Source organism: Balaenoptera musculus, chromosome 14 (genome assembly GCF_009873245.2).
Source record: "Balaenoptera musculus isolate JJ_BM4_2016_0621 chromosome 14, mBalMus1.pri.v3, whole genome shotgun sequence".
NCBI lineage: Eukaryota > Metazoa > Chordata > Mammalia > Artiodactyla > Balaenopteridae > Balaenoptera > Balaenoptera musculus.
Window position 1 is genome coordinate 40033920 of NC_045798.1, and position 144179 is coordinate 40178098.

At 37.4% G+C, this 144179-nt stretch overlaps 1 protein-coding gene across 6 annotated transcripts; it reads left to right on the forward strand.

Moving 5' to 3' along the window:
- Positions 1-23796: 23796 nt before the first annotated feature.
- RBBP8 (RB binding protein 8, endonuclease) lies at positions 23797-107538 on the forward strand. 6 transcript variants are annotated; one of them, XM_036874424.1, is made up of 19 exons: positions 23797-24006; positions 26545-26749; positions 39090-39132; positions 43885-43980; positions 54959-55071; positions 61328-61394; positions 72050-72225; positions 74156-74260; positions 78236-78321; positions 79835-79944; positions 81031-81913; positions 81996-82122; positions 83059-83147; positions 84056-84173; positions 93780-93920; positions 97813-97882; positions 101675-101771; positions 104554-104695; positions 106002-107251. In XM_036874424.1, the coding sequence occupies exons 2-19, from the start codon at positions 26641-26643 to the stop codon at positions 106097-106099; spliced, it is 2670 nt and encodes an 889-aa protein (XP_036730319.1). In that variant the 5' UTR covers positions 23797-24006; positions 26545-26640; the 3' UTR covers positions 106100-107251. The 6 variants fall into 6 exon arrangements, with proteins under 6 accessions (XP_036730319.1, XP_036730320.1, XP_036730318.1 ...); XM_036874423.1 differs by having other exon boundaries at positions 23802-24006; positions 104542-104695; positions 106002-107533; XM_036874425.1 differs by lacking the exon at positions 93780-93920 and having other exon boundaries at positions 104542-104695; positions 106002-107538.
- The last annotated feature ends 36641 nt before the right edge of the window (positions 107539-144179 follow it).

A 144179-nucleotide genomic window follows, 5' to 3' on the forward strand; every position in this document is an offset into this window, starting at 1 on the left:
TACTTTGTACTTCTTTTTCTAGTTCCTTAATATGTAAAGTTAGGTTGTTTATTTGAGATTTTTCTTTTTCCATAACATAGTTGTTTATCACTATAAACTTCCCCCTTAGAACTGCTTTTGCTACAACCTGTAAGTTTTGGTATGCTGTGTTTCCATTTTCATTTGTTTCATGATTTTTTAAATTTCCCTTTTATTCTTTGAGCCATTGGTTTTTCAGGAGTGTGTTATTAAATTTCCATGCATTTGTGAATTGTCTAGTTTTCCTCCTGTTACTGATATCTAGTTTCATACCATTGTGGTCAGAAAAGATACTTGGTATGGTTTCAATCTTCTTACATTTGCTAAAGTTTGTTTTGTGACCTGTATGTGATCTATCCTGGAGAATATCCCATGTGCACTTGACAAGAATGTATATTCTGCTGCTGGATGGAATGTCCTGTATGTCTGTTAGGTCCATCTGGTCTAATGTGAGTGGAATGTGCTATATATGTCCATTAGGCTCATCTGATCAAATGTGTAGTGTAAGACCAATGTTTCATTGTTGATTTTCTGTCTGGATGTTCTATCCATTGTTGAATGTGGGGTACTGAAGTCCTCTACATTTTTTTTTTCAAATGAGTGAGGATGTTACTGGGAGTGGGATTAAAGTTTAAGGAAAGTAAACCATGAAATGTCAGAACCGAAAAGGACCTTGGAGAGTATCTAGCCCAAAGCCCTTATTTTATAGAAATGGAAGCTAATGCTTAGAGAAAAGAACAAATTTGCTCAGGTCACCAAGTCAAATAGAATTTGGTTGAATTCATGCAATATACATTTATTGAATGCCGACTTTATGCCAGGAAGACCTTATGCTAGGTGTTGGAAGTACATTGGAGAACAGGCAGACATAGGCCCTGACCTCACTGAGTTTGTTTTTTAATTGAGCTATACTTGACATATAACATTTTATTCGTTTCACATGCACAACATAATGATTTGATATATGTATATACCGCAAAATGATCACAATAAGTCTATTAACATCCATAACCACACATAGTTACTCATTTTTCTTTTGATGAGAACTTTTAAGATCTACTCCCTTAGCAACTTTCATATATACAGTACAGTTTACAGCTTTTGAGTTTGCTGTGGTCCCACTTGTTTATTTTTGCTTTTGTTGCCTTTGATTTTGACGTCAAATGCAAAAAACACCACCAAGACCGATGTTAAGCTGCTTACCACCTATGGTTTCCTCTGGTAGTTTTATAGTTTCAGGTCTTACATTCAAGCCTTTAATCCATTTTGAGTTGATTTTTTTGTATAGTGTTATACAGTTGGTATAGTTTCACTCTTTTGCATGTGGCTGTCTAGTTTTCCAAGCACCATTTATTGAAGAGACTGCCCTTTCCCCATTGTACATTCTCAGTTCCTTTGTCATAAATTAATTGACAACATGCATAAACTCCCCTAATATTACTGTACTGCTGTGTATTTCTCCCTAAAAATCTGTTAATATTTGCTTTATATATTTAGGTATTTATATATTTATGTTGGGTGCATAAATATTTACAATTGTTATACCCTTTTAATGAACTGACACTTCTATCATTATATAATGACCATCTTTGTCTCTTATTATAGTGACTGAAAGCCTGTTTTGTTTGAGATAAATATGGCAACCTCTGCTTTCTTTTGGTTTCCATTTGCGTAGAATATCTTTTCCCATTCCTTCACTTTCAGTCTATGTGTGCCCTTAAAGCTGAGGTGAGTCTCTTTGTAGGCAGCATTAGTTAGTTGGGACATGTTTTTTTTTTTTTTTTAAAGATTGATTGATTGATTGATTGATTGCTATGTTGGGTCTTCGTTTCTGTGCTAGGGCTTTCTCTAGTTGCGGCAAGCGGGGGCCACTCTTCATCACGGTGTGTGGGCCTCTCACTATTGTGGCCTCTCTTGTTGCGGAGCACAGGCTCCAGACGCGCAGGCTCAGTAGTTGTGGCTCGTGCCTAGTTGCTCCACGGCATGTGGGATCCTCCCAGACCAGGGCTCGAACCCGTGTCCCCTGCATTAGCAGGCAGACTCTCAACCACTACGCCACCAGGGAAGCCCCATGTTTTTTTATTTATTCAGCTACTTTATGTCTTTTGATTGGATAATTGAGTCCATTTACATTTAAAGTAATTATTGGTAAGTATGGACTCACTATTGCCATTCTGTTCACTGTATTCTGAATATTTTGTAATTCCTTTGTTCCCTCTCTTCCTTTGTGATTTGGTGATTTTCTGTAGTGGTGTGCTTAGATTCCTTTCTCTTTATCTTTTGTGTGTCTACCATAGGTTTTTTGCTTTGTGGTCACCATGAGGCTTACATAAAACATCTCATAGTTAAAATAGTCTGTTTTAAGCTGATAACAACTTAACTTCAAACACATACTAAAGCTCTACATTTTTATTCTCCCCCCAGCCAACATTTTGTTTTTGATATCACAATTTACATCTTTTTACCTTGTGTATCCATTAACAAGTTATTATAGTTATAGTTATTTTTAATACTTTTGTCTTTTAACCTTCTTACTAGATTTATAAATGAGTTACCTACCACGATTACAACATTAGAACATTCTGAATTTAACTATATATTTTACCTCACAAATTTTAGTATGTTGTTTTTATTACCATTTATCTCAAAATACTTCCTAATTTCCCATTTTATTTCATCATTGACCCATGAGTTAAGAGTGTGTTACTTAGTTTACAAGTATTTGGAGATTTTCCACACATCATTCTTGTACTGACTTCTAATTTAATTCTCCTGAGCTCAAAAACATACTTTGTATGATTTGAATCTATTTAAATTTGAGACATTTTAGAACACAGAACACGGTCTAACTTGGTAAATGTTCCATGTACATTTGAAGAAACACATGTGCATTCAGTTGTTTTTAGGCTGAGGGATCTACAAATGTCAATTAAACCAAGATTGTTGATAGTGTTGTCTTCTACACTCTTACTGATTTCTTGTCTACTTATGTATCAATTTTTGAGTAAGGGTTGTTGAAATCTCCAAATACAGTTACTAAATATAATTATGGATTTGTTCTGTTATCCTTTCTATCAGCCTTTGCTTCACATATTTTTTTTATTTACATGATTAGATGCACAAATGTGTAGGATTATTAGGTTTCCTTGATGAATTCACCCCTTTATCGTTTTGAAATCACCATTTTTGTCCTCAGTAATATTCTCTGATCTAAAACCTATTTTGTCTGATTAATATAGCCACTCCAGATGTCTTTTGATTAGTGTTAGCATGGCATACTTTTTTGATCCTTTTACTTTTAACCTATCTGCGTCTTTATATCTAAAAATATGTTTATTGAGGGGAGTACACAGTTGGGTTTTGCATTTTTATCCAATCTGACAATCTCCATAAGACCACTAAACTCTACCTGAGGAATCCCTCTCTTCTCTATGGCCTGGATACTCTCTCCTGGCAGTAAGCTGGAGTGATTGTGGGACTCACCTTGTTTACTCTCTCTCTAGAGATAACTGTTCTTTGTTGACTGATGCACAATGTCTTGAAACCAATTGTTTTATACATTTTACCCTCGTTGTTTTTTAGGTGGTAGGGTAAATCTGATTCCTATATCTTCATCTTGGCTGGAAGCAGAAATATTAATGCTTCACTCTTAATGTTATAGCACCTACAACCTTCTTCAAAGGAATGTTCTCGGTTACTAGAACCACTTCTCATGGAGAGCTGAAAGTGCCTGGAAGTTTACAAATCCCTGGAGCAGCCAGTAGGCAGTGACTGGTTCAGGAGTACGAAAGCCTGTTCCTTTGCCTCTAGGTGGGATAAATTCTTTCTTTGTAATTTATGCTCCAGCGCTCCCTGGCACCAGGTTGAGCTAAAATCATACCCTCGCTTTTCTTATTCTCCTTTCTGGTCCTTCCTTCCTCACTCCCTAATTAGTTTCATATCGGAGCACATTTCTAATAAATCACTTGAATGTGAATCCATATTTCAGTGTCAACTTTTGGAGAATATACAACCAAAAATTAACTTGCATTTTAAAATTTCTCTTCTGTAAAATGTCTCCTTGATTGGTCTACCTTGCTTTTGCTCCCATATTTTTTTGAATTGTTCACTTGCTCAAAAGAACTTTCGAATAAAAGTGTTGAGCTGAATAGATATTTAGAATATATCCAATCACACTCCCTCATTTAATAAATGAAGCAATTGAGGCTCAGGATGTTAAATAAATAACTAATCCATGTTTCCATACTCTAAGGACAATTGAGGCAAGCTCAAAATCAGGTTTTCCTGATTTGGGTTTATTCAAGCGAAACATGCTCTTAACTTCATTGTAATCAGGTTTTACTAGCTGTTGGATAGTATGTTGCAAACTTTTACGTATGAATATTGGCAGATATGAATGTTTATGCAAACTTTTTCTGCAGGTGCAAGTTTGTACTTGTACCAGTTTGACTGCCTTCCTCATTTTATGATCTGTGAACATTAACCCTTGGTAAAGGGTAAAGTGAACACTTGCATTTAAGAAAATCTTTTAAATTTAAATCTAAAACCAAAAACTAATCATATTCACATCTCTTTCTCTCCTCTTCTCTCTCTCTCTCCCTCTGCCCCACTTCCCTTTTCTTCTCTCAATCAATGTGAATTTGAAGTAAAAATCACAGAGTCTTCAATAACTTACTAGTGTGCAGTGACCCTATAGAGTGCTGTGGTCTTGGGACTGGTGGCCATGTTGAACTTTAAGCAAAGAGAAGACATGGAGCTACTTCTGGATTCCATATTTCATCTTTTTCAGTTTATTCTTATTTTGTAACACATCCTTCAGTACTTTCTTAATTTTACTTTCTGGTAGATTTCCTCAATTTTATCTTCCAACTCCTGTTGACTTTATTTCTGCCACTATATTTTTACTTTCCAATATCTCTTTTTTATTCTCCAAAAGTTCCACTTTTAGATAGACTTCTGTTCCTGTTTCATGTATTCAGTATCTTCTCTTATTTCTTTGAAGAAATTCATACAGTGGATATTTTAAATTATTATTATTCTGTTCCCTACACTATTTTCTGTAAGTTTTTATCTACTGGTTTCTTTTTGTCTCTTTCATGTTAGATACTCTCTGTATCTTTGAATGAGGCATAAAAATACTGATTTGCAACTCTGTGTGCCTAGGTGGGACTTATTTATTTATATTAGGGTGATGTTGACAGGTAGGCTTAAAATTAGAGTAGGGTTTCTCATCTTTGGCACTACTGACATTTTGGATCAGAAAATTATGTAGGGAAGCAGTGAGGAAGGTGGAGGATGTGCTGTCCTGTGCATTGTAAGATGTTTAGTAGCATCCCTGGCCCTTATCCAATAGGTGCCAGTAGCACAACTCTCTCCTACTTTCCCCAGTTGTTTACAATCAAAAATTTCTCCAGATATTGTCAAATGGCCCTTGGGGGCAAAATCATCCCAAGTTAATAACCACTGCCTTAGGGTGATGAGAGTCTTGAGAGTTTCTTGGAGAGAAATTCTCCAGTTTTCTGCTTTCAGGGTGAGGAGTATGAACCTGGTTATCAGCATTCAGAAGCCACGCAGCGGAATGGATCTGGCCATCTCACTATTCAATATAGAAACTTTGACCTAATCTCTGTGGTAGGCAGAATAATGGTCGCTCAAAGATGTCCACATCCTAATCCTGGGAACCTGTGAATATGTTTTGTTACATAGTAGAGGAGAATTAAGATTGCAGATAAAATTAAGGTTGATAATCAGTTGACCTTAAAATGGGGAGATTATCCTGGATTATACAACTGGATTTAAATATGAAAGAGGAAGGCAGCAGAAGCAATGTCAGAATGATGCAATATAAGAAAGAGTTGACTGGCCACTGCTGGCTTTGAAGATAGGAAGGGGCCATGAGCCAAAAACACAGGCAGCCTTTAGAAGCTGGGAAAGACAAGAAGACAGATTCTCCCCTAGAGCTTCCAGAAAAGAATTCAACCTGGCTGACTCTCTGTATCTTAGAATGTCAACCCTGCTGACAACCCTGCTGATTTCAACCCAGTGAGACCCATTTTGGACTTCCGACCCCCAGATCTGTAAGATAATAAATATGTGTCCTTTTAAACCACTAAGTTTCTGGCAATTTGTTACAGCAGCCTTAGGAAACTAATACAATCTCATTACTTTACCATTTACCCTCAGCTCTGCCCGGTATTCTCAAGTCCAAAACCAACCTGGGACAATCTCTCCCAGCATGAATCAACAAGTCCTACCTGTCTTTCATCAACGTTGAAGAGGGGCAGTCTCCAGGCTTCTGGGCTGGGGAAGGGATCTAGGGAGCAAACTGTTCCTTAAGCATATTTTCAACCAATCCTCTACTTCAAACTCCGCCCCCCCCCCAATACCCAAAGACTATTTAGAGGTACCTTATGCCTCCAGTTCCTGAAGTTTTGCAGGATTCTGCGGAAGAGACAGACTTGCTTTTATTATTGCAAGTAGACTTCCTCCTTCTCTGTTCTGCTAAATCAGTCACCACTCATCCTCATTCCCTCTTCCAAAATTTATGGACACCTCTCGTCTGCTACCTCTCATATTCTTTTTGATCCTTAAGAGTTCATGCTGTTTTGATTCTTTACTATCATTTTAGTAGACTTTAAGAAATAATGGAAATAAACACCCATGTTCAACTACTATGTTTAACTATTCTTATTTTTAGCTGACAAAATTTTATTGGGCCCTCACTGTGTACTAGATTTTTGGATAAAGCCTCATGTGAGTTACATTATTTGAATTTTACAATAACCCTAGGGGTTAGATACTACCACTTACATTCACATTTTATAAATGAAAGAGATGCCTGATTTAGGTGACAAAGCTAATATGGAAGAGAATTGGGATGGAACCCAAGTCTATTTGACTTCCAAGCCTATTTTCCCAACCAATTATGCAATCTTGCTAATTTTCACAAGTTACACTCTAGAGCAGGGGTCAAATCCAGCCTGTCACTTGTTTATAAAATTTTATTGGAACACAGCCACCCCCATTCATTGACTACTCTTTATATCTGCTTTTGTGCTACAATGTTAGAGTTGAATAGCTAAAACAGAAACAATCTGGCCCACAAACCCTAAAATACTTAATCTCTGATCCTTTATGGAAAAATCTGCTGACACCTGCTATAGAAAATAACCTTATTACTAAGTGTTGAGGTCATGGTGTCCTCAGGTACCTAAAACTTCTGTTACTTCTATCAAAGGCATTCTTTTTATTGTTCCCTCAACCTTTTGTTATCCTGCAGATAGCAATCTTTGGTCATGGTTAAAAAGGAAAGTCTCTAAACCAATCTCCTTTGTAATCTCCTATACTCAGTCATACTTGCTCCCTTTTCTGTGCTACTACCTCAGTTATTCTAATTACAGTACTTAATGCAGTTTGATTCATATAACACTTACTAGTTGTGATTCCCCTGGGATCTAGCAAGTGTTGTCCCTGAGTAGGTATTTCCTCAATAAGCATTTATTAAACACTTTCTAAGTGTCTGTGCTAGACACTAGAGATACAAAGATGAATATGGCAACTTGTGATTAATATAGTCTATTTAATTAGGCACAAAAATAGAAAAGAAGCTGAGCACCAGAGGCTGAGCCCATGCCCCTGCAACAACTGCAGCAGGATCACTGTAAGTATCAATACTTGGATAACAGCCCAGACCTACTCAATCAGAATCTCTGGAGGTAAGGTCCAGTAATCTCTGGAGGTGAGGTCCAGTATAAACTTCAGGTTATACTTAAGCAGGAAAGTTGTAGAATCACTCCATCAGTAGATAGAAAAGACTGTTTCTAAATGTGTATCATGAGAGAGTAAGAACAAATCTCACATTATCTCTCTTAATACAAACCAATTTTTGTCAAAATGTGATCTTGTGTTGCTCACTTCCTCCATCCAAACGATTAGTAGACGTGTTTAACTGGGAATCTGGACATTGCTCCTATCTCTTACTAAATTTGTCTTTTTTCACCATTGTAACCCTGTACCTGGCACAGTTCCTGGCATATAGTAGTTATCATGAATTTGTGTTCAACTGTTGAATATCCAAAGTAAAACCTCTCCAAGTTGTCCTAGTTTGTAGAAATAGGAGTTTTTTCCAATTTTAAGACTGGAATGGTATGAGGATCATTTGAGTACAGGAAAGATAACACACCCAGGCAAATGTTTGGTCAATCCACATCTTGTTTTCCTCCCTCTAGAAATGCTTCCTTCAAACTCTCGAGGCCACTGCCCTTGTGGGGAATATCAACACCCCCTCAAGGCTGAGCTAGACCAAGTGGACTAGTGGAAAGGTCAGGCATTATGGATTCTTCTTCATTGTAATCTCTTTCTAGAGGCTTTAGTCTGCAGAGCCATGGAGTACATTTAAAAAAGGATTACCTACCTCTGAGGATGACAGACTCTCAAGTTATCTACAATGAGAGGTTTGTAACAATGGACGTTTGCTGTACCTGACACAGATCTACCCCTCCCACTAGAACTCTGAATTATTTTGCTGGAGGCTACAACATTCTGAGCAGTTTGTTGGGAGTTGACGGGAGGTGGGGATAACTCACCTGGTACAAGCTTAGCAGAGCTGAGCCGCTGCAGCTTGTTGGGCTAGCCTTTGATGCAGACTGGTTGGACGGGTTCTGGATCTAAAGAAGAACCGGTCTGACTGGCCTGTTGTGCCAACATATTCTGGTGTGATTCCATGTTCCACAGACGGTAGAAACCTGCCCAGCCAGTTAAATGAAAGGCATATTAGGTTATCCACTGCACGCCTTATATAGCTTAGATGCAGCAGAACTCTTCCACATAGCAGTAGTGTCTAGCAAACTCTAGCGTGGTCCACAGAGGTGTCTCCCACTGATTTACTGTGTAAGTTCATAGCTTCAGGGAAAGTCAGCAGTGAAACACCTTCTGCTTTTGGCCAAGAGCAGACGTTTTCTAAACAAATGGAAGGGTAAGTTAATATATATTTTATCTTTCTCAATTTTCTATGCACTTTTAGAAGTTTAAGTTCAGAAATGATGTTTAAGAAGATATCTATTTTTAACATGGTAATACCTGCATTATATCTTTTATATAAAGCTGGTTAGATATTTTTATAATACTTGCATATATGTTCATTGATTTGCTTGGATAAATGTTATTTGGTATATAATCACTTTTGCTATACTTTTTGTAAGTTGGGCATGGCTATGGTTATTAAGAAAGCTGGGTTGAATAATTTTGCTAAATATATTTCACCTGTTAATGTTGCATCTTAAGCTATCTACTTCTTTGATAATATACTATTATGTTTTACAGACTGTTGCTATATGGTAACATTTTATATGGCAAATCTAATTGTGGATAAAATAATAATTGCCTTTTTAAGGCATTAAAAAAAATAGTGCTGGCCTGCTTGGTGATCCTCAGTACATAAAAAGAACAATTCACAGCAAGAAGTGAGGAGTGTGAAAAACAAAGATTGTGGAATCTGGTAACTGATTAACTATTGGAGCTCAAAAGCACTTGCTGAGCTGAATAGAAAGGAATGAAGACAGGTTTTGTCATGCCTATTAGGTCTGAAAACCTTTTTAGGTTAAAGAATATTTAGATCTTCCTTTAATTTATATTATATTTTAAAATAATTCTTTTACCTCTCATTTTCATTGATCCAATTAATTTATTTTAGTAATTTGTGTCACTTGAAACGAAAGTTATAAATCCCTTTATTTTGGCATACCCTTAGTTATTAATATTAGGAACTGAATGTACACACCTTCTGGGCATTCAATCTAACATAACAGCTGACACATGAACTTTACCTGGGAATTAAAAATTGCTTTTTAAAACAGATTTATACTAAATACTTTCCCTTCAAGGACTATCTGTAGGCCATCATATGACTTGCCTTGAACTGAGCAAGACAGATGCATCCTTTTCATTGTTCCTTTAGAGTCTTCACTTTGTCATTATGTTCAGACTCAAAGGCTATAAGAGTTTCTTCAGGATGTTAATAAAGAATTTTTAAAAAGTGAGAATAAATGTTCAAATGAGATTGCAGTTTTTGCAGGGAAACCTTTTGGATGCTTGCCTACTCCAAGGCAATTCTGCATAAAACTTCTGATATTCAGCTGAATTTCTAAAACAGCTATGTAATGTTGAATCTGCAAAAGGAATGTGCTGATTCAGCAAACCAAAAATTAATTTTATTCAGCATAAACTGTATTTGGACAATTTTTGGAGAATATGGACCAAAATTTTTAGTTAGTTGAATTTTTCTCTTTTCAGTTAGTTTTCAGGCTAAATATAGATATATGTCACTAGAGTATAGTTTTAGTGGTTCTGGTAACTATATTATATATAGTAACTTAAAATTTTTAAATCTTACTATGTTTAAAATACAGGGCTTACTCTTCAAAGATAAACTTAATTTGGGATTCCAACTTATTTATTAAGCGTTTTTTATGTTTATGGTTTTGAGGAAAGCTATTTAGGAACTAGATATATACTTCATATAAAATTTGTGCATAAAATTTCAAGTCTAACTCTACATTTTGGGGGAGGAGTCAACAGTTTTCACTTAATGGATTTTTAGTTTCAAATATATGAAAGTCCTATTAAATATGACTTTTATGTATTTTCCATAAATTGATTCCTTTAAAATATTGATACATTGTGATGTTTTGATTAAAATTAAGGATACGTGGATTTATCTATCAAATTAGGAGTCTGTGTTTGTACACGTATGTGCGTATGTATTTTACATAGCCCTGCATTATCTGAGGGCCCAGGTCAAAAAGTGTTCTAGTCATTTAAAAATCTTTTTATTCTCTAAGTCTAGTTAGGGACGCATTCCTCTGTCTTTATTCCTGGCAACAGTTTCACACAATGACTCTTTTTGTCAACCATGCTAGCTTTCTTTACAACTATAACCTCTTTCCTTCCTGAATATATTCATGTGTTTCCTACCAAAAGCACTTAGAATCATGACATTTTTGAGCTAGAAGGACTCTTTAAGAATAACTAATGAATTCAACTTCTCACTTTTTAGTTGAATGAAAAGCCCCCAAACGTAGCTAAATCACTACTATACAATCTAAGGGTAGAGGTGGTACCAGAACATCCCAGCTTCCTGATAGCAGCCCAGACGAATATTTGTTTCACTGCTCTACATTGATTCTTCTGACTACTACATGAAATCTGTTGTGAGTTCTAAAGGATTTGTAAAAAGGTAAAATTGTGTTGTATAAGTTATTTTAAGGAATATTTACTGAACCAAGACATTATTTGCTTTTATATTTTAATCTATATAATTATTGCCCCCAAACTTCTTTGGTATAGTGGCGGAACTTATGGGGTTGCCATTGGCAATGAAGATGACAACCTCTTCAAAACCTAATCTCTTAGTTCCGTCACAAAATTGTGAATCAAAATCATAAGAGTACCTCACATTCCTTTATATTTGCCCAGATTATTTGTGGATCCTGCTGTCATTTTCTGACTTATTATTACTTTAAACTGTCTCAACTGTTTATTTTCTTAGTATGTATTATTCTTGTATTGTTTTAATCACTCTTATATGGATATAGTTTAGGATTTGCTTAAGAAGGTTGTACTTCTAAAATTTGGTTAGAATTGACAGGAAAATTTCAATAAGGTTATGAAGCCCAGAATTGCAGGACTCAAAACCCATCTTAGAGGGGACAAAACCTGTTATTTAAAGGGTGAGATCTTAATAGAGTGCTTTGAGCACAAGTGCTCGAAAATGCTTTAAATGTCTTTAACTTGAGGAATTCCAAGGAAATAGGACCAGAGAAAGCTTGAGAACCAAAGGCTCAAATTTTTCAATTCTGATTCTTGGAGCTAAAAATTAATTCTCCTAAGCCTCTTCTCTTTTTACAGGTAAAATCTTACCAGAGGGATGTTTCTAAATTTGGTAAATTTAGTTCAGTCCAAGTGGACTCTGGAAAATAATTACTTCCATTTGTTTCTTGTCTTTACAATCAAGAAAAAAGGTAGTATATTGAAAAACATATGGGTTTTTGAGCCAAACTGAGATGGGTTTGAATACTGACTCTGCTACAAGCTAGTTTACCCTTGGGAATTATTTAACACTGAGTTCTCTTTTCTCCATCTGTAAATTAAGGAAACAAATACCATTCTCCAAGAGTTGTAGGAAAGATCAAATGAGATATTCTGTGTAAACATCTAGCAGAGTTTCTAGAACATAGTAGGTGTAGCACGTCAATATTCTTCCCACCTCTTTAATAGAATATATAATAAATTTCAACAAATAGCTTGAGTAAGAGAAGTCAAAGCTTAACTTAGAATATACATTTTCTTTTGATCAGAGATAAAATTAAATCAGCAACCTTGGAAAGCATTAAGATTTAATATTGGAAAACATTTTAATCTTATTAAATTAAAATAATTAGAAACCCATATAATTGCATCCAATTAAAGAATCACTTCAAAGATGCCTTTGATAAACGTATTCTGAGAGCAATATACCAAGGTGATTAAAAGGCTTAATTTTTAAAAATTCAAATTTCAATCATCTATACCAAAAGAAGGAATTGTGACATAGTCCAAATTATACCTTGCTTGTGCCTAGTATCTGAGTTTTTCAAAGGCATTTTACATCTATTTATATCTATTGTATTATTTCATATATCAGATTAGTTGGCCAAGGATTTCTATATGCTCTAAGGATTGTGCTTTCTACTACCAATTGAATTATTTCTTCAGGGTTCTAGAGTATGTTTTTTCCTCCAAAAGATTCTCTTAGGAATTAATTTACTGTAGGTCAATATGAAATTATATTACATTCCCTTGATAGTAAATAATGATAGAAAGAGTGAATCCAAAATTGGATGTAAGAAGATAGAATAGGATTTAACATGTTCTAAAAATATTAAATTAGCCTCAGACAGATAAACTGATTAGGAGATGGAGCCAATAAGCAAAGTTCACACGTGAGATATTCATGAAATGCATGTTAGTCAGAAGGGAGTTCAGAAGAGTGTGAAAAAACATTTTAAGAGCTTATCTAATGAAAGCTGGGTCAATTGACACATCTTCCAATGTGTGAAGAAAGAACAGGGAAGAGGTTATGACTTCATATTAGAACCAACAAATAGACCCACTTCTAACACAAGCTGATCTTACTGAGCTCTTGCAGTCAACTTTAAGTTCCTGAAAGATGTTTAACTGTTGTACAAATAAGCGTTATGTGAATACTATAATTTGAATTTATATCCATGGTAAATGCATTCTGTTTTTCTCTTAGACTGAAAAGCGTGTATGTAAGATGGTATACCTAAAGACAAAAGTACCACTTCACCAATTTAGCCCACTAATTATACATTCTTATTAAAACTATTAGATACATAAGCAAGTTAACCTTATGTGACTATTCATTAAATTAGTATTTAATTTGCATTTAATTTTCATGCATACAGAGTGGATATTACTATAAACAATTGAAAAGCAGGCATATATTTTTTAAACATTTCTATATAAATAGCTAATTTGGATAACACAGGACTAATAACCAAACTTGCTATGCATCAAAAACTGACTGGGAAATAGAGAATGGTATAGCTCATCGTGTTAAAGACATATAGTCTTAAAAGTAATCAGAAAACTATTAACTTAGAAATTATGTATTACTGACAAAGTGAAAATATAACTTACATGGCAAATTTTTTTTCAAAGTTCTATCTTAAGTCTACTCCCTTGAAGGTTCTGTGCCTATCCCTTCTACAATGATTTAGATTAGGAGTGAGAAACACTTCCTTCCAACATGAAAATATTTTAAATCTAATGAATTTCTGAATGCATCTTGAAACATTAAGAAATACAATATCGATAACTTTCTGTAGCTTGCAGTACAATATTTATGGACACAGAGCAATATTATAGAGTTCTGCGATGAGGTCTTCTAGAAAAAATTTACATTTAACATATACAGATTTTCCTCAACTTATGATGGGGTATGTCTCGATAAACCCACTGTAAATTGATCGTAAGTCAAAAATGTATTTAATACACCTAACCTACTGCACACCATTACTTAGCCGAGTCTACCTTAAATATGCTCAGAACACTTACATTAGACTACAGGTGTGCAAAGTCATCTAACACAAAGCCTACTTTATAATAGTGTTGAATATCTTAAGTAATTTATTGAATACTGTACTGAAAGTGAAAAACAGAATGGCTGTCTGGGTACAGAATGGTTTACGTGTACCAGCTGTTTACCCTCGTGATCGCTGAATGGGAGCTGCAGCTTGCTGCAGCTGCCCAGCATCACAAGAGAGCATCATGCTGCATACTGCTAGCCCCTGAAAAGATCAAAATTCAGAATTCGAATTATGGTTTCTACTGAATGTGTATGGCTTTCATACCATCATAAAGTTGAAAGATCTTTAAGATCAAACCATCTTAAGTTGAGGACCATCCATACAGGTCTACATTTGGAGGTCCCCTAACTGAAAGTAGATGAAATTTAGTCTGAGATGAAAGGATCATTCGCATTTCTGAAGATATTAATATTGTGATCAATTTTCAAACATATAATAAGTAATGAATGATAACTACCATCTACATAGCAGTTTTGTGAGCTGTTACCTTCTGTTCTATTCACTGTCCAAGTGCTTGCCTGACAAAATTTAAAACAAATATATGTTGCTCAGGAACAAGTATACTGCTTTTTAACTATAATATAGAACTAACCACTGGAACCTGAATATAGGCCAGGAACCAGGAATCTGGAACATGGCTACAGTCCATTCAGCAAGAAAAGCTGTTCAGTCCATTCCAGCACAACAAAACCAGGCTCTTTTCCCACAGTTTTACTTTTTAAGATGAATGACATGTTATTCTAGTTCCACCAGTAAGTGTAAATTAAATACATCTAGTATAAATTAAATTCTCAGCAGTTCCTCTGGTACCATAACAAAACATGTGTTAATGCTAATGTTAAAGCCGAAAGTCAGGTGAGGTGTCAGGTTTTACCTGACAGGAATCTGGTTTGCACTGCAATGACTGATGTAAGCAGGGCCCAAGAGGAGTCCAGTATATTATTATTATTGAACAAATATGGTAAAACCACTTTTTCCTTGGTTTAACAATATACTTTTAACTAATACACTGTACAACTAAAATAGATTTTTTGAGAAATGAGTACAGCAATTTCAAATGGAAATAAGGAACTTTAGCCAATTTTTGTCTGACGTATTTGATCCATTCCCACAAAACCTGAGATGCACAGAAACTTGATCTTCTGTGAGAAAGGTATTTTCTAATAAACTACATTTCATTTCCTGAATTTGGCTGCCAATTTTTGAAGAGCCAAACAGCCACAAAATGAACAATCAGTACATACTCTGTAAATACTTTTATATCCAGCATTGATTCAAAGACTTTATTGTTTAAGTCTACACTGGTAAAACTGTAATAAAAATAGATTGACTATGTTGGACCCTCAAATAACACTTCTCACTATAGTAAAACACAGAATTTTGAATGCTACAAGTTTGTCTTGGACTATGTCCAATAGGGTCTGATTACAAGAACTAATTCATTATAACCTATACTGTGATCCTGGAGCATGGCTCTGAAGAATACGTTAGATGAAGGCTCTAGTCAAGTGGATTAAAAATAGAAAAGTGAATAGCCAGTTATGTGCTCTAATTAAGTAAATACATTTGCATAATGATAGAAACTTAGCTTAGAAAAATGAGGAAGAAACAGGTACAAATAAAAAAGAAATCTGATTAAAATCATATCCTTTTTTCATTTAACTTGAACTATGTTAGAATAGAATAATTATCTGAGTTTTAAAAAAACTCTTTCTTAGAAGGTGGTTAAATTAGCTAATGAACTAAAAAAGGGAAACTGGACTGAAGAGGGCATAGATATAAGAAAAAGTGGGGACACACACTACTGAACACAGCCCAATAATAGCAGATACTATTTTCAAAAGGATTTATCAAACATACTCAGGTCTTCACTAAATTAGCTCAGATCATAATCAGCTTGATACCAATGCTCCCTTTCTTGGACTTGAAGCTGAATAGATCATAAATCTCTGTTAAATAAATGATTCCTTACAACCACCGATTTCTGAAATAAATGAATAAATTAGTTTCTCCTTTCTATACAATTCTGCAGTTCAGCTAGATAATGGTTAAAATCCCTTGTAATATAATGGAAATAACAATATAATAATTACCTGAGTATTTAACTACCAGACTTATTTAAACTTAATAATTTGAATCAAATAAGATGTGTAAAAGCACTTAACAAATTATTATTTAATCCAATCCCTTCTATAATTATAAATCTCTCACAATTTGCATAGCAATTCAACAATTTCACTATAATTATATAACGTTAGCAATTGGAAAGATCTCTCTGATTAGCTGTAGCTCTTAAATTTATCTATTATTAACAACAGCTTCTTACACTATTTGAATACATATACATAATCATTCAATCCTTAACAATCTTGTGAAATACCCAAGGCTTATATTATTACCTTCATATCACTGATAAACAACTGAGGCACACAGAAGTTAAATTACTTGCTTAATAGGATTATAATTACAAATTATAATTCATTCAAAAAATCCGGTGGATCTGCTGCTGATTTCCCACTATCAACCTATACAAATACATTACTATATACTTACACTTTCCAGAGCTCACAATGATTCCCCACAGCAGAACCTTTGCACATGCCTTCTGCCTGGAAAGCCTTCTACCACTCTGTTCCCAACTGGCAAGCTTTAAGTAATTTCACATATAATACCTCATTTTTACAACCACCCTTTTGGACATACTAAGTATGAGTATTCTCATTTTCCAGTTGAGGAAGTAAGACTTGTCTAGGAAACATGCAGATAACCAGAGATAGGGCCAGAGCATAAACCCTGATCAGCTCTTACTCAGGGCTTGCACAGTACCATTGGCTGGGAATATGGCCATATGCCATCGTTGACTGTAGAATAACGCCACAATTTTTGGAGCACTTCCTGCTCTGGTCCCTTCTGAGAGTACAACATAATTCAAGGCTCTTCAATCTATTTAGTTTTAAACTTACTACATGAAAGAATCTAGCTGGGAATCTAGTATAAACACTTCCACTAATTCCATTAGAAGTCAATTTATATTCATCTCTCAAATGTCCACATCTATTGTAAACCAAGTAAAAGGGCATATGTGCCATAATTACTAAGAAATAAAATTATTATTGCAAAAAAGTCTAAAAAAACTGAGATTAATTCATAGAATAGTGCTTCATTCCAATCCTGACCAAGAGAGCCCAGTTTATTTTCCTCTTCTCAATAAGACTTTAATAAATTGCTATCAAATTTAAAAGTCCTTATAGTAACCTCATATAATATAAAGCTTTCTGAAGTAAACAGAAAAATGTACTGGGACTGCAAATTAGCCTTTAGGTAATAATTTTTTAATAATTTTTCAGAAACGTTATTTGGTTATTTTCTCAAAAGCATTTTCTAAATTAAAAACAGAAAAGCACAGAATAAGCTTCACAGAGATTCTATTTTTCAAAAATAGCATGGTGTACTGAAAAGATCATAGACACAGGACTCATGTCCAGAAGACTGGGTTTAAAGTCTTGGGTCAACTTACCTACTAGTTTGTACATATAGTGCTAGTCACACCACCTAATTTATCAACCTTTGTGAAAAGATGAAAACTGTACCTGTTCTACCTGTATGATACAGTTATTTTTAGGTTCAAAAGAGAAGTAGGAACAGTACTTTGTATTTTTATCATCGCAAATTTTTCTTGAATCCATTTTCTATCAGTATTAAACAAACCACTTCCCAACTAATGGGAATTTCAGAGTACTAGCAATAAATCAAAAAGTGCAATTCTTTTATGGCTTACATTATCTATATCATAATATTCTTTAAAACGAGTTTAGAGAGATCTGTACATAGTTGAGAAGAAAATACTCCTGACAACAAAAGGTCATTTGAATCTTCCCCTTTTTATTAGTTTATATTTCAAATTCCCTAAAGCTTCTGACCATTTGACTTATCACCCAAACCAGGACATTTTTTAGAGTAAATGGGAGCCCTGTTAATAGTTAAGCCAGAAGAACAGACATTAACCAGAACTGTTGCTGGTAAGCCAGGGCATATGGTCATTTTATATAAGTGTACTAGATTTGGGAAGAGGAATTCTATCTATCCTAAATAGTCTGCAAAAACAAATTGTCCCAAAGGGTGAGAAGTGAATTAAAACATAATTTAATTTCACTATTCACTTCTAATACTTCCGATTATAACTTAAGTAAAATAGAAAAGTATTGGCTAAAACCAAAGGCCTCCTCTAAGAACTGAATTTTAAACGTAAAACATTTTTGGATCAGTAATTATCAAAGCTTCCTTAACCTTAGACTGACATATGGATTAGGAAAAGCAAAATGTCATTATTTTTTAAAAAGTCTATTTTTCTCAAACATAGTTAGAATAAGAAAAAAATGGAGGAAAAAGTCAGCCAGTGTGTTTGAAGACATATCTGCAATTTGTGAGGCATGAGTACATTAAAGATCACAACTATTTGCCAGCAGTGAATAAATTCATTAATTCATAGATGGAAAAATTACCATTTAAGACGTGCATCATTATTTTTTTAAGTGGACAAAGCAATGAATATTAAACGTGTTTGCTCCTGTGAACCCATCAAGTAATGCTTTAATTAATAGACTCCAAGTGTCAGTGACTTGTTCCTACAGTTAACTCTTCATAATATTTTCCATTTACATTACTGTAAATATTGTTCCCACAGTTTCCATCAGGGCAGCATTATACATATGTACACAGGACAATGTTGTATAGAACTACATTTACTGGATAAAAAGATAAAGATTGGTTTTTCAAGATTCCCAAAATACAATCCACTTTTCCACTCTACAGTCTTAGGGATCACTCAAATTCTTTTATCATCTCTGCAGCGGTTAAGCTCTGAGGTTCTTACAAATGCCAGTGTTACAGAAAGGGCCTAAGGGCTATCTTAACAAAATTCCTACGCTTCATTAACCTATACTGCAGAGATATGAAATACTGCCCAAGCAGCCACTGTATACAAACTGATGACCTGGAAGAAAAAGATGCCTCTTTCCATTGACAATAAATAGCAGATCATTAACATCCTGGATCAGCCCACCATCATTTAAACCTATGCCAATAGGCAAGCACACAGTATACTGTATAAGACTATTTATCAAGTATAAAGTGATAGTTCCTAAATTGGGAAAATTATATAGCTAACAAAACTTTGCCCATTGCTGATGTGAAATGAAGTAGCTAAGTACTTAAAAACACAAACTACTTTAATAGTTTATAAAGGGAAATGAAGAAGGTATATGTAGCCATAGTGATAATCAAAATAAATAAAGTTTCTCTACCTAAGTTGGAAGTTGGCTAGACTACATGAGGCTAATTTTTCTAATCAGAAAGCAATGTATAATCTTTAATGTCTTTTATAAGCACTTTAATGACCACCTAAGACTGTCAAAAGAAAAACTGTGATACTGACATCCTCCATGAATGTTAAATATATCTTTTAAAACAATTATAAAACTGCTCAACCTAACTGGAATCTCAGCACCATCGACTCAAATCATAAAACATTTTGGCACTTGGGGCAAGATCACTAATTGATGTGTACCCCTAACCCCAAACAACACTTAGTAATTACTGTAAACAACTGTTTAAAAATTAAATCATGTTCATTTAGGTTGACACAAATTTTGACAGCATAATTTTCCATTATGTTAATACTTCTCTCCCCTCTTATCCCTCTTTATTATTTTTATCTTTCTCTTATTATCTCTTTTGTTCTGCTCTTAAAGTAGTTCTGACTGTAGGTATACAGCTCACTCCAGTTTACTAGTATTTTGTGTTCGTATTAAAGGTGCTGGACATTATTACGTAAATAATCATAATGGGTTTAATCACTAAATTTTTTGCCTGGGGATACAGGCAAAAAATTTGCTGGGAGGGGAAGAGAATGGCATGATGTGTAGAGTGGGAGAGAGATGGGAAATGCCCAGCACAAATAACAGAAATAGCCTTAGAGTAGGAAACAGCTCCATAGGAATCAGCTCCATCTTGGTTCTTCAGGTAAATCATGTAACCTCATTTGTTCATTATATATGCTAGGCATGTTTTGTGCCAATATGGTAGCCACTAGCCACATGTGAGTTTGAGCACTTGGAATGTGGCTAATCCAAATTGAGATGTCCTATGAAGGTAAAATACACATCAGATTTTAAAGACTCGGTATGAAGAAAAATAATGTAAAAGGCCTCATTCATAAATCTGTATATGGATTACATGTTGAAATGATAATATTTTAGATAAATTAGGTTAAACAAAACATTAAGTTAATTTCACCTGTTTCATTTTACCTTTTTAAATGCGGCTAGTAGAAAACTTTAAATCATATATGTGGCTTTATTGGGTAGTACTGTTCTAAGACTCTCTGATAAGAACTAGGAATACCGAGAAGAATGAAGAAAGCACAGTCTCCGCTATCAAGAAACCCCTTGCAGCCTAGCTGGGTAAGATAAAAGATATAAACATAATTACAATATAATAGCATTAAATGCAGTGACAAAGATACATATAGAAGGGTATGGGAGAATGAGGAGGGCTATTTGTGGAAGGGGGTAGGAAGAAGGGGTGAAGAGAGACATTAAGGTAGTCTCCTGGAAGCTGCACTACCTGAGCTAAGTCTTAAAGGATAAGTAGAAAGGGGGTGAAATATAAAGGATCTGGGCGGAGGTAATTTCAAGAGAAGAGGATTGTATGAGCCAAGACAATGAAATAGCAAAGAGCAGGAAGGAGGAATATAAGCAGTCTCCTGTTTTAGAGGGAAAGGATAAGGTGCGGGGTAGAGGTGCAAGGTTAAGAAGGGCTTCTTTGACATTTTAAAGGGATTGAATTTTAATCTTTAGGCAATTGAGAGCCACTGAAGGGTTTTAAACAAGGGAGTGCCAAGATCAGAAATAAAGGTTGGGCATTCTGGCAGCTGTGTGGAAACTGCATTTAGGTGCAAGATTGGAAGCATAGTCTAGGTAAGAAATATCAGGGCCAAAACTAGGGCAAAAAGAGTGAGGATGGATAGGAAAGCACTAATTCAGAACTCTATTTAGGAGGTAACATCAGTAGAATACAGTGATTGACCTGTCCTGACTCCATGGAAAGGGGGTTGATATTATTCTAAAGTGATGGGAAGACCCTGGCATGTCTTAGGCTAAGGGAGTGTCATGTTCTGACTTAGGTTTTAAAGAATCATTCTGACTGCTGTTGGAGAATACACTGTAAAGGGAAAACAGTGTAAGCAGAAAGATAGTTGATTTAAAAAAAAAAAAGGGAGGCTATTGCTGCAGAAGAGGTTTAAGATGATGGTGGCTTGGCCCAGGGTGGATACAGACGAGGTGATGAGAAGCAATTGGATTAGGGTTGCATTTTTCTCTGCAAAATGGTATTGCCTAATTCACAAAGTTGAGAAAGGAAAAGGAAATTTCAGGAAGATCACACTTGTTGAGTCCCATTGTCTTATTTAACCAAGAGGTGAAGGTGTCTGCTGAGAGTGAGAATACTGTATAGAGGCTTGAGGAAAACAGTGAAGGTTTGGAAGACAGCAAAGGAAACAGAAGGAGCTAAATAAAGGCTATTTTAGAGATTAATTGGTGCCCTATATGAGGTCTGAAACCACGTAATTTTAGTGCTATCAGTCTAACCTGTTATGTGATTTTCCCGTCACAACCCTCAACTACCCAGCTGTAGGAGGTAAGCAGATTGTATAGAATGAATCAACAAAGAGTTTCAGTTGTAAAATGGCTTGAGTTAGATGATTTCAAAATCTACATAGTTCCAAAATTCTACAGTTCTAAGAATCCTAGAGTTTTTAGTACACAATTTTTCTCATTGTGGTTAAGTGTACATATATAAAAGTTACCGTTTTAACCATTTCACCACACAATTTTTAAATTGAGTAACCTAACCAAGGGCCTCCAATACGTATGCTAGGACATTAAACTCCCAACCCTCAAGGTGGCAGTGCTGGGCCTGAGGTGGCTGGAATCCTAGTTTCTGTTACCTCTGGATGGAAGCAGTCTCATTTTTTATCACAATATGTAATACAAGTATTCTTTTTCCAGGTACTGAAAAAGTTTGGGAAGCATTGTTCTAAGCCATAAAATTTGAGAAACCCAGTATTACAAAGAGTTCAAAATATCTGCTTCTCTGTTAAAGAAGTTTTCTCATAGAAGTTTTCTCATAGGACTTCATAATTTATATGTAGGTCTTAAGGCTCCTTATTGGAGGCAGATATCTACAAGTATGCCTACTGTTTCCACCGTTAAAGTGATTATCATAAAGTCCCATAAAGAGAATCTAAGAATTTAGAATGGATTCAAAGATATTCTCCGCTGAAATGAAAGAGATGAATCCCTAAAGGAACGCCCAATTCATTCATTTTACACGGAGACTGACTCTCTGGCAAGCACTGGGTTAGTTTCTGGTGATAAAAAGGTGAACAAGACATGGTTTTGACCTTAAGAAACTTAAGAGTCTAGGTGAGGAGACAGAATTAATTAAATAAATAATGAAAACTGCAATAAGTGTCAGATAGGAAGGTACATAGCACATAGTGCTATAAGAGGATCTGATAGAAAAGACTAAAACAAGATAAAATTTGGAAGTGAATGATACTTTAACAGGGTAATGAAAGTTCATCAGCTCTCTTTTTTAAAGATGCCAACGTTCCTACAGCATTGCTAGGATGGTACAGAAACATCCTGTTATGTCCACTCGCAAGGAGTAAGCTGTGATACTCATCCCTTAAGACCGGGAATGAACGAGAAAATTATTTTACACATTTTATATCTATGATTTCCCAAATACAACTCTACTTTTTAAAGTTTATAATATCCTCTGTCTTCCTCCCAGGTCTTATAAGTATTAAAGAAAAGTACTGAACTGGTTTAAAAAATATTATGATACTGTCTATTCTGTTTATTTTCTTCAACTTCATATATTTAGAATTTCTAACGCTAAAACGCTTCTTTTAAATAGGAAATATAAATAGGAAAATATACTAACAATTTGAATGTTTATAAACGAACAGCCACATAAAACGTTGACTTAAAAAAATTACCTAACAGCATGTTGTTCCAATAAATAATGCGTCACTTCTGATTCCGTCTCATTTCAGGTTCGTCAGAAACTTTCTTTAACCTGTGCAAAATATACATCGTTCATTTTGCTACGCGGCCTCGCCACCCAGTCCCGTCAGGTCGCATCACTAAACTGTAGGTAAGAGCTACCAGCCGGAAAGCTATGTTAGATTGATCTGTATCCCTTCCCTCCTCAGTTAACTTTTACTTTCCATCTGGTACAGGCCGCTCCTACGTGCTTTCCCAGAAACGGGCTTAAGTCAGACACATTGATCACTTCTTAGGAGAACGTAAAGCTCCGCAGACAGAACAGCGTGAGCTTTCTCCAGGCCCTCTCAAAAACGCGGTGGTGCCCGCCAGCTCTCGGAGCCTCTTCTGACGGCTCAAAGGAGGAGCTCCACTCTCCAGTCACCGCCCAACGCGGTGGGACTCAACGCCGACCCAGCTCCTCCGCAGCGGTCGTGAGGGGCGCCACCTCGCTCCGCGGCGGGAGGAGGAAGAGGCGTGACGTCGCGGGAACTCCCACGCGACGTTGCGTGACGTCGCGCGAGGTCCGGGCGGGGCGAGCGGAGCCGGCGGCCCTCGGGCCCTCCCCCAGCGCTGGAAAGCGCGGGCTGCCCCGAGGGGGCGGCTTGGCTGCTGGCGGTTTGGCAGATTAGTGAGGGAACAAGCAGAAAAGCGAACGGCCGTCTCTTCCCCGCTCCAGAGCGTGCTCGCGTTCCTGCTGGGGATTTCGAGAATCTCGAGGCAATCTTGCCGTGAGTAGAAGGAATCTCTTTCCCCGACCCAAAGCGCTGGGTCCTAGCGGGCTATTTCCGGTCTGGAGCTGCCGGCTGACCGAAGGCGTTTGGACCCGGGGTGGGGATGGCTGTATGGCTCTGGGGCTGAATCTGAGGAGTCGGCTGCAGCCGGCCTAAACTCCGCGGGAGGTAGACCGGATTGCGGACGAGCCAGCACTCAGTGCTGTTCCCTAGTCTTCGCACCAGCTGAGAACTTGCCTGCTGGCGCGGGGCCCGCCACGCGCATGCGCCGACCTGCGCCCGGGGTCGCCGCGCGGGCTTCCGGCGCCGGTCGTGCGGTTTGCTGGGGGAGCGCTTTGGCGAGGGCGGACCGCCAGCCCTTCGCGGCGCGGGAGGAGGCTGATGCCTAAGGGTCCTGGGATGGGAGCCACTGGACCTCTGCTCTGCTCGTAAGAGCAGCAGTCAGAGTCCCTATTCAGTTTGTCCAGGGCCCTTGTGTGAACTGAGGAGCGGCTCTTGCCTCACCTAAGAATGTGTGTGGTGTGACAGGAAAGAAATCTTCTCTTGAGCACCTTCAGTGTGGTGGTTTATGGTTTACACTGCAACAGGAAGCATTGAAATGTGTTAAATTTTTGCAAACTGTTGAGCCCAGGATGCAACTTGAGAGGCGAGATGCACATTTTTGAGAAATTATTCGTGCAGCGAATAACGGTTCAATATCAAAAGAAATGCCAGCAAAAAGTGCTAAGCATGCAAAATAGATTGGAAAGGGTTTTAACTTTTGAGTTGATGTGGAATACAATATATTGAATCAAAAACTGGAAAACACTCTGAAATATTCTTGACTTAATAAGCATCTAGACACACAGACGCACACACTGTAAAAGAGCAAGAAAGATGATTGGCATAACACGAGTATCTGAACAGCTTAGTATTGATAAATTGTTATGTGGGGGGAAAAAAACATTTAACCTTTTTATTACCCCTGAAGGTAGATATATTTATTAAAGGAAGCTTATTTTACACTATTGGTTTTAAACTATTTAATACTAAAATATACAATTTTAAATTGTTCATTAAAGTAACTAAAACTTTGTTTTGAACTTTTTGATTAATAAAAATAGTTAACTTTTTTTTGTTTTTTTTTTTTGCTTCTTAGAAGTATTTTGGAGTTCATTGGCATCACAACTTGAGTTGCAGCGGGGACGTGGCCGTAGTAGCCGTGTCCTAGCGATGTGACCTTGGGCGAGTCACTTAGTCTCTTAAGCCTGTTTTCTTCAACTCTAAAATGAAATTAATAATATCAGTAGTAGCTGTTTTATACAATTGTGAAGATTAAATTAAAAGGGAATATAAAACAGCACACTCCACTTAATAAATGGTGGCTTTTATTGACAGTAGTATAGACCCATTGATTTATCTTTTAGAGTTAATACATAGTTGAATACAAGCCTCTTTAGAAATTAAAAATAATTTCCTAATATTATGTAAAATCTAGTACTTGTTCAATTTTCACTGATTATCTTCAAAAAAAGTATAATCACAATTTTTGAAAAGCTTAATAAATGTATTTTTATTTCTGTAGTGCTTTATAGTTTACCAAGTGGCTCTGCACATAATATTGCTCCCTTTAGACATGCCATTGCTTATCTTAGCCTCTTCATCAGAGACCTCAGGAAATGGTTAGTAAAAGACACTTAAATCCATTTGGGCACTTGTTAGCAATGGTAAGGCATTGACTAAGAAGCCGGATGTGAGGGTTAGTAGACTTGTTAATCATTTTATTTTATTTTTTTAGTAGTAGCTAGTTAATGGTTTCAGTTTAAGAACACATATTAAAATATTTATTAATCCACTTGAACTTAATAGCTTGTTGCTTCCTTCAGGGGCTACACAAATAATAAACTTAATCATTCACCTTTATTCTGAGAGACACAAAATAGCTTTACCCATATTTGCCTTGTTTTTAGATGTTTCTGTATTCATAGATCTTGGCTGTGTCTGTATCTTGCTCACTGATTTCATTGTTATGAGAAAGCTGTTCAGATACTCGTGTTATGTCAATCATCTTTCTTGCTCTTTTACAGTCTGTGTGTCTGTGTGTCTAGATGTGAATGCTTATTAAGTCAAGAATATTTCAGAGTGTTTTCCAGTTTTTGGTTCAATATATTGTTGTATTCCATATCAACTCAACAGTTAAAAAAGCAATACATTCTTTTAGAATGTGGAAACAATACTGACCATGAATGATTACAAACCTCTCTATATCATAATCCTTTCAACTTAACATAATGTAGGTAATTACTTCCTCATAGGTGGAATAAGAAAAAATCTGCCTGAAAGTGTAGCTTAACTTAAGGCCAGATAACTGAAATTGGGGCTTTTCTCACCATACTCATCTTTTTTCCTCACTTCCACCCCCTCAAATTCTGAAGTGATTGATCATAGGTAAATAAGGAAAACTTGAAATCAGCTGCCTGGGCTTGAAGTCATACTGATTTCAAATTACACAAAGATAAATGCAGAATTCACTTATGTTGCAATCTGTTGTTTCAGGTATTTGAACTGGCCAAAGACAACTTCAGACCTGTATAATGTAACAGGAAAGGTCAGAAAACATTAGGCAGTAGAAGTGTGAGCATATTAAGTAAGATGAACGTCTCGGGAAGCAGTTGTGGAAGCCCTAGTTCTACAGATGTATCTAATGACTTTAAGGATCTTTGGACAAAACTAAAGGAGTATCATGATAAAGAAGTACAAGGTAATTTTTTTCTGAAATACTTGGTAGCAGTATTCTGCTGAGACTATAATAGTAATAACTAATTTTTATGACAGTTCAAAGATCTCATTTTTAAGGGACCTTTACTATTCCAATTTTGGGAGATTCATTTTTATGGTTGAGTTGTTGCTTTTTGACTACAGACAACTACCACAGAATGTAGCTCTTGCACAGCTTGTAGTTACTTGTGGTAATATGTATGGTGTGGTGGAAGGGGCATAGAAATTGTTGACCGAAGATCTGGATTTGAATTCTAATTTCATTTATGTACTTGCTCTGTGATCTCAGCAAGTTACATAACCTCTAAACTTAATTATCTTCTGTAAAATTATTTGCAGGATTGTTTATTGACATAAAAATACTACCTAAGTCATTCGACAAACCTTCAGAATTTGTGTCTCAGTGCTTAGGTTTGCCACCAAGCCCTGAGACCCAAAAGTAAATGGCAGTTTGCCTTCAAAGAGCCTGCAGTCTGGTAGAGAGAGAGTCATGTGAACAGATAATTAACAGTATAGTGAAATAAGAGCTAAAAGGTTTATATGAAATGCAATGAGCATACAGAGAATTGAGCTGTTGCGGTTAGGTTGAGTATATAAATGTTATATATGATTGTGTTAAAATGTACTATTAAAAGCTAAACTATTAAAGCTAAACTCAAGGTTTGATAGTAAGCCTTAATATACCTATCTAATTCTGTGACTTTCATGTAATACATTTCCCCCATGTGTGGGAAATGCTTCATCTTACATTTGTTTCTTGATTACCTACTGCAACCATAGGTTAATACTACAGTGCTTTATAGTTTTTTCTTTTCCCCTCAGTTGAATAGCTTTCTCTTTTTTTAAAATTGAAGTATAGTTAATTTACAATGTTGTGTTGGTTTCAAGTGTACAGCAAAGTGATTCAGTTACACATATATATACATATATATATTCTTTTTCAGATTCTTTTCCATTATAGGTTATACAAGATGTTGAATATAGTTCCCTGTGCTGTATAGTAGGTCCTTGTTGTTTACCCATTTTATATATAGTAGTGTGTATATGTTAATCCCAAACTCCTAATTTATCTCCCCCACCCCCGCCCCCCAGTCCCCTTTGGTAATCATAAATTTGGTTTCTGTGTCTGTGAGTCTCTTTCTGTTTTGTAAATAAGTTCATTTGTATCATTTTTTTTGGATTCTACATGTAAGTGATATCATATTTGTCTTTGTCTGGCTTACTTCACTTAGTATGATAATCTCTAGGTCCATCCATGTTGTTGCAAATGGCATTATTTCATTCTTTTTATGGCTGAGTAATATTCCATTGTATATATGTGCCACATCTTCTTTATCCATTCATCCGTCAATGGACATTAGGTGCTTCCATGTCTTGGCTATTGTAAATAGTGCTGCTATGAACATTGAGGTGCATGTATCTTTTCAAATAAGAGTTTTCTCCTGATATATGCCCAGGAGTGGGATTGCAGGATCATATGGTAACTCTTTTTAGTTGTTTAAGGAGCCTTCATACTGTTTTCATTTCCCTAATGATTAGTGATGTTAGCTTTTCATGTGCTTATTGGCCATTTGTGTATCTTTGGAGAAATGTCTATTCAAGTTCTTTGCCTGTTTTTTAATCATATTGGGTTTTGTTGTGGTTGAAGTTCTTTGTATATTCTGGATATTAATCTCTTACCTGATATATGGTTTGCAAGTATTTTCTCCCATTCTGTGAGTTGCTTCTTCACTCTGTTAATTGTGTCCTTTGATGCATAGAAGCTTTTAATATTGATATAGTCTAATTTATCTACTTTTTTCTTTTGTTGTCTGTATTTTTGGTATTATATCCAAGAAATCATTGCCAGATCCGTTGCCATTAAGTTTTGCCTTGTGTTTTCTTCTAAGAGTTTTATAGTTTTAGATCTTATGTTTAGGTCCTTGATCCATTATGAGGTGAATTTCGTATATGGTGTAAGGTAAGGGTATAACTTCATTCTTTTGCTGTGGATATCTAGTTTTCCAGCACCATTTGTTGAAAAGACTGTCCTTTCCCCATTGAATGGTCTTGGCACCCTTCTCAAAAACCATTTTTTTGAGAAGGGGGCCAAGGCTCTATTCTAATTGGTCTGTATGTTTGTCTTTGTGCCAGTACCATATTGTTTTGATTATTGTAGCTTTTTATTAAGTTTTGAAATCAGGAAATATGTGACTTCCAACTTTGTTCTTTTTCAAGATTGTCTTGGCTATTCGGAGTCCCTTGAGATTTCATATGAATTTTAGGACATATTTTACTATTTCTGCAAAAAAACATCGTTGGGATTTCAATAGAGATTGCATTGCATCTGTAGATCACTTTGAGTAATGTTGACATCTTAACAATATTAAGTCTTCCAGTCCATGAACATAAGATGTCTTTCCTTTTTTAAATTTCTTTCAGTGATGTTTTGTAGTTTTCATCATACAAGTCTTTCATCTCCTTGGTTAAGCTTATTCCTTATTTTGTATTGGCTGCTCTTGGATGCTATTGTAAATGGGATTTTCTTAATTTCCTCTTCAGAGTGCACGTGGTTAATGTAAAGAAACGCCACTAATTTTTGTGTGTTGCTTTGTGTCCTACAACTTTGCTGAAAGTGTCTATTTCTTTTTTTTTTTTTTTTTTTAAATGGGAATTATTTATTTATTTATGGCTGTGTTGGGTTTTCGTTTCTGTGTGAGGGCTTTCTCTAGTTGCGGCAAGTGGGGGCCACTCTTCATCGCAGTGCGCAGGCCTCTCACTATCGCGGCCTCTCTTGTCGCAGAGCACAGGCTCCAGACGCGCAGGCTCAGTAATTGTGGCTCACGGGCCTAGTTGCTCCGCGGCATGTGGGATCCTCCCAGACCAGGGCTCGAACCCGTGTCCCCTGCATTGGCAGGCAGATTCTCAACCACTGCGCCACCAGGGAAGCCCAAGTGTCTATTTCTTAATTGTAGTTTTTGAATTCTTAGCTGAGAAAAATATTAGAAACTCTTTAATTTTATTATGAAAGGTTGGAGTTCAACTACATCTACTACTTCACTTGCATCTGTTACTGCTCTATTATGCTCATTCTTTGGTAGATTATTCTGATGCATGTTTCCATTAAAGCTCTCTTTCAGCATATTAGGATTGCTGATGCAGTCAGGGTACATTAGTGTTCGGTTAGAAATCCAGGTGTCAATGGAGTTATTATTGTTTTATCCATTTTTTTTTTTAATTTAAACTTTTTTTTCTAAAATTGTGAAAACACAAAATAAACAGCAAAAATCTACCCTCTTCTCCCCACACACAAACAGGTAACCACTTTTATTATCTTTTGTGTGTGTATTCTTCCATTTTTTTTGAATTTAAAGTTTAAGACTTTTTAATTTTAGGAAATATTATACATTTATAAAAGTAAAGAGAATAGCATAATGAACTCCTATTTACCCATCACTCAGCTTCAACCATTATCAGTACACAGCCAACCTTGTTTTACTTATGTTGCATTTGCATCTTTATCCCTCTTTCACTCAGTTATTTTGAACTTTCTGACATAATTTCATCTATAAATACTTCAATATATTCCAGTAGTCTTTTTTAACAAAAAAATGCCATTATTGCACTAACAAAACAAATTCTTTAATGTCATCTTATACCTATTAGATGATTGTGTTCAAATTTCCCCAGTTATCTGAAATGTCTTTTTATAGTTGGTTTGTTCCCATCTGTATCTAGAAGAATTCTCCATGTTGTGTTTGATTAATATATCTATTGATTATTTTCAGTGTAGTTTTAGTTTATATTTCCCTTATGAATGAGGTTAAGCATCTTTGCTTATGCTTGAGGGTGATTTGTATTTCTTTCTCAAGAACTGTTTATATACCTGATTATTCTTTGGTAGTTGGCCTTTTCCCTATCAATTGATAGGAGCTGTTTACATCTGAGGCAGATTAGTTCACTTCAAATATTTGAAAGTTTAGAAATTCAAATTTGTTGTTAGTGATAAGGATCTGATTTTTAAGTGACTGTGCTTGTGGTCATATGTTCAGGGACAAATAGGAGTATTTTACATTAATTCTGCTCTTCATTTGACTACACTGTTTTCCCCCAGAAAATGTAGTGTGAAACAATGAGGAAGTATTCTGAGTTTTAGTATTCACTTGCTTTTCATTCAGTGAGCAGTTATTGAATTATATGCTGGGAATGGTAGCAGTTGCTGAGAATATAACAGTGAAGAAGACACAGTAGGTTTTGGGGGCATTGTATTCATTCTCTTTAGGAAAATATTTATACAGTATAGTTATATAATGAAATGATAGCAAAAATAATCCAGATACAAGATATTCTGTCTTGTATAATGGCTACACTGATAATAACAATGTAATCAGCTACGTGCACTTTTAAAACTGCAAAGGAATAATAACATCTCCCAACTTCTGTTGAAGAGAAGCCATATCTTCCTCTTGGTTTATAATACTGTGACCCCAGCACGTAAGTTTACTAATAGGAATAGTTTCAAGTTTAAACTATTATAGGAGATATACACTATAAAAAAGCTTATTCTTTGTGACCTGGAGGTAAAGCAAATACAATATCTTCAAATGATTTAAATAGGACCAGATGTACTCGAGTTTTTATTAAACATTTAACAGAGAAGAATTAGCATTCTGCCATCTTCAAGTATAAGGTTAAATTCTTTATCCTTCAAATGATTACTTTCCGTTGTCTTATAACAAGACATTAAAATTTTAAGAAGATCATTAAAATTTTATTATGCAGAGTCCCTGTCTTACTCATCTTTCTACCTGCATTTCCATAGGTAAAAGTACTTGGCACATAGTAAGAAATTAGTAAATGGTATCTGAATGAATTGCATAGTTCAGCTGCATCAATGAAACATTTTCTTGAACATAAGTTTTTAAAATCCCATAATATATGAAAATCTCAAAATTTTATATCTCTAAAACCCTGAAATGCTTTACTACCTATTTACTTTAAATTTTCATTTTTAGATGATACTGTAGAAAGTTGAGAAAAGAAAAATAAATCACCATTTTATAGGAATGGCATTTGTTTATTCTTTCCTAGTTTTAAAAGAAATGCATGTAGATTATTGTATTGTTGTGTTCAGTGTACATACTGTTTTATATGTGACTTATTTTTTTTATCACATTAGGATTTTTTAAAATTAATTAATTAATTAATTTATTTATTTATTTATTATAAATTTATTTATTTATTTATTTATTTTTGGCTGTGTTGGGTCTTCGTTTCTGTGCAAGGGCTTTCTCCAGTTGCGGCAAGCGGGGGCCACTCTTCATCGCGGTGCGCGGGCCTCTCTTGTTGCGGAGCACAGGCTCCAGACGCGCAGGCTCAGTAGTTGCGGCTCACGGGCTTAGTTGCTCCGTGGCATGTGGGATCCTCCCAGACCAGGGCTCGAACCCATGTCCCCTGCATTGGCAGGCAGATTCTCAACCACTGCGCCACCAGGGAAGCCCTAATTTATTTATTTATTTATTTATGGCTGTGTTGGGTCTTCGTTTCTGTGCGAGGGCTTTCTCCAGTTGTGGCAAGTGGGGGCTACTGTTCATCGCAGTGCAGGGGCCTCTCACTATCGCGGCCTCTCTTGTTGCGGAGCACAGGCTCCAGACGCGCAGGCTCAGCAATTGTGGCTCACGGGCCTAGTCGCTCTGCGGCATGTGGGATCCTCCCAGACCAGGGCTCGAACCTGTGTCCCCTGGATTGGCAGGCAGGTCCTCAACCACTGCGCCACCAGGGAAGCCCTATGTGACTTATTTTTGTGGTTATTTCATTACTTAACCAAACTGCTTGTTTTTCATAATCTTCATTTTAGAATTTTTAGGCATACCCATTTAAAACTGGGACAGTTTTATTTTTTAGGCTCCTAATTTAACAGGGATAAAGTATTTGGCAGCTTTCTTCCTCATGTTCATTGGTGTTTCAGGGTCTTCAGGAGACCTCTACGATGAGGAAGCATCAAGAAAATAAATAACATATTGTTTGATAAGAACAACATGCCATTCGTCAGATTATAGAACATATAAGACTCACAAATATTACATAATGGATAATTTGTTTTTAAAGTGTGTACTCCTCATGGCCATACTCTTAGCCATCACACTCTTAGGAGCATTAGTTTATATACATGGAAAAACTTTAAGGGAGGAATACAGCAGTTGTGTTGATGATTTTGATTAATATATATGTGCTTTATAAATGGTAGGTATTGGATATATGTTTGAGCTGATGAGAGAAGATAACTTCCAGCATATTATAATATATTGATCAGGCTACTTTTACCAATTTCAAAATCACTTACAGATTCTTCAGTTTTAAGTGATCGCGCATTATTTTTTAAAAATTAGTATGTTATTTAAAAACATTTTGGTTGGGCCCAGGCAAATTTGTTGAAAGGAAGACTTTTTTGACAGTCCCTTGTCAATGTGTTCCAGATAGTTCCATATAAAATTAGATCCTGTGACTCTGTGATAGCATCAAAGACATGCCTAAAGGGTACTTAATTTTTTTTTTTTTTTTAAGTAGAGGATCCACTTGGAGAAACCAGTATAAGAGACTATTTGAAAGACGTCAAACATGGACTTGTCCAGACTTTGCAGGTTTTGAAGTATATATAGGAATCAAAATTCAGTCATTGCTTTTAAAACTTCATGACAGGTTAAAAAAAAAAAAAAAAGGAAAAGAAAAGATACGAAGGTAGTACTTGAGTTACATAATTTTTCTTAGATACGCATAAGAACTTAAATGCATCTGAACTTGTTTGGATACAATTTTTTTTTTTTTTGCTTTTAAAATCCCTTTCAGTATCAGGTTTATTATTAAAAAGCACAGGTAATAAGATGGAATTTAGAATATTTTTCAGAATGTCACCATTTTAATAAATGGTTTTTGTCCATGCTATGGTTTACCATCAACATCTCATCTAGTAGTATTTTCTATATCTGGTAAATAAGGTAATCAATTTCATAGAAAACTAGGCAGATTTTTGAGGACAGAGTTGGAGCCCCATTGAAGAAACGGAAAGTAAAGAGGCTCTAATATGACAGGATAAATATTTTTTGATTCAGTTTTGGATTGCTCCATTTATTTTCTTAGATGTTTCATCAAAAATTCCAAAAAGATAACATTCATATTAAGACTACACAAATTAGCAATGAAAGGAGTTGCAAGTAATTTTGGTCCATAACATCAGTGTCCTACTCATTAAGAAAGGCTAGTCATCAGGAAAATGCAAATCAAAACCACAATGAGATATCACCTCACACCTGTCAGAATGGATATCATCAAAAAGAACACAAATAAGAAATGTTGGCGAGGATGTGAAGAAAAGGGAACCGTCATACACTGTTGGTGGGAATATAAATTGTTGCAGCCTCTGTGGAAAAAAGTATGAAGGTTGCTTAAAAAACTGAAAATAGAACTGCCATATATGACCCAGCCATTGTACTCCTGGGTATATATCCGAAAAAAAACAAAAACACTAATTCGAAAAGATACATGCACCTCAATGTTCATAGCAGCATTATTTGCAATTGCCAAGATATGGAAGCAACCTAAGTGTTCATCAACAGATGAATGGATAAAGATGTGGTGTGTATATGTACTCAGCCATTTAAAAAAAAAAAAAAGAATGGACTACTACTCAGCCATAAAAAAAGAAATTTTGCCATTTGCAGTAACATGGGTGGACGTAGAGGGTATTATGCCAAGTGAAATAGAGAAAGACAAATACTGTATGATGTCACTTATATGTGGAATCTAAAAAAATACAACAAACTAGTAAATATAACAAAAAAGAAGCAGACTCACTCAGACTCAGATACAGAGAACAAACTAGTGGTTATCAGTGGGGAAAGGGAAGTGGGGGGCAATATAGGTAGGAGATTAGGAGGTATAAACTATTAGGTATAAAATAAGCTACAAGGATAGGGACTTCCCCAGCAATCCAGTGGTTAAGACTCCACACTCCCATTGCATGGGGCTTGGGTTCGATCCCTCGTCCGGGAACTGAGATCCCACATGCTGCACAGTGCGGCCAAAAAAAAAAAAAAAGGATATATACAACACGGGAAATATAGCCAATATTTTGTAACAACTATAAATGGAGTGTAACCTTTAAAAATTGGGAATCACTATATTGTACACCTGTAACAATATCAACTATATTGTCAAAAAAAAGAGTACTATCATTAACTCTCACATGTTATTTTCCATTTGTGTTAACATAAATTCGATAACATCCACAAAAAATTAATTTACCCATTTTGAGATAATTAAATCTTAAGAGTAAACTAAGCACACCTTAAATATGGCTGCATCTCATAAAGGCAAGTGTCTTTACTTTGGAGTTGAAATAATTGATTTGGCAGTTACAGAAATACTAGTAGTTGTGTTTTTGGTAGAAGCTTAATTATTTGAGCTATATATAAAGCCACTATTTATCAAGAAAAGTGTTATTAGGCTTACAATTTATAATTCAGAATCATAAATAACTTGTTGTACAGTGACAGTACATACATATATGGTTTGTTCTGGGTAGCGAACAAGAATGAGTAAAAATTAACATAGCAATGATTTTTATTTTGACTATCACAAATTGAATTCTTGGCTTATTTCTGAATTCTTATTTAAAGTTGTTTCTTGTATTATGTGACTACACACATGGGCCCTTAATTGTTTCATTTCTTTCAAAATTCACATACACGTTATAAGGTTAATTGTAGTGCAGCGCTTTTGGTCTTTTGAGCGCTATTTCCTCATTAGGTGTCTCAGGTTGCCAGTGTTACAATCCTAAATACTTTTTTGAACAGACTACCTGTTCGTACAGGAGCTGCATTGTTGTGTAGCCTCATTCCTTCCGATGGGTGTGGAGCAGGATTAAAGCACACTTTATAGGGGTTCTAATTGTGGATGCCTAATTGACTTGATGAATGGCAAATGCTAAAATTTAAACACACATACATACACATACACACATAAACCTGTTTCAGGGCTGATCTGCATGACAGAACAAATGCCTCACAGGTGTTGAATGCTTACAAGATAAAAGAGTAGTCTTTACATATTTCCCAAGAATTTTCTTTTGAAGTTTATAAGGATTTTCTATCTCATTGTTTCTTTTCTTAAAATGGTTTATGGCAATAATCCATTTCATCTTGGGTGCACTTTTCACTTCTAAAGGCAGACCTGAGTTTTAGAGTCGGCCAAAATTAAAAAACAAGAAAATCTAACAGCAAGTAAATTTTCACACACTTTGGGAAGGGTAAAAGAGAGTGAAAAACTGCTGACTCTAGTCTTTGGCCTAGTAGGGTCACAAGTTCTTTTCTTAATTCTTCAAGAATGATTTGATGCTTTACTAAGTACTTTAAAGGTCTTGTGAGTTTGTCATCATTACCTGAAAAAGAAGGAAGCTTCTCCAGCTACGAACTTGACAGATGGAAAAGATTTTTTTAAAAATCAAAAGATCACACCAGTTTTTAACAGTGAAAAAATGTTTCCCTTTATTATAATAATTTGTATTTTAACAGTATTCCAACTCTTTTTTTTTTTTAATTTTATTTATTTATTTATTTATTTTTGGTTGTGTTGGGTCTTCGTTTCTGTGCGAGGGCTTTCTCTAGTTGTGGCAAGTGGGGGCCACTCTTCATCGCGGTGCGCGGGCCTCTCACTGTCGTGGCCTCTCTTGTTGCGGAGCACAGGCTCCAGACGCGCAGGCTCAGTAATTGTGGCTCACGGGCTTAGTTACTCCGTGGCATGTGGGATCTTCCCAGACCAGGGCTTGAACCTGTGTCCCCTGCATTGGCAGGCAGATTCTCAACCACTGCGCCACCAGGGAAGCCCTATTCCAACTCTTAGGGCAAATATTTTTACATAATTTTTTTTTTAGTTTTCATTTGAGCTTATTGTAGATTCACACTGTAGTATATACCCTTTACCCAGTTCACCCCAGTGGTAACATCTTGTATAACTATAGTATAATAGTACAACTTAGAAATTGACATTGATACAATCTATCAATCTTATTTAGATTCTGTTACTTTTACATGCCCTCATTTGTGTGTGTGTTTTAGTTCACTAACATGTGTTGATCCCTGTGACTACCAAGGGTCCTTAAAGCTACTCTTTTAAGTCCCCAACCACCTTCCTCCCACCTCAACCCCTCCAGCTTCTGGCCACCCATAATCTGGTCTCCATCTCTATAATTTTGTCATTTTAAGAATGTTATGTATGTGGAATCACATAGGGTGTACTTTTTGGGTTGGCTTTTTTTTCCAACTTAGCATAATTCCCTTGTAGTCCATCCAGGTTGTTGCATATTTTAATACTTCTTTTCTTTTTATTGCTGAGTAGTACATGTGGTACAAGGATGTACCACAGTTTTGTTTCATTTTGTTTTTTTTAACAGTTCACTCATTGAAGGATGTTTGGGTTGTTTCTGTTTTTGGCTGTTATGAATAAAGCTGCTGTGAACATTTGATTACAGGTTTATTCATAACATTTTATTTATTCAAATTATAGGCCATAGAAATGAGGGTAAATGTATCATATCAGTTGGACATTTCCTAGAGGTGAAATTTGAGATATAGGGCAAAAGTATAACTAAAAAATTCTCCAGGGCCTTTATTTTTCTATAATAACTGGATTTCCTGGCATTAAATCCTTACCTCTTGGGCAATAAGAAAAGGTGACTTCCCATTAGTATCTATATGACTTTTAATTTCATCCCTAGTCAGCACCATGGAGGGGGAGATTGTGGAGAAATGTATAGGTCTGTTTTCTAAAACTCTTACTTAGCTAAATGATGTTGTTCAGACAGATAATGAAAAATCCTGTTCTTAGAAGTGACAAATTTATTAATGTTTCTATACAAATTATATGGAAAGCTTTTCTAAATGTATAACTTACTAGAAGCCATAAACTACCAAAGACAGTCAATCTTTAATTTTTCATAAATTAGTTAACTAATAACCATTTATTGGGGATTAACTATGCCCCAAATAAAAGAAATTCTTAAGTAGATATAGAATTTTTAAACTTTCTAGGCACTATTTTTAAAAGTGAATATAATATCCACAAGTGGGAAGATTGTAGAATAGTAAAAAGATTGGTTTAGGAATCTGAAAATGTAAACACAGAAGTTTTTCCCCCCTTTTAATAATCACATTGCAGAAAATAGCATAGAGAAAATAGAGAACCAAATAGTTTAGTGTTGCTAAATAGACTTATTCTTTTTTACTTAATGATTTTAATAGCTGTGTATTATTCTGTCTAGTGGTTACATCATATTTTACTTAAACTCGTCCCTATTTTAAGCATTTTATATTTCAATACATTGTTCAATATTCTTTGTGACTATCAGTTTCTCTGTAGTTTGGATTATATTCTTAGGTTAGAATCCAAGATGTGGGATATTGATGAAAAAGAGTCCCATTATATATCACTAACTTGCTTTCCAAAAGAACTGTGCTAATTTATAATACCTCCTGCAAAGCATGGCAGTGTAGTTTTACAACACTTTTATCAACACTGGGTATTAAAATTTTTATAATTTTGCTAAGTAATTTTTTGGGTTTGGATTTATATTGCTAGTGGTGTTGGATGTATTTTCATGTTTGTTTAATGGTGGGTTTTCTCCTTTTAATTATTGTTTGTGAGACTGAGGAATGTCACTCTTATTTTGTTCATATCCTCTCTTGCAGTCTCAATGCTCATCAGCCTGCTTTCTTAACAATAATTACCCAAGTCCCATAGGCAGTGGTCTTCTATTTTGTATCAGACGCAATTAAAATTAAAAATACATATAACACATGTAATACATATCTTGAGCTAAAAACAGTAGTGCCTTATGTTAAGTACTTTTTTGTAAGCAGTTGTGTTCCTAGTCCAGGACTTCCTGACACAATCTATTTTAATCCCAGAAGATTTGAGCCTACATAAGCACTATTGCTGTTAGCAGAATACATAGGCTATGCCAGAACATAAACCTTCATTTATAGTGAACTTCTAGTTATATGCTTGCCCATGCTATTAGGAAGTAACTCACTTTAGGTGGAGAAAATTTCATTCTATTTGGCTGTCATACAATAGACTAAGAGCAATAATGTTGCAAATACTCTTTTGTGACCTAAGGGTGCAAGTGAGGGAAATACACTCTTCAAACTAATGGAACCTGGCTCATTGTTCAGAGGCCAGGCTCAAGTAACTTAATAGTGTAGCATTAGATTCATAAAGAAACTTAGATTAACTGCTTTCGAAATGATAAAATGTATAAATAAAATACTGAGGATTTTTTTCTTTTTCAGGTTTACAAGTAAAAGTAACCAAACTGAAAAAGGAACGAATTTTGTAAGTATCAGCATATATAACACTGATGTCTTATTTATAAAGTAATTGATATTGATGTCCTATTTGAATTCAATGTTTTATTTATAAGGAAGTTAGCTTTACTTAGTGTGGACCTTGTGTAGTTGACAGCGAGTTATTCAAAATTCTAAAGGAAAAAGAATAATTTTGAGTATAACCTTAGTTAATATTTGCATATATTTATATTTTAACATAATTTTAATATGTGTATAATCTTTTTCCTTAAAATATTTATTAAGATGGAAACTGATCTATAAATCATTTTGATCTGTTAGTGGCATTTTTTTCTCAACTATGATTAATACCTGGAATTTAAGATGCTACAAGATGGGGAGCAGGATAAGTCTGGGATTTCTAACTCATATAAGAAATGGGAACTAAATGGATATTCTGAGACCCCTTTTAACATTTGAAATTACCAGCAGTTCCCCTGAATTGTTTTGGTTATTAAGCCCAGAATCAGATCTGATTTTCTAAGTCAGGAGCAGATTTTACTCGTGGTTCTTTAGACCTTCTGCATTCAGGAATCTGAAACAGACAGCATAATAGAGTATTATTACTCATAACAAAAATTAATATCATTGTGACTAATAATAATTGCATTTGCTTTACAGTATATACCAATAGGTCTCAGTTCCTTCATATTCCTAAAGCTTCCAAGACTGTAACCAGAAGCTGGAGTTACCAGCCACTCATCAAAACACACCTCACTATTTTTTCTATTATAATCTGAAAACAGAAATTGTGAAGTTTTCCATTACACCTGTAAAGTCATGTTTGGAAGATGACCTAGATACAGAAATGAGAAATCATAAATTTTTAAAACAGTTTTTTTGAAGAATAATTTTATGATTCTTAATTACTGACACTTTCAAATGCTTTGCATGTTGAAAAGGTACCTGTTCCTACCTTAAAGGTGTCATTTAAACATTTAAGTTTAGGATGTATATCTTATTAGTTGATCATATTTTCTTACTGTGAGACCAAAAAAACACCAGAAGTGACTTTTATGGTAAAGATGTATCCTTTCACAGAGAAGGCCCAAAGTAGGGAGATTCTAGGACTGGTTATCACTTATTTCTATCTTTCTTCTCTGCCATCTTTAGTGTTCAGACTTGCCCTGTTAGTCTTGACTCACTGCAGTATGGCAAGCTGGCTGTCATCATTCTAGTTATCACTTGCACAACATCTTTGTGTCCTTTTATTTTTACTAATTATAAAAGTTTGTCAGAAGCAGCCCCCAGCAGACTTCCTCTAACTCATTGATGATGTTCATTCCTAAATAATAACTGGCAAAGAGAATTGAATTAACATGATTGGCTTACACTAATTCTGACACTACTTTATATGTATTCTAGGATTAAGTGAATAAGTAAATATATTGTTGATAAGGAGGCTTTTCCTCAGTGGTGAAATTTTTTTTGAGTGGTTTGAGATTAAAAATTATGAAATACACTTATTCATTCTGTTGTTTTCATCTTCACCTTTGTTTATAGCCCAGCTAGTGATGGTTGCTACAAGCATTGTTAATCAGCAGATGAGTATGTACTATCAGTGACTTGGTATGCTCATTTAACACATACCACACTAAATAGCTAATTACTGTTTGTTGGAGTTATTCTACAAATCTCCTCTTTTATATATAATAATACTGTATAGGAATTCTTGTTCCCTCTTACCATTATAATACCCAAAGTATAATATTTTGGAGTTGATCAGTAGTTAGACAGTGAGCTCTTTATATTGTACCTTGGTTCAGTGTAGGAAGTAGATGACCTTGTAAATCCTAGATTAACAACCATTGATTAGAATGACATCCTTTAGAATCAAAATGTTGGTCAGTTTTTAGAAACATTGTGTTTGCTATTTGATTTTACATTTTAAACTACATTCACTAAATGTTTTTGAAGGAGTTTAGTTTTATTAAAAATGGATTCTTCTTGTAGACCTAGTAATTTTATTTTCTAAAATGTTACTATTTTAAATGATAGATTTATAGCTATAAAATAATATTTCCTCTTAGCTAGAATCAGAATCATTTCCCTGCAGATTGAATGATTAGACATAGTTAGAAATGATCTAGGGCCTTCCTGGTGATCCAGTGGTTAAGAATCCGCCTTCCAATGCAGGGGACGCGGGTTCGATCCCTGGTCGGGGAACTAAGATCCCACATGCCGTGGGGCAACTAAGTTCGTGCACCGCAGCTACTGAGCCCACACACCACAACTAGAGAGCCCACATGCCACAACTAAGACCCAATGCAGCCAAAAATAATAAAAATAAATAAAAAATTTTTTAAAAGATCTAGATTTGCTTATAACAAACGTACTTTTTTTAACTGAGACTTTTTATACAAAATGTATTTCTCCATACCTCTAACCAAACAACTGCATGAAAAACCTTCTTTAATTCGTAAATGACTGTTGAATATTACTTTCTCAAAGATCACGTAAAACATTTCTGAATCTTAAAGAATGGAAACACAGCTGGTTGGTTGTTCAGTAGGTGATAATAATGGTTTACTTCACTGTATAGTTCTCAGTCATTTGATCCTCTTAGCAACCTTTTAATATATATTGTAATTACTCTGTACCTGCCTACCTTAGGTAGCTTGGGGTTACGCATTTTGGAAGCATGGCTAAGTAACTAAATCTCCTGAGTAATCAGAGAATTAAAGGGATGCTTTATTTTGTAGAGGATAGGTCATTGCATTGTGGGACCAGGAACTCGGATTTGCCTGTATGACCATAACTCTCCTTTCCAAGTATATTTTATGATAGACAGTCAGGGTACAGTAACAGGAGGTCTGGTCTCCATATTGTTAGAATAGTTTTATTTGTGAGATATCTCAGTCCTAGGGATTCCCACCTGGAAGAAGCAATTAGAAAAGAAATCAATAACTGTACTATATTTGTCTATCACTTAATTGCTTCAGACCTGTGTTTTGATGATAGTTGTCTCTGCACATGACTAATGCTCCACTTTTACACAGGTTCATTTACAGAATTACACATGTATCAATAGAAATGTTGACTGTTGAATTTTTGTTGAATACTCCCAAAATAGGATGAGTGAAAACCTACTGCTGCTTCTGAATTAAATACATTTTCTAGAAGTATTAGAAAATTTTTTTATTATTAGCTTCAGCTATCTATTACTTCCAAAATTTCATATATATATGCACATGCTACCAGAACAATATTTGTTGTATAGCAGGAGGCCACTCTTAGATGTATTGGCTTTTCATTCAATATCAAATATTCAATCAGTATATAAGAAGTACCCTCGTATTGGTATCTGACATTTTGACTTAGTTGTTTTGCTCGTCTCTTTTGTTGCCAGTGATATTACATTCTACGTTTTAGCAATTTTGACACAGTCATTTGGACATCTTTTTGTGGCAGACTGATTTGTCACCTTTATTTGATTTGATATTTCAGACCCTTGAGAGGGCTGGGGAAAGATATTTGAACCACGGTATTCTATATTTTCAGATTCCAGATTACACAGAGAATCCTGATTCAATTTCTAATGGGTTTTCATAGAATTAAAATATATGCATACTTTATATAGGTGATTGTTTGAAATATAATGATGAAGAGGTAAAATACGGCATAACCTTGGAAAGTAACCAGGTAGTTTACTAGAAGAAAATTTTAGGTGTCTTTCTTTTTTCCTGACTAAAATCAAAATGGTAATTACTTAAATAGAACTTACTGTGTGCCAGTACTGTTCTGTATGCTGTATATTCATTAGTACTTAGTCCTTGCAAATGTCTCATGAAGTAGATACTACTAATGTATCCACATTTTTTGAGGCACAGAGAGTTTAGATTACTTGCACCAGCTCACACAGCTGGTACGTGACAGCTGAGATTCAAACCTAGGCTTCAGGATGTAGGGTTTGTGTACTTCTACTTCACAGTAAACCCTGGCTTAAAAGTAATACCAGGTAAAAGTTTAAGCAACACAAAAATTAGTAAAATAGAAAGTATAAATCCCTCATAATTGGAATAGGAATGATATGAGTGGAGTTACCTATTTACATTATTGAATGTAGATAAAATAATTAAAATAACAGTAAGTGTACTTTTTTTTTTTAATTTATTTATTTATTTATTTTTAAATTTTTTTATTTTTGGCTGTGTTGGGTCTCCGTTTCCGTGCGAGGGCCCTCTTCAGTTGGGGCAAGCGGGGGCCACTCTTCATCACGGTACGCGGGCCTCTCACCACTGCGGCCTCCCCTGTTGCAGAGCACAGGCTCCAGATGCGCAGGCTCAGTAGTTGTGGCCCATGGGCCCAGCCGCTCCGCGGCATGTGGGATCCTCCCAGACCAGGGCTCAAACCCGTGTGCCCTGCACTGGCAGGCAGACTCTCAACCACTGCACCACCAGGGAAGCCCGAGTGTACATTTTAATAGCAATTTTGACAATGTTGAGTCAGTGATGGCATCAGAATTTACTCCTTCATCTGTGTTCCAGCATTGTATAATGAATACCTGGTGCTTAGGAAGATACTTCTGTAGAAAATAAAAACACTGTAGAGCAAATTCTAGTACAATTTGAACTCTGATTAACAAGATATTCAAACCTCACCTTCTAAGTTGTTTGTTTTGATACAACAAATTCATAATATGTAAGTGGTGAGATCATGCTTTGGAGTTCTTAATGACAGAATAGTCTTGTTAGAGTATTTTTCCATTAAAAAAAAAAATGACTTATTTCTTGACTTTTAGAGATGCACAGAGACTAGAAGAATTCTTTACCAAAAATCAACAGCTGAGAGAGCAGCAGAAAGTCCTTCATGAAACCATTAAAGTTTTAGAAGATCGGTGAGTCTGGTTCTTGGGTCTTCTTGTGTAAGAGGTGATTTCCCTCTTAATAGAGTATACATTTGTTTTCATTTGTAATCCATTCTGAGACTTAAAATGATCTTTTTACCAACTCTATGTCAACTTTGGATAAATACTTTATGAAATTAAAACAAACTTACAGGTTTGTTTTTTCAATAATTACAGCAATCACATAAATTTACCCTTTAAATGATGTTTCTTTATCTGGTATTTGTTGTAGGACAAGCTCAAGAGTAGCAGTGTTCTAATACATCTGATGCTTTCATTCCATTTTTACTTCTAAGTAGGTGGAAACTGGTTCACAATTCTATTCCTGTCTTCTTTTTTTTTAGTTTATTTATTTTATTTGTTTTTTTTTTTGGCTGTGTTGGGTCTTTGTTGCTGCGTGCAGGCTTTCTCTAGTTGCGGCAAGCAGGGGCTACTGTTAGTTGCGGTGCACGGGCTTCTCGTTGCAGTGGCTTCTCTTGTGGCAGAGCACGGGCTCTAGGCACATAGGCTTCAGTAGTTGCAGCACGCGGGCTCAGCAGTCGTGGCTCGCGGGCTCTAGAGCGCAGGCTCAGTAGTTGTGGCACACAGGCTTAGCTGCTCTGCGGCATGTGGGATCCTCCCGGACCAGGGCTCAAACCCACATCCCCTGCATTGGCAGGCGGATTCTTAACCACTGCACCACCAGGGAAGCCCTATTCCTGTCTTATTTTCTTACTCCTGCCATTCTCTTTTCTTCCTTGCATATTTCCCCACTTTCAGGCATTCTAGGGATTCTTTTTACTGAATATTCCCAAGATAATGCCTATTACTTCACCTCATGTACAGACTTTTTTCTTTCCCACTCCTATGAGGTTAACACTCTACATTAGAAAAGGCTTTCAGATTTTGCTGTTTTCCCTTGTCTGAACTGTAAGTGCTATTTAGGAACTTGAACTATTTATAGCAAACTACGTTTCTTGCTTTATTTATAGTTAATATTTTTCCATTATTATCATTTTTGTATATGTTACGGGAAGGCTGGTGGTTTGAATTCGCCACTGTGTCTTAGTGGTGGAATAATCTGATATTCTGCATGATGCAAACTAAAGTTGAGTACTCTTTCTTCCATGACGGCTATCTCAGTGGATGCACATTTACTGGAATAGGCAGCCTATTGTGGGAAAAGGCTCCATATGCTTTGGAATCATAGATGTGAATTTGAATTCCAACTTCACACTATCTCCTTAATTGAATTCAACAATTAATAGTTGAGCGCTTACTACGTTCCAGGTGTTGTTCTAGGGGCTAGGAATACTATCCTTAGTATGTCATGGAGCTGATACTTAATTTTCAGAGATTGGGAGTGGGCCTGCAAATAAGATGATTTCAGATTACAAGAGCTGAAGAAGAAATAAAAATGAATTATGTAATTGAGTGACTACGAGCATTGGGAAATGAAGGACTATCGATGGATGTCAGGGATGACCTTTCTGAGGAGGTGCCATTAGAACTGAGACCTGAGTGATACAAAAAAGAGCCGTCACTTGAAGAACTGAAAATAAGAAGAGGACAAATGCAAAAAGCCTCTGGTGGAAATAGATTTTGAAATATTTGAGGAGTAGGACATCCACTGTGATTCTAACTTAATGAGTAAGAGGATGAATGATAGATAATATTGGAAAGGTAGGAAGTAACTAAATTCAGTAGGGACATCAGAAAAAAGTTTGGATTTTAATTGCATTGGGAAGCCATTGGAGGGTTTAAGCAGGGGAATGCCAAAGGGATACGAGCAGGTACTGACAACATCTGTTATATCCAAATGTAGATATCAAGTAGGTAGTTGCATGTGTGAGTCTGGAACTAATGGGAGAGGTTAGAGCTAGAGAAACAAATTTGAAAATCATCAGCTGTATATAAACAGCATTTAAAATCTTGGGACTGGATAAGATCTCCTAAGGACATCTTTAAAAGTATAGGAAAAACATAGAAGAGGGCTCAGGGCTGAATCCTTGGGCATACTAATTAAGGTTTAATGAAGAATAAGGGCCAGCCAGCAAAAAAGATTGAGAAAGGAATTACCAGAGTAGGAGAAGAGCCACGAACATATGACATGACACTAACAATACCTTCTTCACAGGGCTATTTTGAACGTTAAATGAGATAGTGCAAGTAAAAATACATAATGGAAGCTTAAAAAGACTTACAATATCCCTCCTGTTTGGTGAATATGGTTCCAACCTCTAGTGCTCTAGTCTGTACTCTACACACAGCCAGACTAGTCCCTCTCTCTAGCTGAGACATCTGGAAACTAGAAAGCCATCTGTCCGTCTCACTCTTCCCTAGTCCAGGATCAAAGAGGAAATCATCAGTTACTCTTCCTTCAGTGTGGTGCGGCATTTCCTTCTGTTTTCTCTGGATATGTAGTACAGGATTGAGGAGGAAGGGCGGAGAGCATATGTTTCTCAGCCTTTAACTCTCCAGTGATTGAAGCACTTCCTTCTCTTACTTTACCATATTTTTTTCTCTCATCTCTACTGCTCCACTACTTTCTACAAGCGATGAGGTTCTTCCTTCCATATAATAATGGTAGTAATGGCAAGAGATTAGGAACTTGCTTTCTGTTCAGTGATTCCCAAGTATAGAAAATTTTAAGTCTGAGTTCTCTAAGAAAGCAAACATCAAGATGACATTAGATATTCCAGAGATTCTGGGGGGAAACACACCTGTAAGGTAAATGAAGAAGGAGCTGGAGGAGACTGGGAGAGCTGTGAGATGTCCATGCATCTAACCCTTTTGAAAAAGAGAGAAAAAGGAAGGTCTTAGACTGCACTGCAGTTTTAAGAAAGCTTTGGCAAGGCCAATGGGGAGTTCTGGAGCCATAGTATCCCTGCTCTACTCATTCACTGGCTGGCTTCTGACTGTGGGATGCCTGGTGTGTTCACCTGTCTGGCGGGTAAAGGATTTCAGAGCACAACAGCTGGAGCCAGTGATTTTACTTCCCACAATAGGAGATACGTTTTCATGGTTGCCACACTCAAAGACTGATTGTGTTTATTTCCAGCATTCTTTCTGTTTAGTTGATCATTAGCAAGTTGTTTAGGACTCAATGCACTGAAAAAAAATCACAAGGTAAGGTTTTCATTATGTTTTGCACAAATTGGCTTAATACAGTTGGCTCTCCATTTCATCCCCAAGATATAGTGTTCTTCATCTTAGCTCTTGAAGACACTCCTTTCTAATATCTTCAGAACATTTCTTCACTTTATGATTTAAAGTTTTGGCTGTTCTTTTATTCTTTGCATCTTGTGCTTCTCTTCTTAAGTGAATTTTTCTTCTCCAGGCTCATTCTGAGAAGAAATGTTAGTGGATGAGTGCCCCTACCCTTCCCATTGAAGTACTTTCTAAATTACCATCCTTTATTCAGTTAATATATTTAATTGTTAAAATTATCATTTTTATTCTGCAATTTTTAAAAACTAGATTCTTTTCTTTTTATCATCTATTTTCACTAATTTCAGGTGGATGTCATACTTCTGTGCTGTTTCTTACCCTAAATGTTCTTTTGCCTCTCATTCTGTTCACCTTTACATTTTTAGGTAGGTGGGCCTATAATTCATTACATGGTATTAATTTGGGGGTGGGACAAGGAGTGTAGCTCATTTCTTTATTCACATGCTTTTTCTTTCCTTTCTTTAAATCTGAAATTTCCTTCTGGGATTATTTTAAGATTTGTCCCTCATTTTATGAAGCTTCATTTAATGAAACCAAGAACGATGTAGATCTAATCATTATTTTTTTAATGTAGGATCTGCTAGTTTTGAGGGCTCACGTTATACCCAGCCATCCAGCACTTAATCTTCACCTTAACACTGTGAGGTAGATGATAAATCGATTTTACAAATGAGGAAACTACGCTGACAAAGAGTTAAGAAACTTTCCCAAGATCACATAGTTAATGGATAATTAGGTTAAATTTGCCCCTCAAACTTCCCAGTTTCTACTGTTTGACGATGCCTTGTCTGTGTGTTGTCTTAATTTTATAAATGTGTAAATGAATTACAACTTAACTGATTATCTCAAAGTATTTATGCTTGATATAAAGTTACCAAAACAAGTACTCTGAAATATTAAGTCTTCAACATTGCCTATTATCTAGTCTTGTTTTCTTGGAAGGTTGTTTTGCTTGTTTGTTTTTGGTTATTTTTCTTTTAAATTGCTACTAACTAAATCCTACCTTTAAATGTCAAAGTAGGTAACATTTAGTAAAGTTCTGCCTTACTTAAAATTTTACTTTAATTTTGTCCTATGTAAGAATGATAATCCTAGAGTAAGCTTTAAAGATCTATAAAAATTAATGTTTTGCTGAGACCTTTTAAAAGCAACGTATATTTTGTTAAAATTTCTAAATGGTAATTCTGCAACTTGCTGTTTACCCTTCATAAGATGAAGTGATTCTTATTTCTTATGCTAATATTATGAAAACATCAGGAGATGTTTAGATGAAAGGAATTATTCAGTAAAGATAAATTAGATAATAAGAAGTTCTAATTTAATGTGGCTTGTTTGTGTTTTACTAGTACTGTTATTACATTACTATTTACAGGAACCATTTACAGGCTCCCTCAAGAAACCAAAGTATTTCACTTAGTCTAAGGAACAGTCACTGTACTAGATAAAAGGCATTTAAAAAAAAAAAATCTGAACAAAGCAGTTAAACCATAGTTGTCTGATAGATTTTAATATTTTTAAAAGCATTTTTGTCAATATTAGGAAACTCATATTTCAACTGTTGTTAAAAGGGAAAATTGGTACTCATAATCAGAGGATTTGTGGTTCTCTATTTTTGAAATACTGACCAAATGTCTCCTTTTGTCTTGCTAACTCTTCTTACTTATGGATTTGAATTTAAGTGTATTCTTCAGGAGACCTTCCCGGACTTCCTAGACTCGACTTAGTCGTGCTGTGTGGTTTCATAGTACCCTGTATTTCCACTTTAACGTTGTGAATCATACTTTATTGTAATTACTTTTTATTGTCTTTCTTTTTTTAGTACACTGTAAACTCTTTTAAAGAAGTGACATTATCTTGGCCACTGTTGTATGTTAGCACTTAACAGTACTCCCTGTAGGTGTTTAGTAAAACCCTTTTTGAATGAAAATGAGTAAGTTTGAGGAAATCTTTTTAGGGTATAGCAAACAGTTGAGCATACTTGTTTATCTGGTAAGTTTTAATTGCAAACTGAAATCTTTTCTTTCTTCATCTCTATGAACAAGCTGGAATATAACTCAGAATGCATGATACTTTCAGCCCTTACAAGTAGAATTACTCTTCTTTCCTGTTTACCTGCTTATAGCTACTGAAATTGCATTCTCCTGTGAAATTGAGGCTGCTTTTTCTTTCTCTGACAGCAGCAGTTGAAGATAGGCAAGAAGAAAACAGTGGAATCCTGCTGATAGAATAGGAGCTAGCCTGTTTTCTCACATTCATTTAAATTTAAGCTAGGATCAGTGAACAATCGAGAGTTGACTCTTTTTCACAGGTATTATCAAGAGTGGCAGTTAACTGGAGAAAACTAGATGTAATAAACAAGTTAGGGAATATTGTTTCATTTTGTAAGTTTATACTGTGGCATTTTTAAACTTGGAAACTAAGGGTTTCAAGAGGTTGTCTTCCATGATACCTTATGACATTTTAATATATCAGAGTTGATTTCTTGGAAACAATAAGGTGTTCGGTTTTTAATGACAAAGTGGTAGGGTGACATTTGAATACTTAATTAAGATTGATTAATGCCATTTAACTCCTTCAGTGTTTTTCAGTGACCTTTCAGTGTCAGTGCTCTTTTTGGCCTCTCTAGCTTAGTAGTTCTGTGTATACATTATTTACCACAATCAGGTCAACTATTTGAATGTTTATTGCATGAATCCAAAGCTATTAATTTGAATAGATCTTAAAAGAGAAATATAAAAGTGAAATGTGAGTATTTTAAACCAATAGTTAAAATTGAGTTTCTTCTTATAACAGTTTAACAATGTCTTGGTTTTGGAATAGTTTAGAGAGAACTTTATTCTTATTTCCTTTGGAATTTTAAAGGCATAAATAGACTTTACTACTAGCTTTGGAAATGCTTGAAAGTCTGAAAACATTAAGTGTTATAGCAGAAAGATAAGAAGGTGTATGTCCTTAGTACCTTAATTCTCAAAAAAATTTTATGTAAAGTTTACTAGAATATATTTCTATTAAATTAAAATGCTATGACGAAAGGAGTATAACGTACTATTTAGCTGATTTTACGTTTTTCCTTTTATAATTTTTATTCAAGTAATACATGTACAGTATAAAGTTGTATAGTTATCATCAACCAATAGTTTCCTGTTCCACTCTTTCCCACCCATGCCTGTCCCAGTTTTTAGTTCTCCAAAGTTCTAAATGATGTATTTTCACTTTAACACTTGATTTATCAATTTGAGACAATAGTTGTTTACTTCTTGCTAAAGGAAGAGGAATAATTTTTCTCTCCCTCACCTATTTTTGAAGTTATTTTAGTGCTGTTTTATTTTTGGACCTTAATACATACATTTATGCAGATATACATATTTACATGAAGATATTTTAGAGAGAGATGTCTGAACAGTCTCCCTGAACTCACCTCTGTATCACAGGAGGATACTGATGCTTTCACCCTTACCTGCATCACTCTTCCTCTCTTTCTACCTTCTGCCTTGTGTCAGCTGAACCAATAACCTATAAATATTGACAAAGTTGATAGTTGCTACGTTCTTTTCTGTTACCAGATTTCAATCCCTTGTATTTTGTTTACAAGTTAATTGTAGAAGTTGGAAAATAATGAACAATGTTTACTTATTGACTATTCACTGCTGAGCCAGGATTCATTTCCTTCTCTATAGATCCATTGTCATGACCCCTGTGCCACTCAAGGAGAGTGTTTCTAATGTCCAGGTCAAATAGATTCTTTTCTACTCTGTCCCAAATCAGTTGCTCAAGTCATCCTATAACTGTATTATGATAAAGACGTACTTGTATAAGTTTGCTTTGTTGTTTTTAGAATTTCTAACTACCTTTTTTCTTAGTGAGATTAGAAATGTTTTCCTCATCATGTCATTAATATTATTTAATGCCTGTTATTCTATTTGATTATAATCTTTTTTGTTGTTCTTTTTCTTGAAGACATACTTCTTGGGCTGAAAAACTTCCTGTACTAATTTGGACCATTTACTTTCTAGGCTATCCTACAACATCAGTTCTGGAATTTCTCTCACTGGATCCCTACATTAATTCCATTATTTCTTTCAACTCATGTTAGTCAACAAATATCTATGGAGCTCCTGTCTTGTGCCAGGCACTATTTTAGACCTTGAAGATATACTAGTATATATGGTTGGAAAAATGTGGGCCTGTTTTTCCTTTTTTTTTTTTTTTCCTTATAGCTCACCCACAAGTAACTGCTTTAAAATGCACAGGAAGTAAATTTTCAAAGAGTCTTGCATATCTGAGAAAATGTTTTTATTTTACTATTGCATTTAGATGGTATATTGACTGGATATAAAATTCTAGGTTGAAAATAGTTTTCCCTCAAAACTTTGAAGGCATTTTCTCATTGTCTGTGAGCATCCAGAGCTATCATTCTAATGTTCATTCCTTTATAGGTAATAGATTTTTTTCCCATTCTGGAATGTAAGATCTTTTTATCCTAATTCTGAATTTCATATGGTGTGTGTGTGTGTGTGTGTGTGTGTGTGTGTGTGTTTCCTTCATTGTGCTGTCCAGTCATCCTGTTAACCTGAAGACTAGTATCTCTTAAGAGACTATTTTTGTCTATTATTTCCTCTCTCCATTTTTGTAGGTTCTCTCTTTATGGAGCACTTCTTAGTCATAAACTGATCCTTTACAATCTTTTGTCTTGTTTCTGTTACTTGTTTTTTTCCATGTTCTGGGAGATTTCTTCTATTTTACTCTCCAACCCTATTATTGAAGCTGTTTTGGTAATCACATGTTTAGTATCCAAGAACTTTTTATTGTTTGTTGATCGTTTATATGTACATGTGTGTATGTGTACCCTTTTCTTGTTTCATGTCAACATCACTTCTCATTTTTCCAGGGATACTAGCTCTTTTATGTTACTGGTTTGCTTCATACACTAGTGATCTTTGGTTGTCTGTATTTAGTAGTGTATTACTGCAATGAATTTTCTGCATTAGTTGGTATGATGTACTCTGCTTTTAAGTGTCTATCTGTTTTACCCCGGCCATTCCCAATTCTCCCTCCCCCAGGAGTTTTCCTATGAATAGGAAAGTCAACTGAGGACTCTGTATATGTTATGGGAGCTTTACTTTTCAATAAGAAAATGAGGAGCTATCCTTTGACCTGGGTAGGATTTTAGACTGGGGCACTCAGCTACAGCCCTATTATTATAATTTCCCATGTGATTTCTTCTTTAACTTATTGCTTATTTAGGAGTGCATTGTTTTTAATATACACATATTTGTGAATTTTCCAGATTTTCCTTCTTTTTTGATTTCTAATTTAATTCCATTGTGGTGAGAGAACATACTTTGTCTGATTTCAGTGCTTTTAAACTTATTGAGACTTGTTTTGTGACCTAGAAAATGGTCTGTCCTAGAGAATGTTCCAAGTGTGCTTGAGAAGAATGTGTGTTCTGCAGTTGTTGGCTGGAGTGTTCTGTAGATGTCAGGTAGGTTTAGGTGGTAGTGTGTTCAAGTCTGCTATATCTATGCTGATTTTCTGTCTGTCTTGTTCTATCCACTATTGAGAGTGGAAGTCTATAACTGTTATTGATGCATTTATATATTTCTTTCTTCAGTTCTGTCAGTTTTTGCTCTGTGTATTTGGGGGCTTTCGTGTTGAATGCATGCTCTGCATATTTGGGGGCTTTTGTGTTAAATGTTAATTGTTATATCTCTAATGAATTGACCCTTTTGTTATAGAATTCTCTGTCTCTAGTAACACTTTTACCTTAAAGTCTCTTTTGTTTGATACTAATTAATTAATAACCAGCTCTCTTTTGGTTTTTGTTTGCATGGTATTTCTTTTTCCATCCTTTTGCTTTCAGCTTATTTGTATCTTCAGATCTAAAGTGTGTCTATTGTAGACAGCATATAGTTAGATCTTATTTTTTTTTGTCCTGTCTGACAGTTTCTGCCTTTTGATTGGAATGTTTAATCAATTCATGATTAATGTTATTGATATGGTTGGATTTATGCTAGTCGTTTGGCTTTCTATATGTTTCAAGTCTTTTTTGTTCCTCTGTTCCTGTTTTTCTGTACCTAACCCCACCTTGCTCTTTGATATGATGGACCTTCTAGGATAATCTTCTAGTTTTTAATCTTCTCTCTTAATTTAATTTAATTTAATTTATTTAAATTGAAATAGCCACATGTGGCTTGTGGCTACCATTTTGGACAAGAGTTCTAGACTTCTCCCATAGTTAGCCTATGATTCAGCATTCTCAGGTCAGTTTCTATTTGTCCACCAGCTCCTTGCTTTTAATTCGTTTGTTTTTCTTTCCCATTCTCCCAGTTCTCATAGTCTTGTGTCTTTAAAAATATACACAGATCTTTACTGTAGTTTTGTGGGATTTGGGGAGGAAGCAACAGTAGATGCAGATGTTCACTTTGTCATCTTTACTTAGATCTTGATTGGCCTAATTCCTGTTTCTGGAATGTATTCCAATTAAACCATGTTGCCCAATTCTTTATTCCTTCATTCTAGAAATTTTAGTCCTATTAATGCAACCTATGATCTCTAATCTTTATTTTTTACATCCATATCAACACTGTTGATACGAGTTTTACTTTTATATAAAAAATCTCTAGGTTCTTTTTGTTTGTTTGTTTTAGTTGTATAGTTTTCATGTTTTGTCTCCTTATTTTAAAAGTCATGGCATGTACTACCATGCTGTGACTTCCATAGACACTCACGTACTTAGTATCTTATTGACTTAGGTCACTGAGTTAAAATGATTATCTTAGATTTTGTATTTTCTAAATTCCTAATGTGGGATATGTGTCATTTTTTTCAACCGTATTTTTTCCTGGTTATATAAATAATGAAATTAGAGAAATTTTGAAAAATATAGCAAAACACTAAAAAGAAAATCTTCTGTATTACTGGTACCTACAAGATAACTGTATTAACATTTTGAAATACACCTTTCTCTCCATCACCCACCCCTCCTGTGTAATATATGTATTTCCCTTTTCCCTTCAGCACTCACAAATAATTAGTAAAAGCTATTTTGTAATCTTTTTTTTTTTTTTTTTACATAGTAGTACACTGTGAATTTCTACTAACACTGGAGTCTTTTTTTAATGCTGAAAAGAGCATTACTTTTTTTAAACTTTGTATTCTTTGACCTTTAGTATTCATTCAACTAAAACTTAGTTGTTGAACACTCATTATGTGTTATATGCTATGCTAAGCAGATGCAAGCTTGCTTAAGATATAATTCTGTCCATTGGTACTAGACTGGGTTCATATTTTGGCTCTAATAAAAACAAGGGAGCTTCAATAAGTAAGTTCCCTTGAATAGAGTTTAAAATTGGCAGATTTTTACAGAATTGCAGTCTGTAGAAAATGATGTAGCATGATTTCAGCCTATTTGGAAATATGTTAAAGGTATAATAACTAGTTAATTTTCTCTGTATTTTCCAAGTAAATTTTTTAGTTCTTCATAAAGTATAAAAATCTTGAAATTCAAATATGAAGAAGTATCTTTTAGTAGTTGAAAAATTTTTTTAATTTCAGTTTTATTGAGTTATAATTGACAAATAAAATTATTTTTTTTAAGAAGTATTTATCATGATGATTTGATAAATGATATATATTGTGAAAGGATTCCCACCATCTGGTTAATTAACATATCCATCACCTCACATATTTTTTTATTTGTTTATTTTTTGATGAGAACATTTAAGTTCTACTCTGAAAATGTTCTGTTTTTGTTTTGTAGATTAAGAGCAGGATTATGTGATCGCTGTGCAGTAACTGAAGAACATATGCGGAAGAAACAACAAGAGTTTGAAAATATTCGACAGCAGAATCTTAAACTTATCACAGAGCTTAGTGAGTTTCCCTTCTTCATTTATTAAGTATGTAAAGCATAGTATGCTATTGTTAAAACCTGTTATTAAATTGGTTACAATCAGATGGATTGTTTACATATGTTTTTCTTTATTTAGGCAAAAGTTCAAATGTTGTTTTTTCCCTTTTTGTAGATTTAATCTCATGCTTATTTTAGTAAGAAATAGGATACAGAAAGGTTGTGCAAATACTGTCCTCGTTGGCCTTAAAGTCTCACCAGCTGTAAGACAAGAAGCAAATTTTCTTTGGTTATATCCATATTTGCTTCTTTGGTTTTATTTCATATTAATTCAACTATTTATATTTAGTAAATTTAAACACAAAGCAGACAATTTACTGTTCTACAAAGGTGTATTTTTTTTGATTTTCACAATTTTTTTGGACACACTATTACATGTATACCATTTTTAGTTTAGTCTACTTACCATTTTATGTAGGATTTTCTTACATTTATCTTCTTTTCCAAACTAATTCGGTATTTTGACTTTTTTTTTCTATTAATTATATTGCTGTCCTCTGGTTACTCAAGCAAGAATATATGAATGTATGCTGATTGTTTTAAAAAGAGATAGAAGGAACATAGTGTTATTCTGCTCCCAGAGGTAACTACTATTAAGAATATAATAAATATCTTTACAGGTCCAGATTTATCTATCTTTCTGTTTGTCTCTTTCCCTCATTTTACCCCCTCCTCTATCTTCTCTTTTAAATTTTTAATGGGATCATATCATACTTCTTGTTCTGACATATGTTATTTTATTTTAGACTATATATTAGAAGTCTTTACATGTTTATATGTTTGTTTATATATTTAGACCCATAGATTCTGTGGTGTGTATGAATGAATGCATGCATGAGTTTATTTAGGAATATAAGATTATCAATGAGTAGAAAACTATTACATTTCAATAGACATAGTTGAGATCCACAGTTATATTACCAGTAGTACTTGAAATAATCTGCAGTAATGTCTACATGTCTAATAGATTTCTAGCAACTTTTAACTGTCTGAAAAATAGCCCAAAATTCAACAAGCAAAAACCCTAGGTATTAAGGAATAAGACAGCATTCTTTTTCATGGCTGCATTGTGTAGATGCCATTTATTTACCCATTCTCATATTGATGAACAAGTCAATTTTTTGTTTGAGTGTTTGAGAATTTCAGTTTCCCTACGTTCTCTTCAGTTTTGTGCAAAAATGTATTAATTGACAATATCCAGTTCAGTGGGTAAAGAATGATATACCTTTTTAATATTAGCATTCTCTTTATTACTATTCAGGTCAAGTATCTTTTTACTTGATCTTCAGTTTGCATTTCTTCTTGGGTGACTGGTTTGAATATCCTTTGTCTAATTTTCAGATAGATAAAATACTTCATGAGTTCATGTTGAGAATTCAAATTCAAGACTATAGAGCTTTTGCTAACCTCTTCAAATAACATCTGTATCCCCTTTCTTCCACACCGAGAATCATGGTTCTCAAGGACACAGGGATGATAGAATTAAAATATCCCCTAAGTACTCATTTTTTAATCTCATATTATAGTACAATAGTCTTAGAATAATACCACTAATAATACCCCCAATGTGATTACTGAAAAGTTGAGGAAAACTAATTTTACATTAAAATGAGCAACAGGAAAATCATTGAGGTCAAATCCCAAACAAAGTTATTTTATGAATAAAAATACTAAGGGCTTCATGTTTATGAATTCTTGGTGTTTCTATATTGTTGCTACTTTTTTCCCCTCGTCCTGCCTCTCTTTTTTGTTCTTACTTTTTCCAGTTATTGCATTTTGAGGATATTTATCTTCTTATTTCATTTTTATTTTATCCTTTACTTTTTTTTTAAACTCTTTATTTCTATTTTTTTTTTGATCAACCTTGAAATTTTACCATGCTTTCCTAAAATATAAAGATAGTATCTTACCCTCTTCTGAATAATACAAGGACTTTAAAACACTTTCACTCTGATCATTTCCTTCTCCATTTACATACTGTTTATGGCCTGTATTTTTTTTTTTAAGACCTGCAAGTTAGAAACGTCTTTAAAAATTACCTTATTCAGACAGTTTTTAAAAGACTTACCTACATGTGCAGCAGTTTCTTTGCTTATTATTACTTTTTACATCTCACTTTTCTTCTGGTATTATTTGGCCACGCCACACTGTATGGCATGTGGAGTCTTAGTTCCCCAACCAGGGATCAAGCCTGCGCCCCCTGCAGTGGAAGTGCAGAGTCATAACCACTGGACCACCAGGGAAGTCCTGAGATTCATTCTTTAAAAGTTCCCAGGGCTTCCCTGGTGGCGCAGTGGTTGAGAATCTGCCTGCCAATGCAGGGCACACGGGTTCGAGCCCTGGTCTGGGAAGATCCCACATGCCGCAGAGCGGCTGGGCCCGTGAGACACAATTGCTGAGCTTGCGCGTCTGGAGCCTGTGCTCTGCAGCAAGAGAGGCCCGCGCACCGCGATGAAGAGTGGCCCCCGCTTGCCACAACTAGAGAAAGCCCTCGCACAGAAACGAAGACCCAAGACAGCCATAAATAAATAAATAATGTTAGCTGTTAAAAAAAAAAAAAAAAAAAGATTTCTCTCTTTTAAAAAAAAAAAAAAAAAAAAAAGTTCCTTTAGAGGATATTTGTTGGTTCTAAACCCTCAGTTTTTATCCTCAATGTTTTTATTTTACCGTTATTTTTATAAGGCTATTTTACAGGATAACAATTATTTTTCTCTGGCTACTATTAAGATTTTTTCCTTAGTTTTTGGTATTCTGTAGTTTTAGTGCAATTTCAAGTAGGTTTTTAAGAAAAAAGTCTGTTTAGTATACATTACAAAACCTGTTGAATCACTTCTTTAATCATATCTGTAAAACTGTCGGCTACTAGCTCTTCAAATATTGTGTCTTCTCCATTCTCCTTATTTGGGGGTTATGATGAGGCCTTGTCATTTGATCTTTTGGTCTCTTAACATCTCTTTCCTATTTTTCGTCCCCTCATTTCACTCTGCTGTGTTCTGGGTAATTTCTTCAGCTTTCTTGCTTATTATACTAAGTTCTTCAGCTCTGTTACACTGAGTTATTTTATTTCAGTAACCAAATTTTTCATTTTTAAAAATTCTGTTTGGTTCTTTTTCAAATCTGTGTAGTCCTTTTTTTTTTTTAATGACATTTCTTAAAAATATAGAAAAGTAAGGAGAATAGTAAGGAACCCTCATACACCTATCACATAGATTTAACAGTTGTTCATATTTTGCTGTATTTTCATCATTTCTTTTCGAACTGAAATATTTTAATGTAAATTACATACATCAGGACATTTTTCCCCTAAATACTTGGATAATTTATACCTAACCACAATACCATTACCTTGCCTACCAAAGATTACCCATAATTTGCTCTGATATTCTTTAAGAACCGGTCCATATTCATATTTCTACGGCTGTCCCTCTTAAGGTAGTTTGCAACAGTTTTGTTCACACCTGCCAATCACAGACCACACATTGCATTTGTCTTTTAATCTGGAATAAGCTCCCTTCCTATTTTTTTCTTTTATGACATTGACTTATTGAAGAAGTAGGGCTGTTTTCCTAAAATTATGCCACCTTCTGGATTTTTCTCATCATTTTCTTTATCTTGTTTCTTTATTTCCTATAAAACAGAAATTGTATCTGAAGGCTTGATTAGGTCCAGATTAAACATTTTTGACAGCAGTACTTAATAGGTAAAATTGTCTACTTTATATTGTATCATATTAGGATATAGATATTGTCAGGTTATTCCACTCTTTGGGATTGGTGGCCAGATTTCTCCATTATAGAGTTATATTTTCCCCTGAGTACCACCAAGTAGTCTAAATTGGGAGGATGGATGTGTGATACTTTGAAATCTTGCAAAAATACAATTCTCCCTCAATCTTTCTTTAATGGTTTTAATATCCATTTGTGGTTCTGGCCTGAATCAGTTATTTAATTCCAGACTACAAAATGATAATTTTCCATTTCTGTTATTCTTAATCAGCTGGCATTCTTCTATAAACAAGAATTCTCCCTCATCAGTTTGGGGCTATTGGTTACCTTGGGATGTAGTTCCTACTAGAAAGGCATGATACATCATAATATTTTCCCTTTAATTGCCAGTTTTCAGAGTAATATCTTGTATAATAGTTACCTACAATGGTGACAAATAAGGTTTTTTTTTTAACATCTTTATTGGAGTATAATTGCTTTACAATGGTGTGTTAGTTTCTGCTTTATAACAAAGTGAATCAGCTATACATATACATATATCACCACATCTCCTCCCTCTTGCTTCTCCCTCCCACCCTCCCTATCCCACACTTCTAGGCCGTCACAAAGCACCGAGCTGATCTCCCTGTGCTATGCAGCTGCTTCCCACTACCTATCTGTTTTACATTTGGTAGTATAGATAAGTCCATGCCACTCTCTCCCTTCGTCCCAGCTTACCCTTCCCCCTCCCCGTGTCCTCAAGTCCATTCTCTACGTCTGCATCTTTATTCCTGTCCTGCCCCTAGGTTCTTCAGAACCATTTTTTTTTTTATATTCCATATATATGTTAGCATACGGTATTTATTTTTCTCTTTCTGACTTACTTCACTCTGTATGACAGTCTCTAGGACAAATGACGTTTTGTGTGTTGTATATGTTACGTTTCATTTTGCTTTTGACATGAATGGAGCTTTCTCTTTTTTGAGCATAATAGACGTGGAATTTTATATATTCATTGTGTGTCATTCAGTTATGTTCATTATTTTTATTGATGCTCAAATTATCTCAATCTTGTCTGTCTACTCATTTTTGGTAATCACTTTTATCATGTTAGTTTTGAGCCTTCCATCTTTTAAATCTTAAAACATTTCATTATCAAATAATTCTGTTATCTGAAATACTTGGGAATCTGTATATGAGTTATTTTCTACTGACTCTAGTGGTAAGTGAATTCAGATCACTTTGGCTCATTCCAGGAGTTCAGGCTTAAACTGGAAATCTCAAGTTCAGTCCCCCCACCAGTGCTGATACCAGTATCTGCTTGCTTACATTGCTTGGGTTTTAGCTCACAATTTGTTTTGTTTTTGTTGTTGATTGTGGTGGTGGAGTTGGGAGGCTCTTGGATTTCTCTTCCTGTGTCTAGGTCAGTTGTCCTCTCGAATCCTTTCCTGATTTTTTCAATGGCTCAATGTAACCTTTTTCTCCTTGGAATTTCATTTTTTCTCCTTGGAATTTCATTTAGTATTTTATCTGTACCTCTCTAATGCCCTTGTCACTTTCAGTTGTAAAAAATATGTTTATATAATATCTTGTCTCTCATTAGACTACACTTTCCTCTAGGTCACTGTCATATCTTCAGGTTTTTGTTTTGTTCTGTTTTTTTCCAGATCCTCCACAGGAGGTAGTTTAGTAACCCTCACATATTGTATTGATATATAGTCAACAAATTTTTATTTACTCAGTGTAAGAAAATATGTTTGGATTTGTAAACCACTAAATTATTAACAGATTTTTGGAGTATGATTAACTTTCTTTCTGAGAGGTTAATTGTACTTACTCTGACTTGATTTCTTTGATATATCCCTCCTAGTAAAACACATGCTTAACCAGTGACATAATATCAAGGATTGATAATTTTGTGCTGGCAGCGGTAGAAATTATAGCCCAAAACTGAGTTTCTGCTTTATAAATAAGGATGGATAGGAAAATTTAGTCAAGGTAGATTCAAACAAGGAGATACTACTTCAATAGTATATTTAAGTTACTGATAACGTAACTATTAATGAAACATAGAGTATGACTAAGGAAGAAAATTTACTTAAGTGTGCTTACATTATAAAAATTACACTGATATTCAGTGTTACATTTTATGATCAGATTTATTTCAATAAATGGTATTTGAAATTAGTAGGACTGAGTAACCAGATGGAATGCTTTCTTGCTCAGTATGAATAATTAAACTATACTCCCCAGTACATGAGGTACTCTTTCTTTTTTGCCCACAAGCATTACATAGAATTACCAGTTAATCATTTACATGGAACTTGCACAATATGAGATGTAATAATCACTACCTAGTAACAAATTAGTTTTGAACAGTAGCATTAACCCTGACTAACATTATGACTTAGAATTTGAAATCCTAATTCTCCATGATTGTTGCAACTGTTGAAAGAACCTGACATACATCTTATTATAGCTATAATTTGTGCTTTCTTTTCACATTATATTTAAGTGAATGAAAAGAATACTCTACAGGAAGAAAATAAAAAGCTTTTTGAACAGCTGCAGCAGAAAATTGAGTAAGTATTTTTTCTTAATTGTGGCAGAAAATTGAATATTTTCCCCTAGCTTCTCTTTCTTCATTTTACTTAGCTTTGCAAACTGTAAAGATATATTAAGAGTTAAAGGTTTCATTTTTAAAAATTATAAAGTATTCTGCAAATGAAAATATAAAGAAAATCACTGTATTTTTGTTCTGGGAGTATATATGAAGAGTGTGTATGCATCTCTTAGCTTAGTGTGTGAATATATAAAAATCAAAACATTTTAATTTAAAGCATTTTAATTTTTATAACTTTATTATAAATAACAAATCATTCAAATAAGTTATTTGAAATACTTATATTTTAAATATTTGAGTTTTGTTACCACCTTTCTAGCCCTGTCCCAGAAACTTTATAAAAGCAATCTGAATAATTGTTTCCTCTTATACACTTCTCAGGCCTGGAGAACTTCCTCCTTTTTTATTTCTCATAATAAAAATAATAACTTTTATCTTGTGTTCCAGTTACTCTTCTTTGTGTTTTATGTTTATTATTTCTAATCCTCACTGTGACTCTTCAAGGTAGTTTTATTATCTTTACTTTATAGATGAGGAATCCACATCTTAAAAAAGTCAAGTAACTTGCCATGGTCTCACAACTAGTAGATAATGAGACATCACTCAGAACCCCATCTTCTGACTTAAAAGCCTCTGTTCTTTCCATTATTTGACAGCGTCTCAAAAAAAGAATCTGTTTTTCTGGGTCTAGTCTGATGCCAAGAAGAGTTATGGCCAGTTCTTAGTTCCCATTTATGTAAAGCTTATATAATATTTTTTAAAAGTTAGGATTCAGGATAGTGTTAATGGTTTATAGGGTTTTAAAGACTCTGTTGCATCTGAGTGGACATCTACAAAAACTTTGCTAAACTATGTAGACGTAACATTATTTTGGCTTACGAGTAGTTACTGTCTTATGTATAAACACATATCACAAGTGGAATTAACATCTTTATCATATCAGTATATTTTTAAGTAGTGGATTTCCAGTAGGATTTTGATATTTCTCCCATGTTATCATGAACATTGGTCCAATATTCAGCCCACTGAATATTGGTAGCCAAAGAGAATTTTGAGGGGGGATAATAGATGAGGAAAGAAGGCTATCAGGCCAGACAGAGGTTATCAAACGTGTGTATGAAAATGTCAACCCTTTCTCATTTTACTCATGCTGCATATTGAAGTGAAGCTAGAACACAAATTCACAGTCTTTTCTATATGATTCCAAAACACAAAGTTTTTTTTTTTTTGAAAAGTTACAACCTAATCTCACTTCAGTTGACAAGATACTTTTTATTATAGTCATTATTTGTCCCACTTCCTGTGAGCATTCCTATGCTTCACTGTGATAATATCAGTGTGTTTGACTACAGGATGATACCTGAGGCTCCACTGGAGGTGTTTTGTAACAAGCTGTATATGCTCTGCATCACCCTTCATTTTTTTTTTAATAGATTTTTATTGAAGTATAATTGCTTCACAATACTGTGTTAGTTTCTCTTGTACAACAAAGTGAATCAGCCATGTGCATATATATATCCCCATATCCCCTCCCTCTTGAGCATCCCTCCCACCCTCCCTATCCCACCTCTCTAGGTCATCACAAAGCACCAAGCTGATCTCCCTGTGCTATGCTGCTGCTTCCCACTAGCTATCTATTTTACATTTGGTAGTGTATATATGTCCATGCTACTCTCACATCGCCCCAGCTTCCCCCTCCCCCACTGTATCCTCAAGTCCATTCTCTATGTCTACGTCTTTATTCCTGCCCTGCCACTAGGTTCATCAGTACCATTTCTTTTTTTTTTTTTTTTAAGATACCATATATATGTGTTAGCATACAGTATTTGTTTTTCTCTTTCTGACTTAACTTCACTCTGTATGACAGACTCTAGGTCCATCCACCTCACTACAAATAACTCAATTTCGTTTCTTTTTATGGCTGAGTAATATTCCATTGTATATATGTACCACATCTTCTTTATCCATTCATCTCTTGATGGACATTTAGGTTGGTTCCATGTCCTGGCTATTGTAAATAGTGCTGCAGTGAACATTGTGGTACATGTCTCTTTTTGAATTATGGTTTTCTCACGGTATATGCCCAGTAGTGGGATTGCTGGGTCATATGGCAGTTCTATTTTTAGTTTTTTAAGGAACCTCCATACAGTTCTCCATAGTGGTTGTATCAGTTTATGCTCCCACCAACAGTGCAGGAGGGTTCGTTTTTCACTACACCGTTTCCAGCATTTATTGTTTGTAGACTTTTTGATAATGGCCATTCTGACTGGTGTGAGGTGATACCTCATTGTAGTTTTGATTTGCATTTCTCTACTAATTAGTGATGTTGAGCATCTTTTCATGTGCCTCTTGGCCATCTGTATGTCTTCTTTGGTGAAATGTCTGTTCAGCTCTTCCGCCCATTTTTTAATTGAATTGTTTGTTTTTTTGATATTGAGCTCCATGAGCTGTTTATATATTTTGGAGATTAATCCTTTATCCATTGATTCGTTTGCAAATATTTTCTCCCATTCTGAGGGTTGTCTTTTCATCTTGTTTATAGTTTCCTTTGCTGTGCAAAAGCTTTTAAGTTTAATTAGGTCCCATTTGTTTATTTTTGTTCTTATTTCCATTACTGTAGGAGGTGGGTCAAAAAAGATCTTGCTGTGGTTTATGTCAAAGAATGTTTTTCCTATGTTTTCCTCTAAGAGTTTTATAGTGTCTGGTCTTACATTTAGATCTTTAATCCATTTGGAGTTTATTTTTGTGTATGGTGTTAGGGAGTGTTCTAATTTCATTCTTTTACATGTAGCTGTCCAGTTTTCCCAGCACCACTTATTGAAGAGGCTGTCTTTTCTCCATTGTATGTTCTTGCCTCCATTGTCATAAATTAGGTGACCATATGTGTGTGTGTTTATCTCTGGGCTTTCTATCCTGTACCATTGATCTATATTTCTGTGTTTGTGCCAGTACCATACTGTCTTGATTACTGTAGCTTTGTGGTATAGTTTGAAGTTGGGGAGCCTGATCCCTCCAGCTCCGTTTTTCTTTCTCAAGATTGCTTTGGCTGTTCGGGGTCTTTTGTGTTTCCATACAAATTGTAAAATTTTTTGTTCTAATTCTGTAAATAATGCCATTGGTAGTTTGATAGGGATTGCATTGAATCTGTATATTGCTTTGGGTAGTATTGACATTTTCACAGTATTGATTCTTCCAATCCAAGAGCATGGTATATTTCTCCATCTGTTTATGTCATCTTTGATTTCTTTCATCAGTGTTTTATAGTTTTCTGAGTACATGCCTTTCACCTCCTTAGGTAAGTTTATTCCTAGGTATTTTATTCTTTCTGTTGCGTTGGTAAATGGGATTGTTTCCTTAATTTCTCTTTCTGATTTTTTGCTGTTAGTGTATAGGAATGCCAGAGATTTCTGTTCATTAATTTTGTATCCTGCTACTCTACCAAATTCATTGATTAGTTTTAGTAGTTTTCTGGTGGCATCTTTAGGATTTTCTATGTATAGTATTGTGTCATCTGCAAACAATGACAGTTCTACTTCTTCTTTTCCAATTTGTATTCCTTTTATTTCTTTTTCTTCTCTGATTGCTGTGGCTAGGATTTCCAAAACTGTGTTGAGTAAGAGTGGCGAGTGTGGCCATCCTTGTCTTGTTCCTGATCTTAGTGGAAATGCTTTCAGTTTTTCACCATTGAGAATGATGTTTGCTGTGGGTTTGTCATATATGGCCTTTATTATGTTGAGGTAGGTTCCCTCTATGCCCATTTTCTGAGAGTTTTTATCATAAACGGGTATTGAATTTTGTCAAAAGCTTTTTCTGCATCTGTTGAGATGATCATATGGTTTTTATTCCTTAATTTGTTAATATGGTGTATCACACTGATTGATTTGCGCATATTGAAGAATCCTCGCATCCCTGGGATAAATCCCACTTGATCATGGTGTATGATCCTTTTAATATGTTGTTGGATTCTGTTTGCTAGCATTTTGTCCAGGATTTTTGCATCTATGTTCATCAGTGATACTGATCTATAATTTTCTTTTTTTGTGATATCTTTTTCTGGTTTTGGTATCAGGATGATGGTGGCTTCATAGAATGAATTTGGGAGTGTTCCTCCCTCTGCAATTTTTTGGAAGAGTTTGAGAAGGATGGGTGTTAGCTCTTCTCTAAATGTTTGATAGAATTCACCTGTGAAGCCATCTGGTCCTAGACTTGTTTGTTGGAAGAGTTTTAATCACAGTTTCAATGTCATTACTTGTGATAGGTCTGTTTATATTTTCTAATTCTTCTTGGTTCAGTCTTGGAAAATTGCACGTTTCCAAGAATTTGCCCATTTCTTCATGGTTGTCCATTTTATTGGCATATAGTTTTTTGTAGTAATCTCTTATAATCCTTTGTATTTCTGCAGTGTCAGTTGTGATTTCTCCTTTTTCATTTCTAATTTGATTGATTTGTGTCCTCTCCCTTTTTTTCTTGATGAGTCTGGCTAAGGGTTTATCAACTTGTTAATCTTCTCAAAGAACCAGCTTTTAGTTGTATTGATCTTTGCAATTGTTTTCTTCATTTCCATTTCATTTATTTCTGCTCTGATCTTTATGATTTCTTTCCTTCTACTGACTTTGGGTTTTCTTTGTTCTTCTTTCTCTAGTTGCTTTAGGTGTACCCTTCATTTTTAAAAAACTGAATTCTGAATCACATCTGGTTCCAAAGATTTCAGATAAGTGGTGGTTGACCTACATTAATTTATGTTCTGTGAATTAATTTTGCGCATGTAGCTTATGGTATTTTGAACACATCAGCCCTGATATTTATGAATTCCAAAGATAAATAAGATAACTAGTCTGTAGAGATTATACAGAATTAGATGGGTGAATGCCTCCAAAACCAAGGTTATAAAGTGAATTGTAACTAGATAATGTCATTTGCTTGGTCAACTGTGAATTCTAATTTGTTCAGAATTAGTTTATTTTTAGTGTTCTCAAATTCACAGATTTTTCTGTTGAAGCTCATTGATACATTAGAAAAGAAGTAAAAGCTGAAGTTTGTAATAACAGTGAAGATCAGTCATATAGATGAGCTCAGGGCATGTATGTTTTATTTAGTACATGGCCTTAGTCAGAACAGTTTAGGAGGTAATCTGTTGTGTCTTTCAGTTCTCTCCTGAAATTTAAGATAGTTATTCTCATAAGCCAACTTCTTTTACAGCTTGTTCTCCTCAAATTCCCTTTCGCTTTCAGTCAGAAAAAAAAAATAACAAGATAAGCCTGAAATTTCCCTGAACTTTAGAAAAAGTATTATTTTATTTATACTTGTTAAATGCAGTAATTCTGACTCACCTAATCTGGGTTTGATGTAAGAGATACCTTCCTTTTTTGTTGTTGTTTTTGTTTTGTTTTGTTTGGCTGCATTGGGTCTTTGTCGCTGCACGTGGGCTTTCTCTAGTTGTGGCAAGCAGGAGCTACTCTTCGTTGCGGTGCGCGGGCCTCTCATTGCGGTGGCTTCTCTTGTTGCAGAGCACGGGCTCTAGGCGCATGGGCTTCAGTAGTTGCAGCACGTGGGCTCAGTAGTTGCAGCACGTGGGCTCAGTAGTTGCGGCACGTGGGCTCAGTAGTTGGAGCGCACGGGCTTAGTTGCTCTGCAGCATGTGGGATCTTCCCAGACCAGGGATCAAACCCACGTCCCCTGCATTGGCAGGCAGATTCTTAACCATTGCGCCACCAGGGAAGTCCCACAGAGACCTTTTATGGTAGGACATTTGTTTAGTGACACTATAGTAAGAAATTATTCAGAAAAAAATTTGCTGTTATAAAGTTCAAAGTATATACTCAGCTGTACCAGTCACAGAAAGCAAGTAATTAAATAAGCTAAGTGTTGAGGTCATGACTTGTTTTGGGGAATGGATGAGCTGGATGTGAAAGTTAAAGGAGTCTTCTTTTTCGTTTGTTTGTTTTTTAAAACCCAAGTGCTCGACAGTGAAAGCACAGAGTCCTAATCGCTGGACTGCCAGGGAGTTCCCTCAGTGCTCTCTTTTAAATTGAATTCCTTGTATAACTTCTTTAACAAATAGCCATGGTTTGAATACCTGTTATACAGGTTCACTGTGTCCCAAGCCTATTTAATTTTAACGAGATTATACTGTTAAAAGTTCTAAGTTTGGGTAGAAATCACTGCACAGAGTGATATTTGTTGATTCTGATTTTTGCCTTCTGGGACCATCTGGAACAAGTTTACCCCCCACCCCCTGCCTTCTATTTGATGGCCCTTTGTTTACATGAAGACAGGGTACGGGGCCCTCCTGAGTCTTAATTGTAAATAGGTAAATATACAGAGTAGATATTCTCTGTTCATTAACTGTTCTTTGTGAGACATTACTTCAAGACTCTTTAAATTATCATTTCTCAAAAAAAAAATTTATCATTTCTCTTTAATGTTTCAGTTTGTCAATATTTTAATTAATTCAGTTGTCTTCTAGGTATAGTCTGACCAGTAGAGCAATACTGCTCCCTCCATTTTTCTGTATCTTTTTACTTATATTAATGTGGTCAAAACATACATACATTACTGGTGGTTCCTTACCGGGTTTACTGCTAACTAGAACCTCTAAGTCAAAGTCTTCCCTATGGCTTTATAGTAGTTGTTATGGAAACCTTATATCAAAGGAGTCTTCATTGTAAGGTAAAGAGCACTATTGATTAAATACTATTTTCTGGGCATCACATTACATTTTTACATATATTATTTCTTTCTCACGACTTTCCCACAAAAACGAAGTAGGAAAGTACAGTACTGTATCTACTTTAATAGAGGCTCAGAAAGGTTAACTAACTTACCCAGTGTGACTAGTAAATGTCAGATGCAGGATTTGAACCCAGGTCTACCTCAACTTCAGAATTTTTAAACTCTTTGTATAGTTTTGTGCTAAAACAGCCTTAGAAGGTTACCTGCATGGTGTCACCCTGCGTAGGTGGATTCTCTCTCATCTGACTCACTTCAGTGAGGCTTTTTATCTTGCATTTATCCTGTTCTATTTCATTTTGTTAGATTTGGCCCATTATTCCAACCTCTGGGGGTCTTTCGTATGTTGATTTTTTTCCTACCATGTATTAGGTTAGCTTTTATTCTCAACTTTGTGTCTTCCACAAATTCAATGAATTTGCCCTCAGGGCCCTCATCAAAATCAGTAATAAACGTTGAATAAAACCTGCCTGAGGATGGAGCCCTGAGGCATACTTCCACAGGTTTCCTCATGGATATAATTCTTTGTCTGATGGTGTTCAGTCAGTTTGGAGTCTGTCTTTCTCTATTAGTACCAAGTTTGTATTTCTCCCTTTTGTTTACAGTGAGAAGATACCAAGAGAGTCACTGTCAGATGCCTTCCTGAGAGCGAGATATGCAGTAGAGCATTCCTCAGAAAACTGGCTTAATAACCCTATTTTTAAAAATTAGTCTTATTTGAATTATTCATATAATAAACTGGTTCCAAGAAAGCAGGGTATCAGACTCATTAGTGTATATTTCAGGGAACCCTCTTTTTTGAAAATCAGAATGTTTAAGTTAACCTGATAGCTGTAACTACATTAAATTTAAATTATATTTTAACTGGAAGTGTAAGTTTTTGGAGGAGGAGAAAAGCTTGAATATTAACAGCTTTTTTACAGACTCATTATGAAGGGAGACCCTGGATCCTTACAGCTCTTAGAAAAATGAACAACTAAAATTGTTTTGACAGGAATTTAAGGGGAGGCTCTCAGGCCGTTAGAAAGAAAAGTGGAAGGAGAAAGATGGCCAATGTACATAATTAACCTAAAGCTGTGGCATAAAATTTTAACTTTTCTCAGAAAATCAGAATGAGACCTAATGCTTTAAAGAAGAAACTTGGTTAACACATGGAAAGTTGTTTTGTTTTGTTTTTTTTTTCTTTTTCTTTTATGACAAAGGACAAAGGAGGACAAAGCCAGCACTTGTTTACTTAGTTTGGACACCTCTAGTTAGAGCTGGTTTTGTGTGTGTGTGTGTGTGTTTGTATGTTTTTTCCTTTTGTGATCCCAGCTACTTCTAGATTGACTCTGCCAGGAAATCAGTTTCTTCTAGTGACTCATTCATGTTTCAGGTTGAATTTTTATGACTTAATAGGCAGGTAGCCTGTGATGTGATTAATTAGAGTGAGGTCAGATAGATTTCATACTCCATTAATTTGTAAGGGTTTCTCGTATGACTTTAGTTTACTTTGTTTTTTCCAGAATAAGATGGTAGAATTGTAGGTAGAGATTAGATATTAGCTCTAAAGATTTTACTCAGTATGGAGTATAGGATTATAGACCACAAATAATATTCATATTATCTAGGAAATTAAGATACAAATCCATTAGAAAAAATTAATCTCTTAATTAAAAAAAAATCTCTGTTGGTCATAATTTATAAAAATCTCATTATTCTTTGTTTGAAATATGTAGTATTACAAATTGATATGAGTATATTAGGACAGACTGGTTTTGTCATGTAAAGCCTAAATGCCTGACAGACTGATAAAAATTGGTGGCAAATAAGGTCAATGATGGCTTGACATGGGAAAGGCAGTTGAGTTAAAGTGAATTAACTTTATTTTACTCAATACCCACAATTCAGTCCAAACCCAGTCTTTAGGTGCCTTCGGGCCTGAATTGAATTGGGCAAGAACATATGCCTAGATCAGCACAAATTTATTTTTCTAGTGAAATCTGGGAACCTCTCATATTCATTCATTCAATAAATATGTATTGGGCATATACCAAGTACCCACTATTGCACACACTTGTGATGTATCAATGAACCAAAAAGGTCCTTATCCTCTTAGAGCTTACTTTCTGGCTGGTGAGCAATAGACAAATCAATTATGTACTATGTTAGAAAGCAGTAACTGCTATGGATAACGTAACAGCAGAATAACAAGGAACCAGAGTACTAGGGTGTGGGAAGGGGGTTGCAGTTTTAAATAGCATGTTCAAGGCAGGCATTGACGAGAAGACAAACACTTGAAGAAGATGAGGTAGTTAGCCATGTGAAATCTGGGGATGAGCATTCCAAGCAGATGGAACAGCTGGAGCAAAGAATGTAAAGTAGGGGTGTGCCTGGTGTGTTTGCGGAGCCTCGGGGAAGCGAGGGTGGCTGGAGTAGAATGTAATAGGAGAGGAGTCAGAGGTAATGGGGGAGGGGGATGATCAGATCAATCATTATAAGGAGTTTGGCTTGTGTTTTCAGTGAAGTGGGGAGATGTGGCAGGTTTTAATCAGAAGAGTGACATGATATGACGTAAGTTTTAATAAGACTGTTCTGACTGATGTGTTGAGAGTACTGTGAGCGTGGATAGAAGCAGAAGTAGAAATTCAAAGTCTGAGTCCTACTTGTAGTCAGTCATCAGTTCCATGGTGTATACCAAGGAAAACAGTGTTGTCCTGGGAGTCTGGCTGCCAGGGTTTAGATCCTGCTTCTGTTAAACGTTTTTATTGTATTTTATTTTTTATAAATTTATTTATTTATTTTTGGCTGCATTGGGTCTTCGTTGCTGTGCGTGGGCTTTCTCTAGTTGGGTTGAGCGGGGGCTGCTCTTCATTGTGGTGCACGGGCTTCTCATTGTGGTGGCTTCTCGTTTCAGAGCATGGGCTCTAGGCACTTGGGCTTCAGTAGTTGTGGCTCACAGGTTCTAGAGCACAGGCTCAGTAGTTGTGGTGCACGTACTTAGTTGCTCTGCAGCATGTGGGATCTTCCCAGACCAGGGCTTGAACCCGTGTCCCATGCACTGGCAGGCAGATTCTCAACCACTGCGCCACCAGGGAAGCCCTTACTATTTTATTTTAGTAAGTGACTTAACCTCTGTATCTGTATTTTCTGTTTGTAAAATGAGAGTAATAATGATAATACCTTATACTTAAACTGATACATGTAACGCTTTGAACAGTGCCTGCCAGTGTAAACCTGCAACAAATGTTGGTGTTACCAGTGTTAGTATTATTTATCACCCTGAATTTGTCATTTGCCAAGTCTTGTTGATTCTGTTGCCACAGTGTTTAACACTGGTCCCTTCCTTTCCATACCTATCTTCAGAATTCCAGTTCAAACCCAGAGAAGCCCCTGCCTGAACTATTACAGCCACTACTTCCTTTCTTTCTGTCCCAGTCAATCTTGCACAGTCTTGCTGCTAGATTGTCACATTACTTCCATGCTCTAAAACCTTAATTCCTTTCCTCTTGCTTTCTAAATTATGTGTGCACTTAGTCGAGGCTCTCCTTCATGTAGTTCCAGCTTGTCTTTCTCTAACACAAGTACACATTACTGCCTGCCTTTACTCAAACTTGGAGGATCCTCTGCTGATTTTCTCTGCCATTTGAAATTCTTTTAATTTCACCTCAAGTACCACCAACTACACTTTCTACTTCACTTCTCACAGTAATATTCCCCACCTGGTACTCTAGTCATGTGAGTACTTCTCTAATCCTTGTATTTAGACTTGGAACATCAGATGCAAGGAATTATATCTCCTACAGCTTCATACCTGTGTTCTGCTGTCACTCATACCATATGCTAGATGTTTTAATAAACATTTATCAAACTAATTTTCATTCAGTTGTCCTTATTTTCCTCTAGGAATGATCAACCACATCAAGCAACCGATCTTGAATCTGAGGAAGATGTTATTCCAGATTCACCAATAACAACCTTTTCATTTTCTGGCGCTAACCGACTACGAAGGAAGGAGAACCTCCACGTCCGATACGTAGAACAAACACATACTAAACTGGAGCACCCTGGGTGTGCACATGGTGAGGATTGGTGTTGTAGTTTAGTTACCTGATTCTGTTTAAAAAAAAAAGTATTCATCGATTGTTATAGGAAGATAGTCATTTTTCAGGTAGCTTACGTTACAACTGTAAGTTTAACTTCCATTAGTGAAGTGACTGGGAAGGCATCTACTGCCCGTATTATGTATAGACGTGTGTTGCTCATCTGAATATGTAAACACTCAGCATTTTACAAAGGTAGTGAATAGTTTTTTCCCTTTTTTCTTTTTATTTAAAAACTATTCCTGTGTGTATATATCTGAGTGGGATACATGGAAAGAGGAGATATCCTAACATTAAGTTCCACCTACTGTGTGCTGGTTATCATGCTGATTTGAATACATTATTACTGTGTTTTAATCCTCATGACAGGTTTGAGGTAGCTACTAGCACCTTCGTTTTATAGATGAGGAAAGATTTGCTCTTTAGAGGGGTTAAGTAACCTGTCAAGTAAGTAGATGAGTCAAAATTCAAATATAGATCTTCCTGGCTCTAAACTTTTGTACTTTCCAAGTCTTATCCACAGCTACTCCCACCAACGCTTTAACTAGCTATTTTTATTTTTTATAATATGTAGCACTTGGTGGTAAATCAAGAAATGGCTTTATAATGTATTTACTTCGTGGCTTGTCAGTGGCATATTTCTAATTCCAGGCCAGTTTACCATTTCTCCTAAATGCTTTTGAACTACCTTTTCACGTAGTCCTGAAATTTATCCTGTGACGTGATACAGTGCTTATTCCTTTTAATATTAATCTAAAAGTAAATATTTCTAAAACTTTCATCTTAACCTAAACTGTTTGTAACAAGGAAAGCATTTGAGGGGAAGGAGTATACACAGTCTTAGAGATATTTTTCTAATGCAAATAAATTGTTGACAGTAGCTATGCCTTTTAAAGAAACAGTAGATCTTAATCTTTGATACTGGAAAATTGACACAGTTTTCCCCCATTTTATATGAGCTTGCATCACCATCTAGTGGAAAACAAAAGAATTGTTAAAAATCTTACACGTAATTAGCTAAATTAAAATGTAAGATCATGGATTTAGAATGAACATTTGTGGGCCTTTTAGTCTGGTATCAGATAGAACATGAATCACTACAGATAAGCATCGGCATAATTTAGATTATGTTTAAATCCATCTGAAAGAATATCCAGAAAAACAAATCACAGCAATTTTCTTTTTTAGGAAAAGTCGTCTTTTGTATCTAGTAAAATGCTCTTGGTTTATTTCTTCATTGTATGAGAATAACCTGTAACTATTAAAAACTTTGTCAGTTTTAATCTTGTTCTGATCATTTTTACTTGGAATATGAAATTCTGCTTTTAAAATATGCTTTTGAGCCATGCAAATTATGTTAAAACTAATTTAATGACTAGTTACTCCTTTTCTCTTTCTAACCACCCATGCTTGTTTATTTTTACATGTATACTGCTTTTTAATGATAATTTCTAGTTATAATTAGTAAAAGTCTATTTCCCCTTACTTTGTCCTTCTTTTGGTTTTCTTTGAATTAAACCCTTAAATAGTGGAATGATTTCTGATAAAGCATGTTTCAGCTTTCCTTCCAGAAAATGAAAACTCTAAAACAAAGATTGAAAAAGCTGTATGATGCAATATTCATTTCAGATGAACCTACTGATTTGCAATGATACACAAGGAAAAGATACATTAAAATATTACAACTCTAGAAGGCTTAGGTCAGAAGGATTTATCTGTTCCAGTCCTCTCTACCCCACTGTCCTAACTTCCAACTTTGTTTCTCAGTGAAACTAAAGGAATAACCTTTTTAGAATATTAGTTACGTCAATAAAATGCACTTCTAGTGCATTTAAAGATAGATTTGTATTGGCTTATCATTTTTCATGATTGTTTGTTTATATGTAATCTCTCTTCTTTTTTCCCTTAGAATTGAGAAAAGTACCAAAGTCTTCAACTCATCCACAACATAAACATAATGAACGTGAAATTCTAGTGGCTGACACTTATGATCAGAGTCAAGCTCCAGTGGCTAGTAAGCAAGATACTGAGATTACTTTATAAGTTTAAAATTGGTGGACAAGAGTGACCATCTGAATTAGACAACATTTTAAAATATTTTCCATATAATTTTGTTTGTATTATTTGTTGTTTAGCAGTCTTTTTCATATTGGAATGTAACGTTATCCTGTTATTAATTCATATTAATATCCCTATCCACATTAATTACAATTGCTAGTAATTTTAAGTAAATAAGGCTTTACTGTGGTTTACTCATTCATTCAGCAAATATTTGAATGCCTAATGTATACCGGGCACTAAACAAAACAAAATCTTTAACCTCATAGAGCTTACAATCTAGTTGGGGAAGAGAGAAAATAAATATATGTCAGATGGATCAGGGGCTCTGAAGAAAAATAAAGCAGGGTAAGAAGAGATACTAGAAAGCCTCACTTTAAAAGCAACATTTGAGCAGAGACTGAGGGAAGCAAGTGAGTCGTGTGGATTTCCGGGGCGAGGGCATTCCAGGTGGAGAAGTCAGTGAGCACAAAGGCCTTGAGGTGAGGGTGCTCTTTGGTTTGACTGAGGAACATTAAGGAGCCCTGTGTGGCTGGGGCGGAGTGAGTGAAAGGGAGATTGGTTTGGGCAACTCTGTTCTTCAGAGTTGCTATTTGCTAAGAGGAGAGAGACAGAGCAGGAGGTTTGCAGGGTGGCTGAGGGTAGGGGTTTGGTTTTGAGAATATTTTGTTTTCAGATGCCGGGTAGACATTCAGGTAAAGATTTTGGATGGGTAGGTGGGTGTGAATGTAGAGAAGTCTAGCATAGAGATACAAATGGAAGTTGTTAGCATGTAGGTGGTGTCTGAAGCCACGAGACTGGATGAGATCGCCAAGCAAGTGAGTGAAGATGGGAAAGAGAAGATGTTCCAGTACTTAGCCCTGAGGCACTCCATTATGTAAAGGAGTGATTCTCAGCTTTTTTTTATTATCACTCCCACCTGGCCTTTTTAGACTCCCCCCCCCCCCCCCCCCCCCCCGCCCCATCACTTCCCCCATGGGATTTTAATACTGCAGATATACTGTATTGAGTGTATGTATCTCTGTCTCATACATAAAAAGATTTTTCTGCCCCCCAAGAACCATTTTCACCTCCTCGGAGGCAGTATCGCAGCTGTTGGGATGGTGATTTAGAGATTGTGAAAATGAGGAACAACCAAGTAGCCAGAGAAGGAGCTGCCAGTGAGATAGGAGAACCAAGATAAAGTGGCATCCTTTAAACCAAGAGAGAAAGGAGGGAGTGGTCACTGTGGAGAACAGTGCTGATAGGTCGCAGAAGATGAAGACTGAGAATTGACCGTTGGATTTGGTCCCCTGGGGATCATTGAGTGTTTAACTCTTAATGAGAATTGTTAAAGTGTAGGGGTGATCACCTAGACTATCATGTTCAAGAGAACGGGAAGGAGCACTTGTGAACAAGTCCTTCAGGGCCTTTTTGTGGTGAAGAGGGAAGGGAGAATGGACAGTGGCTAAAGAGAAACATGGGTCCAGGGAGGATTTTAAAAGATGGACTATTATAGCATATTCAGCATGTTTTTATGCTGATGGAATGATCTTGTAAAGAGAGAAATGAGTAATTCTGGAGAAAGAGGGAACAATTGCTAGATCCTTGAAAAAGTGAGTGGAGATGAAATGCAGAGCACAAGTGGAAGGACTGGCCATGGTTAATCACTTATCATTTTATATTAGTACAGAGCCTATACTGTGAAAGCTACAAATCATTTTATATTAGTGTACATATGTTTGTGTGCATGTGTATAGACAGACTGTCAGGCAAAGGCTGCAGGGGATGTTAGACTGTGTCAAAACCTTGCTTCTCAGCACTCGGGAGCCCGTTTTCTTCTGCTGCTGCCAGAACTTTACTCCATCAGTTGTTCTCTTATCCTGTATCTCCAGCTTCTCTGCAGGTTCTTTCTTTTCAACATAAACATACATGTTATCTTTTGTCTTTTAAAATAACCCCCTCTTAATTGTCTCCACTCTTAGCTAGAGCTTCTCTTCAAAGCTGAAAAAGCAGTCTGTGCTCAATTTCTCCTTTCTGTCAACTTCCATTCACTCCAGGAAGAAAAAAGGGTGCAGGGGAAGGGAGGAAGGAGGGCGGAAAAGAGGGAGAGGAAGCAGGGGAGAAAAGGGGACACATCCTCACACTCTCTTCTCTCACTCATTACATTGGAACTGCTCGGCAGTAGTCATCAGAGACCTCCTGGTTGTTAAATCTAGTGAATGCTTACCAGTCTTTATCTTACTTGACCTTTCTATGACATTTGACATTGCACACACTCTTTCTTGAAGTGGTGCCACTCTCCTGATTCTCTTACTTATTGTTCATTTTTCACCTTCCATTACTGGCTATTCTTTCTCCATCTGTCTTTTAAATGTCACTGTCCCCAGTATATATGATTCTTGGCCTATTCTGCTCTCATTTTCTGTTTCTGGAGGAATCTTCACTTAGAGTTAGTATTCTGCTACCACCTATATGATAATAAGTTCCAAATCTATCTCTTTCCAAGACTTCTCTCTTGAATTCCAAACTGATGTATCTGCCTGCTGTTGAACATCTATACCTGGATATCCTTCCACTTCAGCATGTCCAAAGTGAAGCTTTCTTGTCAGACCTGCTCATCCTTTTATTTATAGTCTCAGTGAATGACAGTTTACATACCTCTTTGAGTTGCCTAAATCAGAAAACTTCGAGTCATCTTAGATTCCTGCTTCTTCAACTCTCATATGTAAATAGTCTCCAAGTCTTATTGATTGCACCTCCTACACATCTGTCATGCACATTCTTCTGCACCCACATTATACTAGTTTGGGCCATCAGCATCTCTCATGAGACTCTTTTAGTAATCTAATTAGTCCCTTTGCCTATTAGTGAGTGCTTCTTGTTCTGTCAGCCTGTCTGAATTACCTTTTTAGCCCAAATATTGCATCTGTCCTCCATTAAAAAACCCTTGGATATCTCTTCATTGCCTACAGGATAAATTTTAAATTCTTTAGCATAATCTGATCCCTTATCAACCTGTCTGCGCTCATGTCCTAACCACCATTATATCTTTTGCACTTTGATTTCCAGCAGTTGAACCACATGTAGTTGCCTGAATTGCAGTTTTGTTTCACATGTCGCACCTTCCACGTACCTAGAATCCTCTCTGCCCCCAGCCCAGTTTAATTCCTTTTTCTCTCAAGGGTCAGCTTAGTCATCACTTGGTGAACTTTCCTTGATTTCTCAAGGCAGATTTAGGAGTCCTTGCTCTGTGTTTAAATCACCCCTTTTATTTACCTTTAATGTTTATCACATCTTATTGCAGTTTTCTTTTTACCTTTCAACTATAGCAGCCCATAAGCTCCTTGAGGACAACAACCTTTTCTTTTCGTAGCACAATGCCTGAAACATAGTATGTGCTACATAAATACTTGTTGACTTATTGAAACTCTGTGTACATAAAACTTTATAAAATATTTGAACACAGGTGAATTCTGTATAAATATGTGTTAGCTTAAAACTTGAAAATTATGCAGTGCTGAAAATCTCTCTGCACTGTGAGAGTTTTCATGAAGTGAAACTCTCATGAAAGAGTGTTTTCATGAAAGGTTACTATATAAATACGGTTTGATACTCATGCTGTGTCTTGTATCACAAGAAATCCATTTAATTATATGTTTTTTATGATTTTTTTTTCCAGTGGCACTAAGAAAAATAATCTACCTGTTAACATTCAATTCATTTAGGAAAAATAGAAAACCTAGCTGAAAAAGTTTGGCAAGAGTAGATGCTAGATACCTGCAACTTATTGCAATTTATAGTAGATATTTTGGACTTTACGTAGAATTTTAAAAATTGTTCAGTGCCATTTTGTAAAGTGGTCCTTTGAGCTTTTTCTTTCCTTTTACGTATTTTTTCATACGTCTTGTTTCTACAATTGTATAATGTGTTGTTTTTTTTTTAAACTTAGATACACATGGAAAAAGCAGTTATCCTCCTGATAATTTAGCTACAGTTGTTGCTGAAACACTTGGACTTAGTGTTCAAGATGAGTCTGTAAGTAATTGTTTACTTTGGTGATAATATGAGTTAATTAGTGTCTTTTGAGGTCAGTTTTTAGAGAATTGAGCAAGAGAAAAATTATTTTATCCAAAGATTATTAGATAAAGGCCTAGAACAAAAATTGATGTGACTAGAAAGGCCCATTTATATTATTCACCCCAGGCAGTCGCAGAAATCTAGAATCTTTAGAATTATTGGGATATATAGGTTGTGGGTTGAATCAAACTTTATATGGCTTAGAGGATTTAGCAACCCTCTTCCCCATCCCCCTCTCCTCCCTACCCTGTTCCAACTAACAGAAGACTTTAAGAGAAGTCTTAAACCTTTAGGTTGATTTCAGAATTCATTGGATCTTTTCAACATCCTTTAAACCAGGCTTTGATTTGGAAGACAGGCTGAATTCTTGGATCTACTATAGATGCTTTAATTCATCTTTGTCCTTATAAATGCCAATCCAATTAGACCAAAGCTTTAGGGATTGAGTCAGAAATTGACCCCATGATTTTCTTTTCGTTATTTTAGTTCTTCCTTGCATCAGACACATTTACTTTTTTTCTTAATTGATCCCTAAAAAATGGAAACCTTGAATTCTTCAATGTTAGGGAAGTTTCATTTTGGTACAGCTTTAAAACTATTCTTTTGCTTTAGTCAGTAAATGTATACATTGAATATACATTTAATATATGTAAATGTATATTCAAACCATTGAATTGGTTTTTCACTGCATTTGAATGTTTTTTTTTTTTTTGGTCCTTTCTAGTTTTAAATCTCTCTTCAAGTGATGGTGGGTAGTTTTTACCCTTTGAACTGTAAATGTTTTAATGGTTTTTAAATTCCGTCCTGCCCATAAACCTGGCAAGTCAGTAGTTTAGACACCAAATCTAGTAAGGGAACTGATCTCTAAAGACCTGCTGCTCAAAGTGTGATCCACAGGCCGACAGCATCTGCATCCTTGGAGGTTTGTTAGAGAGAGAAAATCTCAAACCTAACCCCAGACCTACTGAAAGAGAACTTATATTTTCACAAGATCCTCAGTTGATTTGTATGCATGTTAAAGTTCGGGAAGCACGGCTCTCTAAAGGATCCTTTTAAATTTGTCTCCTATAAGTATAATCAGTCATCTCTATTCCCTTCCTCTAATCTAACTAATCTTGTTTTTTGGAGTTGGCAACCACCAGTCTGCTTTCTGTCCTTGTGAATTTACCTATTCTGGATAATTCATATATAAATGGGATCATATATGTGGCTTTTGAGTCTGGCGTCTTTCGCTTAGCCTCATCCACATCATAACGTGTATCAGTATTTCATTCCTTTTTAAGAATAAATAATCTTGGGACTACCCTGGCAGTCCAGTGGCTAAGACTCCATGCTTCCACTGCAGGGGGCACGGGTTTGATCCCTGGTCAGGGAACTAAGATCCCGCATGCTGTGTAGCACGGCAAAAAAAAAAAAGAGAGAATTAATAATCTTCCATTGTATTTATGTACTTTATCTTTTATTATTGAAGGAATCTCGAGGTCCTATGAGCCCTCTTGGTGATGAGCTCTACCACTGTCTGGAAGGAGATCACAAAAAACCTTTTGAGGAATCTAGAAGAAATAGTGAAGATAGTTTAAGGTAATTTGGGGCACTTTGGTAAAAACTTATAAACTGTCGATGAAATTCCATTACAGTGAGTTCCATATATTTAAACTATTTCTCTCCCTCAGCTTGTTATTCTGGTTGTATTAATTTTTACTTAAAAAAATATTTCCCCCAGTTTATGACCAATTGAGGGCTTTTTGTGTTAATGTAGAGAGATGGATATTACTTTTAAATTCTTTCTGTACTTCTATCAAGGAGTACTTAAGAGGTCCCAGCCTTATCTCCTTTAAAGATCCAATCATCCCTTCTGGGTTTGTATTTTCAAAAACTGGACATTTTATGAAATCCATCATTAGTTCAGATGAGCTTCCAAGATTGGGATACATCTTGTTTTTACTAATTTCAGAACATCCATTAACTAACAATACCTATATTTATGTAGCACTTTGCTTTTTAAAAGAGCTTTCAGTATTAGATACATGTATCACATTTAATTTGTCATCATAGTAACTCATTAAAGTAGGTTTTATTACCCCCATTTTTTACAGTCAACAAAAATGCAGCTTCACAAAGGTTAAATGTCTTTTTAAGACCACACAACTATTAAGTATGAGAGTCAGAGCTCTTAGCCATTCCACGTCTTCAAACTTAACCCTAATGCTCTTTCTACTGCCACAGCTGTCTCCTCTGCTACAGGCAGGCTGGGTCTTGAGTTATGTTCAATTCTGTAGTATAAGAATTTTGTTTCTTGGAGTTACTCATGATAAGATTTCGTAACAGCAAAAGAATTTGTGTCCCTAGTGGGATTTATTAAAATATGATTTTCTTATATAGTGAATTTATTTAAGTTACTTAGAAAAAATATTTATAGATAGGAATATCATTGTATTGAGATAGGTTTGCTGTATCATTTCCCTCTGCTTTTTGTCAGCCAAATAAAGAGAAGCCAGCAACTATATTGTATCTTAAATTTTGGTTAATGGTCTTCCTCTGAGATGTGGATAAGACCTTACTGTTAATAATTCTATATTAGCAAAAGTTTTCTCATTATGCTTGTTTTTTAATTTTTACTCTATTTCTTTAATAGGAAAAAAGCTTTACCACTCTTTATTTTTTTAGATTTTCAGATTCTAATTCAAAGACTCCTCCTCAAGAAGAATTGACTACTCGGGTATCATCTCCTGTATTTGGAGCTACCTCTAATGTGAAAAGTAGTTTAGGTTTGAATACAAGTTTGTCCCCTTCTCTTTTAGAGACTGGGAAAAAAAACCATCTGAAAACAATGCCTTTCAGCAACACTTCTAATTCTAGATCAGAGAATCCTAGATCAAAATCTGAAGATGGTGCCCTTTTCACACATCATAATATTGGGGCTGAAGTGAAGAAGATCACTAACCAGTCATCTTCTAATAAGCAGATGCTTATAAATAAAAATATAAGTGAACAGGATAGTATTGATCACATTAAAGATACTGTTACTGATAAAGATAAACATGTGGTACCCCTGAAGTCACTGGGAGGCCGAACCAAAAGGAAGAAAATCGAGGAAGAAAGTGAAGATGAAGTAAGCTGCCCCCAAGCCTCCTTTGATAAAGAAAATGCCTTTCCTTTTCCACCGGATAGTCATTCTTACATGAATGGAGACTATGTGATGGATAAACCTCTGGATCTGTCTGATCGATTTTCAGCTATTCAGCATCAAGAGAAAAGCCAAGGAAGTGAGAACTCTAAAATCGGATTTAGGCAAGTTACTCTCTATGAGGTTCTGAAGCCTGTTCCAAAGGGCGCTTCCTCAAGCCGTAAGGCCTTGAGTGGGAGCTGTGGGTTAACCAAAGATTCCCCAGAAGAGCCCAGCAGTTTACAGGAGTCCCTCCTCCAGTCCTTGAGTAAATCTCCGGATAATAAAACACTGTTACAAATAAAGGAAGAAAATTCTATCTTTAAAATCCCTCTACGTCCACGTGAAAGTTTGGAGACAGAGAATCTTTTTGACGACATGAAGGTTTGTGTTAAATGTTCAAGGATTCTGATTAAAATGGTTGTTTGTGATTTCTCCTAGATGCTAATAATTCTTTCTGTTTTAGGGTGCTGGTTCTCGTGAGCCTATAAAAGTAAAAACCAGGTCAGTCCATGGAGCATGTGAACTTGCATCAGTTCTTCAGTTAAATCCATGTAGGATTGCTAAAACAAAGTCTCTACAAAACAACCAAGGTATGTACACTATAAATAGCATTTCTACTCTTTTTTAATGACTTTAAATTGAGTATTGTAATATATTATGTATATTCTTTGGATAGACTGAATTATTTTCAGAAAAAATATCTTATCCCTGTATGTTTCTGTGTTTATAGCACAATTCTTATTGGTTTCACTTTACATGTGATTTTCCTGCTCTTCTGCTTTTTGAAAAAATAAATTGACATCTTTAATACCTACTTTTATAGGTGATTTTATAGATTTACCTGTTCTATGTAGTTGTTTATTTTCTTTACAAAAAGAAAGCTTTAAAAAATTTAAACTATACAGATTTTTTAAATATAGAAAGTAGAAATTTATCGTCCAAACCTTGTTCCTCACCCCATAGAGAGCTTGTCCTTTTCTTTGCATTTACATGTATATCTGTAAACATTTGCACATGCTAACTCTGTGTTTAACCTTTTGAGGAACTATCTAACTTTCTTCCAAAGGAGCTACAACGTTTTACATTCCCACCAGCAGCCTGTGAGGGTTCCAGTTTCTTCACATTTTGCGGGTTCCAATTTCTCCACATTCTCATCAACACTTGTTACTGTCTGTCTCTTTGATTCTAGCCATCCTGTGGGTGTGAAGTTATATCTCAATTGTGGTTTTGATTTGCCTTTCCCTGATGGCTAATGATGTTGCGCATCTTTTCATGTACTTATTGGCCAGTTGTATATCTTCTTTGAATGACTGTCTATTCAGGTCCTTTGCTTATTCTTAATTGGAGTAACTGTCTTATTATTGAGTTGTGACAGTTCTTTATATATTCTAGGTACAAGTCCTTTATCAGACATACGACTTGCAAAACTTTTCTCTCATTCTGTGGGTCCCATAATGTTTTATTTTAAAGTGATGAGAATTTTTAAAATTTGTTTTTAATTGTGCATTTTTTTCTCCTTATCTAAGATGTATCCTTTGAAAACATCCAGTGGAGTATAGATCCAGGAGCAGACCTTTCTCAGTATAAAATGGATATTACTGTAGTAGATACAAAGGTAAGTTAGAAAATAGAACCAAAGCCCATGTGGTTATTCTAGTGTATTGTTAGTCACCCTGCTGTCCTGACTCTGTGACCTTGAGGTAATCACATACCTCTTACAGCCTTCATGTATTTATTCAGAAAACTATGAAATAATAACATTTATTATGCCAACATTATGGTATTTTTGAAAGTGTAATAATACTTTCTGACTTTAGAGAACTTTGCTGAAAAATATAGTTTTAAACTAATGTAAAATGCTAATTACATATTTTAAATAGTTTTATTTTTTATCAAAATAATCTGTCATATGCCTTGATTAACTTAAAATAATCTACCTTCAAGAAAACAATTTCATTTTTCCCAGTTGGCTAATTTTTTTAAATGCTGTGTATTTTTTCATTAAAATTCATAGCATAAATAAATTTTTTGGTTTGTATTTAGGTTCTTCATAGTTTCAGAGGTTCTCTTTCACTTGGTAGCATATTAATAAACTATTTAACAGTTGCTAGAGTAATAAATATCCATTAAGAAATCAAATTTGACTTATGAACTTTTCTTCATAGTGTACATTGATGTTAATTTCTGTGAAGCAGATTAGGGAAGAAAGGAAGCTCCAGGGATCGTGGTAACACACAGTTCTCTCATGCTTGGCAGCAGTCCTTTTCCTAGGCTTGAGAGACGATGCTTGTATGTCAAAGCTAAAAATGGTTTACAGGCATTTAAACCTAAATGTATCTATATTCCTAAAGGGTAAAGGTAAATATTACCTAATGCTACTGAAATGTAAGTGTACACTTAAAAAATGATTAAAATGGAAACATTTATGTTATGTATATTTTACCCCACCCCCCCCCAAAAAAGTAAATATTAGGCCGTAATGGAATAATTGTTAAAATTTTGAATTTTTAAATATTTATTCAGGATGGCAGTCAGTCAAGATTAGCAGGAGGAGAGACAGTGGACATGGACTGTACATTGGTTAGTGAAACTGTGCTTTTAAAAATGAAGAATCAAGAGCAGAAGGGAGAAAAAAGTCCAAGTAAGATTTGATTTTTTTTTTTTAATTTTAATACAAATGTGGAGGGAAGTTTATAGACATACCATTGCACTGATGAGTATAAGTGACCTCTTCACCATAAACCAGTTTTTTTTCCCCCCTGTTCTCATAATACTAGATTTCTCTTTAGTAAAGCTTAGTGTCAATATTTCAGGAAAAAAATCTTTAGTAAAAATAATTTTTATTTCCAAAAGAATACAAGTTGTTTCCAGGGGTCAGCAAACTAAAGCCAGCTGCCAGTTTTGTAAGTAAAGTTTTACTGGAACCCAGCCTCACTCACTTGTTTATTTATTGCCTATGGCTGCTTGTTGAACACAGCAGCAGAGCTGAGTAGTTTCTGCAGAGACCTTATGGCCCCACAGGCCTAAAATATTTACTGTCTGACCCTTTAAGAAAAAGTTTCCTGATCCCTGGTTTAGATAATTTTTTTATAAAAGGTGTAAAAGGAATCTTGAGAGTCCTGTTTTAGAAATATTCTTTTCCAAAACAATTTGATAAGGAAAAAAAGGGAGGATTCCACTGAGAAGTATTAGTATAGATTTGCAAATTAGCAGTAAACTAAGAATGATAGTATATATGATGAGTGAGTGACTCTGCCATATTCTACTTCTATAGAAAAGGAGATTTGGCAAAACTAGGAGTCTACAGCCCATTGTAGTGAGAAACTGTTAATTCTTCATCTAAAGCCTTGATTTTCTGAAAGAGGTGGGAACAATGGAAGGATTTCATTTGGCACCACCTTAGCAACATTCCTAACTACAGAGGCATATGACATGAGATCAACTAGACTGGGAATAGTTGTCATTCATCACCCTTATGTGTTAAAGAGTTAGGACCTGCCACGTGAGGATGCAGGGCTAAAAACAGAGGCCTTTTCCAATGATCGTCTCTTAGAAATTGAGGACATTCAGACTGTGTGTGCATTTTCTATCTTCTGCTGAATATTCTCTAGTCTACCTACTCAGGGCCCAGTAGTAAAACAGCCAGTCTTGTCCTTGCTTCTTAAGAAACACCTTATCTCTTGCTGCCCCAAATGCAGTAAGTGAGAGAAAATTTTAATAGCCTTTGCCTTAATTCTTTGTTCTTGAGTAATAACATCCATTCAATCAAGTACCTGGCTGCCTACGTTGAGAGGACAGTACCTATTAAAAGTAAACCTTAACCAGGTGTCCGCTCCTCTGGTGAGATGGGGCCAGAAGACGCTCTCCTCAGCTCCTTGCCTGGGTGGGCAAGTTAGGCTCTAGGGCCAGCAGAAATCCTCGTTTGAGGGTCCCACCGAGTTCCCCGGTCAGTGCTGCAGCTGAGCGGCTGCTTGGGACTACTGCTCGGGCGCTACAGAAAGCCTTCTTGGAATCTGACATGTTATCACTTTGGGACCGTTGGTCATCTGCTCCTGACTTGGCCACATGAAGGCTCAGACTGTCCCAGTCTCTGAACTGAAGAGAACCAACACTATTAGCATACCTCTCACCACCATGAATGCAAGGTATTTCAATGAAGAGTATCAGGAGGACATCTACAAATCCCAGACAGGCATGTGCAAGTTCTGAGGAATGGTGGAATAACCCAATGTATCTGGGTGACCTTTGGAGACAGCTGCGACAGAGCTACAACAGGGCAGTGGCTGACACCCAACTCATGGCCCACCTTCTCCTGCCATGTGGCTGACAGGGTCCTGGTGCTCCAGCCAGCTTTCAGGCCTGAGCCTCTGAGGTGGAAGAGCTGAGTTCAGGACATTGGTTCACCAGAGACCTCCCGGCCCCACATAATATCAGTCGGCAAGAGCTCTCCCAGAGGTCTTTGTCTCAATGCTAAGACCCACCTCCACTCAACGACCAGCAAGCTCCAGTGCTGGACACCCCATGCCAAACAACTAGCAAGACAGGAACACAACCCCACCCATTAGCAGAGAGGCTGCCTAAAATCATGCTAAGTTCACAGACCCCAAAAAACACCACTAGACGCGGTCCTACCCACCAGAAAGACAAGATCCAGCCTCATCCACCAGAACACAGACACCAGTCCCCTCCACCAGGAAGCCTACACAACCCACTGAACCAACCTTACCCACTGGGGGCAGACACCAAAAACAATGGGAACTACAGCCCTGCAGCCTGCAAAAAGGAGACCCCAAACACAGTAAGTTAAGCAAAATGAGAAGACAGAGAAACACACAGCAGATGAAGGAGCAAGGTAAAAACCCACCCAACCAAACAAATGAAGAGGAAATAGGCAGTCTACCTGAAAAAGAATTCAGAATAATGATAGAAAAGATGATCCAAAATCCTGGAAATAGAATGGAGAAAATACAAGAAACGTGTAACAAGGACCTAGAAGAACTCAAGAGCAAACAAACAATGATGAACAACACAGTGATGAACAACACAGATAAAAATTCTCTAGAAGGAATCAATAGCAGAATAACTGAGGCAGAAGAACGGATAAGTGACCTGAAAGATAAAATAGTGGAAATAACTACCACAGAGCAGAATAAAGAAAAAAGAATGAAAAGAATTGAGGACAGCCTCAGAGACCTCTGGGACAACATTAAACACACCAACATTCGAATTATAGGGGTCCCAGAAGAAGAAGAGAAAAAGAAAGGGACTGAGAAAATATTTGAAGAGATTATAGTGGAAAACTCGCCTAATACGGGAAAGGAAATGTCAAGTCCAGGAAGCACAGAGAGTCCCATAGAGGATAAATCCAAGGAGAACATGGCAAGACACAATATATTAATCAAACAATCAAAAATTAAATACAAAGAAAAAATATTAAAAGCAGCAAGGGAAAAGCAACAAATAACATACAAGGGAATCCCCATAAGGTTAACAGCTGCTCTTTCAGCAGAAACTCTGCAAGCCAGAAGGGTGCTGCAGGACATATTTAAAGAGATGAAAGGAAAAAACCTACAACCAAGATTACTCTACCCAGCAAGGATATCATTCGGATTTGACAGAGAAAGTAAAGCCTTTACAGACAAGCAAAAGCTAAGAGAATTCAGCACCACCAAACCAGCTTTACAACAAATGCTAAAGGAACTTCTCTAGGCAGGAAACACAAAAGAAGGAAAAGACGTACAATAAGAAACCCAAAACAATTAAGAAAATGGTAATAGGAACATACATACTGATAACTACCTTAAATGTAAATGGATTAAATGCTCCAAGCAAAAGACATACACTGGCTGAATGGATACAAAAACAAGACTCGTATATATGCTGTCTACGAGAGACCCACTTCAGACCTAGGGACACATACAGACTGAAAGTGAGGGGATGGAAAAAGATATTCCATGCAAATGGAAATCAAAAGAAAGCTGGAGTAGCAATTCTCATATCAGACAAAATAGACTTTAAAGACTGTTACAAGAGACAAAGAAGGACACTACATAATGATCAAGGGATCAATCCAAGAAGAAGATATAACAATTGTAAATATTTATACACCCAACATAGGAGCACCTCAATACATAAGGCAAATGCTAACAGCCATAAAAGGGGAAATCAACAGTAACACAATAATAGTAGGGGACATTTAACACCCCACTTTCACCAATGGACAGATCATCCAATGGAAAATAAGGAAACACAAGCTTTAAATGACACATTAAACAAGATGGACTTAATTGATATTTCTAGGATATTCCATCCAAAACCAGCAGAATACACTTTTTTCTCAAGTGCTCACGCAGCATTCTCCAGGATAGATCATATCTTCAGTCACAAATGAAGCCTTGGTAAATTTAAGAAAATTGAAATCGTATCAAGTATCTTTTCTGACCACAACGCTATAAGACTAGATATCAGTTACTGGAAAAAAATGTAAAAAATACAAACACATGGAGGCTAAACAGTACACTACTAAATAACCAAGAGATCAGTGAAGAAATCAAAGACGAAATCAAAAAATTCCTAGAAACAAATGACAATGAAAACATGACGACCCAAAACCTATGGGACGCAGCAAAAGCAGTTCTAAGAGGTAACTTTATAGCAATACAATCCTACCTCAAGAAACAAGAAAAATCTCAAATAAACAAACTAACCTTACACCTAAAGCAATTAGAGAAATAAGAACAAAAAAACCCCAAAGTTAGCAGAAGGAAAGAAATCATAAAGATCAGAGCAGAAATAAAAGGAAATGAAGGAAATGACAGCAAAGATCAATAAAATTAAAGATGGTTCTCTGAGAAGATAAACAAAATTGATAAACCATTAGCCAGACTCATCAAGAAAAAAAAGGGAGAAGACTCTAAGCAATAGAATTAGAAATGAAAAAGGAGAAGTAACAACTGTCACAGCAGAAATACAAAGGATCATGAGAGATTACTACAAGCACCTATATGCCAATTAAGTGGACAACCTGGAAGAAGTGGACAAATTCTTAGAAAAGCACAACCTTCTGAGACTGAACCGGGAAGAAATAGAAAATATAAACAGACCAATCACAAGCACTGAAATTGAAACTGTGATTAAACATCTTCCAACAAACAAAAGCCCAGGACCAGATGGCTTCACAGGTGAATTCTATCAAACATTTAGAGAAGAGCTAACACCTATCCTTCTCAAACTCTTCCAAAATATAGCAGAGGGAGGAACACTCCCAAACTCATTCTACGAGGCCACCATCACCCTGATACCAAAACCAGACAAAGATGTCACAAAGAAAGAAAACTACAGGCCAATATCTCTGATGAACATAGATGTAAATATCCTCAACAAAATACTAGCAAACAGAATCCAACAGTACATTAAAAGGATCATACACCATGATCAAGTGGGGTTTATCCCAGGAATGCAAGGATTCTTCAATATATGGAAATCAATCAGTGTGATAAACCATATTAACAAATTGAAGGAGAAAAACCATATGATCATCTCAGTAGATGCAGGAAAAGCTTTCAATAAAATTCAACACCTGTTTATGATAAAAAACCCTGCAGAAAGTAGGCATAGAGGGAACTTACCTCAACATAATAAAGGCCATATATGACAAACCCACAGCCAACATCATTCTCAGTGGTGAAAAACTGAAACTATTTCCACTAAGATCAGGAACAAGACAAAGTTGTCCACTCTCACCACCATTATTCAACATAGTTTTGGAAGTTTTAGCCACAGCAATCAGAGAAGAAAAAGAAATAAAAGGAATCCAAATCAGAAAAGAAGTAAAACTGTCACTGTTTGCAGATGGCATGATGCTATACATAGAGAATCCTAAAGATGCTACCAGAAAACTACTAGAGCTAATCAATGAATTTGGTAAAGCAGCAGGATACAAAATTGATGCACAGAAATCTCTTGCATTCCTATACACTAACAATGAAAAATCTGAAAGAGAAATTAAGGAAACAGTCCCATTTACCATTGCAACAAAAAGAAGAGGAAACAAAAGGCCTGTATGCAGAAAACTGTAAGACACTGATGAAAGAAATTAAAGACGATACAGACAGATGGAGAGATATACCATGTTCTTGGATTGGAAGAATCAACATTGTGAAAATGACTATACTACCCAAAGCAATTTACAGATTCAGTGCAATCCCTGTCAAACTACCAATGACATTGTTCACAGAACTAGAACAAAAAATTTCACAGTTTGTATAGAAACAACAAAAGACCCCGAATAGCCAAAACAATCTTGAGAAAGAAAACCGGAGCTGGAGGAATCAGGCTTCCTGACTTCAGACTATACTACAAAGCTACAGTAATCAAGACGATATGGTACTGGCACAAAAACAGAAATGTAGATCAGTGGAACAGGATAGATAGCCCAGAGATAAACCCACTCACATATGATCACCTTATCTTTGATACAGGAGGCAAGAGTATATAATGGAGAAAAGACAGCCTCTTCAATAAGTGGTGCTGGGGAAACTGGACAGCTACATGTAAAAGAAAGAAATTAGAACACTCCCTAACACCATACACAAAAATAAACTCAAAATGGATTAAAGACCTAAATGTAAGGCCAGACACTATAAAACTCTTAGAGGAAAACATAGGCAGAACACTCTGTGACATAAATCACAGCAAGATCCTTTTTGACCCACTTCCTAGAGCAAGGGAAATAAAAACAAAAATAAACAAATGGGACCTAATGAAACTTAAAAGCTTTTGCACAGCAAAGGAAATCATAAACAAGATGAAAAGACAACCCTCAGAATCAGAGAAAATATTTGCAAACGAAGCAACTGACAAAGGATTAATCTCCAAAATATACAAGCAGCTCATGCAACGCAATATCAAAAAAACAAACAACCCAATCCAAAAATGGGTGGAAGACCTAAATAGACATTTCTCCCAAGAAGATATACAGATTGCCAACAAACACATGAAAGGATGCTCAACATCACTAATCATTAGAGAAATGCAAATCAAAACTACAGTGAGGTATCACCTCCCACCGGTCAGAATGGCCATCATCAAAAAATATACCAACAATAAATGCTGGAGAGGGTGTGGAGGAAAGGGGCCCTCTTACACTGTTGGTGGGAGTATAAATTGATACAGCCACTATGGAGAACAGTATGGAGGTTCCTTAAAAAACTAAAAATAGAACTACCGTATGACCCAGCAATCCCACTACCAGGCATATACCCTGAGAAAACCATAATTCAAAAAGAGTCATGTACCACAATGTTCATTGCAGCTCTATTTACAATAGCCAGGACATGGAAGCAACCTAAGTGTCCATCGACAGATGAACGGATAAAGAAGATGTGGCACATATATACAATGGAATATTACTCAGCCATAAAAAGAAACGAAATTGAGTTATTTGTAGTGAGGTGGATGGACCTTGAGTCTGTCATACAGAGTGAAGTAAGTCAGAAAGAGAAAAACAAATACCATATGCTAGCACATACATATGGAATCTTAAAAAAAATGATTCTGAAGAACAAAGGGGTAGGACAGGAATAAAGACACGTGCAGAGTGGACTTGAGGATACGGGGAGGGGGAGGTGTGGGCTGGGACGAGGTGAGAGAGTGGCATGGACATATATACACTACCAAATGTAGAATGGATGGTTGGTGGGAAGCAGCTGTATGGCACAGGGAGATCAGCTCCGTGCTTTGTGACCACCTAGAGGGGTGGGATAGGGAGGGTGGGAGGGAGATGCAAGAGGGAGGAGATATGGGGATATATGTATATGTTATAGCTGATTCACTTTGTTATACAGCAGAAGCTAATGCACCATTGTAGAGCAATTATACTCCAATAAAGATGTTGAAAAAAAAAAAAAAAGTAAACCTTAACAGTGATTTATTGTCTTTTTATAGTAAATGACGCTTAAATAACTTTCTTCTTAAGAAGATGACTTTGCTTTTAAGATTAGTTTTGGGGGCTTCCCTGGTGGCGCAGTGGTTGAGAATCTGCCTGCCAATGCAGGGGACACGGGTTCGAGCCCTGGTCTGGGAGGATCCCACCTGCCGCGAAGCAACTGGGCCCGTGAGCCACAACTACTGAGCCTGCGCGTCTGGAGCCTGTGCTCCGCAACAAGAGAAGCCACGACAGTGAGAGGCCCGCGCACCACCATGAAGAGTGGCCCCCGCTTGCTGCAACTAGAGAAAGCCCTCGCACAGAAACGAAGACCCAACACAGCCAAAAATAAATAAATAAACTTATTAAAAAAAAAAAAAAGATTAGTTTTTTCCTGGGACCAGTTCCTGATAATGTTTTCCTCAGTTTTGTAGAAAAGGGAAAAACTAAAGTATGACAACTTTGGCTTCAAATTTATCTAGTTAATCTAAGAAGATGATAGTTTCCCCAATATATTTGAAGCAAGTATCATATGGAGGTGAAACTAGAACTTAAACTAATGAGTTTAACTAGGACTTAAACTAAAATACCTAGATAATTTTGACTAAATAAGGTGTTGTGAGTACTATTGCTGAAAAATAAGTCACTCCAGTAATTTAGAGGATTAGAACAACAACCATTTTCTTATCTTTCATAGTTTCTGTGCCTCAGGAATTCAGGAAGGTCTGGGCTGGGTGGTTCTGTCTCCGGGTCTCATGCAGTTGTAGACAGATGGTGGCTGGAGCTGGAACAGCAGAGGGCTAGACAGATGGGAGATACTTGGCATCTCTCTCTCTCTCCTTATTCAGTCTCAGGGCTTCTCCACATAGTCTTCCCACATGGGTTAGTTTGAGTTTCCTCATTACTTGGACACTAGGTTCCCAGAGTGAGCATCCCCAAAGAGCAAGGCAGAAGTGCATGGTATTTTTATGATCTGGACTCAGAAGTTGCTCAGTAGGAGGAGTTCCAAGATCACATTATAAGAACAGCAAATGGAATAGGAGATATTGTTGAGCCCATACTTGGAAAAAAACAGTCTGCCCATTTTACCCATAAGGTAGATCTTTTTCATACTTAGAATTGGTTAAAGATGAAACATACCATTAAACTCCCAATTACTACTATTTCAAGTCAAAACTGATTTTTATATCTCTACTCTGTGTTAGACGTAGTAGATGCTATGATAGAAAGATCAATAAGGATATGGTCTCTGTCCTCAAGCACTTTACAATCAGAAGTCTGACCCGCAAAAAAATAAATCATTAACTTATTGTGATTTACTAACAGCATACACAGAATGCTTTGGGAATGCCTAGCATACTGCCTGGCACATAGAAGTTATTTTTACTTACAAATTTGACCCTCAAAATGAAAAATGAACAAATGTTTAATCATTCAATAATTATCAAGACACAGTTCTGTATTAGGAATTGGAGATAATAGTGAACAGAACAAAAGTACCTACCTCATGGAGCTTACATTGTAATAGGGGAGAAACAAACAAGTATGATATGCTAGATGATGGCAAGTGCTAGGGAAAGATAAAATGGGGTGAGGTGCCAGAGAGTCTGCAGGGGGGGGAGGTGCTAGTTACTTTATATAGAGTAATCTTGGTAGGCTTCAGTTTTATCATATCTGTTAGCCAACTGAATCTATTTCTATTTTTAGTAAACTGGTGTTTTTAAAAATATAATTATATAATGGAAGTGTAGTTAGTACTCTGAAGATGAAGTTAGCACTTTGCGTATCAAATATGGAATTGAATTCATTATTTCTCTAACACTGAACTTCCAAGTGTTAATGATAATGCAAAAAAATACTTTTTTGCTACCACATTAAAAAAATAAGCAGGTAAACAAAACTATAGAGAGATTTTGATGTCAGTTATTTATACATAGTTTATTTAAACTTCATATTTTTCACCATTTATTATGCTGTGTTTTCTGTTCCTCACCATTCCTTTCGGTAGTTCCTTTTGGTTTAGTATGAATTATATTGATACATGAGCTGATAGAGAGAAAAAGACTTTTTAACATTTATAATGGCAGTAACAAAAACTAGCATTCTCTTCACATGAATAAAGGACATTTGAAGGCATAACATAAAACCTTTATAAATGTGCAGTAACTACCCAGGCTTGGGGTTTACTGTGTTTATTATTTTTACTCCTTTACTACTCATACACATCTGAATTATTTTGTGGCAGTTCCTACAAGTTTCACATTGGTCTACATAGAAAGCAAAAAGCTTGCTTGTTGCCTAAGCCAATGCTCTTTCACATAGATGGAGAAAGAAAAATGAATGATAGCTTGGAAGATATGTTTGATCGGACTACACATGAAGAATATGAATCATGTTTGGTGGATAGCTTCCCCCAAGTAGCAGATGAAGAGGAGTCGTCAACTGCTACAAAAAAACCAAACTGTAAGGCAGTTTCCTTTCTAATTATGGTTTTTCCAGTACACTAAGTTTAGTAAATTAAGTCATCATGCTTATTAACAGAGGCTTAATGAGGTATCTTAACCAAGTTTCATGCTTCTTGAATAAATTTTTTTCGTTTTTTTTAAAGATAATTTCAGATTAATAGAAGCGTTACCAAAAATAGTTCAGAGGGTTCCTATGAACCTTTCACTCAGATTATAAAAGTTTTGAGAAAATTCTTTGTTAAGTGATACCATAATTAAGTGAATTATTGTAATTGAGTGAAAAGAGGAAGTTTTGCAGAAAATTCAGACCCGTTTCCTGCTTGAATACTTTACCTTCCCAGATAAAATACTATATCTGTCTTCTTCAGATCTGTTTTATTAGAAGCAGTAATTCATAATGTAGGATATCAATCAAAAGAAGAACAGTCTAAGTGAAACTCTTAAGTAGATAATCTGAATTGAAAATTAGTTAAAATTCTTGCTAAATATCTCATTTTCTTACTGTGAATAAAACGGTCAATTTTTAATTTAGTGCAAAGGTGGTTTTATAGTGGCTTAAATGAGCACAACTTCTGCTATGACAATAGTCAAAGCATTGAATATAAATCTATCTTGATTATGTTTTCCCTGTGCTTTTTAAAGTGACAGCCCACAGGATGAGACCTTAACCAAAGATACATAACAGCATGCTTTTGTTTGCTCAGTCCATGGCAAAACTTGATCAAGCAAATTTCGTGATAAAAATTCACAACTGTTCAATTCATTTTTCTCCCCAAGCCCTTTGCAAATTGGTTTCACTTCAAAAAAAAAGATATTCTTTTATAAGGTATAATTATTAATTTCTATCTTTTTTTTTTTAAGTTGCTTTTCACACTGAACATCCCAGAATTTCTTCTCACTTAGCTTTTGTGGCCATGCTGCACTGCTCTTCTGATCTCTGGCAACTTCTGTTTCCTAGAGTATCCCCAAGACTGTTTTCTTCCTCACACTCATTTTCTCTCATGCTTTTATTAAATTACCTCTGAAAATAAAACTCCAAATCTGCATCTCTAGTTTGATTTCTCCAATGAATCCCAGCCCTGCATTTCTTAGTAATCCTACTTTTGCGTCTCTTCAACAGCTTAAACTTAAGATATCTAAACCAAGTTCCATTTATTTCCTACCAAGTGACCTTTCAGACTTTTTTATTTTTCCCAGTCACTCAGGCATAGAATTTAGGACTTTCTGTCCATTTATTTCATTTTCTAGACCCCCATATCACAAAATTCTACCTAGTCTTCCCTCATAGGAAGGAGTAGATTTCGGGCAGGATATCAAAAGCTCAGTTCTGGACATGTTAGTACTTACTAGATATTCAAGGGGAGGTGTTTGTAGGCAGTTGACATGTGTCAAGTTTGGACAGGAAATCCAGAATTAAAAAAAATGACTTAGTGGGCAGGAGGTGAACAGCAAGTAGATGGAGCTGAAAGTCATGACACTGAGTGAGAACACCCAAGAACTGAATATAAATAGAAAAGAGGAGTATTTCAAGTTCTGTCCTCTAGGATATGGCAACTTTAAAAGGAAGAAACCAGCAAAGGAAACTGAGAAGGAGGTGCAGCCTATGAAGTAGGAAGAACACGAGAGTATGTCCTGTTCTGTAAGACAAGTGAAAAAGACGTTTCTGTATATTCATTACTCCCACCCTCGTCCTTTCTCTTCTGAACCTCAGACTTTATTCCACTTACATACTGGACATCTTATAAGCACCTTAAAATTAATATATTCCGATTAGAAATCTTTATTTTTCTACCCAAATTTGATCTTCCTCTGCCTTTCTGGGTTTCATTAAGCCTCAGTTACTATCCTCACATTTACTAAAGATGGAAATGTGGGAGTCATATTTGACTTTTTTCACCTGACCTTCATGCCCAGTCTAATACCCTGGCAGCAGTATCTCCAAAATATATTTCATAGCACTTCACTTCTCTCCATCTCTGTAGCCACTACCTGGTCTCAGCCACTCTGATCTCTACCTATTCTATTCCAGGCCTCCTAACTGGTCTTCTTATGTATCTCTTATCTCTAGCCCAGTCTCTACAGAGAATTAAAAGTGATTTAGTTTAAATTTAAGTTGGATTGTATTCTTGCTTAAAAATCCTTCAATGAAAAGAAGATATTTGAATGGCCAATAAGCACATGAAAAGACGATCAACATTCTTGGACAGTCAGGGATGGCGATAACAGTTCACACCCCCAGAATGGTTAAAAAGATTGCTAACATCTAGCATTAGCAAGTGTGAAGAGCAGCTGGAACTCTCATGCATTGTTGGTGGAGTAGAAAATTGACTATACTTTGGAAAACAGTTCAGCAGGGGTTTTTTAACAGCTTTATTGAAGTTGTCAGTTTTTTGTAAAAGCTAAGCATATACCTGTGTTGTGACCCAGCAATTCCACTCCTAGATATATACCCAAGAAAAATGAAAACATGTTCACGGAAAGATGTGTTCAAGAATGTTCATAGCAGTGCTATTTGTAATAGGTCAAAACTGGAAACAACCCAAATGTCCATCAGCAGGTGAATAAATTGTGGTATACTCATGATGGAACACTACTTCACAACAAAAAGGAGGGAACTACTAGACTCATCAACATGGATCAGTCTCTAAAACCTGTTGAGCTAGACAAATGCACAAGATGAAAAAGAATACATACTATATAATCTCATTGATATGAAGCTCTAAAACAGACATAACTAAGCTATGGTGATAGAAATTAAATCAGTGATTGTTGGGGAGGGGAGAGACATAAGAGAACATTCTTGTGCAGGAGAAACAGTGGAATAGGAAACTTTCATGGGAATGTTCTCTGTCTCGATTTGGGTATTAGCAGTTACACTGGAATATACATCTGTCAAAATTCATCATAGTACACTTAAAATCCGTGTATGTAAATTATGCCTCAGTAAAGTAGATAATATTTAAAAGTCTTCAGTGGCTTCCCACTGCACTTGCAATAAAATTCAAACTCCTTCTCTTGGCCTCCATGTCCCATCATGATCTGGTACCTGCCCACTCCCCCCACCCCAGCCTCATCTTCCCCAACACTTCCGTTTTTTGCTAAATCTCAACCACACTATCCTCCTCTTACTTCTTATAATGTGCCAAACTTTTTGCCATCAAGGACCTTTACCTAGAACATTCCCCATTCGTACCTCTTCTCACGGCTGACTTCTCTGTATTCATCAGTTATTACCTTACATGTTCAGGTAGCCTTAGCTGTCTGCTTGCTTAATGTCTGTTTCCCTCACTGCAATGTAAACTCCGTGAGGACAGGAGACCTGGTCTCTCCTGTTCTGCATTTTATGTCCAGAACTTAGCACAATGCTCAGTAAATTTTGATTATTTGAACAGATGATAGCAGTTAGCTATTTGAGTCTAGACAACTTGGGATTCACGTCCATGGGCTCTAGTTCTTATTTTGTCACCAATATTCTGATAAAATTTTAAAATATTTTTATTTCCTAGTTATCAGCTACCTTAAAGACACATTATAAAAATCAACGGGACTAATAAGTGAACAGATTAAAAGCCATCTTGTTATTGTTGTTTGGTGCCAGATGATAATGGACATCTGAGTAGTTCTTTTAAAGTCTAAAATACTTTTTATAGTTACGATTTTTATCTCTTTAGTAATTCTTAGGTGAGATAATCAGCACTCTCCTTATTATGCAGATGAAAAAGAAAGGAAGGAATTAGTTATAGAAAATTTAAACTAATTGCCCAGGGACCAGAGTATGAAACCCAATAAAAATAGAAGTTTTGGTATATGTCCTTTTTTTCCCCCAAAAAAGCTAATTATTTCTAAGTAAGTTCTACATTCAGTTTGTGGTATGGTTGTTTTGTTTACAGCTCCTGGTGATAAAAAAGATAAAGTCAAACAGAAAGCATTTGTGGAGCCATATTTTAAAGATGATGAAAGGTAAGTTGGCCTTGGTTAATACCAGCAATGTGATTGGAAGTACCACAGAGCTATCTTTGTTTGAGGATCTCTGACCTATTAATATTGCTACTTTGGTTAAAATAGAGTCTGTATCATTTACTTTATGACCATAACAAAAATGGAACTCAAGTATAAAAATGGCAAATTTTTAAAATAAGGAAATTTTTTTTACCACCACTACCCTGTTTTGGACAGTGATGACAGTTATTTTCTCTGCTTCATTATAACATATTTTATTCTTATCCTATTTTATTGTGAACTTTATTTGAACTTCAGCAATTTATTGAATACTGTAACTTGTATATAGTATAGCCTTTGGGTGGCAGGCCTTAGGCTGTGCTTCAGAATTATCTTACGAGAATTTTTAAATTTAAAAAAAAAATTTAAGCATCTTGATTTGAAACCATAATGCTCCTTTCTGCCTTTTATGCAAATATGCAAATTCTCTAACTTTCAGTCATGTACTATTCATTCTAGAAGTGAATTAAGGCATAGCAGTTTATTCAAAAAAACTTTTTATGCTTTTTTTTCTTTAAGTTATGATGTTGGCAAATTCAGTCACTCAATAAGTAAAGTTATTGGTTATACTTTGATCAAGAATTTAGAAATCTGACAGGCCAAGATAAATTTCTACTGTTGCCTGTAAGACTCTAATAGATAAGAGCTGTCATTTTGTTGCTAAATGATTAATTCTTTCCCTTTATTCACCAGTTTTCCAAAGAAATAGTACCCTAGCATCTCAAATGTGACTAGAGAGAGTCTTGTTTAAGTATCATTATGAACTAATGGATTTAAATATGTTTGATGCATTTCAATCCATTGCATTTATCACCCTTATGATACTCAGATTGTCCCATCTTTGCCCAGCAGAAGCCTCTTTGAATGGACACTACTCTAGCTGTCTTTCATAGCTTCCTTGCTCTGGTATGAGAGGATGTTCTAGGCTCCTGCCATAGGCTGGAATCTGCCATTTCTGCAGGAGCCCTAGTTTAACAGTATTTAGGCCGCAGTCTGACTGCTGGGGTTGCTCATTGATCCAGTTAGCCATTGTTTCTGGACCTTTTAGCTGGACAGAGTTAGAAGTAAAGTTTTTGTTTCATTTTGTTTTTTTAAGATAAACTACATATGTTCATACTGATAGCTTCAATTCAAGTTCAGGACTACAGGATTTCTCTGTAACCTCGTCTGTTACATCTGTATCTAGTTCCCCGCTTACTGAAAATCCCACTTCTCAGTGCCACTAACATCATTCTTCATTTAACTTGATTCCACAGAACACTCTCAGAATAATTCAAACTATTATGAATAACATGATTTATGAAAATGGTTTAAGACTTTTTTGAGTCTTCTTGTCCTTATGATATATCCCATCAGAAAGGTACAGTCAAATCACTGTGTTTTCAGGTCACTTAGGATAATTATTTTCTCTGTAGTTGTGCTACCAACCCAGTATCCATGTTTGTGTAATTTTGCTTTTGATTTTTTAGAAATTGTTTTTTCTTTTTATCTTTAATTCTTTCTTTAAAATTAAGGAAATTATGTATATGATACCAGAGGCTGCAAAACAGGGTATATTCCGAAGTCTGTCTTCTATAGTGAAGTCCCCTTCATTTTGATAGCTTCCTATTCCTACACACATAACCATTTGTTAAAAATTTATGGTTTTCCAGACATTTTAAGAAGTAAAAGCAAATTTCTATATATCTTGAAATTGATGTAGATATAGATAATTGTACTCTCTTCTCTATACAAATGGTAGAATGCTATATATGCTTTTCTCTACTTTGCTTTTTTCATTTAACTATATGTCCTGGAAATCACTCATAGTAGTATATAGTGATATTCCTCATTTCTTTTTCTAATTTCATGGTATTTTGTTGTTTGTACATAGTTTATTCCCTAGCAATGAGCATTTGGGTTGTTTACAGTTATGCTAGCATGCATAATGCTACAGTGAATAGCCTTGTGCATTCTCTTTTCAAATTTTTGCCTGTGCATCTTTGGAATAGATCCCTAGAGGTAAGATTGCACAGTAAGAACTGTCATTTCAGATGTTTCTAGTATAGGTTCACTAACTTTTTTTTTTTTTTTTTTCTATTTTTGGCTGTGTCAGATCTTCATTGTGGCGCACGGGCTCCAGAGCGCTTGGGCTCTGTAGTCTGCGGCACGCAGACTCTCTAGATGAGACGTGCGGGCTTATTAGTTTTGGCACGCAGGCTTAGTTGCCTCGCAGTATGTGGGATCTTAGTTCCCCGACCAAGGATCGAATCTGCGTCCCCCGCATTGGAAGGTGGATTCTTAACCATTGGACCACCAGGGAAGTCCCATAGGTTCACTAACTTTTAAAAAAATACATGAGTAGTTTTATTTATTCTGAAACCATTAGATAGCTGGAGATGCAGGACGTGGGTAAAGATGTAAGGATGGTATAAGTCTCAGAGTTAGTATGGTCCCTTTCCCCACTGAGAGTACTAGCAAACCCTGGGAAGATGGGTTGTGTTATTTCAGGGACAAGAAGCTTAGTAACCTTTTAGGTGATGCTTGATGTCTACTGCAACTGCCAGTCTACTAGTGGATTCCCTGCTGCGTTATAGTACACTACAGAAGCAGGATAGATTAGATTCAGAGGAAAGGATATGGCTAAATTATATTCTATATAAACCTAAGATTCCATAAACTATTTGAAAGAAAGTATAGTCATGGCGATATTTTTTTATCTGTTGTTTCTTGGTCTTTTTTAATTTACCGGTTGCTCCAGAGAGTTGTTGGATTTAAGCACAAAAAGGACCTATATAACCTGATATGTTTTGAAATAGAGCATTTAAAGCTTTTTTTTTAAGAACAGTACTTGCCAACTATCAAAATACCTCAAAGGAGTAGATGTGTTACCAACAGGTCATTTTAAAAGTCAGTTTTTGTGAGTCAGACTGTTTAAGTTCACTGGTGATGTTTCTATTATAAACAAACATATATGGTGTTACATAAGTCTTCATTTACTTGTAAATTTGGTGTTTTCTATATTGGGCTTAAGTAGGATGCAAGTATATTATAAAGAAATGTTCCATGCTTCCTGATTGCTTTTTCTTACTAAAGAACTGTATACCTCATCTATCCATACCTCAGTGGCTTTGACCCCTCCTAGGTTTCCGGTGGTTCACAATAGAATCTTTGTCTTTAAGGACAAGCACAAATGATAATTGTGCCTAATATTTTGAAGAATTTAAGGTAGACGGAAGCGACAAAAGAAATTGTTGGAGAAAATAGTAAATGACATGCAAACAAATGAATTTGTTCCTTAGGGAGGAGTAGGTTAGCCCTGATTTATGGGTTTTTAGTACTAGAAACCTAGTTAACAGGCAGTATTCTCTCAGTTATGTTATAGAATAGCAATTCCTGAGTTTAATAATACAGCATTCCTTTATAATTAGGTTATTTTATATTTTACCTCCCAACCTAATAATTATTTTCAGCCAGCCAGAGGCAAAAATAGGAAGTAATAGTTATCTTTTTCAGTTAGAGAAAAATATCTATAAAAATACCTGATATGTAAAATACTATGTAAAATACTATGTAATATGTAAAATACTTAATATTTTAGTGGAGAGTGAATGAAGAAATGCTTGTTTCTTTTCACATTCTGGGGAAGCATTTCAAATAAAATGAATGAATGTTTTGGGATTATTTCTCCTCTGGATGCTCACCTTTGCTAATTTAAAACCTAAACCAAAGGTCTCTATAGTAACAGATAAATTTAATTCATTTTCCCCCCAGAGAGACTAGCTTACAAAATTTTCCTCATATTGAGGTAGTCCGGAAAAAAGAAGAAAGAAGAAAATTGCTTGGACACACATGTAAGGAATGTGAAATTGTAAGTACTAATGTTGTAAATACTGTCATTTGGGTTTTTGTAAAGATGGCTTTATATGCATGATTTTAAAATCACATATACAAACCGTATTTGTATCTAGAAACAAGTTTGAGCCAGGAATAACAGAATGAATACATAGAGTATACATACTGGCTGCGACCTGAGAGATATAGATGAAAACGAAAGCCCTCAATTTCTCTTAGATTCTCTAAGTGAATCTAGAGCCTAAGCAGTAGTTCTTATTTCCAGCTTAAGACATTTGTGCCATTTGTCTTTTCTATGTTTATTTGTATATCTTTTAATTTTTTTACCTTGTGTTATGTTACAGCAGAGGCTCTAATACATATACTATTTGGGCGAAATTTTGACATTTTAGTTGGAAACTTGGCTATTTTATTTTTTACTTAAACACCAGCACTCTGAGGAAATGAGATGTACTCATAATTGTTTTTTCTAAATAACTAGTACAACCATAAGCTCTTTTTTTTTTCCCCCCCAAACATTTTCCTTTCTAAACAAAATGTGATGAATAGGCTCTACTTCATCCTTAAAACACAATTGTATTTTCCTTTTATACATCGGGTGTCTTGGACTAGATAGTATATCTTGAAGTAGATTGTACTAATTGTCCTCTTAATAAATAGTGCTAGGCAGGTTCTGTGTCTTTTTGAAACTTACTGTTTTTATTTCTTCCCTTGCTATCCTTTAGCTGTTGGATACCTGCTTCCAGCAATATACTTCCCCTTTTAAGTTTTCTTTTTAAAAACTATGGCTAGAGAATTTGATAACCAAGCACATTAAAGTTATGTATGAATAGGTTACAGTGCCGTAAGCATTTGGTGAGAAAAATGCTGTCATATACTAACAGCGGGAGTGTAAATTGAGATCACTATTTTGGAAAGCAGTTTGGTGATACAAGCAAAACCTCCTCCTGTATCATGAGTTTTCATAACACGAATGTATCATGATTTCTTAAGGAATATGGTCTATACTAAGTAAACCTCCAGTTTTTAGTTCTAAGTGGAACTATTACTACCAGTGAGAATAAAGCTCTTTTGCTGGAAACACTGTTAATTTGCTTTCCTTCTCTCAGGAATCATTTTTTGTGCTGTTATCCAGTCTCTGAAAACACTGTTTCATGCATTTTATTCCATTTTTTCAGTTTTTAAGGTAGAGGGTAATTCTGTTCCCTGTTACTCCCTCATGACCAGGAGTGAAAGTGCCAGTCCCATGTATTTAAATATTGTCTGTATGCTTACAATTACAGTTCCTAAATTTTTCCCTTTGCCTATTCCACATGTGGAATATGCAACATACATGTGGCTAATAGTCACCTCAAATTTCACGTGTCCTAAAGCAAACACATAGTTTCTATCTCCAATTCTCAAACCTTACCTCTGAGCCTTTTATATGTCCATTCTTCTCTAGTTTAAACCAGAGATCTTGTAGTTACCTACTTTTTTCTTTCATATCTCAGTAATGGATCTATCAGCAAATCCTATTGATTGTACTTTCAACACAGCAATGAATGGTCTTTTTTCCAAATGATCTTTTTAGAATAAAAGTTAAATCATGTCACTCTTCTGCCCAAAATCCTTAGTTGTCTTCCTGTCTAAGAAATGGTATCAAAGCCCTTATCAAGGACAGCAGACTCCCACCCCACCTCCTCTCTGACTTTATCTTCTAACACTCTTCCGCTTGCTCACTGCGTTAAACAGCTACACTAGCCTACTGTTGTTTTCAAATATGTTGTAATTTGGTGGCAATGTTTCTCTAACACTGACTGATAACCATGATTCTCTAAGGGCAGTTCCCAGGCTAAGGTAACAAAGGCTTATATTCATGGCAATGAGAATGAAGAAAAAGATACCCTCCCCCAAAAAAGTTTCAGAGATACTCTAAAACCTTTAATTAATTAATCTATATAAAAGAAAAATATATTAGAAACCCTTTACTTCAAAAAATTTCTAGTCCTAAGTCTGCCACTTTTAATAGGTGATATCTTTGGTGAATTATCACTTTGATTTTCAGTTCCTCAAGTGTAAAATGGAATTAGCTGGATTATGTGATCCTATCATTTGTGTTCTATTAAACTTTACACTACTGCTTTATTTTCTTTAGATCTAGAGCTTGAAGACCGGTATAGTTTTCACATAAAAGTTTTATCTTTCTTTGCATGAAGTTCAGGTTCCTTATGATCACACTTGCAAAAAGTAATATGCCTTTGATCCTAATTGAAAGATCTAGTTTAAAGGGGGAAGTCGTGAAGCCTACAACATTCAAAGCTAAATTTTTATTTTAAAAAATTGTAGTGAAAGGAAAATTACTTCAAAACACACGTTATATTCAAATAACAATTGAGAAATGTGCTATTCAGAGAGTGCAGGCCTTGGCCTTCTTGTTACTGGTCTGAGAAAGATGAAGAGTTTGCAGCACCAGTATATAAATCAGCTGTACCACTAAGCACGCTGTAAAGTTCAGCTGGCATGTTTTTTTTACTTGTAAGACTTTACTGAAGCAGGAAGCAGTATGTTTTTTTACATTGTGATACAGGCTCCTTTTCTTTATGGAGCAAACATTTCACAGACCAGCACTAATTATTATTAGTAATTTATATAGTAATTTACTTAGAGATAGTATTACTTACTAATATTATCATCAGTGAGAATTCCGTTTCCTTAGCATGCTGAATAATAGTCTTCTTAGCTTCTAGTTTATAACCAGTAAGCATAACACTCCATTTATTATTCCTAAGTGGAAAACTCACCAGTTTTATTATCAGTATTATGCAGATTTTCCAGCAGAAGAAAGAGAAAAGAAGTTGGCTTCCTGCTCAAGACACCGATTTCGCTACATTCCACCCAACACACCAGAGAATTTCTGGGAAGTTGGTTTTCCTTCCACTCAGACTTGTATGGAAAGAGGTGAGAATACAGATTGTAACATTTTGGAACTTCTTTTTTTTAAATACTGTGTATACCCGAGTCTAAACACTAAACTTTTTCTCCACGGTTCTCTACCTTCTGCTGTAAGTTGGGTGCCAGTTTTGTGACATAAATACAATTTTGTAAAGATAAAGGCTTAACTTTCAACTCTTCAAATAACTTCACTGGAATCATAGATTGTTTATAAGCACTTTAATGGGATTGTGTATGCATTATTCTCCTCTTTCATTCAGATTTCAGAAAGTAATTTGTTTTATCCAGTCATCAAAATGACTTTTCATAACTTTACAAAAGTTGGCAGCAAAGTTATATTGTTGAAAAGCATCTTTTTTTTTTTTTTAAAGAGACTACTCTGAATTTTAGATGTTAAAACCTCACTATCCAGGATGCTAATTATTTATAAAACATATTTGAGTAAAAAGGACTTTTGTTTGTTTGGGAGTCTGTTGACATGCAACTAGCCCCTTCAAATACAGCACTTACATTTAATGTAATTTGAGAACATATGCAGCTTTAAAGCTCCAGATATTTAGTGGTAAGTTTTTCCAAAAGATGCAGAGTCTCTTACAGCTATTACCATACTTCCACTTTCCCCATTAACAAGTCCTCTTTGACATGATGTCTCTGCTTGGTCATCAAATAGAATTAGACAGTCTGGATAGAGCCTGTGCTTGTACCCCTAATATGGCCTAGGGGTATGGCAGAGCAGAATCCTCCCCTGAAAACTACGTGAATGGAGACACCTTAGGAGAATCGAATAGTCTGAAGAATATAGGAACATGTCATCTCATCAAATAGCTACTGAAAAAAGTTTTTGATAAGCACCTGGAATTTATCATAATAGTAAAAAGTTCATGTTTACCATTTGTCCCCATTTGCAACCAATGGGAGGCAGAATAGGAAAGTGCTTAAGTGCTCTGGTTTTGGAGTTAGATCTTGGGCAGGGCGCCAGCTTTCCTACTTCCTAGCTTTGGGAACTTGAGCGAGATATCAAACTTCCCTGCGTCTCCATTAGCTCAGCTGTGAAATAGGCATAGTGGAAGCTGCTGCAGAGGAGTGTGGGAGTTATCCTAGATAATGTATACAGCACATTTCATAAATGTTTGCTATTGTTTTTAGTATAAATGAGAAAATTGATGCTAAGTAGTGAAATCATTAATCAACACAACCAGCTAATAGAAAAATCATGTGAACTTAAAAGGCATTAAATGAGACACATGTTTACTGGATATATGCTGAAATATGTTGCAGATATTGTCTTTTAAATTTGTGATTTATTTTTAAGGTTACATTAAAGAAGATCTTGATCCTTGTCCTCGTCCAAAAAGACGGCAGCCTTACAATGCAATATTTTCTCCAAAAGGCAAAGAGCAGAAGATATAAATGTTGAAGCAAAAACAGGAGAGATGACAATATTCTTTTTATTTATAGTTAAAGTTGGTATTAAACACTGATTTTTTTGATCTTCTGAAAACTGATTTATAAATCATTTTTCTATTGAAAATGTTTTGAAATGGCATCTACCCATCACACAGACGACTATTTAAAAATGGATAAGTTTATGTCGTATTTTCTTGCTTTTGCACCTTTAAAATAATAAGGTGCTTTTATTTTGCACTCTAAGTTAAAAGTTGTTTATTACTTTATTTGGTAATACCTAATTACAATTTTGAAAATATGATAGTTGTAGTCTGATTTGTTGCCTTTCAGATATTTTACTCCATCTTCCCTTGGTATTCACATTCAGCAGTGACTTCATGTTAACATAGATTTTTATTCTGTTAACCAAGTTGCTCTTATGTAGGTCATTCCAATGTCTGGCATTCACGTCTTTTAAAAGGCTAAATTTTAATAATCCTTTTAACTTTCCAGCTTCTTTCTTTCATTGACTTGAAATGAAGTACTACTCGGTAGTGAATTCCTTTCAAGATGACTACAAATATCAACTTTCATTCCTTTGCCACGTACTATAAATTAACATCCTCTGATCATACTATTCCAGCTCTTCACATGTTTTCTTTTCATCATACTTGTTATTCCTAGTGCAGTTTTCAAACTGAATTTGAGTTCTTCTCCACCCACATGTTCAAATTCAGTTAGTTGTATTTCTCTGGATTGACTAATGTTATGAACTTCCAATTTGTGAACAAAATAGATTTCTGTATTTAGCAACTTTTTACTCCTCCAGAACCTAGTGTCTGAGTCATCAAGATGACTGACCGCATCTGTGTCACCTTTTCTAGTGGCATTTTATCAGTGTCTTGTGTATTCCTTTAATCCAGATCTTGACAGTATTACATAAGCAGGAGTACATGACACACTGAATGCAATGCCTCACGAAAATCTAAATTACCTTATAGATATAACCTTTACTTCTCAGAGTTTTTAAAAATCTGTTTAGTCTCGTCTTCCTCATTGATCAAGGTTTTCATGAATAAATGACATCAGTTTTATGTTTTCACAGAGGGGACTGGAAAATAAATCACTTATATTTAGTATCTACTTTTATGTTAGACCCTCTTTGTACATTGTTTGGCTCTGAATGTGATTCTTAATTTTTTTTTTTTAATGGACCTATCATAGCTTCTATTCAGCACTTTTCTTCCCTTCCCAAATTGTTTATCCTATGTTTGATTTTTTGTTCTCTGCTGGCAGTCAACTAATCTCCCCCAAATAATAGCCATTCATTGGTCACTTAGTATATTCCAGAAACCGTGTTACACTCTTCACATAGATTTTTCTCTTTTAATCTTCAAATAATCTTGTGAATTTGTGTATCAGCTTAACACTAAGCTGCAAAAAAATAGATCCAAAAAAGATTAAACAACAAATGACTAGTTTTCTTTTTCTCACATTAGAATGTCTGGAGATGGGCAGTCCAAAGCTGGTCCATGCCCTCGTAAACCCAGATTTCTTCTAGCTTTCTGCTCTTTCATATTTTGTATGTGGCCTTCATCCTTGTGACTATTAAATAGTTATGCCACCTCTGGAATCATGTCCATGTTCCAGGCAGGTAGAAGGGAAAAGAAAAAGGCACATGTCATTTGTTTTTGTCCTTCTTTAAAAAGTTTTCCAGAAGGCCCCTCTCAGTAACTTTCCCTGTGTCTCAATGGCCAGACTAGTCACTGAGAGACACCTGGATTGGAACAGGGCACCACAGGATGTGCAGTAAGAGCTGTATATCTCCAGTGATCTGTTTTTTTAAAAAGGTAGCCTAAGCAGACACAAGAGATTGTCTACCTGATAGTGGCTTGACAGAAATCCAAACCTTTAGCCAGCATTTTTCATTTTTCCTCAGTAAGCCTGTGAGGTTGGGTAAACTGAGGTCTCTTCATCTGCTGTTGACCAGCTCTACCTTTAAATGAAGTAATGTAATAGACACTTTTTAAAAACACTTTTGAGTCAGACAGATGCATTTAAACACAGAACTGCAGTTTGTGATTTAAGATAATTATATGAAAGGGCTTCTTCATTTGTAAAGCATTATATATGTTTGTTAGACAGTATTTTCATACAGATATGTATCAATCACTGTATGTAGTTACATATAGTTTCAGGTTGCCTGTGAGCTTTTTAAAGTTGAAGACCTGTGATTTAAACTTTGAAAGCATGCGGAACCTCGATGTCAGCACTTCACACTGGATTAACACCTTTCCTGCCTTTGACAGGCATCCCGATTAAACCATTTGAAATGTAAGGTTGTCAGAGGCAGCAGTTTGAATGAGTTAATCATAGGTATCCAAATGTATATAGAAGATACAACATGCTACCTTGAGAAAAGAACAAATGAAGCAGAAGAATATTCTTAACACCTCTCACGTAGTGAAAAATTTCCCAAAGTCCAACTGGAAAGGCAGCTTAACATATTAGTAACTCGATTTAAATTGCATCTAGCATATGTATTTTAAAACTTACAGAGAACATTCTTAGGCCCTCTAAAACAAATAACTCTGAAAAGATTCTTGCCTAGATCATCTTTAATTTAGTTGTCAAAAAGGAATAGTGTTACGTAAAACCAAATAACACTAGTACATTTACTTAAACCTTTATCAAGCACTTTTATCTTTGCCAGGTATAATACAAGTATCAGAATCAGGCAAATTTTGACAAGTTTATTCCAAAGGGGCACGCTTTTAAAGAACACACCTAAGAATCTTATTCACTTATTCCCAACATCTTAACAAGCATGAGTTTAATTTTGAAAAATGCCACTTCAGAAATAAGCATTTAAAAATCTCTCAGGTTTTACCACTGTCTGTTCTCAGCAAGCCTAGCAGTTTAAGAGACATCTCAGAATCTTTCTCTTTGCTGAGCGGATGCTGTTAGAATGCTTCCTTGGGAAGCTGAAGTGACCTTACACTTGAATCCTTTAGTGTGCATTTAAGGAATCAGTGAAGCAGTGGTCTGCTGTCAAACCAGCAGAGGCCACAAGAGAGCCATTTTTGGAGAATAATCATGGAAACTAGGGGCTGAATAGGACTATCATAAAAAAATTTGTAGGATAAGTAGGATATAAGTTGGAAACCTTTGGTACAGTCATGAGAGCTCGCTCAGCAAAAACAAGCTTTCAACATAGCTATTGTTGGACTAAAACAAATGGCAGCGGCCATAATTCATGGTCCTGAGAAAAATAACAAACATGGACTTTTATACTGGGCATTTAGGGATACAAAGAGATATGTGAACTCTGTTACCCAGTGGGAGACCAGACATGAACACACAAAGATGCCTAAGAGGTCAAAGAAGCTTGGACTGAGTGCCAAAGAAATGCTAAGGATAATTAGATCTTGAACTGTGCCTTTGGATGATTTATCCTACAGAAGAAGGGACAACACAGTCTAAGTTGGAAATGAACCTGAATGTGGAAATGCTAAAACACGAAGTCAGAAGGAGTGCTAGACATCATTCGTCACTGGCCCCTCCCTTCGTAATGAGGAAACAAGCCAAAAGAGAGTTAGTGACTTGCCAAGGTCCAACAGGCTGGAACTAGACTGTAGTCTGGGACCTCAGTCTGGTGCTCTTTCCCCTTCCTAGGTGCTAGGAAGCATACTTCCTACAGGTATATTGGGTTGGCCAAGAAGTTCGTTCATAAGCTGCTACGGAAAAACCCGAACAAACTTTTTGGCCAAGCTAGAGAGTAGGGCTATGCGGCATTAGTAAGAGAGACAACTCGTGTTTTAAAGGCAAGACTGAAGAGTTTGGACTTGAGTCTGTAGGCTTGTGGTTTTCAAACCATTAGTAGCAGATCCCTTTATTCAAATTAAATTTGTCTACATAGAACCTCAATATCTTAAATGCACACATTTATGTTAAGAATTCAAACTTGTCACCATATAAATCCAATCAGTAAGGCTAGATAAATACAAAATTTTGAGATGAGTTATAGGTGGTAGGTTACATCAGCCTCAGCATCCATGATGATATATTAGTCAAATGCTTGCTGCGCCCCAATTCAGTTAGAATATCTGGAGGTAAGGTCTAGGTATCAGTCTTGTTGTTTTTGTTTTTAAAAGTTCCTTAGATGATTGCAGTGTGCAGCCAAATCTGAGAACCACTGCCCTAAGTCATTGTTACAGGCTAGTTCAATGGTATTTGAACGTTAGTGTACATCAGAATCACCTGGAAGACTTATTAAATCAGATTGCTGGACCCCAAAGTGAGAAGGGGCCCCAAATTTACTTTTTCACATGTGATACTAATGCTGCTAGTACAATAACCACAAGTACTTAGTCATAAAAGTCACCCGGATGCTTGATAAATAGAGATTCTTGGGCTCCTTCTGTGGGAATTTTGATTCAGGTGTAACTTGAGTTTTGTTTTTTTTTTTTAAGTTCTCAGATTATTGGTATGAGTCAAATCTAAGAAATATTGCTTAAGACAACAGGGAAAACTAAATAGCAGCATGATAAGCTTTCAAACATCCCCTGACTGAAAATACTGAGTTGGGTAGTAACGTATTAATTTATATATAATCATCAGGCAGCAATATATAATACATAAAATGAGGGTTTTGGGGGGTGGTGGGCAGGGGGTAGTCAAGCATAGAATCAGGTGTGCAATAAAGAAATTTAGTAATATTCCAAGCATGAAGAACATTTGGGCCAAGAAGGTGGCAGTAGGAATCGGAAAGAAATTTAAGCAATTGAATGATTGTTACCAGAACTGTGGCAGCTGAGGGAGGATACAAAGATGAATATGACAGTTTCTCCTCAGTGAGCTGATAACCAATTCAGTGGTAACAAGGGACATAACGATCAATTGGATGGGGTCTCGCACTGGAAATGGGAAGAGACCCTTGTTTTACACATCATTTATAATTGTAAAACTATTAAATAGGAGTACATTCATCTCTAATTCTGAAGTGAACTTTCACACATTAAAGAATCCAGCAACAGTTACATAGTGGACATTTGCCCAACAAACCAGTTTATGAAATCATAGGCCAGATTATAGGGCAGTAACAATTGGCCTCTAGTACTCTTTCTAAGGCATTTCCCTCGTATATGTTACTCTCCACTCAAATTCAGGGAGGCCCATTATCCAGTTGAAGGTTTGTCCAAGAGGTTTTCTTTTGTACTGATCCTTCTATTTATTCACTCAGATAATCATTCATTCATGCTGACTCTGGACCCTTTCAGTGTTCTTTAACATTTCCAAAGGTTGGCAGGAACTAATAAGAGATGAAACTCAGACCAACCTTAGACCATTTTGGGCTGCACCCCGCAGGCCTGCAAGCCTTGTAGTTGCCCAGCCTCGAGACTGAAGAAAGAGCCCCAAGGCAGGTACAGAGACGATTTATTGGACGCCCGAAACAAGGGGTCACCCTACCATGTAGAACAGACAACAGGCAGGCCATGGCAACAATCTTTGCTAGTCAGGGGAGAAGGAGGCTGCCATTTAAAGGGGGAAATGACCACAGGTTGGCTCATCAGTTACCAGGGAAACTAGCAGCTAGGGCAGGTCCCTCCCAGCCCCTCAGGGTAACAACCATCTCCAGGGCAGATGTTTCCCTTTAATAAATTAGCAGCTGGAGCTGTTCTGGCCTAAAGACTAGAACAATCACTAGCTGGGGCAGAGGCCAAGCACGTTCGTGTGAGCAGAGTGTAGGTGAAGCAGGCACTGGTCAAGCAAGGGATGTACGAAGAGCAAGAGAACAGCCACCTTGAGTGGCCTGGCCATACACCCCACCCCACATACCCTGCACGACCCTTACAATCTTGGTTCACCCCTCTTCCGAGATACCCCTGGGGTCAGGTACGTAGTGGTGCCCTGCAACCGAATACCGCAAATGCAATACAGACAACAGAAGCTAAAGAGTATCAGGAGTCCAGGAGGTGGGCAAACTTTAGAGCCAGGCAGCTCATCAGGTCAAATTTTCATGGAATTCCAGAGGACAACAACTGCATCCTGCTGTAGTTCCAGCAATCAAACTCATTTCGCAGTGAGGCCACCACTGTTGCCCAGTCCACAAACAGATTCCCTCCATTCAGACTAGGGACAAAATGTAAGATGTTTTAACAGGCACCATACAGGGAAGGTCATGACCATTAAGCAAAATACAAGCAGTAACAGCATTCTGAGAGAACACTACCTCTGCCGCCACGTCTGCCCCCATGTCCTGGCCTGCAGTGCTATACTGCTTGCCCACCCTCAGTCCTCAGAGCCGGTGCCAAATGCTGGAGAGGTGGTATAACAACTGACCACAGGCTAATACAATGGTGCCTTTCTCCAGTAGGGGGCCTGGATTGTTTTAGCAGTCTTAGGTGGGGCTGGGTAGAAGACAGGTGAAATCTATAAGTCCCTTTCGAATCCTATTCCTCATGGGGTGGGAAAAGCAAACCACCAGGGACTTACCTGCCAGTCCCAGGGCCATTTTATAACGTGTTCCTGGGGATAGACCCTGTGGCAAAGGCAAAAGTAAGTTACTGTCCTGACCAATAGCTGGCAACAGTCCTTCAGTGGCCAACAGGTGAACTCGGCTTGTGTTGACTAGTTGCTTCTGCGTTAACATGGTGTAGGCACTGGGACAACTGCTCCTGGGATGTGTCACATGTTGAGAGAGCCGGTTTCCCATCTCAATTGTTCAGTAGTCCGTTCATAGCCCAGCAGCAGTGGGGTAATAAGGAAATGCCAGTGTACGTCATTCTTAATCGGCTCATTCCTGAACTTCATGGCTGGTAAAGTGGGTTCCTTGGTCACTATCGATGTCCATGGTGGGGTCCCATATGTCGTACACAGCTGTTCTAGACCCCAGATAGTGGGTTTTCGTGTGTTGCTCGATGACTCAGGTAGGCCTTTTGTAATGTCCTCCACCTGCTGTAACGCATTGTCGGCAGCACAGAGCTGTTGTTCCATCACACGGTATCGTTGCTCTGCCCCCTTCCACAGCTGGGACCAGAAGCCCAAGAGTACCCTTTCATTATTTTGCCGCTGCCTCAGACCCCCACCAAACCCTTCCGGGTAACCGGCCACATTCAATTCATAAGCCTGTCCCTGAGTTAACATCCCTAAAGCTGGTGTCTGTAATTGTTTAGGAGTGGTGGGTCAGGGGTATGCTTATCTTACCTGACCAGATAACACCCAATTATTTGAGAGCGAATCCAGGTCCTTGCATTTTGTCTGTATTCACCAGCCATCACCCTGCAGTCAGATGAGCCACGAGCACGGGGCTGCTACCTTTAAACTGGAAGGAGACTCCGAGGTTAACAGGATATCAATATAACGGAAGAGGAAGACATCTCTCATGGTAGTCAGCTACCACAGGGCCCCGGATGCTGGGGGCCAGCCACCTTGGGATTGCCCCGGCAATGTTCCATTCCCCGTCCTTATTTCCCCACATCTCTGGGCTCACGGGAGTTTCCTCAGCCTCTTGACTGGCTCACCAATTGTTGGGCTGCAACCCTTGTAGTTACCCAGTCTCGAGACTGAAGAAAGAGCCCGGAGACAGAGACATCAGTGACTTATTGGACAGGGGGATCTTACACGTCCGAAACAAAGGGTCCTGGAGCGACACTCCACCCCACCAGGCGGGTAGGCAGGCCATGACAACCATCTCTCTACTTGGGGGGAAGAGGCTACCATTTATAGGGGGAATTGACCTCAGATTGGCTCATCAGTTACCAGGGAAACTAGCAGCTGGGGCAGGTCCCTCCCAGGCCCTCAGGTTAACAACCATCACAAGGGCAGATGTTTCCCTTTAATAAACTAGCAGGTGGAGCCGTCTGGCCTAAGGACTAGAACAGTCGCTAGCTGGGGCAGAGAGCAAGCACGTTCGTGTGAGCAGAGTGTAGGTGAAGCAGGCACTGGTTGAGCAGGGCATGCACGAAGAGCAAGAGAACAGCCACCTTGAGTGGCCTGGCCATACAGACCATCGATCTATTTCAATAAGATATTTGGGAGGAAAAAAGTGGTCTCAAAATAAGGGTGATATGGATTTCTAGTGATCCTAACAAACCTCAGTCAGTAATTCTTGCAAAGAGAGAGAGGAGGGCAAGCTAGGGAAAGCCTCTAAATTAGAGAAGGGTATTCAGCTTTCCAGGTGGGAGAGATTAAAGATCATCTCTAAATGCCCTAGAGGGCTGCTGAAGCAACAATGGCTGGAGATACTAAGGTGAGAGAGAGAGAGAGAGAGAGAGAGACAGAAGACTCCAACAGGTGAGCTGAATTCTGCTAACGGTATTTCCCTGGGGAAGGAGGCTGAGAAATCCAGGCCTCACCAACCAGAGGGTCACTTCCAGGAAGAGGAGAGCCTGACAGAACCACTGGTAGTCTCCCAAGGCTGCAGCGACAGAACTGGAGACCTGAGGAGCCTCCTTCACAGTTCTGTCCTCAAGATGTTAGTCAAATGTTGAAGTTACATGGGATGGAGGCTAAAAAGCTATGCTAAAAACCTTAAGAAAATGGTTAAAGTGGTAAATTTTATGTATATTTTACCACAATAAAAAAAAAAATTTAACAGTTTCAACAGACTATTGTTGGTGCTAGAGAGACGGTCAGGACTTACCCTGACTCTTAGTTGAAACTAACTAACTTACCAGATTAACTAACTAACTACCAGACTCTTAGTTGAAAGGCCTGGCAGGCTATGATGTAGGAACAGGGGCTGTTGATAGGGGCTGTCAGGAAAGGCCTTGCTGAGAAGATCAGAAGGAAGTGAGGAGGTGAGCTCAGGAATATCTGAGGAAGAGCTTTCCAAACAGAACAGCAACTTAAAGGCCATGAGGTAGGAGCATATTGTTAGCATGTTGAGTCTTCATCTGGAGTGCAGCAAACCAGGGAATCTGGCAGGAGGTGTGGTCAGAAAGAAAGGCAAGGCCAAGATGATGTACTGCCTTGTGCCCAGAAAGGACTGGGTTTTAGGCTAAGTGATATGGGGAACCATAAGGGGAGGGGAGGGGATTTGACCTGGCCTGTTTTAAAAGGATTATTCAAGCTGATGTGAGAAAGGGCTGAGATAACAGGGGGGCCGAGGTGGGAGCAGGGAGTCGTAGATTACTGCAGCTATCCTGTGAACGATGGTGGTTTGAGAGGGTAGCAGTGGAGTTGGTTATTTGAAGGTCGAGCATCCGGAGGATTCACTGGGTGATTTTAAAGGGTCTAAGGGAAAATGAAGAGTTAGGTACCACTCCAGAGTATTTGGCTTGTGCAGCTAGGTGAATGAGGAAGCAGATTTGCAGTGGAGCAACAGGAATTTGCTTCGGACCCGTTAAGATTAAGATGCTTAGCAGGCTTCCAATCTTAATTCCAAGATTAAGATGCTTAGCATGAGGTAGAGAACTGAATATGTGACTCTAAAGTTCAGGGGAGAGGCCAAGTAGGTGATATCAAGTTGGGAGTCCAACCTCTAGGTGTTACGTGGAGCAACTGACCTGCATGAGATCACCAAGGTTTGACTGTAGATAGAAACAAGAAGAGATCTGGAAGCTTGAGGTAGATTACGGTTATATGAATCTGTACTCATAGAAGCATCAGGGTGAGGAGGGTTGATTGCAGTTTGGGTTTCTAGTAACAGAGGTACTGGGTTTTAGGGCATGTTGGCAGGAATCCTGATGGTCTTTTAGAGCAGGTGGCCAATCAGTGGTAGGTACAGCCTCCTTCTTGGCCTTACCTGTCAGGAAGTTTGTGCTAGGAAGGGGGGATGTTGGGAGCGGAAGGTGGTCTACCTGGGGCAGACTGAGCTTTGCGGGTGCTTCCCAACCATGAAGCACAAAAGCTTCACAGCCCAAGGGCCAGGCTCCCTACAGGCCGATGTCCGGCCCCTCTAGATCACCGCAGGCTGCACGAGAATGTGACGCACAACAGGGTCCTGCACAGCAGAGTTCCCCAGTAGACGCAGTTTTCAAAAGGGCTGTTTGTGTGCAGTCTGGTCAGTCACCCTTGTTTGAGTGGAAGGTGACAAGATAAGTTGCAGTCACATGCTGCCGATCCGGTCGCCAGTCTTGTTCCATTACATCCACGTGCATGTCTACCTTTACTCTGACCCTAGTGTGTGTTGCCATTATTGTTTAACTCTCAAGGAACAACTGCATTTCCTTTCAAGTTCTCAAACGGGACCTCGTTGCGTCCCCCAAGTCCTGTCAGCTCATTTGAAAGGGTTTTTCGGGCGTCTCCTCAGCCAAATCTGCCCATGAAATTAATAATAATAAAGCCAGACATGGTGCCAGGATGGGAGACACCTAAGAGGACAAGCTTGGTGACTTCTATATATATATATATACACAAACGACAGCAAAAGAGAGACACATCTTTTGGAATTGGATTAGACTTAGTTGGCAAAACCAGGAGTCATGCTTCCTGTTTTCTAATGCTTGTTCTTTTTTTTTTTTTTTTTTTTTAAATTATTTATTTATTTATTTTTGGCTGTGTTGGGTCTTCGTTTCTGTGCGAGGGCTTTCTCTAGTTGCGGCAAGCGGGGCCACTCTTCATCGCGGTGCGCGGGCCTTTCACTGTCGCGGCCTCTCTTGCTGCGGGGCACAGGCTCCAGACGCGCAGGCTCAGTAGTTGTGGCTCACGGGCCCAGTTGCTCCGTGGCATGTGGGATCCTCCCAGACCAGGGCTCGAACCCATGTCCCCTGCACTGGCAGGCAGACTCTCAACCACTGTGCCACCAGGGAAGCCCCTAATGCTTGTTCTTAAAACAGTTACTGGAGCAGCACTGAATCATTTTCATAAACCGGGCCTTTCTGCACTTTTCACATTACCCTGTAATCAAACACCCTCCCCTCCAGTCTCCAGCACACCCTCCCCTATGCAACTGCTCTGAGTGTGGGACAGGCCAATGACAAGGGTTCCATGTTGGGGCCTCAGAGGGGCATGGCGCTTCTACACAGAGCCACACTAAGAGGAGGCAGGGGCTTACCCAATCCCCATCTTCAGGCAGCTTTGGGTGTGGATTCATTAAGCTTGCAAAAGGGGCACCCAGAGAATGTGCAGCAGGAAAGATACTCAGGGCACAACACAGTGCCTTAAATGCGGAAGGATTTAATACATGTTTGTTGAATGAAAAAAGGATAAGTGAGGGTTTCCCTGGTGGCGCAGTGGTTAAGAATCTGCCTGCCAATGCAGGGGACATGGGTTCGAGCCCTGGTCTGGGAAGATCCCACATGCCACGGAGCAACTATGCCCGTGAGCCACAACTACTGAGCCTGCGCGTCTGGAGCCTGTGCTCCGCAGCGAGAGAGGCCGCATAGTGAGAGGCCCGCGCACCGCGATGAAAAGCGGTCCCCGCACCGCGATGAAGAGTGGCCCCCGCTTGCCGCAACTAGAGAAAGCCCTCGCACAGAAACGAAGACCCAACACAGCCAAAAATAAATAAATAAATAAGTAATTAGAAATCTCAAAAATCATTTAAAAAAAAAAAAAAAGGATGAGTGAGATTGAGAACCAGAAAAACCGGTACTTGCTAGGCTGGGCCACCACTTCACCGTGTGCAAGTCTCTTTGCATTTGGGGGCTTTAGGGTCCTCACCTGTAAAATGAGAGGACTGGACAGTATGACCATCATCAGCTAGCTTCATCAGCTTCTCACAATTAGATGATTAACCCCTTTCAGGAGGGCAGACTGGGGAACAGTTAAACGCGTGGCCTTCAGAGCCAGGCAAGTCAGGGCAGGAATTCCAGCTCTGTCACTTGGGGTATGACATGGCCAGGGCACTCAAATTCTCCAAGCTTTCTGCACCTTCAAGTAACAAGGTTATTGTGGGGATTGAATGAGATGCTACAGGAACTTATTACAGAGCCTGGTATATAGTAACTGTTCATTTACTGATAGCTGTTATCATTATTGTCAGTATTGCAGAGATGGTGGTGGTGGATCAGAAAGAAAGCCTCTTGGAGAAGTCAGAATTTGAGCTGAGGCTTAACAACTAGGTGGGATTTAATTTATTTATTTTTGGCTGTGTTGGGTCTTCGTTTCTGTGCGAGGGCTTTCTCTAGTTGTGGCAAGTGGGGGCCACTCTTCATCGCGGTGCGCGGGCCTCTCACTATCGTGGCCTCTCTTGCTGTGGAGCACAGGCTCCAGACACGCAGGCTCAGTAATTGTGGCTCACGGGCCCAGTTGCTCCCCGGCATGTGGGATCTTCCCAGACCAGGGCTCGAACCCGTGTTCCCGGAATTGGCAGGCAGATTCTCAACCACTGCACCACCAGGGAAGCCCACTAGGTGGGATTTAGAGAGACCCAGGGGGGAGTAAGGTGGGAGAGAGGGGCTCATAAAGGGCAAGGGTCATATAGAGGCAGTAGAACAGGAGGGGTATTTCAGGCAGTGGTGGGAGCTGCAAGGAGAAGAGAATTACCCGGTAGGAGAGACCAGGGAAGTCACAGCCCATAGGGCACACACGGGTGCTTACGTCGGGATCTCTAAGGAAAACTGCACATAGGAGGCTCCATGACCCCAGTACTCTTTCTAAGCCCCTGGATCCTCCCTACTCCCTAAACGTTCAGACTCTGGAGGAGGAATACAGAGCAGCTGTCAGCTTCTAGGCCATAGAGTCATTTCAACTGCTGTCATTTTTCAAAAGTGAATTTAATTCTGTAAGTTTTATTCCATAGATATTAATTGACCTTATTTGCTCATACTGAAGTCAGCAGAGACTAGAGGCAGAAGTGGAAAAGCCTTCCCAGTCCCAGATGAAAACCAAAAGACCAAATTAGTACTTTTAGAAGAACACCCACAAAGGGATTTTCCAAAACGTGCACCACCTTGTTTTATAATTCAGGGCTTGAAAGAGAAGCCAGGTTGCCTGTCTGCAGATGCAGCACACAGAAGGCTGATAGCTCAGCTCGTGAGTGTGCATTTCAGGGACAAGGTGTTTGCTGGGTAGCACCACCTGTACCCCAACTTACTTTCCTGGGCACCCCATTCGTTCCAGACAAGAGGGGTAGCCAGGTCAACCTGACACAGCTGCTGAATTATCTAGACGCTCCCAGCACAGCCCACCCTCTCTCCCTGAGTAGAAAATAGATGAAAGCCTCCTTAATCAAGAAAACTACAGTGGGAGGCAGGTCGAGGAGACTTCCCCCCAAACTACTAAAACATGACCTACTTAAGTAACGTCCAAACACCTGCAAGGGAGAACAGTGTGGAAATGTTAGAGATGGAATCACCCATGAAATCAGCTGTGTAAATGAGGATGTACATCATGGTTCTATTTGTCCTTTGACAACCTAAACATTGCACGTTTTTCATTCATTAGAGACTGAAATAAAAACCTACAGCCTTCGTCTCACGAGGAGATAAACCACTGCTGTGTGGATTTCGTCTCGCTCCTCCAATCATTTTATCGTCCAATTCCTCTGACTTGCTCTCAGCTGAGGAGACCCCCTGATGTAACTTCAGGGGCTCCAGAACCACCCCCATTTGCCTGTGATCCTAACGAAATGCTCCTCATCACAGAATTATTTCTTCATGGTCAGGTTTCCTACAGAACTCCAGGAGGCTCCTGCTCAAAGGTGAACACGCCTACCCACAACACTGAACACTTTAATGGCCATTCTCACCTGTGCAGCAATTCACTTCTCAGGTAACCAGCTGCCAAGCTGGCAAAGGAGAACAGGGTCTTGGGGAAGGGTTTTCTGGAAAGTGAAATGTTGAAGAGTCCAAGGTACAATGTACTCCACACAGAGCAGAGAGCTCAGCCACTGCCCAGGAAAGCCAGCAGCGTGGAGTGTGCTGGGCATCCCAAGTTTGTTCCTTCGGGTTCCTAGAGTTGTATTTCTGTGCAGTGAGCACAGCAATGGTGGTGGCAGGCTTGCTCTTTCCACACCTGTTCTTTAAAGCTACACCACACAGCAGGGGCCCCTCTTGTGTGGCCTTGGGCAGCAGGAAGCCCAGAGCACCTGGGATACTGGGAACAAGACACTGAAGAGAATGTTTCATGATGGTTCCTGTTGGCTCCTGGTTTTGATATTTCGTCTGGGTGGAAATTGTGCACATCTATGGGGACTTTTGAATAAATATGCCTCAGCTGTCCGTGTTGCTGCACCAACCCTGGCAGGTTTGATGCTAAAAAACAAAATCTGAGAAGCTCTACCTCAACTGGTAGAGGTATGATATGGTATGGTCCATAGCCCCTAGGGGGTCCTTTGATGTCCTTTTCATAATAATACTAACATCATCTGCCTTTTCCTCTGTGTTGGCATTTTTACTGAGAGCACAAAACTGGTGCTAGGTAGGTAGGTAGGTAAAACTGGTCTTAACACAGTCAAGGCAGTATTCTTCACTGTATTCCTCACTGCCAGGCACCGGCAAGGAGAAAAGCCATTTCCACTTAAGAATGTCCTTTCTGGGGCTTCCCTGGTGGCGCAGTGGTTGAGAATCTGCCTGCCAATGCAGGGGACACGGGTTCGTAGCCCTGGTCTGGGAAGATCCCACATGCCGCGGAGCAACTGGGCCCGTGACCCACAATTACAGAGCCTGCCCGTCTGGAGCCTGTGCTCCGCAACAAGAGAGGCCGCGACAGTGAGAGGCCCGCGCACCGCGATGAAGAGTGGCCCCCGCTTGCCACAACTAGAGAAAGCCCTCGCACAGAAACGAAGACCCAACACAGCCATAAATAAATAAATTTAAAATTGATGTGGTGATTTCCTTAAAAAAAAAAAAAAAAGTCAAAATCTTTAAAAAAAAACAAAAAGAATGTCCTTTCTGAAGCAGTAAAAAAAATATTAATTTTATTAAATATTAACATCTTTTTAATATTCTGCATAGGGATGGTTGTCTTGAGGAAAAGCACTTGCACAGTTGAGCTGCAAGCTGAACCATCCGTTCTGCATGGAATGCCATTTCAAAAGAAGGAATAACAGAAATATGATTATTCAGACTTGATTATTTGGCAGACATTTTTTCAAAAATTAATGAAGTAAGCCTGTCACTGCAAGGAAAACAAATGTCCATATTTGTTGCCAGTGATAAAATTTGAGCTTTCAAGTAAAAATTAAAATTTTGGAAAGCCGGTACTGCTACTTAAAGACTTTTCTGATGAGGTCGGTGATGGTGTAGATGAATGTGATCTTTTTTATCTATACTGAAACACGTTTCAGTATAGATAAAAAAAGATCTAAATACCTCAGCTGAATCAATATTTTTCAAATGACCAATGATTTGTTATGAACCATGCATGGGTAAAAGAACCAAACTGCAAGATAGACCTATGGATTTTAATACAACAGGGTACAAAAAAAAATTCATTGATATGGTTTCAGATTCCTCACTGTAACTGACCTTTAAGAAACTACCACTTGTCGAGTACTGATATAGCATCAAAGACTAATATCCAAAATTATCTGGAAAATCTATTTAAAAAACTGTGTGAGACCTAGTTTTCTTCCTATACCTCACCAAAACAATATATCACAAACAAATTAATGCATAAGCAGACATGAGAATCCAACTATCCTCTGCTAAGCCAAACATTAAAGAGATTTGAAACATCTCTTTTCACTAAGTTTATTTTTTGGAGATATATAGTTATTTTTCATGAAAATTTTATATTTTACATCAAACTGGGTTTATTTTTGTTATTTTTAGAGGAATTAATAAGTATTTAAAATATATCACTTTTAATTTCTAATATGGTAAATATCAATCAATATAATCCACATTAACCGAAGCGTAATTTTTAAGTAAGTTAAAAGGGGTCCTGACACCAAAAATTTCGAGAACTGCAGGTCTGGTGGGGACTTTGGGTCGAATCAGCCGAGACCCCAGTCATGACTCTGCTACTAATGAGCTATGTGATCAGGTGACCACCATGTGGCTGGTCCTCAGTTTTTTACATATGTAAGATAGCAAAACTAATCCTCCCTCAGAGGCTTGTTAAGAACATGAAACAAAGCAAAGTAATATGCCTCATGTCTGGCACATAGTAGGAACTAAAAAAAATTAAAATTAAAAAATTTAGTTTCTTTCCTATAAAAAGATTTTATTTCCAGTATGTAAGACTTCTCTTTTAGTAGGTCTAAAGTCATAATCTTTTTAATGCTTTGAGGATCATCTGCTAGACAATTTCAAGACCTCCAAGAAAGGAAATCTCTTCATATGAGATTTTAGGAGCTGGAGGGCCATTAAGGGCTGCAAGTCTCAGGGTCACATTAGCTACAGATTAGTTCACCAACCTTCAAAGAACACAGCATCTACTCTAGGGACTTCCCTGGTGGTCCAGTGGGCAAGACTTCATGCTCCCAATGCAGGGGGCCCGGGTTTGATCCCTGGTCAGGGAATTAGATCCCACATGCCACAACTAGGAGTCCACATGCCACAACAAAGATCCCATGTGCTGCAACTAAGACCTGGAGCAGCCAAAATAAATAAATAGATAAATAAATATTTAAAAAATAGAATAAAATAAAAATTATTTAAAAAATAATGTCTACTCTAGGATGGGGTGGAGGGATTAGGATGGGGTGGAGGGAGGGTGGCGGGACTAGAAAGGGAAAAAAAAAATCTGCTTTAGGGGGAAAAAATATGCAGGTGAGTACATCCAAGCTGATGTATAGGAAGAGGGTGATCTGACGTGTGGCATCCCATAAGAGAATTGAAAGTTTGGCCCAGAGTTTTCCTGGACTTATGCTTTTTAAAGAAAATGTTGTGCTATGATTCATGTTCTTTTAATGAAAATTTGGGGGACTTCCCTGGCGGTCCAGTGGTTAAGACTCCACACTTCCAATGCAGGGGGCCGGGTTCAAATCCCTGGTCGGGGAACTAAGATCCCACATGCCACACGGTGTGGCCAAAAAAAAAAAATTAATTAAAAAAAATAAAATTTTACTGATATAAGTGTGGATTCACATGCAGTTGTGAGAATACAGAGATCTCGTGAACACTTCACCCAGTTTCCCACAGTGGTAACATCTTGCAAAACTAGAGCTCAATATCACAGCCAGGATACCGCCTTCAATACCATTCACCCATCTTAGATCTCCCCAGTTTCATCTATACACCTTTGTGTGTGTGTGTTTAGTTCTATACAATCTTATCACACGCTCAGGTATCCACCACAGTCACCTGACAACCGTTTTCCATTTCTAAGCTTTTCTCATTTCAAAAGTGTTACATAAATAGAATCATACAGCATGTCACATTTGGGGATTGGCTTTTTTTCACTCAGCATTAATTCATCCAAATTGTTGCATACATCAATACTTCATTCCTTGTTATTGCTGACTGCTGTTCCACAGTGTGGATGGACCGCAGTTTGTTTATCCTGTTGAAGGACATCTGGGCTGTTTCCAGTTTGGGGCTATTACAAATAAAGCTGCTATGAACATTTACATACTGATTTTTGTGTGAACACAAATTTTCATTTCTCTGGGAAAATGCCCAAGAGTGTAATTACTGGATTGTATGGTAATAGCATGATTCATTTTATAAGAAACTGCCAAACTGTTTTCCAGAATGGCTGTAGCTTTTACATTCTCAGCAGCCATGTATGAGTGATCAGTTTCTGTACATCCTTGCCAGCAACACCAAACACCAAATTGTTGTCACTATTTTTTATTTTAGGCACTCTGATAGATATGTAGTGGTATCTCATTATTGTGGTTTTAATTTGCATTTCCTTGAAGGCTAATGATGCTGAATATCTTTTCATGTGCTTATTTGCCATCTGTATATCATCTGTATTCAGAAACGTCTCTTCATATCTTTTGCCCATTTTCTGATTGGATTTTTTTTTTTTTAACTGTTGAAAATGGTTTGTCTTGAAGTGGAAATCTGCTTACTTTTGTCCATAGGAAGCCCATCTTGCAAAATTTATTTAAGTGGAAGTTAGCTTTACCCCACAGCAATTTCAGAGGTGCTAAGGGTTGTTTATGCCCACCTGGTAAGTACCAGTTTTTAAGATAGGGTCAGAAAACAATAAAGCACATTGACTCCCTAGATGCTTAGATTTTCCTGCCTTCTGGGGATACAGATTCACACACACTCTCACACACACACAGCTCTGCTGATTCATATGCATTTTTTTGAGCAAAAGGGTGCCAAGCCCAGTATGAGCTGCCTCAGGTGAAGACGTGGACTGAAGGGGCTTGCTTCCATCTAGAGCACCTGGCTGTCCCACGTGATGGTCTTGAGGACCACCTGGGCACAACTGAGAGGGCTGCCCAGGTTGATTACTGGCTCAGTCTATAGATATTGGGCCCGGAACAGACTCAGCTTCCAGAGAGTCACGTGGCCAGCGGGGTGTGGGCAAGAATTAAGGAAGGGACTGCAAATGCCTCTAAACTGGGGGGGCTGGAGGATAGGAATTGGAGAGCAGGCGGCGTGGAGGAAGGTGGCTGCTGTGTATTATTCGACCTTAGTCAGCAATCCCAACATTTCAGTCCTCTGCCCCTACCTACCTTATCAAGGCTCTTAACATATCAGCACCGGCCAGCACTCCACAACTTGGAAAGCTTTTCTAAGCCTAACCAAAGACTTTAAAAATTTATCTGGAAGTGCTCTTCATTTCAAGCTTTGATTCCACTGTCTGCACACCATTTGATGTCGCATAAAAAGACTCGTCGCACTGACCTTGCCCTGCTGAACACGGCTCGACCACTTGCTCAGAGGAACTGAACATGTCTGATTTCTCCTTCAGAAAAAAAAGACAAAACTTTTCCCATTTCCATTTTCTCTTCAGTTCCTTTTAAAGGATAAGCTGACAGTGAAACACATTGATTGGATACGTTATTTTTAACCAAATTTTTAATAGCAAATCATTTGTTCCATCTGAGAAAAGGCCATTGGCATTGTCACCAACCAGGCACAAATCGGGATGGATTATTTCCAGCATTTAAAAAAAAAAGTTTATTTAGATCCACATGGCACTGGTCACTCAGTGTCATTGGCATTTCCTGACGCTGAAGAGGGGCCAAGCCCTTGGCTGCTCCTCTCATCCCTTGAGGCCACTTGCCTCTCACAATATCAAAGACCTTTTGCTCACCACACCCCCACCCCTCCGTGGTTTCCACCAACAGTTTCAGGGTGGCCATGGTGGTTCCCGTTGTGGGGACAGTTCACAGTGAAACTAACCCAGCCATTGGCGAAGGCATTAGGGGGTGTCACGCATCAACAGCCAAGCTTTGGGTACTTCTCTGGGTACTGTTCCCAAAGCACACAGCCTCTCTTTTGAGAAGAGGGAGCAGAAACAACCAGCAAGCATTTAGGGAGGACAAGAGATAAGATGGGTCTAGGTCCCCATGTTGACCCATCCAGCTCTCATCTGCCCTTCAGGGGCTCCAGAATTCAAGACATCCACAAAAAGGAAGGAAAGAACAGTTACTTGCACACCCATGTTTATAGCAGCATAGTCACAGCAGCAAAAAGGTGGAAACAACCCAATCGTCCCCAGATGGATGAACAGATAAACAAAATGTGGTGTATAACTGTAGGTGGGAATGTAATTTGGGGCAGCCACTATGGAAAACAGCATGGAGGTTCCTTAAAAAAACTAAAAATAGAGTTACCACATGATCCAGCAATCCCACTCCTGGGTATATGTCCAGAAAAGATGAAAACTTTACTTTGAAAAGATACATGCACCCCAATGTTCACAGCAGCACTATTTACAATAGCCAAGACGTGGAAACAACCCAGGGCCCATCAAGAGAAGATTGGGTTAAGAAGATGTGGTGTAGGGCGGAGTCAAGATGGCATACTAGGAGGACACAGAATTCGCATCTCCGCACAACTAGGGCACCTACCAGGCACCGGTGGGGGACCACGGACACCTAAGGTGACGGGAGGAACCCCCAGTGACTGGGTAGAACGTGGGGCATAGGGGGGAGTGAGGGGGGAGGAGAAGTGGAGGCCGGATGGGACTGGCACCCCTGAGGGGCTGCTGGGGGAGGGGAAGGGATCCCACGCCCGAAGGGGGAAATTGGGGAACCATCGGGAGGGCAGAGGATCAAAAGGGAGCGTGGTCAGGTTTCCCCTGCCCCCGTGGGCCCCCAGGAGCCTGCTGAGACCCCGGGTCTGGTCCTCTGCCCACCTAGGCCCCCTCCAGCCGTGTGGGTCCTGAGGGAGAGGGAGGGAGGGAAGGGGAGCAAAAGTAAAGGCTGGACCTCTGGGACCGGCACCCCTGAGGGGTGGCTGGGGGAGGGGAGGAGTTCCTACACCCAGCGGGACCCACCCACAGTTAGGGGTCCAGTGGCGAAGGGGGAGACCCTGGGGGAGACAGTGGGAGAGGGTGCGGAGGAACGGAAGGGAAGGCGACCAGCGCTTTCCCTGTCCAGTTAGGCACCAGGAAGCCTGTTGGGCTCCCGGGCCTAATCCTCTGCCCTCCAAGCCTCCCTCCTGCCACACAGAGTCCAAGCCCCACCCCTACACCCCCACCCAGGGCCACACCTCTACACTCGGAGACCCCCTCTGAGACCCCCTGCAACGCGCTGGGCCTAAACCCCACCCACACACCCTCACTCAGCGCCCTACCTCCAAACTCCAGAACCTCACACTCCAGAGGTCCTCCTTTCCACGTGCTGCCTCTCCCCTTCCACGCAGGTCCTAAGCAGAGGCCCCACCCCACGCTTGAACGTCGCCCCGCCTAGGCCCCACCCCATGCTCAAACGTCACCCCGCCCCACCCTAAACCCAGCCCCTGCCTAAGTTCCACCCCTTGCCTAAACTCCGCCCCCATAGCCTAGGCTTTTTTCTTTTCTTTTCTTTTTTCCTCTTTTAGATTGGGGTTCTGTTTTACCTTGTCGATTCATTGTTGTTGATTCTTTTATATTTTTATTTTTCCTAAAAAATCTTTTATTTTTCTAATTTTATTTTATTCTTTATACTTTGTTAGTAATCTCTCCTTTTGGCTTGCTCCCCCCCCCTCCTTTTTATTTATTTTTTCTGTTGTGGTTTTATTTTACCTTGTTGCAGTTATTTCAATTATAGTTTTATTTTTCCTAATATATTTTTTATCTTTCTAATTTTATTTTGTTTTTTATTCTTTGATATTGACTGCTCCTTTTTTTCTTTCTTTCTTCTTCTTTTTTTTTTTTTTGCCGCACCACGAAGCTTGCAGGATCTTGGTTCCCAGGATGGAGGTCAGGCCTGAGCTCCTGTGGTGGGAGCTCCAAGTCCAAACCGCTGGACTAAGAGAGAACCTTAGACCCCAGGGAATATCAATCAGAGTGAGGCCTCCCGGAGGTCCTCATCTCAGTACCATGACCCAGCTCTATCCAACTGCCTGCAAACTCCAGTGCTGGACGTCTCAGGCCAAACAACCAGTAAGGTTGACAGGAATACAGCACCACCCATCAAAAAGAAAAAAAATGAAATGACAAAAAAATTTGTTACAGACGAAGGAGCAAGGTAAAAACCTACAAGGCCAAATAAATGAAGATGAAATAGGCAAACTATCTGAGTAAGAATTCAGAGTAATGATAGTAAAGATGATCCAAAATCTCGGAAACAGAATGGAGAAAATACAAGAAACATTTAACAAGGATCTAGAAGAACTAAAGAGCAAACAGTGATAAACAACACAATTACTGAAATTAAAAATACTCTAGAAGGAATCAGTAACAGAATAACTGAGGCAGAAGAACGGATAAGTGAGCTGGAAGATAAAATTGTGGAAATAACTGCCAGGGAGCAGAATAAAGAAAAAAGAATGAAAAGAATTGAGGACAGTCTCAGAAACCTCTGGGACAACGTTAAACGCACCAACATTCAAATTATAGGGGTCCCAGGAGAAGAAGAGGAAAAGAAAGTGTCTGAGAAAATATTTGAAGAGATTATAGTGGAAAACTTCCCTAACATGGGAAAGGAAATAGTCAATCAAGTCCAGGAAGCACAGAGAGTACCATACAGGATAAACCCAAAGAGAAACACGTCAAAACACATGTTAATCAAACTATCAAAAATTAAATACAAAGAAAAAATAGTAAAAGCACCAAGGAAAAGCAACAAATAACATACAAGGTAATCCCCATAAGGTTAACAGCTGATTTTTCAGCAGAAACTCTGCAAGCCAGAAGGGAGTGGCAGGACATATTTAAAGTGATGAACAGGAAAAACCTACAACCAAGATTACTCTACCCAGCAAGGATCTCATTCAGATTCGACTGAGAAATTAAAACCTTTACAGACAAGCAAAAGTTAAGAGAATACAGCACCACCAAAGAAGCTTTACAACAAATGCTAAAAGAAATTCTCTAGGCAGGAAACACAAGAGAAGGAAAGGACGTACAATAAGAAACCCAAAACAATTAAGAAAATGGTAATAGGAACATATATATCGATAATTACCTTAAATGTAAATGGATTAAATGCTCCAACCAAAAGACATAGACTGGCTGAATGGACACAAAAACAAGACCCATACATATGTTGTCTACAAGAGACCCACTTCAGACCTAGGGACACATACAGACTGAAAGTGAGGGGATGGAAAAAGATATTCCATGCAAGTGGAAATCAAATGAAAGCTGGAGTAGCAATTCTCATATCAGACAAAATCGACTTTAAAATAAAGACTGTTACAAGAAACAAAGAAGGACACTACATAATGATCAAGGGATCAATCCAAGAAGAAGATATAACAATTGTAAATATTTATGCACCCAACATGGGAGTGCCTCAATACATAAGGCAAATGCTAACAGCCATAAAAGGGGAAATCAACAGTAACACCATAATAGTAGGGGACTTTAACACCCCTCTTTCACCAATGGACAGATCATCCAAAATGAAAATAAATAAGGAAACACAAGCTTTAAATGACACATAAAACAAGATGGACTTAATTGATATTTATAGGACATTTCATCCAAAAACAACAGAATACACTTTCTTCTCAAGTGCTCATGGAACATTCTCCAGGGCAGACCATATCTTGGGTCACAAATCAAGCCTTGGTAAATTTAAGAAAACTGAAATCATATCAAGTATCTTTTCTGACCACAACACTATGAGACAAGATATCATTTACTGGAAAAAAAATCTGTAAAAAATACAAACACATGGGGGCTAAACAATATGCTACTAAATAACCAAGAGATCACTGAAGAAATCAAAGAGGAAATCAAAAAATACCTAGAACCAAATGAGAATGAAAACATGACAACCCAAAACCTATGGGATGCAGCAAAAGCAGTTCTAAGAGGTAACTTTATAGCGATACAATCCTACCTTAAGAAACAAGAAACATATCAAATAAACAACTTATCCTTACACCTAAAGCAATTAGAGAAAGAAGAACAAAAAAACCCCAAAGTTAGCATAAGGAAAGAAATCATAAAGATCAGATCAGAAATAAATGAAAAAGAAATGAAAGAAACAATAGCAAAGATCAATAAAACTAAAAGCTGGTTCTTTGAGAAGATAAAAAAAATTGATAAACCATTAGCCAGACTCATCAAGAAAAAAAGGGAGAAGACTCAAATCAAAGGAATTAGAAATGAAAAAGGAGAAGTAACAACTGACACTGCAGAAATACAAAGGATCATGAGAGATTACTACAAGCAACTATATGCCAATAAAATGGACAACCTGGAAGAAATGGACAAATTCTTAGAAAAGCACAACCTTCTGAGACTGCACCAGGAAGAAATAGAAAATATAAACAGACCAATCACAAGCACTGAAATTGAAACTGTGATTAAACATCTTCCAACAAACAAAAGCCCAGGACCAGATGGCTTCACAGGCGAATTCCATCAAACATTTAGAGAAGAGCTAACAACTATCCTTCTCAAACTCTTCCAAAATATAGCAGAGGGAGGAACACTCCCAAACCCATTCTACGAGGCCACCATCACCCTGATACCAAAACCAGACAAAGATGTCACAAAGAAAGAAAACTACAGGCCAATATCTCTGATGCACATAGATGCAAAAATCCTCAACAAAATACTAGCAAACAGAATCCAACAGTACATTAAAAGGATCATACACCATGATCAAGTGGGGTTTATCCCAGGAATGCAAGGATTCTTCAATATATGCAAATCAATCAGTGTGATACACCATATTAACAAACTGAAGGATAAAAACCATATGATCATCTCAATAGATGCAGAAGAAGCTTTTGACAAAATTCAGCACCCATTTATGATAAACACTCTCCAGAAAGCAGGCATAGAGGGAACCTATCTCAACATGATAAAGGCCATATATGACAAACCCACAGCCAACATCGTTTTCAATGGTGAAAAACTGAAACCATTTCCACTAAGATCAGGAACAGGACAAGGTTGCCCACTCTCACCACTATTATTCAACATAGTTTTGGAAGTTTTAGTCACAGCAATCAGAGAAGAAAAAGAAATAAAAGGAATCCAAATCAGAAAAGGAGTAAAACTGTCACTATTTGCAGATAACATGATACATGATTCTTTAGAGAATCCTAAAGATGCTACCAGAAAAACTAGAGCTAATCAATGAATTTGGTACAGTAGCAGGATACAAAATTAATGCACAGAAATCTCTTGCATTCCTATACACTAATGATGAAAAATCTGAAAGAGAAATTAAGGAAACACTCCTATTTACCACTACAACAAAAAGAATAAAATACCTAGGAATAAACCTACCTAAGGAGACAAAAGACCTGTATGCAGAAAACTATAAGACACTGATGAAAGAAATTAAAGATGATACAAACAGATGGAGAGATATACTATGTTCTTGGATTGGAAGAATCAATATTGTGAAAATGACTATACTACCCAAAGCAATCTACAGATTTAATTCAATCCCTATCAAACTACCAATGGCATTTTTCACAGAACTAGAACAAAAAATTGCACAATTTGTATGGAAACACAAAAGACCCTGAATAGCCAAAACAATCTTGAGAAAGAAAAACGGAGCTGGAGGAATCAGGCTCCCTGACTTCAGACTATACTACAAAGCTACCACACATAAAAATAAACTCAAAATGGATTAAAGATCTAAATGTGAGGCCAGACACTATAAAACTCTTAGAGGAAAACATAGGCAGAACACTCTATGACATAAGTCAAGCAAGATCCTTTTTGATCCACCCCCTAGAGAAAGGGAAATAAAAACAAAAATAAACAAATGGGACCTAATGAAACTTAAAAGCTTTTGCACAGCAAAGGAAATCATAAACAAGATGAAAAGACAACCCTCAGAATCAGAGAAAATATTTGCAAACAAAGCAACTGACAAAGGATTAATCTCCAAAATATACAAGCAGCTCATGCTACTCAATATCAAAAAAACAAACAACCCAATCCAAAAATGGGTGGAAGACCTAAATAGACATTTCTCCAAAGAAAATATACAGATTGCCAACAAACACATGAAAGGATGCTCAACATCACTAATCATTAGAGAAATGCAAATCAAAACTACAATGAGGTATCACCTCCCACCGGTCAGAATGGCCATCATCAAAAAGTCTACAAACAATAAATGCTGGAGAGGGTGTGGAGAAAAGGGAACCCTCTTGCACTGTTGGTGGGGATGTAAGTTGATACAGCCACTATGGAGAACAGTATGGCGGTTCCTTAAAAAAGTAAAAATAGAACTACCACACGGCCCAACAATCCCACTACTGAGCATATACCCTGAGAAAACCATAATTCAAAAAGAGACATGTACCACAATGTTCATTGCAGCACTACTTATAATAGCCAGGATATGGAAGCAACCTAAGTGTCCACTGACAGATGAATGGATAAAGAAGATGTGGCACATATATACAATGGAATATTATTCAGCCATAAAAAGAAATGAAATTGAGTTATCTGTAGTGTGGTGGATGGACCTAGAGACTGTCATACAGAGTGAAGTAAGTCATAAAGAGAAAAACAAATACTGTATGCTAACACATATATACGGAATCTTAAAAAAAAAAAAAAGGTTCTCATGAACCTAGGGGCAGGACAGGAATAAAGACAGAGACGTAGAGAATGGACTTGAGGACACGGGGAGGGGTAAGGGTAAGTTGGGACAAAGTAAGAGTAGCATTGACATATATACACTACCAAATGTAAAACAGATAGCTAATGGGAAGCAGCTGCATCGCACAGGGAGATCAGCTCGGTGCTTTGTGACCACCTAGAGATGTGGGATAAGGAGGGTGGGAGAGAGATGTAAGAGGGAGGGGATATGGGGATATACATATAGCTGATTCACTTTGTTATACAGCAGAAACTAACACAACACTGTAAAGCAATTATACTCCAATAAAGATGTTAAAAAAAAAAGATGTGGTGTATATAGAAAATGGAATATTACTCAGCCATAAAAAAGAATGAAATATTGCCATTTGCAGCAAGATAGATGGACCTAGAGAATATTATCCTTAAGTAAGTCAGACTGAGAAAAACAAATATTATATGATATCACTTATATGCAGAATCTAAAAATAATACAAATGAATCTATATGCAAAATAGAAACAGACGTAGAAAAGAAATTTATGGTTACCAAAGGGGAAAGTGGGGGGATGGGGGATGAAATTAGGAGTATGGGATTAACAGACACAAACTACTATACATAAAATATATGAGCAACAAGGATTTACTGTATAGCACAGGGAACTATATTCAATATCTTGTAATAACCTATAATGGAAAATAATCTGAAAAATATGTGTGTATATATATGTGTGTGTGTGTGTGTATATAACTGAATCACTTTGCTGTGCACCTGAAACTAACACAATATTATAAATCAACTATACTTCAATTTAAAAAATGCGGTATATACATACAATAGATTATTATTCAGCCATAAAAAGGAAGGCAATTCTGATACATGCTACAACATGGATGAATCTTGAAGACATCATGCTAAACGAAATAAGCCAGACACAAAAGAACAAATATTATAATGATTCCACTCATATAAGTTACAGAGAGTAGTTAAATTTGCAGAAACAAAAAGTAGAATAGAGGTTATCAGGGGCTGGGAAAGTGGAGAATACACAATTGCTTAATGGGTAGAGAATTTCAGTTTGGCATGATGAAATGTTCTGGAGATGGATGGTGATGGTTGTGCAATAATGTGAATGTACTTAATGCCACTGAACCACACACTTAAAGATGCTTAAAGGGACTTCCCTGGTGGTCCAGTGTTAGGACTCCGTGCTCCCAATGCAGGGTGCCCAGGTTCGATCCTTGGTCCAGGAACTAGATCCCACATGCCACAACTAAAGATCCTGCATGCCTCAAGGAAGATCCTGAGTGCCACAACTAAGACTAGGTGCAGCTAAATAAATAAATAAATATTAACGAAAAGAAAAAGAAGAAAAAATTGTAACTTTGTGCGGTGACAGATGGCAACTAGCCTTATTGTGGTGATCATTTTACAATGTATGCAAATGTTGAATCATTATGCTGTACACCTGAAACCAACATAACATTGTATGTCAATTGTACTTCACTTTTTTTAAAAAAGAAAATTTAACTTAAAAAATAAAAATTTAAAAATTAAAACTAAAAAATAAAAATAGAAAAAATAGTATTCCTCATTATAAATACCTACATATTCCAATTCCCACAAGAGAAATATATCATAGAAAAAGAAAAAATGGTAAATTTTATGTTATGTATATTTGGCCACAATTTTTTAAAAAGGCAGGAGAATATATCCGTGTTTTTCACTGCCTCCGGGTCTTTTTCTAAAGGAAGGCCTCTGGGTGTCATCATTGCTAAGTGAGGCAATGGTTAGTGACTAAACTAGCCAGTGATGTGCTGGTAAATGTTTAACAACTGGCTCTCCAACGAGAACAAAAAACACTTGTGCGCAAATATTGGTATTTAAGTTTATTATAAATTTTACTGATATAAAGGATGTGAGTCACCCAATTTACTATTACTTCTACTACTACTAATAAAACATACAACACTCTTTATTTTAAATTCCACATAGCAATTGATTTTCACAGAATAATTTCATTGACTTGCCAAACTCTTGTGTCTGCAGCCAACAATGGTTGCGACTGATGAACAAGTACAGTTGTGCTATGAATGTTGGTTGATATTTTCATGTAATAAGACAAAAGTGAAATGACGAAAATACTCATTCATTAATGATGTGACCAATTTTTCTGATGAATCAGATGAAGGTTTTTGAATACTGGAAGAACATGTCCCCATTTTCTTGTTATTCACAATGTAACAGCCACAGGCACAACGCACTTTTAAGCTTAATCTACATTATTATTGTCTCCACCACGTTGTTACATGGTTGCTACACCTAGCCAATCAATAAGACAGTATTTTTAAGCCTCGATTTGTAGCATTTGCTGATTTGCATGGTGTAAATACTCCCACTGTGGCTGATTTCAATCTACCAACGTGAAGTCACTTAAAGGTGGAGTTGGGGAGGTGTATGCAGTGACAACCACTGTGTAGTATTTCCACATAATAGACATAGATTGATAGATACACAGACAGTAAAATATACTAAAATTATCAGAATGTGATGAGTTTTTAGTATTACATGTTTTAAATGTAATTTAGTTAGTTGTAGGTTTATATAATTTAATTTTTTAAATAACCATGTTTAACAAAATTCCTGAAAATTTAGCAATCGGCTCTCACAGGCCAGTACCTGCCAGGTTTGGCAAACCATGAAACACCTTGTTTCTCGACGGGAATTAAGGAGCCATGGAAGAGCTCCCCACCTCTATCGCAATCCCAGGAAGCAAGGAACTTAGGGGTCCTGGTCGCACTGGAACTCACGACGTCTCTCTCGGTTTTTCTTCTTTATTTTCTTTGTGCGTCCATGGATCTTGCTACTTTCTGGTGCAGCATTCTCTATACAGTGTTTCTCACAGAATCCATTTTCTTCTCCATGTTTCCTCTGTGGCTCTCTTTGGTATTGTTGTCATTTGTTTGTTTCTATTTCCCTGTTACTTTTACTCTCATTGTCTTCCACGTGTTCCCCTTTCCCTTTTTCCATCCATCAGCACAAAACTTTTCAGCTACCATTTTCCATGGTTTTTGCCAATCTTCCCCCTCTTTTTTTTTTTTTTTTTAACATAGTGGTGGCTTATGTTTGAAAGGAGGCCACAGGAATCCATGTCTGTCAGAACTATGAGGAAACCTACAGCAGACAGACTTCTGGGGCATTTTCTTCCTAATTTTCTGATACTCAATACAGCATTTTAATGAACTCAACACTCAGAGAGGGGGAAACTCTACAGGATGTATCTTAAGTGAGATCCTTGGGGTGGCTGCGCATTTAATGGGGTTTCATCAGTGAGAAAAGCATAGCACAGGAGAAACTGGTGGAAAAAGTTAGTAAGCCCAAGAGAAGGGCCGTGACCCCACTGGCTCATGCACTCTGAGACTCTGAGCTGATCTCTGCCCCATCCCGGCGTCCAACAGGAAGTCTCTCTGGACTCCTAGGCCTCAACAGAGTTGAGGGAGGCACGGGGGGTGGGGGACAGGGAGATCAGCTCTCTCAGGTCGTCTTTACACCTAGACCCACTCTGCTGTCATTTCTGCCCATTTTCACAGACAGCACTCTGTGTAGCTGCTACCTTCTCACAGAGTTGCAGGTGGGAAGTGAGATGCAATACCTTGGCCTCCTAGCCCCAGCCCACCCTACCTGGAAATTTTTCTGCACCCCGACTTCAGCCCAGGAAGGGTCTACCCGGCAGTTCACCTGTACTCTTTTCTCCTAGTCCCCCTCCTTCCAAAATCTCAACAACAGACTCTCTAGGAAAAAAGCCCTGGTTTGTAGTGTTTGCCAACTTCTATGGTGAACACACTGCTACCACGGTTGATTTCAAGCTACTGAACGTGGAGTTGAGAAGACACGTCCACAGTCGGCTCTCAGGAACAGGTGCAGGCCCGCTCAGGCACACTCCTGGATGTTGAGGTCACTGGCTATTGATGGTCAAAGCCAAACTTTTAGAATTTAAAATCCTTCTCTGTCTTAAAAACCCAGCTCTTAACAACAGAAGCCTTGGCTTTCAAGACTTTTCTCCTTGCTGTGCATCTATTTTATTTTACCTACTTTAGAATTCTGAGCTAAGACTGTCTCTTTGTCAGCTCTCTCCTGAGGGTAGTGCATTTAGGATCCTACCCCTGTGTCCCCAGTGGTAGGAAAAGGTCAATGGGTAAAAGAAAGCATGGAGAAAGAGAAACCTCAATTATTATCTCAAAATATTATCCATCATACACTTATAACTTTTTTTAGTGTTTGAAATAGCAACTGTACTGCCAGTAGAGGCTACACTAAGAAACCTCTATCAAACTTGGTATGAAATTAGAGGAAAGGCCAGGTACTAAGCCCTCTCCTTGAATGAAGGAGGGAGGGAAAGTGTAGGGAGAGGGAGGGAGAGGGTGAGGGAGAGAAGAGAGAGAGATAATGGAAACGGAGGGAGGAAGGGGAAGTAGAGGGACAGTAGGAGGAAGAAAATTCCCAAAGTTACCAAAAATGTGATATTTTGTTTACATTTAACAAATCAATGGTTTCAGCACACGCACTTGCTAAGTACAACTGTATGCCTAACCTCATTTGAAGCTGTCATAAGACTCAATCAGATTTCTTGAAGAAGGTGAGACCCAGGTCTCGAGGGGCCCTCCCTAAACACCCACCAGGGGCTCTGGCCACTGGCGGAATGGGACTGGCATCTAGTCAAAGCTCAGTCGTTGTTCCCACTGCCTCCCCTCTTCCCTGCCCCTCCTGAGACCTAGGGGCAGAGTTTTGTACCCCACCCCAGCTTCCAATCTGGTGGGAGACCCTGGCAGTGAGAGAGCTGGGGTGCAGATGCTCTGGTCCTTTGATGCCTGACCCTGATGTGTCTAAGACCCCACCTGGAAAATGAAAGGTAAGAGAATCTTAAACATCAGTATATCTTTTGATCACTTGCAAATTGGCTCCTTTCCCCTCCCTCTTACTCTGACAGACAGGAGACTGCCTGAGGTACCTCAAAGTGTCTTTCACTTTAAACAGTGAGAAATAATTAAAAGAAGTGACAAAGATGTCAGATTCCAATTAATCTAACTGCTGATTCCTTTTGGAGCCTGGGAATCAGGCATCAGGCCCAGGGACTTCTCTGTCTACTAGTTGCATGACTTTGCAAAAGTTGCTTGGCATCTCTTAGCTGTGGTTCCCTCATTTGTAGCGGAAATGATGCTTACACTGTAAGGTCAATGTAAGGAGTAAGTGACATTTTATGTAAAAGAGTGATATGCAAATTAGCTGGTTTTATTCTGGCTTGTTTTTGTGCCCTTTGATTGTTCCCCTCTCCGATGCCCCCTATCTTAGTCCTCTCTCTAAAAATAGTCACTATTAGCAATATACTATATATGCTTCCAGGCTTTTCTTCTAGGAGTTGCCCATAGAAAAGATATCTGTGTGTATGTGTTTTAAGGTAAGTGATGTATCTATTGTTTCACTTAACAATACGGCTTAGACAATTTTTTATGTCAGCACGATTAGGTCCACCTCATTTTAGAAAATTGCAGCATGGTCTTCCATAAAAGGGGTGCACAATTTTTTATTTAGCCATTCCTCCTTTTATGAATATTTCTGTTGTTTTGAATTTTTCACTGTTATAAATAACATTACAACGAAGATCCTTGTACTTGCTTCCTTCAGCACATGCTTTAAGTTTCTCTCTGGGGTAGCTATTAACAGTAGAACTTTGGGGTGATGGGTTATAAAAAGTGACCTCAAGTGGCTGTACTCACACCCATATTCCCTCCAGCTGTGTATGAGTATACTGAACGAATTTGAATTTCCTCCATTAAAGTGAGGTTGACACAACATTGCAAAGCAATTATACTCCAATAAAGATGTTTTAAAAAATATATTCACTATCTAATGTACAGTTGAAGGAGAAAAAATAAAAAGATGCCCAACTGTAAAAAAAAAAAAAAAAAGAGGTTGAGCACCAGTTTATATAAATGTTGACCATTTTTATTATTTCTTCTGTGAATTACCAGTTTATACCCTTGGCCCATTTTTCAATTAGATCATTTTTTCTTTCTTTAAATGATGTGTTAATTCTAATCCTTTGTTTTTTGTTGTTGCTCGTCAAAACTAGAGATCTATACAGACCATTGTTATCATTATTCAGCAATGATTTCCTCAAAGACAGAGATGCATTTTGTTTATCTTTTAACCACAGCATCAGCAAGAAGCCTCACCCAGAACTGCCCTCCATGAATGTTAGTGGATTGAATTATTGAAAGAGCCGCTTCTGTCAGTCAGAAATCATACTAGTTGTTTTGACCATTATGTAAAATGGGAATTGGTTAAGCAGGTTTTGAAGTGCAAAAAGGTCAGGCAAGAACACGAGGTCGCACAGATACACTCACTGCAGGAAGCAGCTTCCACCCTGCGGTGGGCGTGAGTAGAACCTGGAGCCAGAGGAGGGGCTGGGCTGGTGCTGGTGTCTCTGAAGCGAGTGGCTGGGTGGGAAACCTGGAAGCTGGAACTTCAGGCTTCTAGAATCAACTGTAGCTGCCAAGGTGGAGACTGCTGGGGTGATAAGCAGTACAGGAAATGGGCAGCACCGCCCTCTAGCGCCCCCTTTGGCAGGGCTGAGTACAGCAGAGGTTGAGCTGACAGCGTAGTAACTGGACTATCTCTTAATAAATCAGGGGACTTTTGCCTGTGGGTGAAGATGCCCAGGGCTATGCTTTGATGACTTCCTCCCTCTTTTTACATTGCCTGAGAGTGCTCAAAGGAAATGTGAGTGTGGCACAGGAGCATCACAAGGGTCTGAGGCACTCGGAGCCCTGCCTGGACGAGGCCACCCTCATCCAGCGCAGGGAATCACACGCACATCCACACGGAGAAACCCACTCTCACACCGCGGGCCAGCGCAGGAGGAACTGCGAGAGCGCAAGGGCTATGGCTCAGACCTCACAGCCGGGACCCTGGGGAGAAGATACAGAGAGGCCCTTTACGTCTGTAGGAAGCACGCACATCCAGCTGGTGATCTGACCCAGCTCCCAGGGCAAACGCCGGACGCTGGCCTCAGAGGATTTAATGACAAGGAGAAATAGAGCACTTTCGGTGATTTCTTACACCCCTGCCCACCCCTTCTCCAAAGAAACACTGATTACGCTGAGGCTGGGAGAAGACTTTCCTGTTAGTAAGACATTAACTCCCTGGCTCAAACCTGAGATCTGTGTTTTCCTTTTTAAGTCAGAATCTAAATGAAAGTGTTCTTTCCTGCATGCCTCTTCAGCTGATGTTGAACAGTTATCGCCGACCTATCGCACTGCTGCAGACAGGTACATAACAGATGGCCACGTGACTCAGGAAAGGAGGATAAATTTCTACCACTCCATGAAGAGTAACCATCTGCAGACACAGCTCTGATTCCCCCAGGAGGAAGTCAAGAATAGACGGAGTAGAGGCTATACTAACTTCTCATCTCAGCTGCCATGCCCTTCCAAATGCTTTGCATCTCTCTCTCGTGCCAAGGCAGGTGGCACCATTCAGCGCTGTCATCAACAGAAGCCACCCTGGGGGTTACAGTAAAGGAGGACAGTGCTGACATCTGCTCTCACTCCGCTTCTACCTCTTTGCAACAGGTAGTGTCCCCTCAGACCTCTGGGGAGTATGATGTGCTTTCCTGCTGGCCCCTGGCTACCTGGCACCCTGACCCCCACCCCAGCCCCACCCTGTGGTCAGGTCCTCTCTTCCTGGGCAGAGTTTTGTGCTCCAGACCATTCTCTCACTCCATCCTCCTAGTGAACCATAACCAGTTTCCTATCTCAGTCTACTAGGGCTCTGTTCTCTGTTTCCCAAGGGCTTGACTGGTTATCTCAAAAGGCAGGGATGGGAGGGAGTGCTGCAATTCAATGCACAAGAGAAATTGGAGGTGGAGCCTTTCTTCAGACCATGGGCGTAACCTACGTTAAGTGTTAGCTACAGTGAATTCCACCAAATTCTGTGGACCCCCATGACAAACCAGCACCTCCACTACTCCCTGAGTGCAAATGGTGAGTGGATCATTGATGAGCATTGTGTTACAGCAGCCGGGAGAGGTAGCACCGGGGATACCTACAGGCACTGTCAATTACAATGGAAGCTAATGAAACTCAACAAAGAATGGGTAAGATACGAAAAAAGAATATGTGTACATATATGTATAATTGAATCACTATGCTGTACACCGGAAACTAACACGACATTGTAAATCAACTATACTCCAATAAAAAGAATATGTGGTTGTTTATAATGAATATCATATAATATGTGAAAATCTCGAATGTTCTAATCATTATCTTAATACTCAGGAATACCTTAAAGTTAAAAAGAACACAGAATATGGTCTTCATTTCCATGAACTCAGTTTTCAAATTTTTCTGGAATGGGTAATCCCTAATGTACAATGATTTTAAAAATGTAAAATTGGGTGTTGGATGAAGCAGTTTCATTGACATTGTGCAAATACTAATGTAGAAAATAATTATGTCCACTTTAGCTTAAACCAATAAAACTTTATTCTTTTATCATTTTCACAAAAATTAAAAAAAAAAAAAAAGAATGGGAAAGATCAGCCACCTGCTCGCAGAAGCAGTGCACTTCAGAGCTGTAAACGCAGGCCAGCAGCTCTGCCAACTACAGTCAGGAGACAAGAGCACCTCTCCAGCAGATCAAGAGAAGGAGGTGTCTTTAGAGTTTGGGCCCGGTGCATCCTGAGGACAGGAACTTCTTTAAAATGACCTACTTTATCACATCATGACTGACTGCCTGTTAGAAGGATAGTGCTCTGTATGAATTCTAGAACTGGGAGAGGAAGCCAAAGAGTAACTACTGGTCAGTGTTTATCCTGTGCTGCAAATACTATTTGACAGGTCACTGGGTCAAATAAAAGCCAACATTTACAGGACACTTACTATATGTGCCAGGCCAGAGGTAAGTAAGCTTTATGTCCACGCTCTCATTTAATCCTCACACGCACATGATGAGCTAGGTTTATCCATCAGCCTTTTGCGAGTTTGATTACTGGGGATCAGTCTCCCAAAGCCTGATTTACTCTTGGGGATCTGATGATACTGCGTATCTGAACTTGCAAAGCTAAGAGTTGGGATCGTGGTGACTCCGCTAACATACAGCCACCCTGAGGGCGCCAGGCTGAAACAGATGGCTTGACTCTCTTAAATTTCTTGATTACCAAAGAGATCATCTGTTCCACCCCTTGGCTGACCTGGGCAGCTAATCAAAGTCGTGCTTTCCTTGCAAGATGCGAGGCTCCAAATGTGCAAAACCCAGGTTGGAACAGAGACGTGATACGTGGAGTTCAAACAGGACAGTCTCTGCAGAAACTCAAACTGTTTCCATCATACATGTGTGACTTTCATGCTTTATTTTCAGAAATAGAAACAAAATGCATTCCACCAGAGACAGGTGACATGTCTCAAACAGCTTGCGAGGGACAAAAGTGGGTGTGGGGTGGAGAATGCATTGGCAAAGATTCTAACTGCCCAGGAAAGGAGAGGAATCCCCTCTCCCCGCACCCCCAAAAAAACGGCATCTTGTGGGAAGATTTGAAACTTGAACCATTGATATTATAATCTTACTACAAAGTGTAAATATCTAAAAGGAGAGAATTATAATCATTCTGACATTATACAGCTTTCAGCCGAATTTCAGACTGAGCTGATGACTCCTGAGCTGATTGCCTGTGGCATGCGGAACACCCATCCACTGCCCTCACATAATCTAAACCAGCAGGGGCAGGAGGGGCTGGCGGGCTGTTATTGCACTAAGATGAAAGTGGCTGGCGAAGTGGGTCTGGTTTGGTAATTAAACACTTTATTGTAGCTCTCAAATGTAAAGCCAGGCCCAGCAACTTTCTTTGCTAATAAAATATTCCTACCTTCTTCCAGACACCGATATTGATCTAAGAGGTATATGCTTATAGTAACAAAAGTATAAAATGTGGGGATTGAAGATAAAACTTGTACACGGTACATACCTATGACTTGAAAGACAGTGACTGCCTCCAAATATATACATCTGGATGAATGAATGGAGACCCCAGGATGCTGCATCGACATGGATATATTTTTCAACTATTAAATGTATATATATTTATATTTCATTTATACATATTTAGTATATACATTTTTAAAATACTCTTTTTCCTTCCAATCCATGTCTCCTTGAAATTCATGATGATGCAGTATCCTGGGGTCCTCATTCATTCATCCCTCCCCTTTCTCCTCAGTCAGATAAGATTATAAACAATGAGCATAGTATTCGTGGTATTTTAGTTTAAGGATGCGGGGAGGGGTACAAAAGGGCATCTATTTCTAAGACTGTCTCCGCACACAGGGACAGAATCCTTCCAACAACTATTCCAACTGTCTCTTTCAATCAAACCAAGGCTGGTGATCTGTCCACACCCCAGTGTGATTGGAACATCTAATCCTACCAGCTCTCCCTGGCTGTGTGGACAGAAAACATCGATCAGTCTGACCAAAAGCTACACCCAGAGTAATTCTGGGAATTTTCCTGTTGCAATTATTTTAAGAAGCAGTTTCAGAAGGTTGGCAATGACAAATTGAATGAAAGTTTGGATGAGTCGTGGATCACTGAAAATAACTTATAGGCAGAAAATGCTTTTTTTAATTTTATATATTTTTAGATTTTTTTAATGATTATTAAAGTAATACAGCTCATTGCAGAAAATACAGCAAAGCACAAAGAAAAACAAGAAGAATCACCAATAACCCTCCTCCAACCTTGGCTGTGAACAGCTTTTCAACCTAAAGCTAAATGAATCTGGAGCTAAATGAATCTTCCAGGATCAAGAAATGTCCTTAAGTGTTCTGGCATCTGCCCTTCACTCCAAGAGTTGCCCATCCACAATCCAAAAACCCATGTTGACCCTTCCTGCACCAGCCTTAGTCTTGGGCAGAATTGGTAGCCCCTATAAAGTGAATGTCCAGGGTCCCCAAGGAGGCTTCTGCCCAGATATAATGTTTCAATCTGCTCCCCAGAACCAGAACTCAGGAAACAGCACTTGTTATTTCACAGTGAAATTTGGCTAAGTATAAATACTCACTGCCTTACACTCATTCGCACTAAAATGTAAATAAGGTCTGTGTGATGTTTCTACAAGGAGAAAGGGGGATACACCAGAACTCTAGGCATCTGAGTTAGGAAGCAGGATGCCATGAAAGACAGTCCTCATTCAGGAATGAGCCATTCTAATGTCAGGCAGCCCTTCTTGTTAGTGACTCTTTTAAAGCCTAAATGGGGACCTGTTGTAAGATCCTGTCGTAACCTGAAACACGGCCATTCTTTGAACAAAAGCCACCTAAGGGGGCTTGTCCTCCAGTGAATTGCGCTATGGTACCTCCATCACCTGGGAAAGCTGGCCTGGCACACAAAAGTCAAATCATAGACATCATTTCTTTTCTACCTTCTTCTCCGTTGAAAATAGCCTCTTTGTCTCACGTTTCCTAACTGTTCAAATGAATTCAAAATACGAGGGAGCCCTAGAAGGCCAAGCTGTCCAGTTTCACGTGAGAATTTCTCATCTTTCCAAAGCTCACAGACTTCTCAGTTTGTTTTCATGTTTGAATTAGACATGGTTTTGGGGTCATTGAACCCCAAATTGATTAAATCCCTTAAATTATCTTTGAGAAAGAGTCATCGTGTGTATTTATTAAATAAAATTATCTAGTGTCTTCTTTCAGATGCTTTTACAATGAACAAATTCCCTTGTTTCCTGGGAATTCTTTGATGTTCCAAAAGCTTCTGGCACATTTTACATGAGACGTTTCTAGGTTCTTCTTCCCTAGAAACAGGAAGTTGACAAAAAGCCCCAAACATTTATTTTAGTTCCCAAAATTGGGATGGGAGATGTCCAATAGGTTCTAAAAATAGTAAAAGCCCTTCAACATGAATTTGGTCTTTACCAAAAGAGTCAATGGATTTAAATTTTGTCTGAAATTTGTCCAAAACCCACCTGGTTAGGTTTGGAGACATCTTCACTTTCAATATTCTTAGCCATGAAAATATTACACCTGGAAAATTGCTTTATTTCTGTTCCTTGATGGGATAAATGATTACAACAACAACAAACATT

Coding starts and splice junctions, on each gene's coding strand:
- RBBP8 (XM_036874423.1), top strand. CDS start 26,641: ATGAACGTCTCGGGAAGCAGTTGTGGAAGCCCTAGTTCTACAGATGTA. Junction 81,914..81,995: donor ATCTTTTTGACGACATGAAG/GTTTGTGTTAAA, acceptor TTTCTGTTTTAG/GGTGCTGGTTCTCGTGAGCC. Junction 83,148..84,055: donor TTACTGTAGTAGATACAAAG/GTAAGTTAGAAA, acceptor ATATTTATTCAG/GATGGCAGTCAGTCAAGATT.